Below are 144,179 nucleotides of genomic sequence, written 5' to 3' on the forward strand. Positions count from 1 at the left end.
TTTAATAAAAAATATTGTAATAAAACTAGCATAAAAGCATTAGCGCACTTTATGTCTTAACTTGTTATTTTTTAAACAACCACAAATAGTCAATTTTAATTCATTATAACCGTCAATTACGTTGCACAATGACTCAGAGCAATCAAAAAACGGCATAAATTAAATAAAATTTAATATAATTTCTAAAAAAAACATGTTATATGTTAAAGTAATAGTTTTTGGGTCAAAGATTTCAAATTTGTAACAAAAATTTTTTTTCGCGCGCTTAAACGCGCGTACACGTTTAAATGCGCATTAAAGTTAACCGTACGTGACAAAATATTTTTTTTTTCAGCTTTAGAATCTTTAAGGAAAAAATTCTTTCTTGATAAATTACTCTACTTGATACTTTTATAAAAATGGTTTTCAAAAATATTGTGAAAAATTGTGAAATAGTGAAAAAAACTATTAGGGGAGAATATGCACCCATGATCCTAAAAATCTATCAGGCCAATTTACTAAATATATGTTTTCATTTCGATCTCTAAAGTAACTGTAATTAATAGCAAATTTTATACCTTATTTTAATTCAATAATCATTTTTTAACAGAATAGTTTAAGTAGATTTAAAGTTATAAAAACTAAAAACGCTCAATTAAGATCATGGGTGCATACAAGTATGCTTCCTTGATCGTACCAATATGCGCCCTTGCTCCTATGTACGCATACTTTATTTGAGATCAAATTTATACCATAAATGTGTTAGAATTATTTTTAAGTCGTCGAAACTATGCCTATAATAAGTACCTATAAAGTTATTATTAATTTTACTACAAATTTATCTTTCTGAAAAAATGAAAAAAATCAATGAAAAAAATGCTATTTTTCATTGAGGACGTTTTTTTTTTCATTACTTTCAAGATCAAGTTTTCTTTTCCTTGTCATGAAGATCTTATTTTGCGTTTCATATTTTGAAACGCAAAATAAAATCCTGAAGCTTAATTAAAGTTCATTTCGAACAGGAGTGTCTGTGAGTATTCTGGTACGCTGACGCTTGCGTCTTTTAATGGACTTCCTTGATTCAGCTTTCGGAAATGGCCTTATTTTTTCTAGACATGCTTGATAAGAGATATTATTAGAAACACTTGATAGTTGATTTCCAGGGTCAGATATAGGCTGAATAGGCAATACACTACAAGCTAAACTTGATGACAGACTTGACATCAATGATTGACCAAAAGCTGGGGCATGAACAATAGCAGAAACTAAATCAAAAACACCTGAAATAGGTTAGCATTAAGGTTATTAGGTTCTGGACGGTTTGTTACATATGAAGCCAAAAACTCATTAACAGAAAATATGTTAGGATTGAGGGGTTCAATTCCTGCTACAGCAAATCCTGCAGAAATGCTAGACAAAGTAAAAGCTTGTGCAAAAGCTTCCCTTACAACTGTAGCTATATCATATATGGTCATCGGTCTTGGATTAGATAGAACCCAATTATTACAGTCTGCATTGTAATAACGTTTCAACGGCCCATAAACTGTCCGATCTAATCGCTGCAGCTTGTGACTACAATGTGGTAGAAAAGACAGCATAGTTGTGCCATTTTTTTTCATCTAAATTTAAACACACTATTGAAACATGGCTCTTATGGTTGTCAAGAAGTAGAAGTACTGGATTATCTGGCGAAAACATTTTAAATAAAATGTTTCATCCACTCTAAAGACGTTGCAACATTCATCCAACCGGATGGGTTTGCAGCCCTAAAAAAATCCAAGTGGACCACCATTTATAATTCTTCATTTGGAATGAACTCTTGGAAATATAATAAATATAGGAATTGAGTTTTCTATTGCATTAGCTGCACAACAAACTGTTATCAATGTCCCTCTTTTTGCTGAAGTTATCCTTCCAACTTTTTTATCTCCGTTTATAGCAATTACATTAACTGATTTTTGAACAGTTGTAAACCTGTCTCATCAACATTATATATGTTTTGTGGCTGAAACTTGTGTTGCAGACAAACATCTTTTAGATTGGTGAAAAATTATACGACTGTATAATGATTAAAAGCAGTTGCTTGTGCCATACTAGTGGCTTCTGGATTTCGTAAAGATAACTCATTCCTACGTAACATAAAACCACGAAACCACTGTTTTCCAGCAATTTGTAAACTTTTTTATTTTCTACAGAATGTTTTGCCATCAGCAGACTTATCAGGAAGATTCCTGTTGAGCTTGCTGATGGCGAAAAATGCTGGAGAAGATATATATATATATATATATATATATATATATATATATATATATATATATATATATATATATATATATATATATATATATATATATATATATATATATGTAATGAATACAATACATTTATATCATATAAAAGTATTAGGAAGACAAAAAAAAGACACAAAATAGGATAAAATCTTCATTTTAAGGCTATATTTTGGAAGAAAAAAAACATTTAAAAATAATATGACATTGTACTTGTTACTTTATTGGTTAAACTTTGTGTGTGTTTGTGCATAAACGCATTAGGATCAAGGGTGCTAACCCGCTCCATTTTTACAAAAACGCTTTTTTTGTCATTTTAGATGCTTCTATAGCTTACCAGAAGTAACCATACAAGCGGTGAATAGTTTAGTTACAAAATGACATAAGCAAAATTATTAAACTCGAAAAAATATTAAAGATGTGAGGTTCCTTGTTACAGTCAAAAAATTACTTTATGTCGTCAAAATCGTACTCTTTAGAAATAAATTTAATAGTGGTCTATTCTCAAACCAAAACACAATTAATTTTGAAGATACAATATTTATAACACACTGTTTATTAGCGCTCTTTAATAAGTTATGTAAGTATGGAGATAATGCTATAGGATCAAAGGTGCTTACGGATCAAGGGTGCAAGTTCCCCCCTATACGTGCATCTGATTGATCATAGTGCATAGATTCTGAGTTGTTTTCAGTTTTTGCTTTTGCTAAATCAATATTGAACATATCGTTGGGTTTAACATCGCATACATTGCAGAATTGAGTGGATTTTGTCTTTGTAAGTGTGTTCACTACTTTATTATCAAACATTATAAAATCAAACCTATAGCTGATATTTAAGGTTACCATTTTTCTTGAATATTAAAAAATTTGTGAAATGATATTTGTTTGATTTTTTACATCTGATTCTGCTTCTTTGGATAAAATTGGACTCTCTTTTTTATGCTGCAGATGAAGAAGTCTACAAAAGTGACAAACTAAAGGATTTCCCTTTTTCCAGATTTTGCCAAATCCTACTTTGAGCAATAAAGGTAAAAAAGTACAAAGGTACGGAAGATGTTTTATTCATGTTTAAGTTCTCTAATTATGTTGCTTGTCTCGTATTTCTGCTTATAAATACTTTGGCTTAATGTTCATCAAAACCAATCTTTCCATATAAAACTTCAAATATATCGTTGTTTTGACCACATTTGGCATTTCAACCATTTCAGTTATTCTACTAACACTTTGATCTAACATGTTTTAAAGGCTTGGAAGAAATTTCAGAAAAATATATATTTTCAGGATAGCGTTTCAATTGTTCAACTAAAATATCGTGCAAGGTAGAGTAAATATGTACATTATGTATAAGAGCTAAGTTTCTGATTATTGATAGGGTTTATTGCCGAGATTGGTATTCATTTTACTGCAAGAGCTTCCTCAACATTCACATTAATCGGAAAGATTTTATCCAAAGTTTCATAAATAGTTTTAGTCTCTAAAACATATTATTTTTTTAAATAAAGGCTTTTATTTTCTTCTCCAGAGCCTTTGCGATTCTTGCTAAAAGCAAAGCTACACGATGTTCAGTGGTTAGTTCTTTTATCTTGTTCCTTTTGCTTCGCTCTCCAAGAACACTCCATTGTTTTTGGGGCCTTCCAGAACAAAAACGGCTATTTTTATTGGACATAATCCACAGGATTCTATTCTTGGTCCACTTCTCTTTTTAGTAAACCACAACGATCGAAATAGGGCCTCGAACCTAATGAGCATCATGTTTGCAGAGATACCAAATTATTTTTATCAAACAAAAACATAAACCAACTTTTTTTAAATATGAATAAAGAACTTATACAAATTTCTACTTGGTTTGAATGCAACAAACTAACCTTAAATCATGACAAAATAAAGTTGATCCTTTTCCTTTCCTCAACATAAAAAACGTGTTTAGCGTAATGTTTTATCTAAACTTTATACTGGTGATCAAGAAATAAAAAAAGATTCCCTTTTAAAATTCCTAGGTATTTATCTTGACGACAATATGACATGGAAAACTCATACTGATGATATACATTTTAATTTGTATAATAGCTTATGATTTACATTTTCTTGTATGAACAATCCTTTATTTCATGTTTTTAAAAATTTGTTTACCTTTTAAGTAAAGAATAAATATAGTTTGCGAAATAAAAACTTAAAATGACCCTTTTCTTAAACAAAGTTTAATCAATTTCGTATAGATTATCGAGCACCTTCCCAGTCGGCATATCTAGTATTGTAAATACTCGGAGTATTGATCACGTGTAACATACCGCCGTTGATACCAGAAAAATACGCATTTAGTTTTAAGTTTCGAATTCGAGTTCAATACCACTTAGTTTTCAAAAATACGTATTATTTAATGTTTGATCAAAATCGGATAGGGTACGATATCGTCGATTTTGATCAAATATCAACATATAACGAAAAAACGAAAATCTTTGCTTTAAAGCGCATGCTTAAACTGAAATTGTGAAAGCAAAATTTAAATAAAAAAGTTTTCTCTTGAGAAATTTAGTAAAAAGTTTGTCTGGAATGAAAAGGAATAGTCAGGAATACATGAAAAGTTGTATGAAGAGATATCGTTCTGCTAAAGCAGTATCGCATATCTCCAATACAGTTACAGTACTTTTTTGTACTAAAAAAGTTACTAAAACTTTATCATGAAAATATTTATTACTACTTTTAAATTTATTTAGTTTTATGAAGTCCTAGATTAATATAATTCAAATATATTATAAATCCTATCATTTCATCCCTTGCTTATTTTATTATGTTGATTATTATTTTATTAACATTTCTGTTATGCTATTACCTTTTTTTTTGTACTGTTTTAAAAAATTTAGAAAAATAAATTAAAATTTCAAGCCAACACTGACATTTCATTGTTGCTAAACGTTAAATTTTGTTACAAGGGTTGCAGTTCTTCTATCTGTTTTTTGCTCTTTATTCAATAAGTATTTGATTTAAATTAAATATGATTATAATTTGATATTTTATTACGAGATATATGTTATTATATATGAATATATATTCATATATAATAACATATATATATGAAACTTTTTAGATTTTTTCATGTTATTTTTAAATTTTTTGTTCGCGCAATTCAAGTTATATATGTTTATAGTTTGCATATATGTTTATATTATGTTCAAAGGTAAAAAGTTTTTGATAAATATATGTATGTGGTAATATGTGTTATGTAATTGTTTTATAAATGTGTCATTAAAATCGTATAAAATGTATCTATTGTGTATATAAATGTTATATGAGGTGTTTATGTATGTTATATAAAGTTAAATAAATGTATTGTGTTTTATAGTTATCATATATGTTTATATTATGTTGTTTCCATGTTTTCAAAGTGTGTGACTTGGCAAACGTGTTGAGCAAGATTTTGCATAAAGTTGTTATGTTTATGCAAAATCTTGCTCAACACGTTTATGTTACTAATGTTGTTACATTTAGCTTACCTTTATGTTGGTGTCTATTGTTAAAAATTATAAGTGGTTTTATTATTGAAACTCACTGCTTTTAATCATTCACTAAAAGCCACTCAAGAAAAATCATTTTGCCGTATATGTATTTTGTTTATATCTCAATTTGAATTTGAACCATGAAGTACCAACATGATTTGTTTTCTAAAAGCTAACATGAAATAACAATATTTAACAACTACCACTCTCTTATCGTGACATCTTATCTCTATCAGATATATTGATTTTCGATTCATATATGATGTTTTTCTTTGTATTTGCTTATCCATTACATTTTTTTATTTCAGATTTATCATATGATGGATTTATGCAATATAAAAGAACAAATGTATGTAAATTTTTATGAATTTTTTCTAGGCTTTTCTAAATGTGTTTCTTATTCACATGGCTTTACAAGCAAGGTCTGCAAGCAAATTTGAGCTGCAAATTTTTTTTAGCTTTTAAGGAGAATTGGCATTATTCTTTGTTTAATTTAATTTGTTTAAATGTAGTAGTTCTAACAAATAAATGTTTGTTTGTTCTTGGTTTTTTACTTATCTGTTTTCAGATTCTTATAAACTAGGCAACTCAGCTAAGCAAGTTTTGTTTTATTTTGTAGTGCTATTGGAAAGAGCTGAAAGTTATTTTTTAGAGTGATTGAAAAGAACTGAAGTGTTTTTTAGTTACTTCACACAGTGTAACTAATACTGGTTTGAGTAAGTTTACTATTTTGTTTTATTTTATATTGGATATATATTACATTAGATATATATTTTGTGTATTTAACATGGAAAACTGACTGTAATTTGTTGACACGAAAGTTTATAAACTTAAATCTGCCTATATTTCAGTATGTATATATATATATATATATATATATATATATATATATATATATATATATATATATATATATATATATATATATATATATATATATATATATATAATTACTTTAGAGAAAAATATACTGACTGACATTGCTTCAATTTTTTATACAAGATTGTGCATTTATTATTTTTGTTCATTAAGGTAAAAATAATTTTGTGCATTGTAGATTCTTTGTTAAATTAAAAATAATTGATGTAAATAAATATTGTTTAATATTTTTGATAAACGACTTATGTATATAAACATATAAAAAGATATGGATTTCAAAAAATCTCTAGTTTAAATAAAGTCTTTGATTAGAAAAGATCACAATTTGTAAGATTCTTCAATTGTAACAATAGTAAGATGACTGGTAATATGTTTAACGATAACAGTGAAATTGAAATAGATAGTATTAGGCTCAACGAAGTTATTAATGTAAAATGCTAATAGGCAACTTGAAAAAAGTTGTCAAATGAAAAAAATAGATCTAGGCAGGATGAAATTAATTGTTAAAATGTAAGAAATGCAACTCAGCGTGCAGAAAACTTACTTGACAGAATTCAGTGTCAAGCAGTGTTAATGTCTGTTGATTTGATTTTACTTTAGACACTTCAGAACAAAGCAAAGTATGAGTTTAACTATTTATAGTAACGATTAACACTTTTAAATCTAAATAATTTTTTTTTTTTTTATAATTTCTATCATAATTATGTTCTTTTTTTCATTTTTTTTTTAGTTTGTCTTCCCTTTGTCATCTTTTGATTAGTTAGGTAACTGTTGAAACATGGTTTTAATTTTGTAAATTTAGTATGATGTGAAATTTACTCTATTAATCATTAGTCAACAGTTAGAGAGAAGCTGGTGTTTAATTAAGAAATGCTGGAAATTAGCTTTTAATCAAGGTAAAAATAATTTTGTTTACTGGTAACATAATAAAACCAGTTACTACTATTTATTACATGCTTTTTTACATTTGTTAACATGCTGCTTTGGAAACACTTTCTTTCTCTCTCTCTCTCTCTCTCTCTCTCTCTCTCTCTCTCTCTCTCTCTCTCTCTCTCTCTCTCTCTCTCTCTCTTTTAGATGAGAGGGAGATTTAATAAAACTTATGTAATTACTGAGCTCTTACGTATTTCTTAATACCACAAATGATAATGACCATTATCATTTGTGGTATTAAGAATATAAGACAATATAAGAAATATTTTACGAGTTGCTTACTATTTTATGATATAGTTGCTCAAATTGTTTAACTATAATTGTCCCTTGATTGTTCAAATATTGTAATAAATAAAATCTTTTTAGTCCAAGTATTTAAGTTAATAAAATATCTTATTAAGTTGTGGTGTTATTTGCCAGCGTTACTATAGTAACAATGTATACATTGTGTTGTCTAGCCTTTTTATAATCTTTTTAAATTATTCTGTAGACAGAATATATGAACCTGTCATTTCGAATAGGACATAAGTCCAAAACTTTTAGCAGTAAGTTTATAAGTTTGAATTAAAAATTTCTGTATGATTTATGTTTTTTTTATAAAAAATAAAAAATACATAAGTTATATAAGTTCTTTATTTATCTACTTCTATGCTTAATTTCTTTAGCAACCTAGACATTATTTTAATAAAAATCATATTTTTGTTGATTTTGAAAAGTTTTAGTAAATGGACTTGTGCCCTTTTCGAAATGACAGGTTCATATATTTTCTGTTATTATTATCCTAATTCTACTAACAATAAAATGCAAATAGTACTTTTGTAATTAAAAATTGTAATTTTTTTTTATGTCTTTTTTTAGGTATTTGCAGGCTTTACTTGACTTTTTTTTTTCTGGTACTTGTGTTGTGACAGATTTTAAAAAGAACTCAACTGATGTTAATGCGGTCTTTATGTCGTTACCTATAAGCAATGACGTTGCTGATACGGAGTCAAAGTTAAAATATTTATAGATAAATTTGTATTTAATATTTTAGATAATATATCAAGTTATAAATGTGTTTTTATTGTTATTAATGATTTAATAACTCATAACCCGTATTACGGGTTGCTTACTGCTAGTCATTATCATTATGTTATGAATTCATATTAGTTAATAAAATTGTATTGAATATTCTCTGGTTATCATGTTTTATACGTGTTTAAATGCGAGTTTGATACTCAATAGGCATAAAATGGCTAACATATATAACATATATTTGTAAATAATGCGTATTCTGGAAAGTTTTAAATGCGCATGTAATACCAGGAAAATATCGTATTGAATATTCTCTGGTTATCGTGTTTTATACGTGTTTACAAGAGTTTCAAATGCGAGTCTGATACTCAGTAGGCGTCGTATTGCATACCTGTCTTTATACGCATCTAATGCGTATTTCTAATGCGTGTTCGACACGATAAAATGGCTAACATACATACCACATCGATACGTATTTAAACGAGTTTCTAATGCGCATTTACAACTAAATTTGCCGACTGGGTTATCTCTGGAATGAAATAGTCCGTCCTAATTGAGATTCATCTATCTCTTTTTCTGTTTTAAAAAAAAACTTAAAGAATATTATTTTTTAACGGATAAAATATTCAAATATTTTTGAGATATTATTTTAGGCATTTATTATTTTAAATGTTTTGATTGTTACTTTTTATAAACTACCTGTTTTATTTTATATTATATTAATATTGTAATTTTTATATGGCTCTGGCGACAAGATCGATATGATCTTTTTCCAGATTCCAAGTTTATATGTTTAAATTACGACATGTAAACAATGTAAACTAATAAAAAAACAACAACATAAGATCAGTGACAGTTCCAGGAATATTTGGTGAGGAACGTTGAATAATTTTTCCTCCTGAAAAAAAAAAAGGTGTTTTAGAACTTTGAGACTCTGGTGGTGATTTTGGTTGTGAATTTATTTTATTGCAATATTGCATGGGCAAGTCCAAACCATACAAAATTTAAAAAATTGTAATGTAAACAAAAACACGCGTGCAGAACAATTTTTGAGAACTGATAGAACTGTACCTTTTGAGTATCTTCTGCGTATACTTGGAGCATTAAATATATATAAAATCAAATTACACCAAGTTTCATTAAAACTTGGTGCATAAAATAAATATAGGATAATCTCCAGCATAAAAACTTCCAGCATAAAATAAATATAGGGTAATCTCCTAAAATATATCAAACCTATTTTGACAAATAGTTCATAAATATCCAACAAAATTTTTAAATAACAACTTTTTTGTCCCAAAATATAATTCAAAACTAACTTCATATTCACTTCTTTAACGTGGACCTTACTTGTGGAAAATGTTTAAAAAGATTGTAAAGATACATAAAACTGGTATAAAGCAGTTTAAATCAAGCAGCAATGAATCAAAAAAGGCATTCTTACTTATGGATTTTAATATAACCGATTTTAAGTGTTTTTTTTTAATTACAACTCAAATAATACAAAAATTCTGTCACTTAGTGTGTTAACTTTTTTTTTTCATTACCTTAATTATGGTATTACCTCTATGGCGTTTGCTAATATATTTACGTTTTTTTTTTATGAAATATACTAATTTATTTATGTTGTTTCTATGGTGTATATTAGTTTATTTACTTTTTATTTTTAAATCTTAGTTTATATTTTTAAGTTTTAAGCAAATGATAATATCTTATTTATTTTTACTTATTTACCTGATTTTATTTTTTCCTTAAATTTTGACTCTTTAAATTTTTCTTTAAATGACAACGAATTGTATTCTTTTTTTTTTTTATAATTTTTTTTAATAAATAGTTTGTTAACTATAGATATTTAAATATTACGGTTTTTGTAAATACGTGGGGTCCGGTAAAACGGCAAAATTAGTCTTCTTCTTGCCCCGCCAATATTTATTTTTATTTCTATGCTTCAAAACTGTATATATCATTAAACGGCAAATAAAAGAAAATATAATTACGGGAATAGATGTTTGCAATATATAAGTCTTTTAGTTGATTTTAATTTATTTTTAAATACTTTTAAATCTCTGGTTTAATAAAATGACACATTACATTGCTGTTATACATATTATATTGATTCTTTTAAGCTATAAAAAGTACTGATGTATTGATATTTATTTACCAATACTAACTTAAGATGCAAATTAAAAGTAACCTACCAGTAATAAAGTGTGCCGAACAAACATAAACATTACAAGACTTTAGGAAACTACTACTTGCTACATGAAAAGTTTATGGTCAATTGTTTTATTTTAAAATTGAAAAAAGTTTTTTATTTATATAATTTAAATAAAAGTTCATTCATATCCTAAAGTATATTATAATAAACGCCTAAAAATTTCATAAAAAAATACAATTCTTCAAATATATTGGCCAGCATGCTCAAATTGCTCTTCTGAGAAAAACACGATTAAAGTAATTTGTCAATCGGCGGACAGATGCAAGAAAAACATGACTACAACCTCAAACGCTTCCATTTAGCTGCTAAAGCAAAATATTTAACTAACGACGACAAAGAATATGTTTTCTCAATAATATTTCTAAACCTTCTCGTCTGCAAAGTTTGTCATCAACAAATCAAGCTAGGCACTGAGCAACTCCGACATCTAAAAATGGCGCCATCTACGAACTGGGAAGCATTCAAGTTTTCAACTGATCAACAACCAGCATCATTTATGTTTATCAAGAATAATATGAGTAAAATCAAAAATGATAAAATATATTGGTTGCGTCGAAGCTTTCTTGTTACATCTTTGACATTGTTTACCGAAAAGTAATAGACAATATTGGACCTTCAGCAATGAGTTTGTCTACTCTATGTTTTAACGTAGTTCGTTATGCCACCCTGGTGTTACCAGAATTATTGCTTTTGTTCGTTCTTGCAACTTCCCACTAGTTAATGTTGTGAAATCTGTTATAGGCAGCTGTCGAATATGCCAACAATGCGAACCATCTTTCTACATGCCACCAATGTCCCAACTCGTTAAAGTTACTCAGTCGTTTTCCGACTTCTCGCCATTATTGGCGTTAAATAATTTTAAACGTAAAGTATTTAGTAAGTAGAACGTTTTTCAAATTGGTATCATGTTTAGGATAGCGATGTTAATTTATACAATTTTACACGGAACTATTGGGGTGGAAATAAAAACAATAAACAGACTGGAAAGTACTAGATAAATAACTAAAAGAAGCTCAGAGAATTATAGACGTTATTATATTTAAAATCGCTTTGCATTTTGAAAAAGTTTGTAGGTTAGATGCGCACAAAATTGTAGTGTAGTATAAGGTGGTAAGGGGTCAATAAAGTATTACGGAATCGTTTCGAGGATTTAGGGGGTTAAAAACTTCGTGACGTTTTTATGGACGACCCCTAACTAAGGAACGCAAACATTTTTTATCGCTCTAAAGAATAACATTACAAATTTGCTGCCAGTTTTGTAGGGGATAAAATGTCTCCTGCGTTGTTACAAAAATCATATAAAGAAAGTTCTAGCAATTTAAAAATACTTCTCTTTTCCAAAAGAAAAGAATTACAAAATTGCTAATAGTCGATTAGGAGTTTCTACGTTCAGGAATTTGTTAGAAGGTAGTACAGTATATGTTAATAAAAGTGTATTCATCAAAGAATTTTTATAAGCAAAGGTGAAACTGTATTAGTTACCTCTCCCAGAAGATGGGGTAAAACTTTAAACTTGAGTATGGTAAAAATGTTTCTAGAGATTCAAGTCAATGAAAATGGAAATACACAATCAGAAAAAGCGCTAACTACTAACTATCGACTTTTTCAAGGTGAAATCAATTCGCATGGCAAAACAGTGTACTTAGAAAAACCATTAAATATAACTCAGTATTGTGACATTATGAAAAAGTACCAAGAAAAATATCCTTTTATCTTTGTTAGTTTTAAGTAAGGAAACAATTTTCTTGAAGTTAAAAGCAATTTAAAAGATAAGTGAGGTTTTTTCTGAACACAAGTATTTACTTAATCCACTATATGCATATTCTGCAGATTATCTGCCAAATAGTTTAACAAAAAGAAGGGCAAAAACTCATTTAGCAAAGTTTGACATGCCATACAACAATAATGACCAAGCTACAGATACCGACGTTTGTAATAGCTTATTATTTTTATCCAAATTATTGCATATTCATTTTGAGAGCAAAGTGTTCTTGTTCTTAGACGAGTATGATACAACTTATAATAACATATTAACAAATCCAAATTTTTCTAAAGAATATGTTGACAACACTTTTTGGCTTTTAAGTTTAATGCTAGGCCAAAAATTTAAAAGAAATGATTATTTAGAAAAGCGAATGATTACTGGTTTTTTCGGAATTGCCAAGTCTGCTTTGTTTTCTGATATAAATAACGTAATTGAGTACAATTTTTTAAACAACGATTTCGCACAATGTTATAGTTTTCCTGAGGAAAATATTGAAAGTTTAACAAATGAGTTTGAAGTATCAACATAATTAAAATTTAAAGCTAAAAATTGGTACAATGGTTATAAAGTTTTTAATTCAACTTTAAATCTTTATAATCCATGGTCTATAGCAAACTTTTTATCATTTAAAGAAATACATACTTAGTAGGAAGAGAATGTCAGTATTGATTTTGTTAAAAAGCTCTTCAAGGTTGATAAAAATTGAACAAAAATTGAAGAACTAATATGCAATCATGAAGATATCAAGAGTCAGAGAGGTAGTGGTATAGAAGTAAGTTTGAAAGGATTACAGCTTAGCAATGATGATTTTTGACATTGCAAAATTTAATGTAAAAAGGTGATACTTATGAAATTAATGATAGTGTTGTTAGATTATTTTTCAGTTTTATTTTTGAAGATGGTTATTTGACAATTAGCAATGATCAGAAATAAGAACCAAAGTAGACACAAGTAAGGTTACCTAACAAAAAATAGTTGTCTGCATTAGAAAATGAATTAATAGATCATTTACTGTATTATTTATAAAATTGACTTGAAGTTGTTTAGTAATGAAACAGAAGAGATTCTTAAACTGTTTAGCAATGAAGATACATCTAAATTAAACGAGTCTATACAACAAATAATCAATGTCTGCCCTAAGTTTGTTAACTTCAAAGATAATACTAAAGAAAGTGGAGTGCATGCTAATGAAGCTTTTTTAAATTCATTAATTTTTCTTACTGCCATACAAATGAAATCAATAGATAAACATGGAACAGAAGTATGGTATTCAAACCAGGCCCGGGCAGATATTATTTTAAAAAGTGATAAAATGGATACTGAAATGTTAATAGAAATAAAGTATAAACATTCTGCATGCATTGTTATAAAATATTTGATAAATATAAAATTAAGAGTATAATATCTTAAGGCATAAATGCTTCAGATATTAGAGAAGTGGGTATTAAAAGAGTTGTTAAAAAGGTATCATATTTAAATTAATTCACTCACACTTGTGTGTAACGTCAATGTATGTTTATTTGAATGAGTTCACAAATAAGAATATACTATTTTATATATATATACATATATATATATATATATATACATATATATATATATATATATATATATATATATATATATATATATATATATATATATATATATATATATATATATATATATACATGTATATATATATACATTTATATATATATATATATATATATATATATATATATATATATATATATATATATGTTTATATATATATAATTTTAATTTTAAACATAAAATAATGTAAATTTTAAATTAAGTTAGTTTTAAACATTGTCAAGTCAGGTTATCCTGCTACTGGCAACATGTTACCCAGTAACATGTTGCTAGTAGCAGTATAACCTGACTTGACAATATTTCAAATTAAATGCTAGGAGAAGCCAACTTTGACTTAAAACACCCTCTGCCACGGGGCTATTGATTAAGTAAAAGTTAGAGATGGTGTCTCGATAAAAATACTATTTTTTGGAAAATGTTAAATGCATCCGGCTACTGTCTTGAAGAAGGTCTCCTAGGCAAAGACTTAAGTCTGAAACAGATTTTATTTGTTGACCAGTCTCGTACCCCTTTTTCATCTATTAGGCTGGCGCAGATGTATTTTTAACATATATTTTCCAGTTCTGGATGATGAATGTTGGCTCTTCTTGACTTTTCTGTTATCTCTTTATGAGGGTACAGCTCTAAAACTCAGTTTTATGGTTCTGAGGCCGGCTGGTAGTCAGGTTTTTTAAACTCTGTGGGAGCTCTCAAAGAGGCTAACTCTATCAACAGCTGAAAAAAATCAAAATTATTACCAGTGCCATGTTGCGCATGAATGGTGTCCCTGTTTGTGCTTTTGGTGTGCATTGCCAAGGCCATATTTAGTGTCCTTTGATTCGGCTTAGGATCTATTAATAGTAATGAGGCAATTGTTTGGGCTAATAAACTGTGCACTGAGTACTATCTATGCTATGAGTCAAGTTTTTTAATGAATTTAAAAATGATAAAAATACCTAAAACTATAAAACACACAAAAAAACCATCTTCATTACCAAGTTCCCAATAACGTATAATAAATAACTAGATATCTAACTCTGGCTTTTTTTGATAAGCTGCAAGTGAAGCCCATTTTTTTCTTTAATATTTTAATTGACCATTATTATATTAGGCAAAAACAGTAATCACTGACATCATATGTTTTACCTTGCTGAAGCTTTCATTTAAATTAGTTATTTTCTTTGATAGTTTCACCATAAAAATGATTAAATATTGTGCTGCATTTAGATATTTTAGTAAATACGTAAAAAACGACGTAAAATCATTTAATTAAATTTCTCTGAAAAACTCTGAACAATGTAAAAGACCAGTTTTTGCTTTGAAATGTGAAACTTTCTTACATCCAAACACACTTGTATATGTATCGACTATTTTTTATAATCAAATTACAATTACAGTATTCCAGAAAAATATTTCATGTGTTGATCATTATCATAAACACATTGTAAAAATATATGCTGTGGTATTAGTTTTTGTATTTTCTGCAAATATGCAAAAGATAAAAAAGAAACTTTTAGCAATAAGAACACCCATGAATCTTCTGCCAAGATTTAATTTTTTTGTTAAAAAAAACAACAAAACTTAACGTTTATCCTGCTTAAAATAAAAACACCAAATAAAATAATTTATCACATCAGTAGACAACTCTATTGGCATTGATGACTGAACCAATTAATTTTTTATACTAACTATAAGATCTGTATCACAAGCAAACAAAGTCATAAAGAAAAGAAAATATTTTTACAAGACACGGTTTTCCTTTTAAAAAACAAATTAATTTACAACTGATGTTGCAACTGTTTCATACAGAAAATTTTTTATACAGAAAACTATTGAAATCATATGTATATATATATATATATATATATATATATATATATATATATATATATATATATATATATATATATATATATGTATATATATATATATATATATATATATATATATATATATATATATATATATATATGTATATATATATATATATATATATATATATATATATATATATATATATATATATATATATATATATATATAAATATATATATATATATGTATATATGTATATATATATATATATATATACATATATGTATATTTATATAAATTTAAACAATTTTAAAATGTATTCTACAAAATAGTGCTCAATGTTCTCCAAAAAACATTGAGCACTCTATTTTGACTGTCTTTAACTGTCTCAATGGACGTTTAACTGTCGCAATGGTTAAGACCCGTCTAGCTGTACTGCTTCGTTCAACTCGATACAACATTTTTTAATGTATACTCCAGCATAAGTGGCCTTCGGGTCCTTCTGTATTTTTCAAACAAACAAATAAATGTATAATTTTTTTATCAAAATATTGAATTAAACGGTTGCAGATACAACGATAAAATCAAAAAACTTATTTTACATATGTTTAACTCTTTTTTGAAAGACAAATGCATGTAACTTAGCTCAACCAATGTTGTGTCTTGGTACTATCAGCTCATTGTCACAAAAGATTTAATTTGTAAATTGTGATGGTACATTTTGGTTTATTCATAGTATTTTTTTATATTATGGTAATAAACAGAAAACTGATGTTAATTTTAAATATTGTACCCTAATAATTAATCCTATAACAATCAAAAACAGTCTAACTTTGAGAAAAAAATTCAAATAACTGCATTATCTTTTATAATTTGGGTAAGGATTTTACTGTATGCAAACCTAATAATCCAGCTACAGGCGCATTAGTTTTCAAACTAATTGGTTTGCAAGGACATTAGAAAATACCCATTAGTTATGTTTTATCATTATACAGAAGCTTCAGTTTTTATATTAGTTTGTTTGCAAGCTCATTTGAAAATACTAATTGCTAATTTTTAATTCAGTTAAGTTAAATTTAACATGCTTAATTAAAATAATTTGAATTTGGCTTTGAAATAAATTTGTATCAATTCTTACATTTGATCGTACAAGTACCAATTTATATTATGTTGTTACCTTTTGATGTCAATTTTCAAAGATGTAAAAGATATGTTTATTACTTCTTCATATGACAACAAATTGCTCACAGTTTCTAAGATGCATGCCATATGCTTAAATTAGTCTAAGTTCTTTTAATGGTTTGTGTTTTTTTTTATGAGCATTTTATTTAATGGAGTTTATTTAAACCTTTGTTTAAGTTTAAAGATTTGAAGATTGCAAATAAACTTTAAAGGAAACATAACAAATTTCATTGCCACAAAATAAATATGCAAGTTGTATAAAAATGAAGCAAGTTAGACAGAAAGATAAGTGAATATTTTTTCAAAGTTCTGATTAAATATGCCCGGAAATATACTACTAAAGACTTTAGTAAATTGCTAAGAAAGATTTAAGACAATAAACGAATCAGTTACTATCATTCAAGGGGTTATAAATGAAATTTTTTTTTATATCAAATATTAAAATATATTACATTGTTTCTGTTTAAAATTCTAAATGCAAATATGTTTTTAAAAATAAATGTTCTCAAAATTTGTGGCTATAAAAACAGCCGTTTGTTTTAATTTTTCACCTAATACAATCCTCTTTAATCAAAACAAACTTATATTGGCTGTAAGTCACCAAATTTATTATCTCTGAACTAATCATCTTTAATTTCAACCTTGATTTAGACTTTAAAATTGCTACTCTTCTTTTACTTGACAAGAGTCGCTGAAAGTTTTTTGCCTAATATAATTACGGCTTTTAGCGGATTACATAATATTAAATTGGCTTAACTAAAAACAGTAAAGTTCGATATCTATGTAGTATTTATATTATTGTTATTTACTAATGTTAGTGGTCTTTGAAGTAACTTTTCTTTTGTTGAGTCTCATCTCTTGCAAAGATCACCAGACCTACATTTTCATTCTGAGACTATTTTGAGTTCAACTGTCTCATCTTGTGATCTAAGTGTTGATGGTTATCTTACTTTAATTCGAAAGACTCCAATAGTCACATGCTTGGCCTGGGCATTTACTTGAGATGTGCTATCATCAATTGCCGATTGTGGCTGATAATAGGTTTAATGTATTTATTTAAGGGTATTATAATAATATTAAAGATTTTAATTACATATTTTACATCGGTTGATTATTCTGGATTGGCTGATGCATAGGGATTGGCTAAAAAGCCAAACCAAACTGGCGCATAGGCAAACCTTATATATGCAAATTACATACTAGTATTAGAGTATTAGTTTTATATACATACACTAAACCCTATCATTAGCCTTAATCGGCCATTGCCATCACTAGCATTTACATTCGTAAGAATTCACTTATTTGTTGGGTAACTAGATTTGAAACTACAGATAATATAAACTTGTTTTGGTTAAAGAGGATTGCAGGATTGTATTGTTTTATGAGCTTTCTATTAGCACCACTTCTCTCTATTTCCTTTCTTTTTGTTCTATATTGCTCTCCTTCATCTCAAGACTGCACTGTTTTTAATGTCAATTCCGATCATATTGACCAAGTCCATTTTCTTTACTCATCAGCCAATATTGTTGTTGTCAGTGACTTTAATGCTCATCACACCAAATGGCTTGGCTCTAGTGTTGTGACTCTGCAGGCATTAAAGCCCATAATTTTTATCTTTCTCAATCCCTAACTCAAATAGTCAACTTTCCAACTCACTTTCCAGATTTCCCGAATCATTTACCTTCTCAAATCAACTTATGTCTTGTTTCTGATTCTATTTAGTGTTCAGTTTCTCCACATTCACCCTTAGGTGATCTGATCACTGTTTGATCTCTCTAAAACTAGAAATTTTTCTTATTCCAGACTCTATTCTCTATCTCTATAAGCCTCAAATACGGCCTTGTATGGACTACTGTTGCCGTATTTGGGGAAGATCTTCAAATGATGACCTTACTCTTTTAGATAAGGTGCAAAAATGCATTGTAAACAAAGTTGGACCTGTTTTTGCAGCCTCCGATCATTATCACATCGTCGTAATGTTGCTTCTTTTTCTCTTTTCAACAAAAACTATAATGGGCACTGGTCTGAAAAGCTTGTGTCTCTTGTGCCATCTACTAAAATTCGTTCTCCTGTTATTCGTCATTTAATTAAATCTTATCCTTATTCCGTGACTGTTCCTAAGTGCTCCAAAATCTCTAACTTGTCTAATTTTTTTCCTTGAACATCAGGTCTTTGGATTTTGCTTTTTTCATCTTGCTTTCCTGATTCATACAATTTGTAATCTTTTATGTTGTTTGTCAATCATTATCTTGCTCTACAAACTATATATATATATGTATGTATATATATATACAAACTATATATATATATATATATATATATACAAACTATATATATATATATATGTATGTATATATATATATATATATATATATATATATATATATATATATATATTTATATATATATATATATATGTATGTATATATATATATATATATATATATATATATATATATATATATATATATATATATATACATATATATGCGTATACAAATCTCTCTTAAACACTTGTCATAAAAATATAACTGATAATCAAAGAGCCATCTAATATAATCTGTGTAACTCATGGATCCATGCAGACTGTAACCATATTGATGCATACTCTTATAATTTTCTTATAAATGACTTGTCAGATTTGTATCATCATAGCTGTTTTTCTAAGAAAATGGTCTTTAACTCGATTTCCAACTTGGAAATTGAGTTAAAGGCCAAGTCAACATTTTTATGCAAGAATATATTTACTAGTTTATTAAACTCTTTTGATACTCCAAATAATGATAAAAATATCAATTGTTAATTGTAAATACTATGATGTTATTGATCTCAATAAAACTATGCTTACCGATTCAGAACTATATATTCATCCTAACATCGCTTCTTTACTGTTCCACATTTTTGAAGTTTGTAGTCCTATCAGCACTCTTAATAATTTTCCCATAGCAATAGGTAATGCAGAATATAATTTATATATAAATGATACAAATATAACAGATATATACATAAAAGAGTTTAATATTGAGCATTGTCCTACTGAGGCTAAAAAAGGTGGAGCACTTTTTTAGCCTCACTAGGACAATGCTTAATATTAATTCTCTCATTCAAATTTAAACTACGTAGTTCGCAATGATCTTATGATTTACGTCTAAGTATTTAAAGTCATTTTTTGTTGAACTTGCAAAACCTTGTGAATCAAACATAATAATTGGCTGCATTTATCATTATCCTTCGATGAATCAACAAAAGTTTACCACTTCCCAATTAACTCCTCTACTTGAAAAGTTAAGCAATGGAATAAAAAGAATTTTCCTGTGGGTGATTTTAAAAAGTAAAAACTTAAGATAATTAAAAAAATTCAATAAAAGTATATTTATTGAAAAAATTTCTGATCTAATCCGTTAAAAAAGGTGATGATGTTAATAAATCCATGATTTTTATTTTAAAAACATTTGATGAAATCTACGATTGACATGCTTCTTACAAAAAACTAACCAACCAAAAAAATAAACTAAAATCAAAACTATGGATTACGTGTGGAATACTTGAATCTATTTCAGTTAAAAACAAACTTTTTAAAAAGTTTATAAAATCAAAAAATATTTATAATAAACATGAATTATTTGTAAAATAAAATTTTATAGAAACAAAATTTCCAATTTATTAAAATTTAGCAAAAAAAACATGATTTATTACATACTTTAATAATCTGAAAAATATTAAAAACACCTGGAAGGGTATAAAAGAATACATTAATATTAAACCTTCTACACGCAATACAATTTTTAAACTAAAATTAATTGAAAATCTTATCACTGATCACATTTCTGTATCTAATATATTTATTAATTTTTTTAGCACCATACATAGCAAACGACTTATTAAAGCCATACACCCTAAACGCACATTTAGTAACTTGCTACAAAGTAACGCCATTTTAAAAAAACTCCTTAAGTCCAGATAAAAATTAACTGGGTAATCTTAAATATAAGTGATATTTAAGATTATTGGTCACGGCAACGCATATTTCTAGGGAAGAAAGGGCACCTCTAGACCTCACCCTTCTATTCAATATACTTGGCATATCACGCATAAACGGATATTAAAACATTTATCCGACTTATATGTGTCCTGCCGGATATATAAATATCACATCCTGTATATCTCTAGTATATTTAACATATCCGGTACATCTCTAGTGTATTTAACAAGCCATGATCTCCTAAATTTTTTTATGTTTATGTTTGTTAAATACTGGTGGGTTACTTTTAATTCACATTTTCTTGACTTGGCATGTGAGAAAAAATAGTTTGTTTTTCCCCAATTCAATATGGTTACTTTTGATCTCGCGCATAGTCACGTGATTCCAAGTGAACGGATAGAACATGCATAGAAAAGATCGGTGTTAAACAAACTTACCCGTATTTTTGCGGGTCCGGTCAGCTAGTATTATATATTGAGCAACAAGTCAATGCGCATTCGTGAGTGATTGACACGGTACTTACGGCAACCATTACAGCCAAAGTAATGCAAGAAACATTGTATTATATACATAACATATATAAAATCAATTATATACCAATTTAAAAGCTCTATATTAAATTTTAAAAACATATTCAAAAGTTAATCAGAGGTAACCGGTGACGCAAAATGTAGCGACTCCCCGAGAAGTTAATTCCCGGTTAAAAGACTTCCCATTTAATCTATTTTGAAATAAATTAACCTGGGGGGTAAAATTGTTTAAAATATTACAAAATGGATTAATCGGTAGCTAAATATATCTAATTCCCATCGTAATAAGTTAACCCCTTTTAATACGCATTTAGCAAAATTGCGTATGCAGTTAATTTTAATGTAGTTTTTAGATATATATCTTCAGTTAGCGTTAAATAAAATTCATTTGTAACTGTTTATTTTGAAAAGTTTGTTTCTGTTGTGAAAATAAAAAGGAGATCAAAACATAATAATATTGCACGAACTTCAGTGAACCTTTCTATATTGCTAATAATAATGCTTGAGATTATTGAGTTTATAAAGCTAACTAGTATATAAATATATATATATATATATATATATATATATATATATATATATATATATATATATATATATATATATATATATATATATATATATATATATATATATATTTCTAGTATATATACATTTTTCTAATTCTCTTCGAATGTCTTAATTAGATAGGTGTTTCCAAGCACACCATCACGTAACCAAGAATTTAAACATTTGTTCAGAACTTTTTAATATTATTTAGATGTGTTATCTCAAGAAAACGTTGGGATACTTAGAAATCTCACTAGTTTTTTTTCTCATCAGATTTTTGAGTACATCCAAGCACTTAAAATAATTGCCAAAGATTGTAACTTTAAAACAGTTACTCAATTACAATACCAAGAAGAAGCAATTCGTAACTCCCTTTTAAATTTTATTCGTAACTCCTTTGTTTAAACAACAACTTCTCAAAAATTGAGACATGACACTAGAGGTTATGTTTGGCAAAGCTAGAACTTACGAATCTGCTCAAAAGTATTCTGAAGATTATCTACCCTCAGTTTACCAATAACCTACTTTTACAGCATTTTTTTAATGAGAATACAGAAATTCTCACTTCATATGCTGCCATTTCTAACAGTAACAACTCCTCCAAGAAAAAAATTTGTTTCTTTTGTGGAAATACTGTGCATCCTAGATATAGATGTCCAGCTTGTTGTGTTCTATTAACGAAAATGAACCATTAGAAACCCATGTATCTGATAGAGCTGTCACAAGACGTCTCAATCAAAATGGCAGACCAGTTGCTTTTTTTTGATATTGTTATTTTGATCCGAGCTAAAACATCCCTCTATTGAAAAAAAGGCATGTGCTATTATAGAATCTGTTCGCATTACTGCCATCTACTAACAGGGAAGCGTTTCAAGCTTTTAACTGATCAAAATCTGTTCTGTTTAGGTTTAATAAGATTAATACGAGTAAAATAAAAAGTGACAAAATACAACAGTTAACTTGGAAAAGGCGAATCTAAGCTCGGAACAATCTGCTGTACACCTGTTACAAGAACCAGGTGAGACTGTGTCATTAGAACTTCCAACGACATCCAGTAAGTCTCGACCTGCCATGTCCAAGACGATTAACTTAAATGTGCACGGCTCCTAATTGATTAGATCTTTAAAAAATTGGCTACTTAAAACTTAAAGATGACGGGGAGAGTGTTAAAACTTAAAGATGTCGGGGAGAGTCGGGGAGAGTGTGATGAAATTGAATATTTTATTGTAGTCATATGATTATTTCTTCTTCTTGTTTTAGTTAATAAAAAGTTAAAAATTAATAACTCATTTATTTTCATTTATCCTTCAAGTCCACAACAAGCTTAAAACAATCTTTTGAATAATTTTATGCAGATGCAATTTAATTTAAGTAGCCAGTTTATCTAAGTAAAATATTTAGCTTGAAATATGCAACAGAAAACAACAGGTTTAATGCCATGTTTGTTTGCGTCCAATAAGTAACACAGGATATAATCAACTATAATTCTTATACTTATAATAACTGAACAAAAATTTCAATTTACAGGAAAACAAATAAATGATTTTGACATAATTCAAATATAAACATTAATCAGTATATAAACATCTTATCTGTTAAAACAAAAAGTATATAACTAAAAAAGTGACTCTACAAAAATCAAAATGTCCCGTAAGTAACAGTGGATTTGCCACTAACATAATTAATATATATATATACATATATATATATATATATATATATATATATATATATATATATATATATATATATATATATATATATATATATATATATATATATATATATATATATATGTATATATACATACATATATATATATATATATATATATATATATATATATATATATATATATATATATATATATATATATGTATATATATATATATATATATATATATATATATTTATATATATATATGTGGCTTAACTCTATAGATCAAGCCAAAGTTTTTTGAGATTTTTTTTCTATTGAATTTATATGAACTTTCATCATAGTTCACACCTAAAAAATTTACAGATAAGTTTACAGCCTTTTGATGTTAGTTTTATTAATCAAAAGATTGGGAAGAATAAGTGGTTTTTTAGTTTTGCTTGGTTTGTGGTAAAGAGAAAATTTAGTTTTTTGAACATTCAAAGACAATTTGTTGTATATAATCCATTTATTTACTATATTTAATTCTTTATTTACTACTGTAAAAACTGTTTCAATACTTTTGTGCGAATAAAAAAGATTTGAGTCATCTGCAAATGAATTAGAATTTAATAGGTTTGATGTTGAAAACAAATAATTTATGTATAGTAAAACAAGTAAACGTCCAAGTATATAACCCTGTGGGACTCCGCAATTTCCAGTTTTATTGGTCGTTTCTAAATTTTCAAATTGTACATATTGTTTTCTGTTTGAAAGGTAATTTTCAAAGCAGAGTAAATTTGTCTCATTCATTCCGTAATATTACGGTTTTTTTGTTATAATGGAATGATTCACCGTATCAAAAGCTTTCGACAGATCAATGAAAATTACTAACGTAAAACAGTCTTCTGTAAAAGCATTAGATAAGTGATTAACTAACTCAACTATTGCGTAATATGTTGAATGTTGTTTTTTGAAACCAAATTTGTTAATGTATAAAATGTTGTTTTCAGTTAAATGATTATACAGCCTATTGTACAGACTTAAATACTGGAGTTACTCTTGCAATTTTTAAATTGTCCGGAACTTTACCTAATTTAAATGACTAATTGAAGATTTGAAACAAAGATGGTTCAATTATATCATACTCATTCATTCATTCAATACTCATTCATTTTTTTATTAGAACTTGTTAGATAAGAATCAAATGTTGAAGAAGTTAAAGGAATACTTTGTGCTAAATTAGAGCTAAAATTAATGAAGAAACTGTTAAATTCTTCAGCTATTAGTGCTTAATTATAAATTGATTCACTGTCAATTAAAAGTTTTTTTGGCAGAACGTTATTTTTTTTGTCCGTTAGCGTTATTTGTTTTGTCCAATTATTTTTTTAATAGTAATCCAAGTTTGTTAAGAATTTCCATTTGCATTTTCTAGCAATTTCAAATAATATAATTTTTAGAGTATTTTTGTAGTTTTTATATTTTGCTTCGTTTAAATATGTTATTTTTTTAAGAAATTTTTCATAAAGTTTTTGTTTTTTCCTTGACGATTTTAGTAAGCCTTTTGTTATCCAAGACAATAGAAGTGATTTTGAATTTATAAAAACATTTTTACAGGAAACGGTTTATTGGATTGTTTACAAAATTGCGCTAGGAAAAGTTCATAAGCATTGTCTCCGAATTACCGAAGTTAATTAAAAGGGTGCGAAATTGTTGTATAGAGTTTTCATTGATCTGTCGCTTGTAAAGAATGTTTTTTGTGGAAATATTATCAGGGGTTATGCTTTTTGTTATAAGAAATGTGGGAAAATGGTCTGTCAACTCCGTCTTTATTATACCAGTACTAAAGCAGCTATTTGAAAAATTATTAGTAATTATGTTATCTAGTAGGGTAATGTTAGTAAGTTGTTAAGGTTTGCATATGTTAGGAACACGGAAGTGCTACACCTCTCTTGTGACCTCCAATGATTTTGAGATAACCAAAGGAATGCTCCACCTCAAATCTACCTGAAGGTAAATTATATTGAAATTTATTTTCTCTGGTGTAGTTGGCTGATTAAATGGTGTAATCATGTCAGTTAACAACCTGTTTCCTGAGTCTGCAAAAAGAAAACCTGGATAGGAATATATTCGAGTATTTTTTTTAATTCAGAATAAGAAAAAATAAATATCTTTATCTAGGATACTTATTGACTCCTCTGAAAACGAAGAAAATATATTTTTAAGTAAGTAGTCTCTAAATCAACTCTTTTAAACTTCATTTGTAACCATCAATAGTTCATTATTAACAAGGATTATCATTTTTTATTTTTTTTATTTTTTTGCTTTTTATTACAATATTTATGATACAGATACTAATAATATAAAAAAAGAAAAGTTAATAAGTCAAGATATTGCTAAGAAATACAGAACAAAAATAAATATTAACAATAAAAGATCAATTATATACATTAATAACAAGTCCATTAATAACAAGCAAATTTAACAATAAAAGATCAAAAGATTATTCCGTTTCGTTGCTAGTTTTTTTAAATTGACTAATATTTTTTACCAATTACTCTTTTAAAACATTCTTTAATTCTACCAACTACTCTTTTAAAACATTGCTTTGATAAAAAACCTCATTGATATAAGCACTTTTGTTTCAGAAGAATATGGATTGCTTCTCAATGTGAGTGGTGACAAATCAATGTTAATCTGATTGACAATATCTCTATGTATTTTTAGACAACCAAAATTTTTTAAAACATTCTGCATTAAAGTAATCATTTAAACCAACAGGCGGAGCATAACGCCAAATTTGATCTTGAGCAATTTAACTAAATTTCCATTTTAAGTATAACTAAATAGAGCTATTAAAACAATTAATTGACCTATCATCGTTATACTTAAAGAGATGTGTACCATTTAGCAAAAAACTATGAAATAGAATATTCATGATAATATAGTTGTTTTTTGATAATATATACATAGTTCTATTATTATATATAAAGATATTGTTGTTTTTAGTTAATATAATAACTCAATAATAATGCATGTTATCTAAATCATAACTGCATCATAGCAATAAAGCATCTTATAAAAAATATAATATATATTTTATACTATAAATATTATATAGTATACTCTAGCATCTTATTTTATATAATGCTACTATTATTTTATAAAATGCTATGTTATATTATTAATTTGATAAATTATAAATATATATATATAAACTAAATGCATTAAGTTTAACTTAATTAACAATGTAACACCTAAATGGTTGTTATTAAGATGTATATCAGTATTTAATAACATCACACCATAATGCATATAACTTAAATATATAAAGATCCTAATTTATGTTGCTATATTACTTTTATGACAAAATAAATTGATAATGTTACGCTAAAATAAAACAATATTATTATGATATTATATTATGCGATGTTATATTACTATAACTTGATAATAATATAACATCTTAATTATTAAGATGATATTAAGTTAATAAGATGTTAAATTATTATGATGCATTTATATTTGTGAATATATCTATGTTTTTTCTCGCATATCTTATTCAAAAACTTATGTTTTTTAACTAAATTTTAGAAAAAACAAAACTTAATCATGTTTTTGTTACCTTACGTTACATGAAAATTGCAAAAATTCTTTTCTTATTTTCTTGAAATATATATATTTTAATAATTTTAAAATATGACCAACAACAATTTGAACATGTTAGCTCCATTTTCACGTTAAATTAAATCCGATTATGCAAATAAATTCATGCTTAAAATAAAATTTTACAAAGACTCTTTTTTTATCATGCGACAATAAAAAAAGCCGTAACTTTTGGAAGCATAGAAATGAGTTGAATAAACTACTTTTAGTATTAAAGGTATATTTTAATTACACTCTCATGTGTCAACATGAATATTCATTTGCTAAAAGTTGACAAAAAAGAGAATAAACTTTGAGTACTTTTTCGTATTAGGCCGTATATATATATATATATATATATATATATATATATATATATATATATATATATATACATATATATATATATATATATATATATATATATATATATATATATATATATATATATATATATATATATATATATACATACATACGTAGTTTAAGCAATTACTCTAAAAACTTAGAGTAAAAGCAATTGCTCATTATTATTTATTAAGTTAAGTATTTTTTTGTAGGTAAACAAGCGTTTGGAATTGATTTATAACCAAGATATATTAAAATATATTTTTTGTTTTTACTAAAAAGATCTTAATTGGCAAAAGATTATCTGACTTATTATTAAGATCTTTTTGGGACGGCCCTCCACTAGAGTTTCATGTTTCATGATGTCAAACGTGCAATCTGTAATTTGTAAAAAACTATAGATTTTTCTAAGTTTTAACATTTCTTTTTTATGTCTAATAGAAAAAAGAATTGAAATCGATCTTGATTTTAAAATCACGAGAAGATTATTTGTATATGACGTTTTTTATTAAACTTATTTTGAAATTTTAAGTGCTTATTATATAGTTAAACTAATCGTTAGTTAAAATCTGAGATAAGATAACATTGAAGATATTATATTTCAACATAACTATATTTAAGAAGTTTATGCGTGACCTGGGTCCTATCATCATGCTTTTATACAGCCTTCTTATTAAAAATAGTAACAAACTAAACGGTTTGCGGTAATGTAAATCATGTGAGGTAGTTAAATCACATGATTGTTCATAAACTACGCAATGCTAAATATAACTAATAGACAAAACAAAAAAGATCACAAGTTTACCTTCGCAGAGTCTTTAATTAAATCAAGTATATAAATAACTGCCGTAGTGGTGTAGTGGTTTAGCGCTTGCTTCATAAGCTAGAGATTCGGCGTTCGATTCCCACCACGTCCTTTTTAATACCGCGCTCAACTTGTTTCACCGCACAGCGACCTCATTTGTCAAAGTAAGTGTTTTGGAGTTATAGAGTTGGGGGAGGATTATAACCAAAAGTAGCCTCTTTATCTGTAGTGACCTTCTTGGCCTTGAGGCGGTGAATTACAAAGAAAAAAAAATAAACTCGTAAAAATCAACGCGCAAATGAGCAAAATGATCTCCTACTTCTATCTTTTAAATAAGTTTTACGTTGTGTAATTAATGGACAAACCTTGATGAAAAAATTTGATTCACCAATCAAATAAAAGCTTGACGTGTCAACCAGCGCCCAGATATTTCAATGCCTTTATCTTTTAGCAAAAATTCGTAAAGCTTGAATGAGAAAAGAAGCGCCTTAATTTCAACAACTATTGAAATTTTCTATCATAAGAAACAAACATGTAAGTTTTTTTGCAACTTTGTGCTGTTGTTTTTTTAAAAAAAACATCATAAGTTCTTTGTAAATTCGTTTTCATATTTCATAAATTCTCATAATTCATAATTCATAAATTATCTCTAAATTCATTTGTAAATGTGTGTTGTTGTTTTTTAAAAAACATCGTAAAAACTCAAAAATTTTTTAACCTAAAGTTTTTAAATAAAATTTTATTTGAAAACAGAGCCATTCCACTCTTGTCTCACAAAAAATGAAAAAATTAAACCAAGCCAATATGCATAATATTATATATCAGTAAAAAGCTCTACTTCTTCTCCTTCGGAAAAAATACAGCTTGTTATAGTATACCGCCAATATAAAAATACTACAGGCTGAAACAGAAGGTTTAATTTTGATTAAATTCATTTTAAATCTATTAAAATTCCCAAACTGTCTTGCTCATTTCAATCAGGTTTTTAGCTGCACTAAACTTTGCTACTAGTGATAAAAACAAAGTATGCCTAAAGAATTCAGAAAACCATTTATCATAAGCAAATATTCTTACCACTATTGTGCTGAATTGTACTGAATGCTCAGCTATCTTTGAGACCCACTTTTTGGATACATAGTGCCTCTCTAAGGGATAGCTTAAACTCCATCGACTTTTGTTGTGGTTTTTGATGTGCCGGGATTGGAAAGACTTCATATCACTTCCTGATAAAGTTAATAATGGTGACAAAGTAAGTATTTATCAAAGCATTTGTCATCTTGCCTGATAGTGACCTAATCTGTAAAAAATTTCTTTTTCTAGATTAGTCTTTTTTTTCCTTGGCTACGTGCAGCAAATCGATTATTGCTTTTTAAGCAGATATGAAATTAAGTTCTCTTTTCAATGTCGTTACATAAACTTTTGTAATTATTTATTTTGCCGTTTAAAAATGTTTACATTGCAAATACATTTATATAAACTATTGGCTGGAGCAAGAAAAGGCGTATTCAGCTTTATCGCCGAGCCCCATTTAAAAAAAATAATAGCAATAAATTCTATATTACCGTAACGCAAATATATATATAAAATAACAAATAGAAACGAAAACCGAAAATAACTAATATAATTAGAAATAATTTTTTTTTTTTTTTTTAAGAAGTGTTGAAAACAATTGCTAAAATGTTTAACAAATATATTAACAAAAAATAAAAAAGTCGAAAAAATAAAATTTCTTGAGGATAAAAGACAACAAGAAATGAAATTTTATAATTAATATAATAACTAGATAAATTATTAACATCATCAGTGGTATTTTATATATATATTTTTTTATTTTCAATATTTTGTATCAATTTATATTAATCACTGATACAATTAAATCTATTTTTTATATGATTGTTTTTAGTTTAAAACAAACATTTAAAGTTGGATTATTATCATTGAATGATAAAAATTGTTTTGATTCGTCCTTAAATTGCTCTAATGTAGTCTGTTTATTGTTAACAATATCTGGAAACTTTTTCCACAGATTAGGTACGCGGTATTTAATTAAATAGGAAGTTTAATTTTAATTTATACTTTGGAACAATAAAATTGTTATCTGAAAACTTTTTTGAGTATTAATGGTTAATTTTATTAAAATAAGATTGAAATATTTTTGGAGATAATCCATTTTTTGTTTTAAACATAAGTAATAAATATAGCCACACTAGAACTAACTTTAAACTGAACTCCTTTTGAATTTATTTAATATATTGGACGTGTAAATTAAAAAAAAAACAATTTACTTTACTCAGTTATCGGTCAGCTTTATGTGAAGAAAAATTTTCAGCAAATTTGCTCATGTTTTTATTCACACAAAGCTGACCAGTTACTCCGAAAACGCTGAATAAAAGCAATTGCTTTTTTTTATTCACCCTGCCCTTTACATTTGATTTTTCCACCACTATTATCATAACTACTTTAGTTTTTCTAGTAAAGCTTTTTTTATTTTAACTTGACTAAAATTGTTATAATTTAATCCATCATTTTCATAAAGAAACCGTAAAAAAGCATTTTTTATTTGATTTTTTATTCCATTTTTTTCTTTATTTTTTATTTTTATTTAGTGTAGAATTTTGATTTCAAACATTTTTTAATTAAATATTACAATCTAGTCTTCAATTATTTCAATAAACTTTTGTTTAAAAATCAAAATATCAAGAAACGTCGTGAAAACAAATTGAAAAACCTAAAGTAGTTTTGAAAGTTTTCAATTTTCAAAACCTATTGATTTGGTGTCGTTTAAACAGATTTTGTGTCGCATGATTGCTGAACAAATAAAAAAATACCTTTTTTTTTTGGTTATTAAGGTGCTCCTAGCAGACCTATTGGTCTTATCACAGAGCAACGCTGAGGAGCAATTGACCAGGAAGTTCACGCCTCTTTCCTTTTTAACATTGCTCGTTGGAATAGAGCCGGCGTCGAATCTCTTGGTTTTGAGCCAGGACTCTAACTACTGCGCCAGAGCTGTTATCAACAGTCATGGATAATATAACTAAGTTAAATTCTAGTCAAAGCATTGAAGTGAATGAAAGAAAAGTTTCCATAAATCTACAACGTTAAAGTTGATTATCAGTTCAGTAACAAGAACTTTGTCACAGAGAGATCTTGCTAAAAAATTTTAGAGCTCACGTGGTTAAGTCCAAAAAGCCTCAAAAAATGATGAAATTAATTGCATATAAAAATGCACATCAGAGAAGCTCAAATAAAAAATGAAAGGAATTTATCGTGCAAAGAATTTGGTAAAAATAAGGGGAAATTAGAAAATGTGCATAATTGAAGGCAACAAAACATATGGCAAGGCAAAATTTTCACACATTCCTGATCAACAACTTTACAATGAGAACATAGATAAACTTGTAAATAAAGAAACTATTAGGCGAGAATAAATTTTGTCATGTTTCTTTTGTGGCAGGCAATTTACAACTGTGATATGAAGTGTACTTGTTTTATCTCTTAAAAATCATTTCCGGCTAATCTAAATATTAAAGGATGCCTCCAAGAAAGATATTTGCCATTTATAAAAAAGATCGAACTTTGATATCTCTTTTGCCGCGATCTATCTGCTTCTCACTATTGTAAGTAGGTTTCCAGTGATGCAATAATAATAACGTTGAAACTGTTTCTTAAGATGCAAATCACCCAACCTTCCAGAAGAGTGAATAATTGAATAATTTTAAGGCATAGCTAAAAGGATTTTTTTGTGGTGAAAAATGAAAAAAACTTCCAGATAAAAATAAAGCAACATAAAATTTAATCTATTCATAGATTTATCTATGAATAGATTAAATAAAGCAACATAAAATTTAATCAACATAAATTAAGTCTATTCAAAGACAAACACAAAAGATACTCGTTAAAATCTAAAGAAAACTAAAACTGAACGAGACCTAGGTGTTCTGATACCAAATGACCATAAAATCCGTGCCCAAGTGGAGTCTGCAGTCTTAGTAGTCAATTACAAATTGGGCCTACTCAAGGAAGTATTCCGAACCAGAAGCATTCATCTCTTGCGAATACTTTACATCACATACGTGCACCCACACCTGGAGGTCGCTGTTCAAGCATGGTCTCATTACCTAAAAAAGATATCAATAAGCTTGAACAAGTTTAGCGCCGTGCAATAAAAGTTTCCTCAATCAAACATCTCCCATATAAGCAACGATTCAATATATTTAAATTGACAACACTGAAAAAGCCGGAGAAAATCTTATTGAACAGTTTAAAATTGTAAATAAAATTGATGATGTTAATTTTTTGTGCTTCAAACGATCTTCAACAACGCATATAGCAAGAGAAGTTATAACATACAGCTGCAGTGACAAGTTGTTAACGATTGCGAAGTGCGACATAACTTTTTTACTACTCGCGTTACACAGTCCTGGAATATGCTACCACAGGAAGCAATTGACTCTCATACGGTCCACTTATTCAAAAGTTTCCTATCATAATGGACAATTTGCCTCGTTAATAATTTGCCCTACACATTAGATAGTATAGAGATGCCTGATGTTGCATCTCTTTGTCAATATGCTTTATAATTAATGATTCACTAATCTACAGTATCATTAAATTTTGTAATAACTAAAAAAATTTATCCTTGATCGCAAATTAATTGATTCTAAATAAAATCAAATTCAATTCAATTCACAAACTCATCAAACTTTGTTATCATTCGTTTTTATACGGTAATAAAAAAAATGTTGTATAGTTATGGAGACTATTTTGAACAAAATTTAAATATAATTCAGCATCTCAAGTGTACTAAGGCGGGAAAGCAGTTTTTTATTAAAAAAAAAAAGCTTATAGCTTTAGTAAAGTTCGATTGGTTGTTTCGTTTATAACTTATGCATACCGCGGTAGGCTTCGGTGCCGAGAACTTTATAATTTAAGATTATGCATACGTATTTAGCGTCAATAATTTCTTTTGCATATATAAGTTATATGGTGTTTTTTAACTAAAAGAATTATTACTATACTTAATATGGTATTTTTCAACTAAGAAGAACTAAAAGTGATTTATATTGAAATCAATCAAAGGCTTTCTAAAATCAACTATTAACTCTCTATTTAAATATTAAAGTACTTTTATAGCATCAAGTTTTAAGTAACTTGTGTTTGGCTTAAGTAATACTTTAATTTTATGTTATCAAAATTTTATTTGTATGGAAAAAACTCGTTGCTTATTATTCTCCTTGAAGAAATTGTACATTTACTAATAAAGGTACAGTAAATTTATACTATAAAAAAGGTATAAAGTTACAATCTAAAAATTGTTTCAACTTATTTTTAAGACTGTTAACATAAAACTTGTAAGAATTATCTTTTTAAAATTGCATTATTTTAATTCGTTAGACATAACTATTTAACTTGAAAAACATTGTTTTATTATATATAGCTGAAAAACAAGCGTATTATCAATGTAATGTTTCCATAAAGAATTCTCGAACAAAATGAAACTTACAGACTCTTTTTAAATAAATTTTGTTTAATTAATATTATACATATATATTTATATAAATATATATATATATATATATATATATATATATATATATATATATAAATATATATATATATATATATATATAATATATATATATATATATATATATATATATATATATATATATATGTATATATATATATATATATATATATATATATTTATATATATATATATATATATATATATATATATATATATATATATATATATATATATATATATATATATATATATATGTATATTTATATATATATATACATACATACATACAACACTATTAATAAGGTATTACCTCAATAACCGTAATTAAGTTAAAACATTAAAATTTAATTTTACTGTAAACAGTTTACATCATCCTCTCCTATTGGTACTCCAATATTTTTGAAGTCTGGATTACAGGTTCTTCTCCTTTGAATCAGGGTTGCCAGGTTTTTTTACGGGCACAAGCCAAAAACGAAACAAAAATAAACCAGAAATAAACCAGACCAAAAAAATACATAAACATCATAATTTTTTGTTTTAAAGCTTGTTTTTATTTTATATTTTGAAAAAATGCTTTTCTATCTAAAAATTCACCCTTGACTATTAAAATATAATTTCTAAGAGAGAGAGAGTGGAGGTCTGAATGTTTAATGGGGTTCCAGTCCAGCCTTTCTAGTAGCGTGGGGAAAGTAGTTCACTCCCTAACACCTGTACTAAATCCGACACTATCAACCTGTAAAATATATATTTTTTTTCCGCATATGGATATCCCAGTGAAAAAGCGCACATGGGATACGCGTGGATTTTTTCCACATGTAACCCATGTGGGGATTATTATTTTGTCCCATGTGGGTTTCATATGGTAAATCCCACATGGATTCCATATGGTAAATCCCATATGGGATACGCGTGGGTTTTTACCATATGTAACCCATATGGGGATTATTATTTTGTCCCATGTGGGTTTCATATGGTAAATCCCACATGGGTTTTATGTGGTAAATCCTACATGGGATATAGGTGGAAAATACTACATGTTATAGATCTTAAATGCCACATATTTTAATCCAAATGGTATAAAAGTAGTCAATACTAGACAAATGAAAGTCCGAATGCTTCTATGATAATTTTTAAAATTCTTTTAATTTAAAAATTACTTAAATTAAGTAATTTAAAATTAATCATCAAAGCTTTCAGAGAGGCTTAACTTAATCTGGTATTTGCTACTTTATCCCATTTGGTATTCAAAACGTGTAGCATTTTTGATCTTTTACATGTGATGTTTTCCACCTATAACCTATGTGGGATTTACCTTAAACTATTATGACGAAATTTTATAAAATTAAAAAACGTGTTGCAAAATGAATTTATTTAAAAATAAATGCTATTAATCAATACATCCAAAACGAATATTAAAAATATTATTTTTTCTTTTGCGATTTACACGCCGTTTTTTATCAATTGAATTAATTAAATCGCTTCGGCTTGTATAATACCAAGGTTTTTAGTATCTTCTAACTTTCTTCAAACATTTTCTAAAAAAAAAAAAATATAAATACAAATATATATAAATATATATACATATATATATATATATATATATATATATATATATATATATATATATATATATATATATATATATATATATATATATATATATATATATATATATATATATATATATATATATATATATATATATATATATATATATATATAGAAAGAGAGACAGAGAGACAGAGAGACAGAGACAGAGAGAGAGAGAGAGAGAGAGAGAGAGAGAGAGAGAGAGAGAGAGAGAGAGAGAGAGAGAGAGAGAGAGAGAGAGAGAGAAATATTAATGAGGAACCTTATTAGTCGAGCAATTTTAATTATTAGCCAGTTTGAAGTCATTAATAACTACAATATTTCACAAATAATTATTTCATAATTTATTACTTACAATGACTAACGTATTATGCGTAATTGAACACATATCATGCGTAATGAGCTTGAACCCATGAGGAGAATCCTGAAAAAAAGTGATCAATAAGGATAAGTAGTTAAACAAAAAAACAAAAACAAAAATGTAAAAACCTACTTTTTCAATGATGTAGACTTCTATAATAACAGGCCTTGACATCGCGCAAAATGCCGTAAAAACTGAAGGCCGATTAAACTTTCACTTTTACTTATATTGATATATTTTTATATTAGGTAGGGTGTAATGGCAGTCTATGTTTTCTAATAATAATCTCTAGTAAAAACGGAAATATAAAAAGAAAACCAAAAAATTGTTAAAAGATAATCATGTTTTTCGTATTTCAAATTTCATTAAGAATATTTATGTAATATTAAATAGTATCAATAACAAGCAGAACCATAACAAAGTATATATCTATATATTAGAAAGATAACTGTATTTTTAATTTTTTTTGCTAAAAATGGTAACAATAAAAATCACCAACAATAAAAAATACCAACAAAAGTTGATTCAAGCAAAAAAAAAGTTTTATCAATATATCTCAACTGGGTTAAAGTCCTTATACTTGGCAACTTGTAGTCAATACACAAACAATCATATAAACATCGTAGCATAGCAAAATACTCATATGCTCTACATATAATATCTGAAGTATATAAAACTTCACCAACATTAACTTTTCTCATAGCATTAAGGTGTTCGAATAGAATATTTGACAGAAGCGAACTTTCTTTATTTTTTAAAAAGCTAACTGCTTCAAATAAAGCTGATTTTGTTTTTATTAACTTTAATTTGTTTACAGCTAAATATGAAATATTACAAGTTGTGCCATTATGGTTAGCTACAAATAAATAATCATTGAAAATTACTAAAATAAATAATGGAACACCAAGTTTGTACATTTTTGATTGTATGTACAAACTTTTTTTATTAAGCTGGAAAACAATAACATTGTTATTATCACTTAACAAAGATTGAATATCGTCAAATATAAGTTCATCCTCTTTAAGAAAATCATTTAACTCATCTGGTAAAATGCTTTGAAAACCGCTTGAAGTTACATTTTTTCTAACTTTACTTGCTGGTGTGGCTAAACAACTAGGCGGAATATTTTAAAAACAGATGGTGGGTTTAAAGGTCTTTGCTTCCCATATTTGCTTTCAAAAGGTGCTTCATTTGGCCAATGCAGTTGACATAATGCTATATAGTCTGTAACAATAAAACCAGTTCTTGGGATAGCTTCACTACATCTTTTTCTCTCCTCTAGATTCTTCGGGAATTTATAAATTGATGTTTTTGTCGTAGTTGAGTATTGATATTTTTGTTGTAGTTGTAATTGATATTGTAGTTGTAGTTGAATAAATTGATATTTTTGTTGTAGTTGAGATAGTTCGACTTGCAAAGAGATACACAGTATTTTAAAGGCATTTTTAAGGCATTTTAATTATTAAAAAAAATTATCCTTAGTTTGACAATACTATTACCTTACAATGTTAACGCCTTTGAACCTTACAATGTTATCGTCTTGATGTTGGGCTATCTAATTTATAAACCAATCACATTTTAAAGATTTATTAAAAAAGCGCGAACACAAACTTTCGTCTAATGTTAAAAGATGAAAATGTAAACAAAGTATTAGGAATTGGCCTTCAGTTTAACAACTTTGTTGCGCGATGTCAAGGCCTTTTATTATAGAAGGCCGCGGTCACACATAATAAACACATAATAAACAAACATAATAACAAATAATAAACATAAAAAACACATAATAAACAAATATCTAAATTTCTATAAGTAAATTTATTCTTTGATCATTGCCTTCATATCCTATCTTATTTTCATATCATAATCTATTATGGAATTATTTATATAACATATCACAACAATATTATTAAATTTGTGATGTTCAAATATCATATGAACATTCTCTAACATGTTCATATGACTGAGTTTGGTAAAGGGTGAAGTTGTTCAATAAACCGGGTCATCATCTGACATCATTATGCATAGATGACCCTACGATTTAGGTAAAATAAGTAATCAATTTGCCATATTTCTCTTTAGAAAGTGTAAGAAAAAAGCATTGTTATGCTGAGAACCTACCTATTGAGCAAGCTTTGACCACCTATTTTATAAATTTGAGAGACAGAAGTGGAAGTGCGAATCGCAAAAGAACTAATAACAATGCTCTAAACTGATTTTAACTTTGTAGACTAACATTAATATAGTATTTAGTAATAATAAATAAAGTTGTCATGATTTTTATAATTTGTATTTATTTCCACTAATTATTAGTTGTCAGTCTCCATTTTTTAAAATGAATTAAAAAACTATTTATTTATAGTACAATAATAATACATAAATACTAGTTTCCTAATGCTATTATCATCACAATGCTAATGGTATTCGTTTTAAAGTGAAATTTTGTATCAATTTTATTGTTTTAATGTTATATTTATATATATATATATATATATAAATATATATATATATATATATATATATATATATATATATATATATATATATGTATATATATATATATATATATATATATATATATATATATATATATATATATATATATATATACATATATATATATATATATATATATATATATATATATATATATATATATATTATATATATATATATATATATATATATTATATATATATATAAATATATAAATATGTGTATATATAATATATATATATATATATATATATATATATATATATATATATATATATATATATATATATATATATATATATATATATTATTTTTACTTTATTTACAACAACATTTGATATACAACAAACCCCTACAAAGCTTACAATAATTCAGTTAAAATTCAATCTGAGTTATTGAAACGTAATAAATTTAACATCAATAGAAAAGTAAAGCTGTCATCATTTAAAGTATAAAGGGTGTTGTCAAAATATGTTGATAGTAAAATTAAGTTACTAATAAAATCACGTTCAACAATGATAAACATTCTTACTGTAGTAAAATATAGTACTAACTGATAAATTTGAACAAATAAATATAAAATTAACAAAAACAATGAATAAATAAGAACATTAACTTGAACTTTAACTAAATCTTGAATTTGAATTATTTGGTACTAATTTGTTCAAGCATAACCTTAAAAAATAAGTTTTTATAACAAATTATATGTATAACTTGTTATACATATAGTTAACTATCAGGAGTTATATGTATAACTATATGCATTTTAAAGCATATTATTTTATTTAAACATTACTTAGATCATATTACTTTGAAAACTGAACCCAGAGGCTTTATTCTCAATAACACTGTGGTACTCCAGTGTTATTGAGAATAAAGCCTCTGGGTTCAGTTTTCTGTGGTTCTGTGGTACTGTGGGACACTGCAGTGTCCCATACATGCAAGATTGGTTTTTGACAACATTTCAACTAACATCAGTTAATTGTTTGCAAATAATTTACTCAAGATCTATATTCAAATAACTATTATATTATCCTAATAATACGTCTATTTGCACAAATCTTAATCTTATTTCTATAAAGAAAGATAAAAATTATTCGTGGTACTTACATACTTGCTTGCCATTCTCTTTATTAATATAAAATATTTTCACACAATATTAACGCAACGCAATGCAATGTTGATTTAAAATTTTTTTTTTTAGTTTCCAGCTTTTAAAATAATTCCCATGCAAATCCCACAGGAAACCCACGTGGGATTTCCCATGTGTGTAAATACCATATGTTTCCCACATGTAACCCATGTGGGATTACCCACATGGGTTTAAGGTGACAAATTTCCATACGGATACCACATGGGAAAATCCGTCCCACATAAATCCCATCAATCCCACACGGAACCCACGCGGAACCCATGTGGGACGCGGTTTTATTTTTCACTGGGATAGATTTCTTTTCCAACCTTTGCGATAATTGACTCCATTATTTTAAAGTCCTGGTAAAGAATCTTTTGCATCATTAAATATAATATGATCCAAATGGCTTAATATTTTCTTAGTCTGATTTTTATGCAGATGACCTGGGAGAAGACTGAACAAAATTGTTAGAAACGGAGCACATAGACAGCCAAGGCAGTAGACATCTATGTTGCAGAGGTCTAGGTCTCAGGAAACTTCTAAATGGTCTCAAAAAGCAGTTTAGAATTCAGCGGTGTTTCTAGAAACTCATTTTTCTTATAAGTTTTTCGACTCGCTCTAATGATGCAATGTCAATTAATTTATGATTAATGACGATTTCTGTTTTAATTTTTAGTTTCTTCACTTTTTGCAACCTTAAGATATTACAGTAGATTTGAAAAGGCCTTTTCAACTTGGAAAACAACATTAATTACAGGCAAATTTTTTTTTAAAAATTGTCATTTTGAAGGGACAAAAGCAACATTTTATGACATTACAAGTAAACTTTTTTATGTTTTATGATTTTGATGTGCGCATTTCTTTCAATTATTTTAACTTGATTGTTTTTCAATAAATAAAAAAATGGAAATCTTTTTTTCCCTCAAATTAACTTTTTTCATGAAATAAAAACTTGATTAAATTGATTTATTATTAAATAAACGAGAATTATACCATATTTTAAAAAACATACCAGATAAAACAAAAAAAGACCAAAGACTATAATATAAACAAGATTTAAACCAGACTTTCTTAAATAAACCAAAACAAAAAATCCATGTCAAACGATAAAAAAACAAACCAGATTTGAGAAATCTGGCTTTAAAGCCAAAAATCGAAATTGAAGGTGATTCAGGAAATGTCTTTGTAATTTACTCTAATAGTCTTTCAAAATTCAAAGCATGTTGGTGTTTTTAAGTAAATAACTTTTAAGAAAATAGCTTTTTTAAGAAAATTACTATTAAGAAAAATTAGTTTCTAGGAACATTGCTGAATTCTAAACTGCTTTGTGAGACCATCAGGTGTTTTTTAAAAAACACCAGATGGCAACCATGCTTCGAATTTTGTAAGACTATTAGGGTAAATTACAAAGACATTTCCTAAATCACCTTCAATTTCAATTTTTTCTGCAGGAATTACTTTTTTATTAGTAATAAATTTCTTTCAACAATCTGATAGATTAGTTTTTTCTAATTTTAACGAAGATGATCTGATGATTTTTTTAATTTTAACTGAGATGATTGCCTATTTCATCATACAAATTTGAAATATGACCTTATATATCATGCAATGCTTCACAAGGTAAAACTTCATATTGATCTAGATTTAAATCTTTAATTGATGTATAATCTTCTTGATATAAAAGAGCTTAATTTATGCTTTTTAATTTATGTATGTTTTTTAAGTTGGCACACAAAAACAAAATGGCTCATACCGCGATTTGAAAGTCTTCAAAAGTGAAAAGGTTTGAAAGTTCTCTTCAAAAGAGCAGTCTTTGAGTTCCAAGCATTTCTTCGTCAAGTTTATTTGTAAACTATTTTTATTTTCTTTACAATTAACTTTTTCTTTATTCATGTGATTCGTCAATAATTTCATATTTCTTTAAATTTTTATAAAGTTTAAAGAATTGACAAGCTGGAGCATCAGCATGAAACAATCGCATCTCGTCAAATAATAAAATGCCTTCAACACTAATAGGATATTTTACCATTTGATTGTCCTCATTTCTAGTTTTTGAGTAAACAAGTTGGGCATCAGAAGATTGGCAAGGTGCCAACATATAAAGTTCAGGTTTTTCAACTATTGATTGGACATTAACTTGTTCTTTATATTGTTTAAAAAACTCATCATCTTTAAAATAAATGGCTGGATCATATAAACAGTTGACCATGAATAAAACATGTAAATGGTTATTAATTGTAGACCCATCATACTGTTTTTTAAAGGTGGCATTTACAATTAAAAGTTTTTAATTTCTGAAACAACAGCTCTGTTGTTGTGTCCTTACTGTTCTCTTTTAACAAAATTTGCTGCAATATTTTAAGACGATGTTCTTTTTTAACAAATTTAGTTTTTCATAAAACAAAAAATTTTCTAATATAATCAACTCCTCTTCCGAGTTTTGTTTTATTAAATAAACGTGTTGAAACTACTAATACTATATTAGTATAATTCTAGTTAATTGAAAAATGCTAATTACAATATTTAAGCAATATATAAAGTATATTCTTTATTTATTTTAAAACATAATAATAAACAATATATAAACAATAATAAAGAAGAACAATAAAAGCTAGCTTATATTCAATAACAATGAAAATAATCAATGTAACTCTTATGAAGTTAATATACAAATAATAGCAATTATATAGCGTTTTCCTTCTTTTTATTCTAAAGCTGACTCTTTATTCTTAAGATGCAAAAGTACTTTTATGATTAGCAAGTGTTGGATTATGATATACAATAAATTGATTATGTCTCTTACGATAAAAAAAAATTCGTGTTGCTTACAAAAAAGCCGTTTTGTTTACAAAACACTCTTGTTCATAAAAATAACAAAACAAAGTTTTCTCTGCAATTTTTAAACAACGATTTAGTTGTTAGTGCAAAAAAATATTTTATGGATGTCATAATGGCAGCCAACGTATCTACAATAACAATGACAGTTTTAAATATCACAACAAACTTAAAATAAAAAGAAAATACTGTTGGTATTAAGAAAAAAGGTTTTAAAGACTTGAGGAATTGTAATTTTAATGACCTACGTTATTTTCCCTTCAAATATATTTCAGAAAAAGGATTTGGATACCATTCTAGTAAAATCTTTGAAATTATAATAAATGTGAGACTATTGAAATAGAATCACAAAAAAAAACTGGTGCTGTGTGATAGAGTATTAAGCTTTTTGAACATAACGGTTGGACAAGAAATTATTTTTAGTAAAAACGAAGAGTTTAATGACTCCATCAGTTTTACCGATTATAATTCACGCAATAACAAATTTTAATTCAAAGCGGATAGCGATAAACAAAGCTAAACGAGAATAATGTTGAGAAAAAAAAAAAACATTCAAGATAACTAAACTTATAACTCGGATTCTCCACACTTAAAAAGACTTTATAATGGAGACGAAAATAATGTAAATTTAATACTTGATCATCAAAATAAACCTAAAAAAAAACTTCAGTTGTTTAATTTTTGTCTAACAAAAGTTAAAGACAATAAAAAACCAGATACAAAGGAGGCACTTTAAGTTACAGAAAGTCAAGAAAAGTTTGATTTAGAAGGAATTCTCAGCTAATATTTAATAATCTAAAAAAACTGTAGTGAAATAATATGTAATAATCGAAAAAAACTGCTGTAAAAATGAAAACAATAAATATGAAAATGGATTTGATTTTTAGCTTAGATATTTTTCTTTATGAACAGCGTTTATAACAGCGTTTTAATTAGATGATAGACGCTAATTACTGCATATAAATTTACGCTATTTGTATTGATTCCTTTATCACCACATAAAGACAGTTCAAATAATATAAAGCAACCTTAACTTCACTACTTACACCTAAGAAATCTTTAAGTATGCTCATATTACCCTAATCTACCCTATTAAACATTAAAAAAAATTGAACGAGTGTAAATAGAGTATTTCATCAGTAAAGTTAATGGTTTACTTAAGTAAATTAGCCAAGTAAACCATGTAAAATGGAAAGTAAGCCCTATTTTTTAACTTACATTTACTGTAATAATGCATGGTCACACCTATTATACGCTGAAATTGCGTGTCAACGAAACAAATACGTATTGAAATATAGTTTCAATAAAATAAAAATTAAAACAATAGGATTTAAGCTGCGTTATTTTTAACACACCATATTTAGTTTAGGATATAAAACTTAATTGCATTGTAGGAGGTATTTTTTAAATTTGAATCGTAATTATCCTAGTTATCCATTTTATATAATTAAAAACACAAACTTTTCCGGAAATTATGTCAAGCAAGTATATAAATTTACTTAATATCTTTAACATCTTACTTATTTATTAGGTTTTTGTGATTTTGGTTAAAAATCATTTACTGATGATTTTTAACCAAATTTGTTACTTTACTAACTATTATCTTTTACATAATTGCTGTAGTATATACTTAAATATTTTTATGGTGTTATATTGGTGTTATATTGGTGTTATATTGGTGTTATATTGGTGTTATATACTTAAATATTTTTTTGTTATTTTACGCTTTATTATTTGCATCTATACTTTCTTATCTACAGTTGAAAATGAGTATCAACAACACCGATAAAAGTAAACTTAAAGTAGCTGGGTTTGAAGTATCTGATGACACTGCTATCAAAAAATCTCTAAATGTCTTGTTAACATCTCGTCACTTTAGAAATTCATGGTATATTTTATGGGAGGGACTTTACGGAAAAATTCCATCAAGTATTGATCATATGGTTTCTGGAGTATGCCTTTGGGACTGTCGTTGGAAAATTGAATTTTACAACAGAAAAAAATTATCCGATCCGGGCGCTGTAAGAGCACTCTCGCTAAGTATTACAAGAAATGAAGTGTTTAAGTTTATAAAAGAAGGAACAAAAGTAAAATCTATAACTGTTCCAAAAGGTTTGAGCCGCTATCATAAACTTTACTTAAATTGGCTTAAAGAGAGCGTTCAGAAGATTAAAGTAAAACATATATTTATGCATATTCCTTTAGATGAATATCACTTTTACATTAGAGAGCTGGAGAATCATTTAAACAAGTCGCTACCTTATATTCATAAATGCCTTGATTATTTTGGACAAGAAATTATGAAAGAAGTGCGTTTTATTTTAGAGCAATCAAAAGTGAAATATACGTTTCTAAATCCTATGTCTGACTTTAATGTGTCCTGTCCTATTCAATCATATCGATACGCCTACAACGAATTAACTGAAAAATACCCGGGTGAAGAATTTTTCGCTTTAGAAGATTTACGAGAATTTAAATTACTAACAGGTTCAAAGGTTACAAATGGGATATTTTCAATACTTGACCATCCTAATCCATATTGTGATAAAAGAACAGATGAACATAACTCTGAGACATTCTTTTTATGATGCAAAATATCCTTTAGTTCAAAATTTGTTGCCGCATGTCATGCGTTTATGTTATTCATTTATTTCCAAGAGTATTCTTAGGAACATTGTGTTTTTTCTTAAAAAATAAATTTGTAATAATGTTTTTCAAATTTGTACTAGAGTGAATTTTAAAATATTGAGTATTGAGCCGATAAAAAGTCTTTCTAGATAAAAAATTGTGCATTTTGTCTTAAACGTACTTTTTTTACTTTAGTATTAAAAAAGTCTTGACGTGATAGCACGCGTCTAATTTGACGTGATAGCACGCGTCTAATTTGACGTGATAGCACGCGTCTAATTTGACGTGATAGCACACGTCTAATTTGATGCAAACGCAGAAACTCTTTTACCTTCTCACGATAAATAGTTTAAAAAAAGTTAAAAAAGTTTTTTTTTTTTTTTAATTTTACTCGCATTAAAATGTTACGGTTCAATTATATATACTCCACATATATCGTGTTACAATTAAAAATTCCAATATTAGCATAATTAAAGTAAAAAAAACACTCACATATATACATATATATATGTAAGCATAAATACACTTACAAACGTGTAGATGCACACATACATAAACTGCTAACAATTAAACATAAGCTAGGATCTGAAAGAAGATCACAAGATATTGTCGTTAGAACCAGAAAGTTAATTCAAACAATCAATTTGATCACGTGACAGTAAGAACCCTTAAGTTATTTTTACTTTTTAAATAAATAACAAATAATTTACTAAACATTTAAACGACAAAAATTTATTAACCTAACTAAGAAAACATAGATGGTTTGACTAATACGAAGACAAGCCTTGAATACTTTTAACCATGATTTGACTTATTTGTTGGCACTGTACAGGGTGACCGGAATATTGTTTCAGTATTTCACAATCAATTTAATTTTAATGTAACATACACAAACTACTGAAGTTACAGTAACAGATCAAGTAACATATGTAGTGTAAATATACTAAGAATTATTCAAATCGGTCTTCTTTTTGGTCCACTGTTAAGGATAACCGATGACGCCATGGTTGTATGGCGACACGAATGGTTTTCATAAGAGATTTTTCCCATTCGCGGATCATCATTTGTTTCACGGAGGCCAGGTTGGGATGTTGTTTAGCGATAACCTTAGACTTCAAAATACCCCACACGCAAAAATCAAGTGGATTCAGGTTGGGAGAGGTCAGAGGCCACTCATCCTTAGCAATAAACTTAGGGCAATTCTGTTGAAGCCATTCTTGCGTTGTTTTAGCTGTATGAGCTGGTGCTGAATCCTGTTGAAAACACCAGTCTCCATTAAGATGTAACAAATTGGTTTCTGGTTGCAAAATTGCCTTCAGGACACTCTCTTGATAAAATACTGCATTAATTTTGGTGCCACATTCAATAAAGACCAATGGCAATTTTCCTTTGCTACACACTACTGCCCATACCTTCACCGAACTTCGATTCTGATACCGCTGAACTGTTCCTGAAGACTGAGGTATATCCTTTATTGATGTTGACCACATGACATTGTTTTTAGCATTAAAACTTTGTTCCATCACGAATAACTTTTCATCAGAAAAAATAATGTTCTGTACTGCACAATGACCCTTACTGACGTAACAACATTTTGCATCTTTGCAGCCTGGAAGTAAGAACAAATGTATAGCTTTCTTCAAGCAAACCATCAATATAAGATGCAGTTGCACGTAATATTGTGATAAGAGCATGAGAAGTTTGTTTGGGTAATGTAAAATATACTCATGTTGACCAAATTTTAATCCAATTTTGCAATTTCTCTATAAAATATGGTTTTTTTTTATATCTTTTTACAGCAGCATTGCCAAGTTGATTGGATGTATGAAACATCTGCTTTGAATTAAGGGTGATAAATAACTTATAGAACAGTTATAAAAATTGTCCTGCATATTTTCTTTTAGGAAAATAACTCAGTATCGCAGCTGTAGTTGTTTCATCAAGAATCACTAATGCAAGGTTAACATCTTGTTTATTGCTTCCGGTATGAGTGACCTGATAATTAATTTTCCTCGCTTTTTTCAAGTTTTCATTTAATAATTGGTCTTTTACATAAACTTTATGAAATACATCCCAAGTAATAAAACCAGCTGGAATATCAACTTTGTCTCTGAAGAAATCAATCAAAAAAAAAAAAGAAAAAACAAATTTTTTTCCATTCAACAAGTTATTTTTAATATTTTTTATTAAATGAATTACATCATATAAAAGATATGCTTTTAAAACACTTATAAGCTGGATGATAAATGAATAGTTTTCCATCTCCAGTATAGGATTTATGTAACTCTGAAAATGCGTTAACATTGGCAGAATGATTATCTGTAACAATAGCTCTTTCTTTAAAACCTGATTGCAGCAATGAGGTAATGCATTCATCAATTTCTTTTTTCAACCATGATCCAGTTGTTCAAACTTCAGGTGATGATCTCGCAACATAAGGAATAGTTTTTTGAAGCCCTAAAGTCATAAAACAACAACACCTTTACAAAGATTACTTTCTGAATCTTCACCAATATATTTACCACTTTGATATTGGGCTGCTTTCTGCAGATACATTTTATACACAAGAAGCACACAATCACTTGATACACAATGTTTTTGTAACCAAACTATTATAGCTTTATATACATTTATATCACCACTTTTTAGATTTTTCTAAGTAAACTAAAAGATGGTAAATGTAGTTGTTCTAACAATAACTTATAAGACTGTGCTGAAGTGTGGCGTAAAATTAGTGCAAAACGTATAATTAGGTACGCGAAAATCGCTATTTACGGAACCGATTTTTATGCTAAAATTTTGGTTCTCGTTTTTTAACTCTTTTTCAGGCAGCGTAGGGCAGATGTATTTTTGTAGAGGTTTTTTTTAGAAACATATATACACATAGATACTTTTTTGAAAGAGGAAGAGCTAATCTTGATTTTTTAAAGACTTTTTGTATGGTTACAAAACTTTTTATGGATTATTTTGCTCCTGAATATTTGGTTGATGTTCACACATGGAATTGTCGTCGAAGAAATGTCGATCCCCCTTTTTTATTATTAAAATAGTTTTTTACATGCATTTCCTATTCACTTGCCAAATTTCAACGAAAAAAAATCCCACCAAATAGTTTAACTTGTGTTAGATTCAGTTTACTACTTTTTTTAGGTAGCCCATCGCAAACGTTATTTTGCGGTGATTCTTATTAGAAACATATATGAACCTAGACTATTTTTAAAAGAAGAAAGGGTAATCTTGATTTTTTCATGACTATAATGTATGGTCAGCATACTTTTTGATGGATTATTTTTTCGAAAATTTTGCATGAAAATTTAGTTGATATTCTCACATGAAATTGTAGTCGTAGAAATGTCGATCCCCCTTTTTTTTATTATTAAAATAATTTTCTACATGCAGTTCCTATTCACATGTCAATTTTCAACGAAAAATAAATACCTTCATATAGATTAATTAGTATAGAACTTTTGGTACCTTTTTTCGTTTTTTTTTTTTTTTTTTTTTGTTTTCGGTAAGCGAAATACGGGGGTGGATAATGGGGGGTCAACTCTGAAAAAATTATTGCAATTTTGTACTATGTTGATTATCAAAATATAGCTAAAAGTGTTTTTGATTCTCTAAAAGAGAGTAAGTTAATTTCTTTTATTTTATAATAATATTATAGTTAACTTATGTTTGAAACAAAATATAATGATAAATCTAAAAACTTATTGTTTTTTTATGTTACATATAAAAAATAATGTTTCACATTAAGACTCTTGTTTTTGAATGGGTTGTTAAGTGATAGTATCAGTTGACAATTTTATAAATACACACCATATATAAATAAGTATACAAATCAGATACTTCATCGGTTTATTCCTAACAAAAAAATTTGAAAGTGTTTTTCGACTATAATAAAAGATATTATTGTTATTATCTTTTTATACTTCGATTGTATACTTCTTTAACTGGACTATTATTTAAATCATTATACTATATACTACCATCCTTTATGTTTACTTATTGTTTAGACGCTACCAAATATTATGCTTATTTTTAAGATTTCATCTAAATATTAATACGCTAATGAAAAGTGCGCATAGTTACGCCTAATGTTCGTATTGTTAATTACGGCTCTGTATTCTGTAAAATACACTATTTCTTAGTTTTTAAGTAGTTTCTTGACTTTTTATGCGCAATTATGTTCCATGCGGTCTTACGAGTTAGGTCAAGAAGCAAATTAGAGCTGATACACTTTTATTTTCAAGAAGAATTGATATTATTCATTGCTTAAAATAAAAATTTAAATAATCGTTCGTTTGTTGTCGGTTGTTTTTATTTTTCAAATTTTTATAGCCTGTTTTCATTTTTTAGAAGAAGTTAGAACTAAAATGACTGGTAAAATAGTTTTTCTAGTACAATGTTTCTTTTTTAGTAAACTGTTTCAGTTTTGTCGTTTGTCTTTTTAGAACATTTTAAGATAGTATTGTTTTATTTTCTAGAGCAGTTAAGAGGAGCTGATAGCTGTTTTAGTAAGTTCAGTTTATTTTCTTATTTATAGATTAAGATTATTTTTTGTAGAAAGAATAATGAGAACAAAATTTTATTTATGTATTTAATATAAAAAGTTAAATAAAATAAGACAGTTGTTTGTGGTTATGTAAGTTTATGTACATAAGTTTGCGTTTATTTCAATCTATTTTATATTTCTCTATATCTTTATGTATATTTTATATTCTTAGGAAAAATTATAAGGAACAGAAAAATTTAAAAAAATTCTTCTGGAATTTGTCAAAAGAATGTTGTGTTATATTTCATTTTAAGGTATCTGAATATGTATTTATTAGAAAATTTTAATTTTGTTCTTAAATGGTTTCATCTTTTTCATTACAATTTTATGAATTGTAGTCTGCATTCTTTGTTATACTAAAAATAATTGATGCTAATAAATGTTGTTTTATAGTTGTTAAAGGTTTGCAAATATGTTTATATTATACTCAAAGTTAAAAAGTTTTGATAAATACGTGTATCTGGTGATATGTTATATAGTTGTTTTATAAATGTGTTTATATAAATGTGTTTTTATAATAGAATGAAATGTATTTTATTTAATGTGTACATGATTGTAAAATGAGGTGTTTTTATATGTTATATAACACTAAAAAAAATAATGTGTTTTTGTAGTTAGTATAACTATAAAACACAATATATTTGAGATATAGATCTAGAGCAAAATTAGTCACCCTTACCAGTCAAGCGGTGTTACTGCTTTAGGTCTAAGTGTTGTCTAGCCTTCAATATAACTATTCTGAAATTGCATAACATTATCTTTGATAATTTTTTGTGTAATGTGGTTACCTTTGGCTTATCTTTATGTTAGTGTCTGTTGTTAAAAATGATTAATAGGTAGTTTCATTACTAGAACTCGCTGATTTTGTTTCATAATGTAAATAGCACAGTGAATATTATTATTATTAGTGCACATAGTTACGCCTATTGTTCCATATTCGTTACGTTTCTGTATTCTGTAAAATACACTATTTCTTAGTTTTTAAGTAGTCTCTAGACTTTTCTTAACCAAGTATTTTCTTAAAGAAGTCACTACCTTTCATGGTACGAGTTCAAAATGTTTAAGTAGACATTAGGTAGATAATGTTTAGTAGCTTGAAATGGTAGGCAATATAAAATCTTTTTAAAATTTTATTAAACTATTAATTTATTGTAATCTTTTTTTAAGTTGTACTTTTAAATTTAAAGCTTCGTGTTATAGATGTTAATATTGAAAATATAGATTAATATAATTCTTAGATGGGGTCTAGCGTTAGAAGATTTTTATGGGTAGTTTCATGCTTTCACATGCTTTTAATAATTGGGTAAAAGCCATGACAACATTATGTTATAAATAAAATTTATCTATAGTATTGTTAAAACCTTTGCTCTTTGAAAAAAATGTTTCTGGCTTTTTAATAAAGGTATAATAATTTCTCTTGCATGAATGAATTGTGGTTTGGGATATAATTGTGTTATTATATGTTTGTTTTTCTATATTTAATATAGCATTAATCTTTTTCGTACATTTTTATTTAAGTTGTTAATTGTTTATAATTTATTAAGATTTAGATTATTAGAAAATTCATGTTTACAGAGTTGCTATTAATCATAATTAAGTTGTTGTACAAAGGACATTGTAGAGGTTTATTTATAAAATATGCTATATATATATTACAAAGAAGATTTTGGTTTTCATATATTTTCACTAACAAATAGTTCAATATATATATATATATATATATATATATATATATATATATATATATATATATATATATATATATATATATATATATATATATATATATGTGTGTTGGAGGGGGGGAGGGGAGTTTACGAACCTGCGTTAATAACCTGTTTTGTATTGTACATAACGCATTTATAAGTTTTATTATGCGTTTTGCTCAATGTTTTCTCCCAACACATGAACTATGACGCTGTCCGCGACTCCAAGGATATATATATGTATATATATATATATATATATATATATATATATATATATATATATATATATATATATGTATATATTAGTCAAAAACATCGAAATTGCGTCAAATGGTACCCCGGGGTACTACTGTCGATTCACAAATAGTCGTTGGGTGCGTGTGATACGTCAATTGTTTACTATCAGTTTGTACATTCTTTAGCATTATTTAACGTGCGTTCAGCACATTTGTTTGGAGTACTTGTCCAACATTTTTATTTCCAGACTTGTCTTTTAAGGTAAGTAAATTATTTTTATTAAATATTAAACTAGAAAAGATGCTTGATTTAATGGTAAAACTTTTGTTTTTTTATTAACTTCCTATAACTTATGATTCCTTATCGCAGTTACACATTTTCTTAACGTTTTCACCTCAAATGAATTTACATTTTTAATCATGTTTCTTTTATTAAATATAATGACATTAAAAATTGTTTTAAGCACGATATAACTATATAGTTTATAGCATTTATTAAAAGCTTTTCTAAAAAAAATATAGAAAATGCATTTAAAAAAAGTGGCATTTGCCCTTTAAATAAAAATGCCATTCCTCCAGAAGCAATAGCTCCATCTCAATTGACAAACAGAGAGATTCAAAGTACAGAAATTCAACCACACAGTAATACTGCTATACAAACATTGTTAACTATTCCATCTGTAGAGCCAACCACACCTAACCCTAATAGGCCAAAAAGGGATTCAAGTGCAAAGTGTCTGACTCCTCCTAATCAACCTATTCCATTAACTTCAAAGGATTCTATTCCTGTATGTTCTAAAAAAAGTAAAAAAAATAAAAATGCTTCAAAAGATGATGATTGGGAGTGCGGTGTTTGTAAAAAAAGTTACAACAGTGATGTAAAAAAAAAATGGAAAAAAATGGGTGCAGTGTTCCTATTGTTTAGTACCTTATCATGAGAGTTGTCAAACATATGAGGACATTGGTGAAGTATTTATGTGTGATACATGTTGTCAACAAGAATGTGATTTAGAAAAATAAGTTAATCAGATATAAGTATGGTTAATATTATAGTTATTATATTAAGAGTTTTTTGTAGGTCTGTTATTTTATTTTCTAAGCTACCTATGTTAAAAGTATATTTTTTTTATATATAAATATAAAGTAATGAAAGTATTATTATAATTTTGTTAACTTATAAGCCTGACTATATTTATATTTTATGAACTTAAAGTCTGATTGAATAGTTATGAATTCAAAACAAGTGTTGATATTTTTTGTTATATTATACCAGATGTTATACTTAATTAATAAAGAAAAATTTAAATATTATTGTGTATTCACGAAATTACCTAACCACTATCACGAAATTAAATATCATATCACAAAATTACCTAACTTTTCTCAATGACTTTTGAGCTTTTATAAAAACTTATCAAAGGACTTAAAATCCCAAAACTGCATAGATTCTAGTAACTTTACTCTATGTACATCAAACAATTAAATTAATTAAGTAAAATTACTGAAATTGACTTTGTAATTACACATCTAGTTAATTTATCACGAACATACCTTCCTTTACCCTATATATATATATTTTTTTATTTTTTTATTTTTTATTTTTTTTTTAATAGAAACACTTTACTATTTCTAATAAAAAAGGATATTTGTTTGTTTCTAAATTTTTTTTTATTAGAAACAAAATAAATTTTAACTTTTTTTTATAAGTCTTTGCTAATATGGTTGCAGGTTTTTCTTAACTTTAATTAAATAAACTTAAGAAAAAGTAATACAGGTGTATTACTTTTGATGATGGCAAATGAATTTTATTTTGCATTTATTTCGTTTCTTTATTTTATAATTTTTCGAGTAAGATTTTTTTAGTTATTTATTAGGTTTTTTTATTTTATTGTTAACGTTAGAGTAGTAAAAAAAAGGAAATAATTAGAGTTGCTTTGATAAATATGTTTAATGAAAATGATGACATTGAAATGGATGATGGGCTAGATGAAGTTATTTATTTACAAGGTGATGTAAGTGCTATAAAGCGTGTTAAAAATAATCGAAGACGAAATGAAAGAAAATAACTTAGGTGAGATGAAATTAATTATTTACAAAAAGAAAGAAACAGGCTAAATCGAGGCGAAGTTAATCGTCACCAAAATGTAGGAAGATCTGTTGGACAAGGACAAATGTATTCTATAGCAAAAAGTAATGCTATTCCAGATTATAATTGTTTAGGAGAAATGAATCAAATTTGTTAGCACTATGGTGCTAAGAAATTTCCAGATGAAACACATTTTTTATGTTGCCATAATGGTAAGGTAGCTTTGCCTCCGCTTTCACCTTTTACACAAGTTTTACAAGATTTATTTACAGTTATGTAGATCGTAATGCTAATGTTAACTTTTTTAAACATATTCGAAATTATAATGCCTGTCTTTCTTTCGCTTCATTTAAAGCAACTGTAGTTCAACCAATAAATCATGAGCCTCCATGTTTTAAAATATGTGGCTAGATTTATCATCGTGTAGGTAATCTTAGGCCAGATCAAGGTATTCGACCAATATATTCTCAACTGTATATATATATAATCCGCTTGCAGCAGTAAATTTCAAAATGCGTTAACGTGGTAATGATTTTTTTTTACGTGATTTAATGTTTCAACTGCAAACTATAATTACTGAACAAAGTCCATTTGCTCATGCATTTAAAAACATGGCTGAATTAGAAGATGAAGAAATTCGTCAAGCGGCTATAGAAGGTCGCCAAGCTTCTGTTTTAAAAATGTCTTTACTTGAAGGGGTTGATAAACGTCGCTGTGATCTACCTTCACACGATGAAGTTGCAGTTGTATTTGTTGGCAAATATGGTGCTCCCCCAACTTCCAGGGAAGTTGTTTTTTACCCAAGAGGTTATCCTTTAAAAATTGTATCAAGTATGTTAGCCAACTTAGATCCTATGATTTATCCTCTCCTTTTTCCCAAGAGGTGATGCTGGTTGGCATAATCAGTAGTGCATAACCCTAGGCGTGCCACACTGTTTAGAAATCATGTTACATTATCTCTGTTCTACAATTATAGACTTTCTGTTCGGCAATTTTTCTGTTCATTATTTTATGGCAAGAAACTATTTCAGCAATATGCTGTAGATGCATATGTAAAAATTGAAGGCCAGCGTCTTGGTTTTATCAGAAATAATCAAGATAAACTGTGAAGCGAGCAATATGATGACTTACATGAACATGTTAACAACATTGCAAACGAACGTAATGTTAGACCAGGGCGAGTAGTTGTTTTGCCATCGTCTTATGTAGGCAGTCAGAGAGCTTTAAAATAAAACTTTGAAGATGCTATGGCAATTATTAAAAAGTATAGTAAACCAGATCTTTTCATTACTTTTACTTGCAACCCAAAATGGCGTGATATAACAGAAAATTTATATCCGGGTCAGACTGCGAATATTTTGTTCTTTTTTAATTTTTTTTTTACTTTTTACTTATTTTTCTATAACTTTCTACTAGCATGGAATCACATAGCTTTTTTAATATTTAATCGTTCTATCGATAATAAAACATTTTTAATTATTTTAGTATGGTTTTTTTTAACAATAGGCTATGCTTGACTCTTCGGTCCTGGAGATGGCGGCTATTATAACTCATTTGGAAAAAGAACCTTCAACGTTAATTGTTTTTTAAGAAAAATAAGTTTTATATAGATTTTTTTTAAATATTTTTGTTACATATTTAACTATTTATCATGTATATAAATTTATTTAAAAAAAAAAGTGAACACAAATTTAAATATTTAATTTTTACAACTGTTTTACATGGTTTTGACACCTCCTTTGTAGCCTTTTTAGCTCATTAGGCCGGATGAATAAAGGAAATCAATGGCTTTTATTCAACGCTTTTAGACTAATTGCTCACCTTTATGTGAAAATATTTATCGATTTTGCTCAAATTTGTGTTAACGTAAAGCGTAACAATTACTTCAAAAATGTCGAATAAAAGCAATTGCTTTTTTTTATCAACCTGACTTATACAAAAATTAATAAAAAGTTTTAAATATAACTAATAATTTTAACGCAAAGTTAAGATAAACGCAAGGCAAAATATATTCCGGACATTTTTCGCTAAATATTTTCTGCATTAGTATAAATTTGGATTGGATGAATGCTGAAATAAACATTTGTTATTATACGTTTATAAATAGTAAGTAAATCGACATATTTGTTTACAGCATTTTTTTTTTTTATAATGGTTATAATTTTTGCTGGATTAAAAATAAAAAAGATAGCTTGAGTAATAAGCTTTAATATTATAGGAGCAGTAAACAGGGATTAGCCTTATCTGGAATTGCGGATATATTTTTCGACTTTTAGTTTTTCCGGATATCCAAAACAATTTCTTTTCATACAAGTTTACAGGTTATATATGAATAAGTTATATTAAGATACAAGTTAAGGTATAATTTTTGTGAATATTTATTTTTTAAGCTTAACTCATCACTCTAAGCAAAATAAAGAAAAGTTTAAAAAAAAATTAAACTACTCAACTAAAAGCAAAATTAAGAGAAAGGAAAGGGAAAATATATTTCCGATATTTTACCTAAACAATTTTTCAAAATTTTTAGATAAGACTTGGATGATCTATGCATATAATTCAAGTCATGTTTTAACAAAAAATTTTTGTATCTTACACAGAACTGATTTGACGATTGTTACTTTTGTTACTTACTGTTGACAATTACATAGTGTTTTGTGTAATTTTACAATTTTTTTGTTATCTTTTAGTCCAATCTACACCTACCACTGGTAAATTTGTATAAGACAATTTTTAGTATTGATTATAGAATTACAAATATAATCTGCAATGAGTGGTAATTTAAACAATTGTTACTTTTTAATATGTATGCATTTCTCGACAATTGCAAATTTATTTTTTATTACAACTTGGTTAACCTTGAGTTACATCTTCAGCTGCTACAATTGGTAAGTTTAAAAAAACTATTATTTTCTAATCTGTTTATTCATGATGTATACGTATAAGAGTTATTTCAAATATGTGTATGCCTTTTTATATCAATTGCAAAAAAAATTTTCATTTATTTCAACTTATTTTTTCATTTAGTTTCACAACCTTCTCCACAATCAGCACAACCTTCTGCTAGTAAATTCATAATATTTTTATTTATATGCACTATTTAATACATTTTTATTATGTTATCCATCAAAGTGCAGTAGAAGTAAAATCAAGAGCAGTATTTAAGTGTTTACATTTTAAAGGTTATATTTGATTTATTAGTCTTTCATTTCATTTGTTCAGCCAATAATTTTCACAAATAGTTGGTTTATATTAAATGTTACATAATGCCATTCAGTACTTATCTATTAACGATTCATTGTCATTAGATCTTACATATGATGTCTATCGGAGATATATGTGTCAGCACCCAGGACCGACTAGCAGTTGCTCATTTTTGTGATGGGTCCAGTTAGGAGGGAATGATGGGGAATCATTTAGCTTGACCTATCATCCTCCTAACAGGGATGCTAGGAGCTACAGCAGAAGAAGAAAACTGTTGTGGAGAAATTCGCAGGCGAAGACAGCATGATAGCAGCTTTGTGGTGAATGGTGGCATACACAATCATTAGGCACCACCTTTTTTGTTTTTTTATTAAAAAATAAATATGTAATATCATCAAGTTTTTTTTCCATTTTGTCTCAATTTTTTTCAAACATTTGAATTATTTATTTAAATTTTTTTGACCCAAATTATTTTAAAAATGAAGTATTGACAAGTGTAATTGATCTAATGAAATATTTTATATGTTTTCAATGTAATTAAAAGTTGTAGTATAGAAAGTAGTCAAGTTGTACCTATAAATAGTTATAGACTTTTAGATACGATCAGGACTTTTTGAGGATTTCATAGCACATATTAGATACAGTGTTAAATTAATGTGTAATATTTTATTGAGTTGATCAATATGAAAAGTCTTTTTTTTAGGGTGGATACTCCAACCCAGATCTTGTAATGTGGTAAAATTTATAAAGTTATGTCTCTATTTTAAATAAACACAATATAAAAACGTTTTTAAATTTCTTTTGACATTTATTTCAAGTTTGAATATGAAGGACGTGGGGGGGGGGGGAGGAGGGCGTTAGTTGTGGCACCCGCCCCTTTTCTAACTAATGTAGTAGAATAAACTTGTATACTAATTTCTTATTTTCAATTAACTCAGTTTAAAAAAGGATCAAAGAGCAGACAAATCAAGGAGTGAAGGTAAATGATTAGGGTTGTCAGGAAAACAAGTCACAAAGTTAACTATCTGAGTAAGAGATTGAGAAATGCAAAAGTTATAGGCTTTAGTGCCAGGGTTGTTAGTATTGAGAAGATAAGGCCAGCGTGATGAGCATTAAAGTCACCAATAACAACAATATTGGCAGAGGGGTAAAGAGAGAGAGCATGGTCAATTTGATCAGAAATTATATCTAAAAGAGTGCAGTCTTGGGAAGTAGGAGAATGATAAAGAACAAAGCGAAAGGTGATAGAGTGAAGAGGTGCTAAGCGGAAGCACATTAAGGAATGGTCAAAGGATTCGAACCTGATTTCACGATAAATAGGTTAATTGATGTGTATGTGTACCCCTAAGCCAAGCATGTGACTATTTAATTAACATTGAGATCAGAAGAAGAAATAGAATTTAAATTAGTTTCACTAAGAGCAAGCATGTCTGGTAAATTTTGAAAGAGGTAAGATTCAACTAATGGAAGGACATAACATAGGGCTCCTTATGTGGCCTTGACAGTTGCGTTTACAACTTTATATTGCATTTACGATTTTTTTTTTGGTGTTTTTTGTTTGATCTAATATTTAAGGAAGCAGTTTTGTATCCGCTATTTTTTAATGCTTGTTCATTTCATTTTTAGATTGATCAAATGTAACTTCGTTTGAGGAACTTTGCGAAAGTCTGTTGCATATTGAAGTAGGTAAGTGTTTGATAATTTCTGATATTAGATTTATATATATATGCGTAGCGAAAACGCGTAACGCATTTCTAAGTAACTCAAACTCATCAAATATATTTTGAATCGTTAGAAGTTATATTGCGTCACTCGCGTCTTTTCAAGTACCGCATTGTAATTAAAGTTATTTTATTAACGCGTTAAAAATCATACAAACAGTTTGTTTTTTTCTCACTATAACAAAAGTTACAAATAAAATCTAAGTTCTTATTTAAAAAATCATTTTTATTATTTTTTTCAAATATGAACTAAATTTTATTTTGAAAAAAATATTTTTCTCATGAAACGTAAAATAATGTTTGTTTATTTTCTTATGATTTTACAGTTGGTTTTTGGTTATTTTATTAACTGTTAATAAATTTTTTCTTATTTAATATGTGAACTCATTATAATGTTTTTAAACAAGAAAGAGTTTTTTTTGTTTATCAGTTACCGATAACATATTCGTGATCATAATTTATTTTCATAAATTAAACGAACGTCATTAAAACTTTACGTTATTGAATTAACAATAAACAAAATATCTTATTAATAAAATATTTACATCAAAATAAATCGTGCATTTTTTAAACTATTATGACTAAAAATAAATTTATATTTAAAAGAAATTTATATATTTAATTCCTTAAGATAAAACTTAAAACACTTAATTTTTTTTAACTTATTTTTAACAACAACAAAAAAATTATTTAACAAACTGTTTCTTTAACAAAAAATCTATTAGTTTACAATGGCGGTTAAATGCTTTTACTTACGACTTTATTTCTTTTGAATAAACGACAATCAAAAGATAATTTAAATATTGTAAAAGATATAAGTTTTTGCGTAGCGCAACTGCTGAACGCGTGGGCAAATCGCCTTTTCGCAAGCAAAATGCGAGCTGCGTAACGCTTCTTAACAAGGCCTGATATATATATATATATAAATATATATATATATATATATATATATATATATATATATATATATATATATATATATATATATATATATATATATATATATATATATATATAAATTAGTAGAAAATCACTTAATAAATTAGTAGAAAATCACTTAATAAAATTTTTTTTCATTTTACACTGTGTTTCATCAAAAAAGACTCATCAGAAATGAATGGTCAAACTAATAAAACTTCAATTTATATCAAAAATTAATTTACAGGAAGTCACAAATATCTTAACTACTGTAAATTATCACACACTTGTATAATTTGCTGACGCTATTAAAAAAGAATTCTGTAGAAATAATTACTTATGCTTTTTAAAAAAATATTTTTCAAAAGGGGGATTTAATGTAACTATTATTTGAGCTCATTTATTTTTATAATGTTTTAGGAGAAACATATTTTCGTGCCTACATTTAGAAATTCCGATTTTTTGTTTAATAAGAATTCTTGGTTTGCATGTGTAATTATTTCAAATTTTTCTTGTAGGCATAGTATGCATTTTTATGAAATATTGTTATATGCAGGCGCTGTTTTAAGGATGGACTAATTTAGTATAAAATCATCAATATTTTTACATTTTAATTCCCATATATATTTTGACAGCATGGTGTCTTTTGAATACTTTTTATTTTTAAAAGATTGCTTATGATTGACAGAACGTTTTTTCCATGCAACCACTGTTATGCCAATATATTGTTTATCAGGTACATTCTTAAAGGAAACAACACATTTATATACCACACTTTTTGATAAACAAATTCCACTCATTGGTCAATTGTTTTTTGTTAACAATTACAATTTTCTGTAGTTTTTTCATTAAGGATTTCTTTTTTGTTTAACAAAGCATTATTGTACCTTTTATAATTCTTTCCATATTTTTTGTAAAACTGTAGCTAACTTTAATTGTATTTCGATTAAAAATTTTATGTAATTTATATATTAGATAAAACTGAATTTGCAAAAAGCCACAAAGTTATTCCTGATGAAACAATCCATATAATAAAACATTGTAGAAAAACCTTACTTTATTTTAATAAGGAAACTTGGAAAAATAAAAACATACATGACTGCTTTGATGTAACAATGGGCAGTTATGACAGAGCAGAAATTTGTGAATTTGTTAGACTTTATATTTTAGATTTATTAAGTAAAATAATCAATATAAAAGATTTAGGCCTTTATCGCAACGATGGTTTAATAGTAATGCGTAAATAATCTGGTCTGCAGCTCAATAAAATTAGAAAAGATATTATAAATTTTTTTTAAATATTGGCTTTCAAATCGAAATAAACATAAATTTAAAAATTGTGAATTTTCTTGATTCATATAAGCCTTTCATATAAATACATTATATATATATATATATATATATATATAAATATATATATATATATATATATATATACAGGGGCTATTCTAGGAAAATAATTTGGGCAGCAGTACCGCCATGCATGAAAAATTTGGCTGAAATATTGCCAAATGTATGCAAAAAAAACAATATTTGCGTAAAAAAATAAAATAGTTCCTCAATTTTAAATTTGGGCAGCGCCCAAATACAGCCGACACTGTCAAAAATGGTCTAGAATAGCCCCTTATATATATATATATATATATATCAGTCGTTGACAGGAAAGGCGTGCGATCACACTCCAATCTTGACAACGCATGTAATTGTTTTTTTTGAAAGCATGATGACAGCTCATTAGATAATTAAAAATGCACTGAATAAAACCGACAAAGAAAAAAATTATAAACAGGCTAACCTAAATAAAAAAGAAACAAATTTTAAACAAAAGAGAAATTAAAAAAAAAATTAAAACCTATAGCTCTAAAAAAAATTAACTAATACTGAAAATCTAAAAAACTAAAACTCTAATAGAAAATTTATTTTGATTATGTTATGTAATTATGTCAAGTTTGAATAAAATGTTTGGTTTGACGAGTTCCTAACTGATTTTTTTTTTTAATAGAAGAATAGCAAATAAATTTTTTTCTTTTTTTAAATGTCTAAATAAAAACATTTTTATGATTATTTTTTATTTATTAATTTATTTTTATATATCATAAGATATATAAAAATAAATTAATAAATATAAGAAAAAAATGTTTTGTTAGACAAGATCTTGGTAAAAAAGTGAAAGATGCCTTAGACAGAAAATCGGAGATTTCTGTGTGAACTTTAGCGAATAAATTTAAGACAAGTGCTTCCACTATACAAAGACTGAAGAGAAATTTTCAGGATACAAATCTTTTAAAAAGAAAAATGTGCCTTAAGAAGAATATAAAGTAGATTTTGTTGAAAAACACAGCAATCCACCAATTGTCCCGAACTACATCCTATAGAAAAATATTGGGCTCTTGTCAAAAGAAAACTAAAGGTTCAATGTAAAAGAAGCCAAAAATATTAAAGACTTCAAAAATGGATTAGAGCTACCAAGAAAGTTTAGCCAAAGACTGTGCAAAAGCTGATGTCAAGTGTGAAACGCAAAGTGCATGCGTTCTCACGTACAAAAACTTCACAAACTTTCTTAAGTGAAATTTAAGAATATTAATATATGTACTTTCGAAAATATATATAACATTCAATATCGAAATACAATAATTAAATAAATATCCTTTAAAATGTCCACGCAGATTTTTTCTGGGATATGTCTCACTCTATGATTTAATTTTATAGAATTTTAAAACTTTATTTAAACGCGTTTAGCTTTTAAATAAAGTTTTAAACTTATGAAAACCAAGAAGAAATAATATGGCGGGCAAATTTAAAAAAGAAAAACATTGTTCAATAAGAATTATATGTTGTTATCATGAGCAATTCTATGGAAAATATTTTGAGAGAAAAATTACAAAGTGTTGCAACACTTTTGGAACACACAAGTAAACAAATTTTGTTAGAAAGTTTACATAGCGTAACAAAAAAAAGAACTTTGTTATGTTTTATGGGTCATTCCATATGAAATCACCTAGACCATGACACCCTTATATCTCAGAATATGTTCATCTTTGCCACACTGGAAGTCCATATTAAAAAATAATAATTGCAAAAAATTTAGTTAAAAGTACACATGGTTTCCAGAGATATCATCAGTTAAAATAATGCTGACTCAGCACTTGACACAGTGATTATCTGAAGTTGCTTCAGATAATCAAAAAGCAACTTTTTTAACTTTTTTAAACGAATTTTAAGGAAATTTTCCCAAGTCATTATAAAGATACTATGTCAAAACATATAGTATCTTCATAATGGCTTGGGGAAATTTCCTAAAATTTGGTACCCCAATAGATTTTTACTTAAGGAATCCAAAAATAGCCCATTCAAGACTCAATTGTCTCAGGAAATGCCTCATTTATCCAATTTTGTTCAAAATTATTGACTTGTAAATTCATGAATCGTGGAGGTAATATTAAGACTGTGGCCCAAAATTCAGAGTAAAAAGTTTAATTGTATATCAATATTTGCGTTTAAAAATTGTGTCTTTTTAGAAAAATTTAAATTTTGTAACGAAAGCAATCGAATTATTTTTTAAAACATTAATTTGAATAAAACATCAAATAGTGTTATTTATTGACTAGTTTAGGACATTTATAGTCATGGGCCAAGAGTGGGCCAGGGGGCCTCTGACCAACTCTGCTCCCAACCCCCTAACTCCCTGGAATTTTATCTTTTTTGAATAAATAAAATGAATTAATAATAAATAATTATTAAAATTCAATTGAAAAGCATAATTTTTTTTTAGTTTAAGTTTAAGAAACAATTTATGTTCATTATTTCAATTCAAATCGGTGAATGCTTACCTCTTAATATATCAAAAGCAAGCAAAAGTTTTGTTTTGTTCATTTTAAAGGTTGTACTTGTTTGTATTTTCTTAAAGTATGATTGTGAATTTTATTATTTTTATATTTTTCGGCAAGTAATATTATAAATAATATTAATATTTAATATGGAGAAATGTGACATTGGAAAAAGTTGTAACATTCATTTCCACAAAAGTGGATTTTCTCGAAAACAAGGTTTTGTTCAATTCAAAGATCTTCCTTGTGAAAAACAAGAAATAATATGGGGAGTAAATTTACAGGAAAAACATTGTTCAATAAGAATTATATGTTGCTATCATGAGCAGTTCTATGGAAAATATTTTGAGAGAAAAATTACAAAGTGTTGCAACACTTTTGGAACACACAAGGAAAGCAAAAAAATGCTATAATAAGTAATCTAACATTAGTTACAACAGAATTGATATGGAAATTAAAAGAAAAACTATTTATTATTTATAAAATATTTTATATTTTCAGTTATTTTAAAAACTTAAAACTAAATTTGTTTCTTAGGTAATATAAAGATTTCCCTAGACTTGGCAAAATTTTTGCAAGAAAATGTTTATGTAACCCCAGGTTGGAAATTCTGCAGTAAATGTTACAAAAAAGCAGTAAAAACTGATGAAGATTTAAATTTACAGGAGGAATGGGAATCAAAAAGTGAGAAAAAAATTAAGTTAGATACCACTAAAGAATTGCTTGGCATTTCACCAGTCAAACTAAAAAGTCTTTCAAAACACAGCAAAATGGCTGCAGCAAAACAAAAGTTTGAGAACACTATTGACAGAGTTGTATAAATGGTCTCATTAGCATATAACATTAAAGAAACTTCTTTAACAACAGAAATAAAAAGCCCCATTTCAAACAACAACATTAACAATGACCATGGTCTAGACATTTCAATGTATAAAATAAAATAAAAAAATTCAAGTGCAAATGATAACACTCGTACCAAAATTATGGACACATACAAAGATATCAAGCTGCTTTGAAGTGTCTGAGTATCTTGTTCGAACAGCAAGAAAAGTTAAAAATGAGCATAAAATTCTATCTTTGCCTGAAAAAAAAACTGGAAACCCACAGAATGATGCCAGGAGAAAAAGATTTTAATTGTTAAAAAAAAACCAACATATTCAAAAAAAGATTATTGCTACTCAATCTTAATGAACTACATGTTGCATTCAAAAAAGACTACCTTAATGTCAAATTCAGTTTGTCAAAGTTTTGTACTCTTAAACCTAAATGGTGCATTACAACTAATGTGCCAGGTACTCATAATGTATGTGTATACATAATCACCAAAATACAAAATTTCTCATTAATGCCATTAGGTGGAATAAAAGTTATAAAGGTTTCATGGCATTGATAGTTTGTTCTCTTGAAAATACAGAATGTATGTTGCATCGATGTAACCAATGCCCTGGTATTGAAGAATTAAAAAGTTTTTTAGCGCAGGAATTTATGGATCATGAGCTTGAAGAAGATATAGCATTCAAGCAATGGCAGAGTACCGATCATACAACACTACTATTACAACCATTGCCACTAGATGAATTTAATGATTTATTAAGACAACATTGACAACCTTAAAGAAAACTGTGAAGAAATTTTTAACTAAAGCAAATGCTGAATTTTAGGAGATTTTGCTAAAAATTATCAATATGTTGTTCGGGATGAGGTTCAAAGTTATTATTGGAGCAAAAGTCATTTACTTTTTACAATTGTACTTTATTTTATAGAGAAAAAAGTCCTTAAACACAAATCTTTTTTGTTACGTTTCAGAAGATGTTGATCATGACACAGGATTTATTTACAAGACTTTATTTAAGGTGATTGTGCAGCACAATTTAAAAATCTTAAAAACTTAATCAATCTTTATCATCACAGTAAAGACTTTGATTTAAATGCTAAATAGGTATTTTTTGCTATCAGTCATGGTAAATTCCCCTGTGATGGTATTGGTGGGACTGTTAAAAAAGTAGTAGTGTGTCAAGAAAGTCTAAAACAAATAACTACTGGGCAGATTTTTGATGTTAATTTAATGTACTCCTTTTGTAAAGCCAAGATAAATGGAATTTGTTTTAAATCATTTTCTAAAGATGAAATCGACCAAACACAAGCACAATTAGAAAAAAGATATTTAGGTGGAAGAACAGTTCCTGGCACAAGGATGTATTATCATTATATTCCAATTGCTTTAAACACTATAAGTTATAAAAAAACAAGTATTGATACATGTATTGAAATACTTGATATCATTCCAAAAAGCAAACATAATAAAGAGATTTCATTAAACATTAAAAAAATGGATTATATTGCATGTTTTTATGATGGATTTTGGTGGCTAGGAACTGCTGAAGATGTAAGTGAGCTTGATATAAAAGTTAAATTCAGGCATCCACATGGACCAGGTAAAAACCTCTTTTGGCCAATGAGAAATAAAAAGTGTTGGGTGCTCAATTCTAAAGTTAAATGCCTAATTTTTACATCCACAACAATATCAAGTCATAGGTACAGCATATCTGATTTAAATTTTGAGAATATAGTAAGTTGCACAGTGGGCCAGAATTCACTTTTACTGGACAAAACTAATAACTCGTCAGATAAAAATAGATTTAGGAACCAATTTTGTACTGTTTACTAATTTGAGGATTGCGGTTTTCATGGTGACATTATTTTAAATTTTGGGTTGCTATGGATACCTAAAGTTTTTTTTCTTTTTCTTTTTTTTTTTAAACATTTTTGCTTTCAACAAGACTGCAAGCAACCACTAATTAGAATTGGAAGTTACTGGAAAAGAAAAAATAAAGATTGTAGAGCAAGATAACGATTGACCAATGACTTGAAGTATTGCAAATTATATGAATCAGGAAAGCTAAATGAAGGAAGCGAATTCCAAAGAACTGATGTTCGAGGAAAAAAACTTGAGGAATAAGAGTTTTTGGAGCATTTAGGAACAGTCACAGAAAAAGGATGACACTTAATTGAATGACGAGTAACACAAGAATGAACTTTAGTAGATGGCACAAGAGACGCTAGCTCTTTAGAGCAGTGTCCATTATAATATTTGTAGAAAAGAGAAAGAGAAACAACCTTACTAAGATGTGATAATGGTTGCAGGTTAGCTGCAAGAGCAGGTCCACCTATGTTTACAATGCATTTTTGCACCTTATCTAAAAGAGAAAGCGCATCATTAGAAGATCCGCCCCAGATATGGCAACAGTATACCATAAAGGACGGATTTGAGATTAATAGAGATAGAGAATAGAATCCGGAGTAAAAAAGTGTCGAGCTCAATAAAGAGATGCAACCTTAGCAGATGCTAATTTTGCAACTGATTTGACATATGGTTGACGAGAAAGATCTGAAGTAAGAGTTAATTCAAGAAGTTGAAGGGTAGATGACTGATCGAGTACACTACCGTTCATAAATATAGTAGATCTAAATTATTGCAATAACAATTGGATGAAATAATTGGGTTTCATCTAAATTAAAGTTCACCAGCCACTGTGAGCCCAATGCTGTAGCAGAAGTGAGATCCTTTTCAAGCTCAAATGCCCCCTCTCAGCAATCAGAGAGTGTTGGCTTCTTATCATGACAAGAATAAATGGTAGTGTCATCAGTGAACAATGCCACCTTAGATGTGAGAATATCTGGAAGATCATTAATGTAAATTAAAAAAAGTATAAGGCCAGGATTAAACCTTGAGGAACCCCTGAAGTGACAGAATAAGAACAAGTGTGCTGTCCATCAAGGACAACTTTAATACTATGATTGGAAAGGTAGGATTCAATAATCTTAAAAGTGTTACCAGATACACCGTAAGAAGAAAGCTTATGAAAAAGACCAGGATGCCAAACTTTATCAAATGCTTTAGAAATGTCAAAGAGCGATAGCCTTAACCTCTCCACCTTTATCTAATGCACAAAAAAATCTATTGGTTATTACTGTTTGCAAATCAGCTGTAGAACGAGAAGATCGAAATCCATAATGATGATCAGAAAGTAAGTTATTAGATTCAAGATGAGAGATTAAGTGTTTGTTAATTACAGATTCAAAAATCTTGCTTATGATAGGAAGAAGACTAATGGGACGATAGTTGGATGAATCAGATCACTCTCCAGAATTTTTGAAAGTAGGGATAACAGATGCCACTTTCCAGCAGGCTGGAAAACAAGACTCTGATAAACACTTGTTCAATAGTTTTGAAAATATAGACGACAGCTCCAGAGAACACTTCTGCAAGACTATAACAGGTATGTTGTCCAGGTCACAAGTTGTAGAAGACTCTAAGCAGGAAATCACTTTAGATACAGAAGCTGGAGTGATACAAATGTCAAGCAATGGATCAACCAGTTTGATGGCTATATCAGGTAGAACGCAACTAGTGGAATAAAGAGACGATATTGATGAAAATTTCTTAGCAAACAATCCGCTTTGACTTTAAGTGAGGTGACAAAGTCTGAACCATACAAGAGAGGTGGAATTACAGGTTTGCTCTTATTATTAATACTATTAAAGATTCTCCAGAAGAGCCTAATTTTTGTGATGAAATACAAGATTTTATGACCTGAGAATAGCAAGCTTTAACGTTACAATGGTTTCTAGCAGTAATAAACAGACGTCTGTTTTCTGGAGAATTGTTTTGCTGATAAGTATTGAAGTAACGGTTTCGAATGGCAATCGCAGCAGCACAGTGTAAGGAAAATCATGGAGGAGAGTGAGGCTTGACCTGGAATCGTCGAGAGGGGAAGAAAGCATCCATGCCAGCCTGAATCCACAAAGTTATGTTGTAAGCACATTTGTCAACAGAAATATGAAAGATTTCTACCCAAGGGCCATCACGAAAAAAATCATGTAAAGAGTCCCAGTCAGCTTTAAGGTAGTTGTAAGAGTTACAATGATAGGGGGATTTAGATGATAAAGAAGAATGAGATTTTTTTTTTTTTTTTTTTTTTAACATCTTTCAACAAGGCTGCAAGCAGCCACTAATTAAAGTTGGAAGTTACTGTAAGAGAAAAGATGAAGATTGTAAGGCAAGATAACGATTGACGGAGGATTTAAAAGATTGCAAATTATATGAATCAGGAAAGCAAGATGAAGGAAGCGAATTCCAAAGAACTGATGTTCGAGGAAAAAAACTAGACGAATAAGAGTTTTTGGAGCACTTAGGAACAGTCACATAAAAAGGATGACAATTGATTAAATGACGAGTGACACGAGAATGAATTTTAGTAGATGGCGCAAGAGACGCTAGCTCTTTAGAGCAGTGCCCATTATAGTATTTCTAGAAAAGAGAAAGAGAAGCAACATTACGACGATGTGATAATGGTTGAAGGTTGGCTGCAAGAGCAGGTCCAACTATGTTTACAATGCGTTTTTGCACCTTGTCTAAAAGAGAAAGGGCATCATTAGAAGATCCGCCCCAGATATGGCAACAGTATTCCATACAAGGCCGGATTTGAGATTTATAGAGATAGAGAATAGAATCCAGAGTAAGAAAGTGGCGAGCTCGATAAAGAGATGCAACCTTAGCAGATGCTAATTTTGCAACCGATTTGATATATGGTTTCCAAGAAAGATTGGAAGTAAGAGTTAATCCTAGAAGATGAAGAGTAGGTGACTGATTGAGTACATCACCGTTCATAAATATAGGAAGATCTAAATTATTGCAATAACGATTGGCTGAAAAAAATTGAGGTTTATCTGAATTAAAGATAATAGCTTTAGAGAGATCAAACCGTGATCAGAAGGACCTAAGGGTGAATGTGCAGAAACTGAGCACTGACTAAGATTAGAAACAAGACATAAGTCGAGTAGCGAAGGTAAATGATTTGGGTTGTCTGGAAAGCGAGTTGGAAAGTTGACTATTTGAGTTAGGGATTGAGAAAGGAAAAAGTTATGGGCTTTAATGCCAGCAGAGTCACTGACATTAGAGCCAAGCCATTCAGTGTGATGAGCATTAAAGTCACTGACAACAACAATATTGGCTGATGGATAAAGAGAGAGGGCTTGGTCAATATGATCAGAAATAACATCAAAAAGAGTGCAGTCTTGAGATGAAGGAGAGCGATATAGAACAAAGAGAAAGGCAGTAGAGTGAAGTGGTGCTAAACGAAAGCACATGAAAGAATAGTCTGGATTCAAGCCTAGTTTCTTGACAAATGGGTGAATTCTTACGAATGTAAATGCCCAGGCCAAGCATGTGACTATTGGAGTCTTTACGAATAAAAGGAAGATAACTATCAATACTAAGATCATAAGATGAGACAGCTGAACTCAAATCAGTCTCACAAAGAGCAAGTAGGTCTGGTGAACTTTGCAAGAGATAAGACTTAACAGAAAAAAAGTTACTTCGAAGATTACAAATATTAGTGAATAATAGGTTTAGAGAACTTGATGGCGATGTTTTTTTGTGTTTTACAGTTTTTGGTACTTTATTCATTTTTATGATTGTTTGATGAACTTGACTCAAAGCATAGATAGTACTCAGAACACTGTTTAATAGCCCAAGCAATTGCCTCTTTACTATTAATAAAACCTAAGCCGTAACAAAGGGCTCCAAATGTGGCCTTGATAATGCACACCAAAAGTACAAACAGGGACACCGTCCATGCACAACATAGCACTGTTAATACTTTGATATTTTTCAGCTGTTGATGGAATTAGCCTCTCTGAGACCCACTACAGAGTTCGGGAAACCTGACTACCAGCTGGCCTCAGAGCCATAAAATTGAGTTTTAGAGCTGTACCCTCATTAGGAAATAATAGAATGAGTTGCCTAGTCATAAAAACAGAGACACAAGCAAAACCCATGCATTGAGTCAATAAGATTCAGCATTCAACATCCTAAACTGGAAACAATGTATTAAAAATACATCTGAGCCAGCCTAATAGATGAAGAAGGAGTGCAAGGCTGGTCAACAGATAGAATCTGTTTACCCCTTAAGCCTTTGCCTAGGAGGCCTTCTACAAGACAGTAGCCGGATACATTTAACATCTGCCCAAGATAAGTATTTTTTATTTAGACACAATCTCTAGCTTTTACTCAACCAAGAGCCCAAAGGCAGGAGGTGTTTTAAGTCAGAGTTGGCATCTCCTAGCCGTTGCCTAAAAAGGCATATCTTACAAGGCAGCAGGTCATGAAGCAGATTGTACTGGGTTACATGTTACCAGTAGCAGGATAACCTGACCAGACAAAAGACAAAATTGCTTAGCAGCCACATATTTTATTAATCTTAACAAATATAAATGGAAAAAAATAAAACTGGGAAAAAAGTAATAAAATTATTGGATTCCTCCCATAATTATCACATTGAGTCATTTATACTACAAATGTAATGGTACTATGGATTTTTTATTTGGTTGATAGTGACACCTGAAATGCCTGGCAATGGTTCATTTTGCATAATTACTAAAGCAACTTTTCTAAAAGCATCAATGTTATAAACTAGACTAATATTAATGTGGCAGTCTGGTTAAAAATTATTTTATGCATTTATAAATTCTAACACATTCCCAATTACTAATTTTCAGTATTTTTAATGCAGTTTCAGGGCTTTATTTTATATTTCATGAAACTACTACATAATTTATATAAAAAGGCGCCTAAAGCTTAAACCTTTTGTGTATATAGTAATATAAAGATTTGGATTTAAAATCATTTTTCGAACCAACACTAATATATTCTGATAATTTTAAAACAAATTTAGCTTCTTTTTCTTGACCATCTTGGCGCAAAGTACAACTTAATGCAAACAGTAGTTCTTAAGATGAATATGATGCAACTAATGGCATCAATTTTCTTTTCTTTGTTTTACTACTTAAAGTATCAAAATTCACCTGGGACCTGCCTGATACTACAGTTGGATAAGACCAGAGTTTTCTTTATTAATGGAAACAGTTAGTAGAACTTTTTTATTATTAATTACAAATTGAACTGATATTGGTTCATTTTGTAACCATTGCTTGTTATTCTTTTCAAAACAAAACAAAATTTTAGAATTTCTGCATTTATACTTTTGTCAAAGATGCTTTATGAAATTAGACAGGTTATTCATTTGATTAGTTAAGTTTATGCCATTTACAACTGTATCCAAAATATTAAGACTACCTAACTTCAAGTTTTCTTTGTATTAATTATGAATAAATATCAATATTTTTCATGTCTTAACAGTATAAAAATTTCATTTACAAAATCTTATAAATAAGTGTTTTAAGATGTATTAATAATAAAACAAGTTTGTAACACTAATCTAGTCAAGCTGAGACCCAATTATTGCATAACCATTTAGAATAAAATTCATATAATGTTTTCGCCACATACATCAGTTAACTTGTAAAAATCATTATTAGAAACCAGGCGGACATCCACGGACTATAAACCAAACTTATATTGATAATATACATAATGAACTATGTATTTCAAGTCTCAAGTTACTGGACCGCTTTAGGACTGTAAAAGTATTACTACATAAGTGAAATTTTAATTAAAAAAACTACTTCAAATACATCGTCATTTGAAATCATTTTATTTGTCATAACTTTTGTGCTAAATTGTGTTGTAATATCTTATTTGAAAGGTCATACTTGATTTTATTAAATTATGCAATAAAAAGAAAAGTTTTAAAATTAAAATCTATTCTATGCTTATTAGTAACACAAAAAATATTTTCAAATTAAAAAAAAATTGGAAAAATTTTTTTTTTAAAAAAAAACAAGCTTTTCATTCTACTGCTTAGAAGCATACGTCATGATAATTATACAAAAATATATACACTTTATAAAAACTAAATGTTTAAGCTATAAAATGGTATATAATAATGTAAATTTTAAAAAAATCTATTCTTTTTACTTTTGTTTACCACAAAAAAAATTAAACATATTTAAAATAATTTTGTTGTAAACTTATTTTGCATATTTTGCATTGAGAATTTTTCTTTTTTTCTTTTTTTTAAATCCTAGGATGGAAGGCTGAGAAGGAGGGGGGGGGGGTTTTAAATAAATCCCACTGTCCACCTTTTTATACCAATGACTATATTAGTCTTAAACTACTAAACAATACTATAAAGGTATTGATTGTTAAAATATTTTAAAAAACATTTCAATATCTTTGGTTTTAAAATTTATGATTTTTAAAATCGTAAAAAGATCTCAATTTTGAGAGCTTACTTTGAAATAAGATGTATTTATTGATTTGATATAATGAAAATAAATTGTTTCTCAAACTTAAACTAAAAAAAAATGTTTTTAAATTGAATTTTAATAATTATTAATTCATTTATGTATTTAAAAAAAAACCTCCAGGAAGTTAGGGGGGTGGGAGCAGATTTGGTCAGAGCCCCCCTGGCCCTCTCTTAGCCCATGACTATAAATGTCCTAAACTAGTCAATAAGTAACACTATTTAATGTTTTGTTCAAATTAATGTTTTAAAATCAATTTGATTGCTTTTGTTACAAAATTTAAATTTTTCTAAAAAGACACAATTTTTAAACACAAATTTTGAACAAGTATTAGAGAGACAATTGATAAATCTAATTTTTTTCAGTAGACCTAAGATGAAATATTGATATACAATTAAACTTTTTACTCTGAACTTTGGGCCACAGTCTTCATTTTACCATCAAAATTCATGAATTTTGGAGTCCATAATTTTGAACAAAATTGGATAAACAAGGCATTTCCTGAGACAATCGAGCCTTGAGGGGGCTATTTTTGGATTCCTCCAGTAAAAATCTATTGAGGTATCAAATTTTAGAAAATTTCCCCAAGCCGTTATGAAGATACTATATGTCAAAGTTGAGTCAGCATTATTCAACTGACGATATCTCTTGAACCCATGTATATTTGTAACTAAAATTTTTGCAGTTATTATTTTTCTAATATGGACTGCAAGTGAGGTAAAATTGAACAAATTCTGAGATGTAAGGGTGTCAAAAATGTTTTTTTTCCGATGATTTCATATGGAATTTCCCAACTTAAATATATGAGATTCATTAAAAAGTTTAATAAAACAATTGTTTTCGTTGCTGTTTATAAAATTAATTGCACAAATTGTTTTAAAAACATTTACATTCATTGTAAAAAATACACTTTTTAACAATATGATATCTTTTGATAATTTAAATATGTAATTTAATGTATACAATCTTTAAAAGCAATTTCTCACTTTATTACCTTAGACCTTTGCATATTTTTAAAATATTTTCAAAAATCTTAAAAGCCGTTGTTAGGTTGTTGAATAAACTAAATAAACGCGTGGTTAGGAATAGAGTGTGATCACACGCCTTTCCTGTCCATGATATATATATATATATATATATATATATATATATATATATATATATATATATATATATATATATATATATATATATATATAAATGGTTGCATTTGGGAGTACAGAAGGTAAAAAATGATTCTTTTGCCAACAAATAGGTCACTTTTAATTACTTTTGACTTTCGCCCAATATTTCCGTGTTGTCAGAAAGTTAAAACCATTAATTTAATCACAAATCAATCGTTTTTTAAAAAAACCGCAAAACGCAAATTTAATTGACCAGAATGGTTTTAAAAACGTTCTGATGTTTTAAAAACATTCTGAATGTTTTTAATAGATAAACAACGTTTTTATTTTTATTTATTTTAATAAAATGTTTTTATTTTTTTACTGTAAATCATGCACGGAGTGTTGCTATATCGACTATCTTATAGCCTGACTCGCAAGGGTGTGCTGCTACATTGACTGACAAATAGTCTGACTCGCAATGGAGTGCTGCTACATCAACTGACAATTAGCCTGACTTGCAACAGAGTGCTGCTACATCGACTATCTTATAGCCTGACTCGTAAGGAGTGCTGCTACATCGACTGAGAGTTTGGTTGGGGCAGGCAGCCTATCAAGTAATAAAAAAAAAAATTCCAGTCTTGCATTTTTATTTTTTTTTTGCGTCAACAAAATACAGAAAAACTTCCTGACAACCAGTTAGGAGTTATATATATGTACATAAATTTTTATATAATTTTGCTACTTTTAAGATCCATTATGACATATTTTTGAAAAAACTTCTTTTTTCAAAATAATGGGGACCTCTTAAAAAGTAAAGTTAATTGAGCTGTCCCTAAAACACAATATTTAAGTTTGCAATTTTAAACTAATTTTTCTGACCACAAACCACATCAAATCAAAGGGTAGCCCAAACAAAGTTCAAAAATTATTTTTTTTATATACAATTTTGAAATGGTCTAATATACACACACAATTCTTAATATTATGTCATAAAAAGCATTAATTAATGACATTATGGAAACCTGTCCAAACCACACAAATATAAAACCATAGGTATTAAACTTTAAAATATATTATTATGAAAAAATACAAAAAAATAAATAATTAAAATAAGACTAACAACAATAACAAAATTGTGAGTACAAACCAATAAACTTATTACTTACAGGGTTTAAATGATACAAAATAGGAAAGTATCCTTCTTTCTTGATAGCGATTCTTTTAATATCTGCTGAAGGAGCCATTAAAAAAATTATTTACCTAAAAAACAAAAGCAAAATAATTATATAAAATAAAGTATGTTTGTTAAAATATTGTTAAAATATCCTTTTATTTATTATACTATTCTAATATTTTGGATATTTTGTTCTGAAGATTTACTTAAAAGTTTTACATTACATATATTCATTCAACTTTAAACAATCATTATAAACAATCTGGATTAAACTTTGCATTGCAAAATTTGAAATCAGTAAAATACATGAGAACTGTGCAGCCCTAAAATAAACAGTAGCAGTTAACTATGAATGCGTATTTAGATAACATATCTGGCGTCAAACTTAAATAGCCTGCTGCCAGAGGCTTCAGTACATACATCTATTTTATAGCTTGCTGTCACAAAGAGTGCTGCTACATTGAGTTAGGTTTTGGATTAGGGCAGCAACATTTTCTTTCATATCTTGTTTTTTGTTACTTTTTCTGAAAATTCAGTATGCTGTAAAGATAAGTAAAGCAAATTATTATCTATTTACACTATAGTGTTATACTTTAGTTAGTTTTATATCCTGATCATGGTGTTAAACAGATCCCATATTGGGACAGATAAGAATTGTTAGCTATGAAGGTGACATTAAGCATAGAAAAGGGAAAAGTCTAATTGAACTGTGACAGATCCCTCAAATAATTTATGTATAAGATGAAGAGGAGCTTGCAAACTTTGGATAATATTCTGTTGTATACATACTTATGTTGGCTTAACAATAGGTTAACAACAGAGAGGATATCAAGTTATAAAATACTATCTTAACTATTCATTATCATATTTACATAAGAAATAGGTATTTTAGACACCCACCTAAACTAGATACTTGTGGATTCATGGACATTAAGCATAAATGTTTAGTTCACGGTTCCAAAGTATTGTTATATTAAAAAAAGGCTGTTTTGGTTAAAACAATAAGTTTATTGAAACATACATAACAAAGATTGTAAAATTGGGCACAAATTTTGATGTCAGTAATAAATATTATATCCTGATTCCCTTAAATAGCATTGAAAAACCATTGTTATGCCACTCGATACACCTTTTCTCAATTATCTACTTTTGTTTTTTAAGACTAAATCTTGTTCTGATTCTCAATCATATAAAAAGATAGTTAAAAAAATCAAAGGAAAGTATTCTAAAACTTGATAATGATGTTCAAAAACCATAACGAAACCTAATTGTCATCCTTCTAACATTCTATAAAGAATAAATTCATATAAAACAAACTTTATAAAAAAAATGTATAAACAAATTTCCGGGTAGCTGATGATTATGGCTGATTAAATAAAAAAAATTTTAAGGTTTTGTTTTGAACCAGCTTATTACGATATATTTGTTTTCGTTCTATTTTTTTAATGGTGACTAAGAATCCGCAAAAGTGAATGCCCCGCAAAATTGAATGCCTCCGCAAAATTGAATGCTCTTTTCCGTTTCCGCGACCAAAATTCGAGTCGTAAAAAATTTCTGGTCTAATTTTTTTAAGTTGGACGCAGGGCCGGTGTAGGAGGTACGAAGTACTTAACCGGTACGGATCACTGTACAGTAATTCCTACCTAACGGTACCGATTACTTGACAAGTGACTCCTACCTAGGTGCCGGACACTGTACTTGGGTACCGAACACTTAACATTTTACTTTGCCGTGTAAATGTTTTATAAATATGTAAAAAACGTGGAAAATGATACTAGCATTAGCAAAAAAAAATTAAAATCAAACGTCTTAAATTTAGTATTTATCAAATTTTTTATTTTATGTAGTAATGTTTTTATATCAAATTACGATTATAATGTAGTATATTTTATAGCCGTTTTGAAATGATTTAATAGATATTTATATGACTTTAATAAAGTGTGTGTGTATGTGTATGAAGTGTGTGTGTGTATAAAGTGTGTGTATGTGTATATATTTATATATGTTGTGTTTGTATGTATATATGTGTGTATATAAAAGTGTATATGTGTGTATATAAAAGTGTGTGTGTATGTGTATGAAGTGTGTGTGTATAAAGTGTGTGTGTATGTGTATATATTTATATATGTTGTGTTTGTATGTATATATATATTTATATATATTTATACGTGTGTGTCTTTGTGTGTATGTGTTTGAGAGCCAATGAATTTATAAATGTAGGTTTATATAGTATTAGTTACTCTCCTGAGCGACCACTTCTATGTTCTTATTGTTATCGTTTTATTTTCATCTTTATAATTAACATTGTTATTCTTCTTATTGTTACTGTTGTTAGTTATTACTGTTAGTACTTATATACTTATTTTAAATGTTTGGCTACTATTATTATTTTTATAATTAACATTGTTATTTTTATTATTTTTACTTTTGTTAGCCATTGCTGTTAATTATTATTACAGTATTATTATTATTAATTACTTTTTTCTTTTTCTATTAATTTGCTGTTTGGTTTATATATTGTTTCAAATTTATGGTGAATATTTGTAGGTCGTCGCGTTTTTGTCAGTTACATAACTGTTTGTGACTGATCCTAACTTTATATTTTTTATAAAGTGAAATAAAATGATTGATTGATTGTAATATTTTATGAATATGCTATGAACACCTCTTTTATGTATTTTAGTATAAAATGGCAGAAAAAAATTCAACAGAGATTGGTGAGTCAAGATCATTTGAAAAAATAATTAAAGAACCAAACTTTTATGATATTGAGAATTATTTATCATCAGGAATTTTTCCTGAACATTTACAAGGAAGAGAAAACATAGGTATTAAAACAAACTTTAAAAAACAAAGTGACAGATTTGTAATTGTTAATGGTATGTTACATTACAAATATAAAAAAATCTTACAAGTTACTTCTGGTCCAGAAACCTTATGTGTTGTCAAAGATCAAATGTTGCGTGATCAGTACAAAAAAGCAGCACATGATGGATTAGGCACATCAACTGAATCGAAGGCTTTAGGTGGACATGTTGGGAGAGATAAAACAATATGGAAATTGATTGATTCCGGCTATTGGTGGCCTAATATGAATAAAGATATTCGAAACTATGTTGCCACTTGTGTATCTTGTCAAAAATCAAATTCAAAAATGAAAAAAGTTTCTCCAGAGTTGCATTCAATACCAGTTCCAACAAAAGTATGGCATCAAGTTGGTGTTGATCTCTGTAGTCTTCCTAAAAATCCAGAAGGTTATGTTGGTATTTGTGTAGTCGTTGATTACTTTTCAAAATGGGTTGAAGCAAAGCCTATTTATAATAAAAGTGCTGAAGAGGTATCCAGATTTCTTTATGAACTTATATGTCGTCATGGTTGTACATCAATTCAAATTAATGATCAAGGTCGAGAATTTTGTAATAAAGTTTCTGAAAATTTGTTTGATCTCACTGGAACCTGTCAACGTATTACTTCAGCTTACCATCCTCAAGCAAATGGTCTAGTTGAAAGAGCTAATAGAACTATACAGGGCTCTATGCTTAAAGTTCTAAATGGAGAGCAAGAAAAATGGCCTCTTTCATTAGATGGCATATTGTTTGCATTTCGAACAACTCGCCACAAGTCAACTGGAGTTACTCCCTTTCAAATTATGTATGCCAGGAGCTGATGTTACATTGCATCAATAATGAGCAAAGCTTAATTCTTGATGTACCTGTTGATTTAGACAAAGAAGAAGGTATTTTTTTAAATAAATGAATAAAATTAATTTATTAAATTTTACTTATTTCATTTAGTTTTTATTTTAAGGTATTTTGGAACTGGTTGATTTGCATGAAAACTTGAAACAAATTAAAAATATCCAGTGTATAATTCATGAAGAAGTAGAAAAAAATATAAAGAAATCTCAATTGAGACAAAAGAAGGACTATGAAAAACGTCACAAAAACCAAATTCAATTCAATATAGGTGATGAAGTTTTTGTTTACAATCTTAGACGAGCTGATAGAAAGGGGGATAAAGGAAAATCTGTTTGGGATGGCCCGTATGAAGTTATAGAAATATTTATTGATAAAGGACTTTATCAGTTGAAACAAAAGAATGGGGAAATACTTCGTACCAATCACCATGGTTCAAATATGAAACTTTTCGAGAAAAGATCTGAGATTGAAACACCTAAAAAAAGATGCGATGAGGTGTCTGATATTAAATCTAAACCTTTAAAAATTGTTGAAGTTCTTGTTAGCAAATCAAACTCTTTTACACCCACCAATAGTAAATGGAGAACAAGAAAATGCTCTTTGTTGAAGATTGAAGATGAAATACCTTATAAGAAAGGCTTTGCTATACGAAAAAAAAAGTTACAATTGGGCAAACCGATCAAGGTTGATAAAATGGAAGGTGATGGAAATTGCTTATTTCGAGCCTTGAGTCAGGAAGTTTGTCTAAGCCAAGAATTTTATAAAATACTGCGTCAACTAGCAATCAATACTCTTTTGAAAGCAGAATATAGAAACGCTTTTGATGCTTATATATCAAAATCGGTTATAAAATACATCAGTGATTCAAAAATGGACACTGACCATATATGGGGCACTGATGTTGAAATATATGCATTAGCAACTGCCCTGGATACTCCAATTGCTGTGTATTGTAAGCCTCCTGAAGCTTTAGTATTTTCGTGGTATTTTTACAAACCTCTTCTTAAAGATGCCAATAATTTTAAACTGATGGAAATTAAAGAAAACGACCAAATAGTTTATCTTCAAAATACTGGTGTACATTATGATAGAGTTGTAACTGTTGGTTGATTTTTGTTTCCATTAAGTTATGTTTTTATTGACTATTTATTGACTATTGTTCTGTATATTTATATTTCTTATTGACTTTATTTTAAGATTGTTTTGACTATTCTTGTAAATCCAGGATATTAATCCTTTGACGTAGTGAAGAAATAAGACAACTTTATATATCGATAAAGGGCATCGCAAATTTTAAAAGATAATCTTAGGGGAGAAGTGGAACAGCCCAAAAATTATAATTCAGAGAGGCGCCTAATCACTTATCTAATGTGAACAATTAGATTTCCTCACTATTCATCAGAATTTGCTTTGTTTCCCTACGTGCGCTAGTAATCCTAATTTTGAAATGTATCTTAAAAAAGTGTTTATATAAGGGTGAGGTGGAAAAAAATATATATATTTATGCACCGCTGATTAAATGCATAATTCGATTGGTGAAATCTTTTTAACATTTTCATGTCGACTAGGCGATTTTATATCAAGTTATTTGAAGTGTTAAAATCTTGCTTTAAACTTATTTGTCCCACTTCTACTCCCACTTATCCCACTTCACCCTAAAAGCACGGTTTCACTAAAACTAAAAATGTATATACTTAGTTATAATTTCCTGATTAAAAAGGGGATTGAATCGATGCCCAAAAATAAGGTTTTATGTTAAAAACTGGTTTCGCTCAGTTCAAACTTCAAATAAAAAAGATATTGCAATTGCCCAAAACAAAAAACTCCTTTTGCAAATTAGAAATATTTTTTAGCCTAAATCGTGTTATAAAATAATAAAATCTAATTTTCAGTTTATGAGAAATAAATAATTTTATACAAAAAATATTGATATTTTCTTCAAACACGTTTTCTTTGCCGTTAGTACATGTTACCTAAGTTAAGTGTTTGGTGCCTGGCCGGTAGGAATTACTGTACAGTGATTTTCACCTAGGCAGTGAGTACTGTACAGTGTTTGTTACCTTTCGGTACGGCTAACTGTACAGTTTACGCTACCGTTAAGTCAATCCTGCCTACTACACCGGTTTAACCGCTTGGCGAACTAGGCGGCCGCCTAGGGCGGCAAGTTTTCTAGGGCGGCACTAAAACTAGCTGCATAAAAAATAAATATATATTAAAAGCATTGCCAAAATCTTTTTTAAGTCTTTTTTGAATTAAATTGATTTGAAAGAGTAAAACAAAATCGTCAAATAAAACAAAAGAATACATACTTTTGATACTTTTGTTTTATTTGACGTAATTTTTTAAAATACTTTTTATGCAGAATCAAATTTTGTAGAAATTAATACAGTGCAAAGTTTTCCTTACTCATTTAAAGAAAGTTTTAGCACGTTTAACTTTATTGTGAAAATTGTTTTTACTGGCGTGTTAATTTAGAAATAGTAAGAATTTAAATAAATAGCAATTACGAAGTAGTATAGTAACAAATTAACTGATTTATATTGTGTTTTTATACTAATAGAGTGTTATTATTTATATTTATGGAGCTTTAAAAGTTTTGAAATGTAACTTTAAAACATTTATAAAGAAGTTAAAATAATATTTTAATTTAAAGATATTAAAGATGCACGAGGTGATCATTTTCATCATATTTAGCAGTTTCCTTCGATATTTCAATCCACGATGGCAGAAAGAAAAAAATTGCCAGGTGCGCAATTTCGCAAACTACGGGCTGCGAACGAAGCGTTTGTAACAAAACAGGTTGTTTCGCTGTTAAAGTATCTATGTTCGCCGCAGAGAAATGAAAATGGCACAGACGAGTTAAACAATCAAATTGAAGCAGCCAAGGAAGTCGATGAGATGAAAGTATCAGAGAGTTTGAGTTACATAATGTAATACACGAAACACACAAAGAATCTGAAGCGCATAAAATCGATAAATTCTCTGGTCTATATGCTAACTATTGTGATACAGCTACTTGAATCATATTTGATGATGAAATGCGCCAACTTTTGATCAAACATAGACCAAAACAAGTCGATCAGTTTGACTTTCCTAAGAACAGTATGCAAACAAAATTTTCAAAAAACTATTACAACCGCCGGCTTGTCAATTGAGATGAAGTTCGCAGACATTGGCTGCAGTATTCTGTAAGTAATGACTATGTGTATTGCTTCTGCTGCAAACTGTTAACCAATTGCACAACAGGTGCGTCATCTCTTTCTTCCAATGGTTTACATGATTGAAAAAACATGTCCGCAATTCTGTCAGGGAATGAGAAAAGCAGTGAACATCTAGCACATTTTCAGTCATGGAAAGAGTTCGAACTGCGACTGCGAAACAATAAAACAGTTGATGCCGAACACTTGCGTCTTGTTAAAAAAGAAAGACAGTATTGGCAGCAAATCTTGAAGCGGTGGATAGCTTTAGTTAGAGTTCTTGGTATACAAAATCTTGCTTTTCGTGGAACACATGAGAAACTGAATATTGCTGGTAATGGAAACTTTCTGAAATTTGTGGAATTTTTAGATTTATTTGACCCACTTATGGACCCACTTGGACCCACGTATAACTGAAACTATCATTAAGCAATTTATAGCAAACGCTATTTCTAGTTTTAAATAGGTAGAAAAATTCAAAGTTAACTTTAACTTTGCTATTCTTGACACGGCAATACAATTGGTTGAAGAAAAATTTACTCTTATGTAAACAATAAGTTTGTTGTTTGGTTTTGTCTGTGATGTTCACTGTTTACAGAGTGTAACTAACAAAGATGTTATGGAACATTGCTTGAATCTTGAGAAAGCTTTGCAATATGGAGACTCCAAAGATATCCATGCAGTTGATCTATGTAGTGAACTGAAATCAATTGCGACTGTATTTACTAATTTTTGTATAAAAAAATAATCTAACAGATTGTGTCCCCAACACTGTTATAGCTTTATAAATCCTCTTGACACTTCTAGTTCCGTGGCAAGCGGTGAGAAAAGATTCTCAAAACTCAAGCTGACAAAAACATATTTGAGAACGTCTATGCAGCAAGAAAGACTTGCTGGATTAGCTACTCTGTCAAGTGAACATGATATTGCTGGAAACATTGAACTGACGGAACTTGTTTCTACATTTGCAAAAACAAAATCACAAAAAGTGTAGTTTTGAAATTATTTATTAATAAATTATAAAGTTACACGAATATAAGTTTATTTATGATTATGCATTTATTAATCTGGATGTAAACAAAAATGGTAAAGTAAGTTGAAGGAGGGTGGTGGGAGGGGGTGGGGCGCAGTATGTCAGATTCGCCCAGGGCGCCAAAAACTCTGGCGCCGGCCCTAGTTGGATGAATTTAACTCTGAAAAAGTTATCCAAAGTGGGTTGCAGTTAATAATGATAATAAAAATTTCTTACTTTATTTTTTATTTAAATATATTAATATTTAAATAAAAAATAAAGAAAGAAATTTTTATGTTTGGTTCAGTCTACACTTAAATATGCAGTTAAGTAACGAAGGTCCGTGGCCTAATTGGTTAAAAGGAATTGGTTAAAAACTGAATGTTTTAATGTGTTAATATGTTGAAATAGGAGTTATTTTTTGTTCATGCAAGAAAATATGTATTTTTACACATTTTTCGTATTATTTTAATCATAATAAATAAGTCTACATAAAGATGCTTGATAAACCAAATGTTACCTCTTCTATACACACAGTTTTACATTTGAAATTGATACTTACATTAATATCTTTCTTTTTAGCTACAGACTTAAGTCAGACACTCAGAATATCTTCTTGAGCAATGACATTTTTGATTTTCAAAAAGTCTTAAAACCTAAAATAAGGAATTAACTTTAAAATCTCTAACTAAGTATGGACCTAACACACTAAGGACCATTTGCGAATTTTTTTATAAATGAAGTAAAAGATAAGTATGAGTTTATCTCTGATGTTTCTATGTGACTTTTTAACTAATTTTCAAAAAATTGGCAGCCATTTTTAAAAAATATTTTTTTATTTGATTAAAAAAAAAAAACTATTTTTAAGGCTTTATCTTGAATGTTAAAATGTAAATGTTATACAATTTTTTATTTATTTGTCACTAGACATTTAAAAAAATTTTTTTTTAATTTTATAGTTGATAAAATATATTTCATAAAAATAATATTTATTAGTTAAGTATAAATAGTATATATATAAAACAGTATGAAAAAATGTTTATATCTTAACTTGCAACATGTGACTGGTTACACATCAGTACTGTCCGTGTTTAACCAAGAAAGTAATCAGATCATTTTATGAAGTAAGTTTATATTTATTCTACATTATTGTGTTATTAGGGTAATTTAACACACTAAATATTACTTTTTATTTTATTTGGCTGAGGTAAACAGGCTTTGTGAGAAAAATGCTTGAAAGTTTTTGAAGTTCCAAGTTTTATCTTTTTATTATTAGATCTTCATAATTGTTTATATTAAATATTATTTTTACTTTTATATTTTTCTTTTGTTTTCTGTTTTATTTCGTATTCATGAATTTCAAAGTTAGGTTCATTAAATTTTAAAATTGTCTGGATTTTATTCTGCAATTTTTTTTGTATACTTGTATTGTAACTTCATTAAATATTTTTATGAAGGATAAATTTTTTACTTGGTCACATGTTATTAACTTATTATTAAGTTATTATTAAATTGATAAACATTTTGATTATCGAAGTTTATTATTAATTACAACAGTTTTCTTATTGAAAGACCTCCAGGAACGTAAAGACTGGTACTACTGTGAATAAAAAGTATAAACAACTACAAAAAATTGTTTTAAGAATTATAATTAGTATATTCAAACGACTATTTGAATATGTTACATTATATAAGTAAAGAACTGAAGCATTCACAAATTTTCTATTTTTACAGATTTAAATGTTAATATTTTTTCATACAAATGTTGGTGTATATCTTAAAAAACTGTGTTGTTCTCATTTATATTCATTAGTATTCATTTATATGTTGCATATTCAAAACCAAAAACAATTTGTAGTCTGTTTTTCAAAGTTGATAAACATCTGATACAAGGTATCAGATATACTTTGTATGGGGTTAAAGTAATCTGATACAAGGTTATTAAAAACGTTGATGTTTGTGTTACGGTTATCTAAGTAAAGCCATGATCCAAGCAGGGATGTGGAGTCCCAAAGGACTCCGGATTTGTATGTCACAAAAAGATTACTTCAAGTATTGCGAATTTTAAAATAGGTATCACAGATGAAATGACATGCAAAGCTGCATAGTTTTATGGCTTTTTATTAAAAAGTTTGTGCTGACTAATATCAAAAAGATTGTACACGCAACAAATTTTTTGGTTTCATTTCATTTCTGAAAATCATTTTGTTTTTTGATTATATCTCGATTTCAGAGTCTATATTTATTCAAATTAATTAATATGTTTTTTTTAGATTTGGATTTTCTTTATATCATTTCAAGATATTTTCATATAACCTATAAAAAGATAAGATATTCAAAATATGAAAACATTTTATTTCTATTAGTTTTCATAAATATTGCCTGTTATAAAAACATCAATAAGTAAATTAAGGTGTAGATGTATATAGTAGTTCTATTGGTTTAAGGTTAAGTTATTATATTGGTTTAAGAATAAATTATTCTATTGGATTAAGATTAAGTTAAGGTTAGCTATTTAATCCACAACATATCTAAAGCTAGGCTGTTCAACAAGCTATGCAAATTACAGTGTGTGTAGATTTATGAAATAGAGTTTACAAATTGAATGAAAGTAGAACATGTATGATAAATTGATAGGACAGAAATTTTTTATTTTTGTTTTTAGGTATTGGCAGGCTGTATTTGATGACTTACTTTCCTGCTACGAAATCAAAAGAACCTTTAGCTATAAATCAATTTAAAATAACTTTCATAGCAGCATTTTTTAAGAAGAATTTTCCAATTATTTTATTTACTAATTAGATTACTTATATTTAATAATTTCTATAATTGATATTTAAAGATTGTTTAATTTTGGCGTTTTACAAAATTTTAAGTTTAAATAATTATTTTACATATACATTTATTTTACATTTTTAGTTTTTAATAATTAATTCTTATTCAGAAATGCAATTATAATTGTAGTGTCCATCTTTTTATTATTTTTTCTGCAAATATCAAGTAGATATTATGTTATTGTGTTAAAGTATAATCTCAAGATATAGTTTAAAAAGAATTTTTTTAACTATATCTTGATTTCTTATAAATCAAATTTAAGTTTAGCGCAAAATGTCTTTACCGATAGAAACCACTCGCAAAAACTTTTGATATTGATTGGTCTATTAAAATTTAACTGTTATTTTCACATGGTTTCCACTTACTATGTGACTGAAAACACGCGCAAACTGGCAATCGGGAGATTTTTAACAAAAATTAACCCCGTGCAAGCATCAAAAGGATCCCTAGATCCTTTCACGGGCAATTTTGACTTAATCTGACTAATTTTATTAGCAAAACAAATCGAAAGAATGAAAATTTGATTTAATTGAATTGGAATTTAGTTGTTTTTTATTGAAAATTCAAATAGTTTATTAAGTTTTTTTTTATTTAGGTGCCCCAAGAATACATAACGGTCTTGTATGCATTTAACTAGGAAGTTCGCGCCTCCTTCCTTACCGTGACGCGAAGATAGGTCCAGCGTTCGTTTCGAACCTGGATCTCCTGCTTCTAAAGCAAGCCCTCTAACCACTGTCCCACGGCCGTCCAGAACATTTTAAAGCAGATTTTCAGTGGACCTATATAAGCATTTTGTTCGGTCCACTGTTATTTTTCTCACCGGTTACTTAGTGGTTTATAACTGACAGCCACTAAAAGGGGCTAGCCAATGACTAGCCACTATATCACATGTTGGTAAGTTACTAGCTGGCCACTTTTAGCGAATGCTACTGGATAGTCCACTAAGCAACCGACAAGCAAAACTCCAATAAACCATTCAAAATACTAATATAGGTCCACTACAATAATGTTTGCCGGAAGTTAGTGCGTTTTAAACTTCAAAAATTTTTCAAAGAATTTGATATACCAGGTAAGCAAAATATTTTTTGTTCTTTAATTCTTTGGTCTTTTTTTTAACTGATTTGGAAAAAAGTTTCGTCATTAACATTATATTATGTCCTTTTTGAGGACACCGCAAAATAATATCAAAGAGTGAATGTAAAGGAGAAAATTTTTTGGGTTTGGTTTCTATGCAAGCTAAATTTGACCCAATTTTGCGAGAGGTTACACTTTTGCCTGCCCGCTCCACAAGCTCAGTCTTAAAACTTAAAATAAGTTCATTTTTGACATGTTAAAAGCAGTCGAAAGTCATTTAATCACAAAAATGGAGAATTGTCCGTTCTTTGCAAAAGATAGGCGAGTTGATCACGTTTTCATAAGTCAGGGTTAGGGTTACTCCATAGTCATATGTTTGATATATTTGAATTCTAAAAACTGCAACATAAAAATCATTCCTTGGATTTCTCGATGCAACAGATACAACTGTTGTAAGATTAACAGAACCGGTGAGTGATTGGTTGACTAAGCAAGAAGAAGAAGCAAGTCCAATGCTATCTGAAGAAGAAGCAAGTCTAATGCTTTGATGAAGCTAGAGTAATGAGCGGTTAAAAAGGTTGGATTAAAAAACTATTTAGAGATTTAATGACTACTACCCCTGTATATGCATTGCTCATCTCATAACCTAAACATGGTTATTAATTAGTCCATAAGTTATATTCTGGAATATTGGAAAACAAAGAATCATATTTTAAAACTTAATGGATGAAGATATACCAAAAAAAAATCTAAATTAGATTTCAGACTAATGGCATAAACTATTAGTTTTATAAAGCTATATATATATATATTATTATACACTTTGTTTGTTTTTTTTACCTATAATTTGGGAGATGAAGAGAATAAATAAATAAACATAAAGATCACATAGTTACATAAACATAAACAACTACATATTTACAAAAACTTTATAAACTTACATAAACATATTTACATAAACTTACATTACATAAACTAAACAAATAATTACGCAAACATAAACCTCAAGTTTTCTCCAAAAATTTACCTAATAATATTTATATTAATATTATTTATATTAATAATATCAATTTATGTTAATAATATTTATAGGCTGTAGTATCCTACTATTTTTACTTTCCAGAATATTCCTTTTACTTAAAGATAAGAACTTTTTTTGGATAGTGGTTATCAAGCTAAAAGAGTACAAAAGACATACGTCCAAAGCTGCGGAGTATGCAAAAAAATACAAAAAGCATGCAGTTACAAGAACATAAGTAACTTGAGTAATATTTGAGATTTAAGCTTATAAGTTTAAAATTCAAGCATAAATTAAAAAAACTTAAAATTAAAAGCTAAATGGTTGAGGTCCCCTAGTAAAAATAAAATAGCAGATATAGACCTGTTACAGTCATAAATAATAGTCTACGGGGTAAAAATGTTGAACTTTGATCACAATGAAAAAAGATTTTTTATTTATTCTTCTACTCGGTGTAGGTAAGCCAATTTACAAATTATTCGAATTCTTTTATTTGAAATTAGCTTGATTTTATCAGCGTATTATGCCCAAATAAGAGCTTTAGATGTTATAACTTCTTTTTTGTTTCAGGTTTTTTTTCATATTTTTATATTAATTTTCAAAACCTTTTTACTACCCTTAATAACGAAATTAAAGAACACCATTTTGGGTTCTTTAGATCAATTTCGCATCGGCGTTACATGAACATGAACTTAGTTATAATCTTTTGAAAAAGTGCCAAAACCCACTATAGATCAGGGTTCTAATCGGTTCTTTCGTATATTAACTACATATAGTTGTCAAGATACAATATTTCTATTAATTTTCACAAAAACTTCTAGAATTCCGAACAAGAAAAAGTTTATAATTAAGAATAATTGCCAATAAACAATTAGAACAGATCATATTAATAAACTATGATGTTCATTTCACCTAAACTACGTATTTATTTATAATCTTATTCAAATTTTCACAAACAATTGTGATTTTAAGATGATTTTTTTTAAAAAAAAAAAAGAGTCTTCCGTCTGGTTTTTTTTTAGATATAAACATTAATAATTTGATACCGCAAAATTTATCATTTAAATTTTTTTCGTCTTTTTAAAATTCCCAGGCTTGATCATTTAACGGAAGTATGCCGTAGTCAACACAACATCATACAGACGCTATAATATTTTAAAATTGCCTTAACTACACCGAGGACCTGCTTTTTCTACAATATTAATGAATAAACTATTAAATTTTAAATAAAAAAATAGTTTCTGAGATATTCATGTTCTTGACTTGAATTTGAAGGGGACGATAGCACTTTTGGACTCAAAAGTTCATTAACACTGTTGGTGGCGTGTGGCTTTTTTAACAGAATTTTTACAACCATTTTTGGAATAAAATTATGAATATCCGATTATGAACAAGGTAATGCAGCTATTATTCTAAAATTAAAAATTACTATTAATAAAACCCTGACTACTTGGTTGGTCGTAGAGTTATTAGATGCCAATTAATTTGGTACTTTATTGAATTTTTTATTTTTTGTTTAAACTGGTAAATAGGCTGCCATTTTTTATAGAGGGTCGTTTGCCCCTTTGTCCGCGTGCCTTGGTAAAATCAGGGCCTTCAAGAGAGGGAGCAAAGGGGGCAAATTCACTTTTGGTTGTTTTTTTTTTCACAATGTAATGATTGAACCCATGAACCCATAACCCATTTTCGTTTTACCAGCTCTACTGGTATAGATCCAGAGCTTCAGAAGCGAATCAATTCTGAGACAGTTAAATAGAGGGCATTTCTTCGTGGATCTTTGGATGTACTCTTTTCTCTAGCTTCTAGGAATTTAGCTTTTCTAGGTAATTTATTATAAGGCTCTCTCAATATCAATTTTAATTATTTATATAATTATCGTAATAATTTAATTATAATTATTATATACAATTATGTTTGCAGGTGAAACAATACAATATGATCTGAATTTGACTAGTGTGCTTGCAGTTGAATCAGCCATTGAGATCAAATTATTTTATACAGACTTTTTAGTGCAAATTGTGTCCGATGGAAGATCCTCACTGAAGTGATAGGAGTTTTACTGCATAGACTTTCTATGACGAGATGAAGCTCTCGTACCGACGCAGTCAAACTACTTGCCAAAAGAGAGAAATATTGTCAGCTTTTAAAATTGCCATGGAAAACTTGGATCTGACCAGTGATCAACTAAGCCAAGCAAGAGCCTTACAAAAATGGTTATCATCAAGCAAGCAGTATGGTTGACATTATTTTTTATTCATCTGGTTGAATAATGATGATCTTTCCATTCAAAATAAAGCTTGAGAACTCGCACAATTTTATCTGAGAGATGTGAACAAAGAGGATCTTATTAAACCACCAGTGCCGTCCTCCTTAAGAATTTAATTTTCAGGGTTTTTTGTTTAAGACATAAACAAAAATAACCGGATGGCTCGGAAATATAATCCTTTTCATCAGTTGAATTGAAAAGTTCTCTGTTTCTAAGTTTTTAAAGCTTTTTTTCATTTCTTATTTGCGGTTTTCTTAGCTATCTTTGCACAAGCAAATTTTTCTTCAATTCTTCAATTTCTACTTTTTCAGGGGTATCAGTTAGGATACAAGAGCGCCCCCGTTTTCTACCTCGAGAAGATTGGAAACAAGGATTCGCTTTGGGATAGGGCATAATATCTTCAGGAGAAAAATTTTTCACAGATATTATATCCGATGTTTAAGTGGAGCGTTTCATGGAACCATACAACATTGGTTCCATAGATACTGATTTACTAGTAATAGGTGTTAACCACATTGGATCACAAACAGATTATTGAATCAAAGCTGGGTCTAGACAATCCGTGACAGCGCTGGTCATAAAATTGTCGTCAGAAAATACGCTTGGATTTATCGGCCATATTCCAGATGCTTTGAACCCACTAATGATGTTTGTAGGAGCCATGGCTTGACGGAACGCATCTCCGAGCAGTTCAGCAAGTTCAGAGTCGTTTAGTTTAACGCTTCTTCCAGGGAATTTGATCATGAAATTGGAAGCTGCTTGGGAGAAGTAAGTCTTCAGTGGACCAAAAACAGCGTGGTTCAAAGGCTGCCGCTTATGAAAAGTGTGCGGCAGATTTGTAAAAAAATTGATGCCGTTGTCTCTTGCATAATTTACAGCCTCCACTGAGCAGTGGCTGTGGTTGTCCATAATAATTAAATGCTTTCTTTCTAAGCTCAGTTAAGCAAAAAGGACAAAGTTTATCAAAAAGTTTAGAAAACTAGAGCAGGTCATCCATCCATTGAGATATGTTGTTTCATTGCTGCCAGGAGTTACATGGCCTAGAAACCGATCCTGCCGGTTTTTTCTAGGAAATATCATAAAAAGAGGCATGTGACCAGCGGCAGAATTTATGCGAGCAGACACAGTAATCAGTTCGCCTTGTTCTGCAGATGTAACTTTGCCTACCTGCATCAACCCTGTCACAGCAACTCTCGTACAGTATAAGGCTTGTGTACTGTAGTACGGCCAGTTTCGTCAATATTTCATTTACATTCGGAAGAAACTTGTACCACGTATAAACATTTTATAATTTAGTAAAAAATTCACCAACTGTGTGACAATTGAAAGCTGTGTTTTGTGCCAAGCTTTTGGCTTCTGGTGTTCTCAATGCCAGTTAGGGTTTCTATCAAGAAACCTCTGTACCAGTCGCGGATAGCTTGCTTGGTTTTATCCCATGTGTGGGGATATGGTGTCTTGTTTGCTGCAGCATAAGAGTATGCTAATTTGCGCAGTTGTACCACAGTTAGATCGTAATACGTTGTAGACATTTCTTCCAAAAAGATACCAAGTTCTTTTTCCTGATAAGTTGAAAAAACTCGCCGTACCTTGAACCCTGGGAGAGGTGTTATGTTTTTTCTGCATAACCTCTTCAATGTCATGAAATTTATTCCAAACTGCTAGAGTATGCTTTGAAGCTTCCACCATTTTTTACAGCTTTTTTAATTTTTTCTTCACCGGGTGGAACTCTCTTCATTGCTTTAAATTTAGCTGAGTACTTACGCTGAAATCTGAAAGAATAAATATAAATAAAATAAATACATTAAAAACGATTTTTTGAGAAACACTAAGTCACTTTGTGTTTTTAAAAACAAATCTTTACAGAAAATACAAAAGAAGACTTTAAATAACTAAACTTTCTTTAAAAATAATTTTTAACGTTTTTAAAAAGACATTTTAAAAACTTTTTGACTTTAAACAAATTTTTTCTAATTTCTTTGTTTTTAATTGTGAAGCTTGGTTTTTATCTTTTACCTTTGCTGTTTAAAATGCTACGAGTACATTTTTTTTAATACTTTAGATTAAAATATTTAATATTATACTTTTTTTGTTCCCAAGCTCCAATCGTCGCAATTTTTTTGCAAAGTATCCTTATTTGACATTAGTATATATATATATTAATGTTTTGGAGTTTGCTCCATGTCTGGAAGTTAGCTATCTCAAAGACAAAAAATGCTGGCGCTGCCCTGCGTAGATCCTACTAAGGCAACCAGAATCAGAATTTGAATGCAAAAAACAAAAATTTTTGTTTGGGGGGGACATAAGGCTATCCCCCCCCCCCACACACACACACACACTGTTTCTACGTGTGTGTATATATATATATATATATATATATATATATATATATATATATATATATATATATATATATATATATATATATATATATATATATATATATATATATATATATATATATATATATATATGTTATATTGTCTATAAATAAAGACATATTTAAAAACATCAACAGAATTAGTTTGTATATAAATTATGTTGAACTGCATTAAGGTACGTGAGACGTTTTACGCTTAACTTATAAAGTAGTTTTTAATATAAAACAACACGCTATTTTGGCGAAAATGGTGACTAAAATTGATTTAAAGTTAATTTAATTCAAAGTCAAAGATTGAAAAACGAAACGATGGAACGAACAACAATTTTGCTGTTGCAACAAGAAGACGTGCTGAGCTGAGGTCAATTGAAGATCAAACATAATCAGTTTGCTATAAGTGTAAACTTCCCAATCATTTTGCAAGAGATTGTCATCTACGAAAAAATTATAATCGAAACAAGTCAGGTCGAAGACGGGAGACAAGCGATATTTTGCGTTACTCGTGTTAATTGTCTTCAAATCACTTGGTTATTGTTTCTTGATGGGTATAAATGGAATTATAGCTTTTGGTGGAGTATAATATAAAAACTTTTGGTGGAGTATTAATATCTGCAACTTGCAATGTTTGTTTTATAAGAACAAACGAATCATGTTTACTTGGACTAAGAAGTAATATGCCAATAGATATCAGTACCATGAATATAATAGTTCGGGATTTCACAGCTTCGTTTGAGAAACAAAATTGAGAATCATTAATTGCGTGGAAACGGAATAATAATTCTCAACTTGAAACTCTAGTATAAGATTGTTGAATACACTGCTGGCGTAAAACACAATTACGAAAAAGAAATTGAAGGGAGTATTTGATCATTTGGAAATGTATGGGCTACATTGTAAGCCGTTGGTCCGCGTATCCGAAGGAATAAGAGTTGTTGGTTCGCAGGTCGGAATGAAAAATAAATAGTTGTGTTGGAGATGAAATAATGATTTTGGTGAAATTCCGAATTCACTAACAAGAAGTAACATCTTCTCTTTATGCGGAAAAATGACAGAAAATCTTCCAGTTTGTGGTTGGTTGCGTGTAGATTAGTCGTGTGTTAAAAGAACAACAAACGCTCTGACAAAAACATGAGATGAAAAAATAAAGTGCAATTACCTGGAAACAATGCTGAATGATAAAGTTAAAAAAACACGTAATGACAAACTACGCAACAATTTGGGGTAGATATTAGATTGTCAAGATTGATCTGACAATCACGCAATATAATCAAAGACGCTTGTTGGTTAAGAAAAGATGATACAACACATATAAACATGTGAAGAAAACATTGTACTTCGTTCGTAAAATTGACCTGTCAGTAAGCATGGAAGAAGTAAAACAAATGGTTGAGAAATAAATACCTTGTCAATCAATTGATCCAAGTCCAATAAAATGTGCAGCATACTGGAGGCAATTTATTGGTACAATAAACATCTAAGCTAGTATTTAAAATATCCACAAGCTTTTTTGCAAGCAGTACATTTTTTTTACATCAATTATACAAGATTGTTGCAAATTTCGTTTTGAACTCTTCTCTAATGGTATTTAATTCTTGCTTTAGGCTATTTATCGATCGTATTTGCACCATAACTAGTTCTTTGTCCATCCAAGCCCAAATAGGTTCGATTGAGTTCAATTCTGGTGATCGAGCTGGCCAGGACATTAAATTTTATTTATTTTTTTTTCATTTATGCTTTTATTTTACGAGCTGTGCAGGCAGGCGCCAAGTCTTGTTGAAATTGCCACCATTCGATTCGAACAATCAGCATGCCCACTGATGGAACCATGCAGTTCTCTAGCGTCTCTATATATGTATGCTGATTGATTCAACCTGTATAGATATTACACACTCCTACTTCGTTAAAATTTTCTGATTTAAATCTTTTTACGAGAACTTTGCTTTTTCTATTTATTACTTTAAAGTTACTTTCATTACTAAAAATAACTTGCTTTCACTTCTCCAAAGATAACCCAATTTTCTCCCTACACCACCTAAATCTTGTGAGCAGATCTCTGGCCGTCAACATAGATTTTCTCAACATTTGCATAAACACCAATTTTTTTTTTTTCAGTAAAATGTTATTAAAATCGTATTTGACAACTTAACATCGCATTGGCTTTAACTTGACGAAATATATAAGACTATTTTTGCGTTCAGTAGTTTTTTTAACCCTCCTGATCCTGCATGGTGTTGGATGACACCTGTTGTTTTAAATGCCCTCAGTGTATATCTGACACAATTCTCTGAAATTTTCAATTTTTTTTTCTATTTCTCTATTGCAGATCACAGAGCCATCCTTCATATCTATTATTTACCACTATGTTGCTTCGCTTACTGCTTTTTGACCTATTTCTATGTATATTTACTTTTAGGTTTTATCAAGTTATTAAAAAGGCTTTAAATGTGACTAAACTGGTCATCATATGTGTGTGTGTATATATATATATATATATATATATATATATATATATATATATATATATATATATATATATATATATATATATATATATATATATAGGCCCACCGCAATTTTTTATGATGCCTGGGGTCATAATTTAACCAGCGTTCCATATTTAGTTTATCCAGAAAAGTTTGATTACCAATCCAAACCGTAAAAGAATTGAACTTTGTTTTACTGAATTCACCTCCCCAAGGCCGAAGGGATCTATTTTACTTGGAGGCTGCTATTTTTTATTAAAAACTGAGCAAAATTAAATCAAGTTTTTTTTTTTTGAGAAACTGAACAAAAATTAAACTAAGATGCTCAATAGAGTCATCTTAAGCTTCATCTCATCATCTAAGGAAATATTTTTTGATTAAAGCAAAACACTGACAGTTTATTGCTTAAAGAGATTTGAACCAAATGGTTGTCATAATGATGAATTCAAACAAACGATGTAAACATACTAAATTCAATTTTCTAGAGATTTTACTTCATTTAATACTTTGAGAAAACTTTTATTAACTACACATCTTTTATCAACATCATAGTAGACAAATCGGTGAACTAAAGTGATTTGCTCAGTTGACGAGAATGGAGTAGTAAATGGCCATATGAGCTCTTAAATGATGTCACCGTGGACAATTCCTCCGCCTCTTTTTGATAAATTCATTTCAAGAACTCTAACATAAATAATAGGCATTACTTATCTTAAATTTTCTTTCTTGTTAAGAAAAGATTGCTCTGCAAACACTTCTTCGAAATGTAAATAAAAGCCTTTGTTTTTGTTTTTTTGCCTTCAGAGCCAGAATATCTTTTTCTTGAAACTCAATATTTGTTGTTTTGTACGTAGTCAAGAAACTTTGATCAATCATTTTTATTTGATAATTATTATTAATAAAAAAAATAATAATTTTTATAAAAAAAAAGAGAAAAAAAAAAGAGAATATTGTTGCACAAGTTTATAAAATTGTACATTTTATAATATTATATAATAATAGTCTTTACTTACTTTGTTTGATTAATTCAAAAAGAAAAATATAAGTATTGACTCGAATGTAACAAATTTATATAGTTATTATGATATTTAGCAAATCTAAAAAAAATCTTTAAACTCCAAGCATGAAATGTATTTTAACCACATTGAATACTATTTGAATATACACATTACATAAACAAAACAAACAAATAAAAAAATTAATGTAACATAAACAAATGACATTACGCGATGTTCTCAAATAGCTGACGCACCCTGTATATATATTTTTACTACCGTACATAAATATTCATACTTTTCGATATAAGATATCAAAGTTTTACTTACTATTAGGAAAAAACTGAAAACAAAATCTATCTGAATTATGTGTTTTCTTCCTTTTTATTAGGTTTACAAAAAAAAATTAAAGGTCTAATTAGATTAGTTTATAATTTACTTGCCTTTTAATCACCCTTACCAGCAATAACCACCATACATATACATAGCTTTCTACTTATCGACTTATCCAATTTTTCAAAGTCAATTTTATGCCACTAACTAATAAGCTTTTTCCACATTTTATACATCATTAGGTATACATACATCATTAGGTATACATACATCATTAGGTATACATACATCATTAGGTATACATACATCATTAGGTATACATACATCATTAGGTATACATACATCATTAGGTATACATACATCATTAGGTATACATACATCATTAGGTATACATACATCATTAGGCATACATACATCATTAGGTATACATACATCATTAGGTATTAGTTTTTGACATACTTTTAATTCCTCTCATAAAGATCCGATAGAGTAGAGATCTTGTGATTGGGGAAACTAAGTTGTTCTATTCAATATTTGATCATTCTCAACTCAGTCATATAATTTATACAATGTTCTGAAGAATATGTTTTACATATAAGCTTTAAGTCATTTTCTTCTAAAAATAACAATAGCTTCCCATTAACCCAATTTTCTAAAGGTTTTTTTTAAATTTTCATGAAATTTTCAAAATAAAATTTTCATGACTTTTTAAATGTCAAAGTAAACTACTTTTTTATTATTTCGTTTTTACAATGTCATCTGCAGCATTCCGATCACCCCCAATTCCGAACAGCCCCACATCTTAACACCACATCCACCATGTTTTACAGTCGATAATACCACTATTTTATCATATACTTAACAATTTTTTTTCAGACAAACAATCTTCTCTTCTAAATCAAAGATTTTAAACTTCAATACGTCGGTCAACATTTACAGTCATTGATGGTCCATTTTTATAAAAGTTTTGCTCACTTTAGCATTTTTAAAACTCTTATGATATTTATCAAAATATTTCAATCAAAATACTTTTATGTTTTTTAAATTATTTAATAGTTCAAAATAAACATTAAAATAGTTAAATAAAAAATAGCATTTTTAAAAAAAAGTTAAAGTCATTCGAATAATTATGAATGGTAGTGAATACAATATATTCATTTATTATATATATATATATATATATATATATATATATATATATATATATATATATATATATATATATATATATATATATATATATATATATATATATATATATATATATATATATATATATACACACATATGTGTGTGCATGTGTGTGTTTTAATGATCTATTTTTGGCATATAAACTACTGGCATTTAGTTAAAAGAAGGCTAATCGGGTAACCAAGTTACTTTACTATAATAACGTGATATAAGAAGCTAAACAAACAAAATCATTAATGCCTTACCAATCTATTTTAATAACGTAAAAACAAAATTCTGTCATTGTGCACTCCTTTTAATCCTGCGCCAGGATATAAAGTACCCAGTGACCTCCCCACTCCCATCCCATCGCGGCGGTTTTGTATATAGATAATGATCGCCAATAAGTGTTCCCTTTATCGTTTTGACGCTTTCTCGTGGCGCCCTTAAAAAAATAATAAAAAGCCTGCTTTCGTGTTAAAATTTTTAATTACGCATGCTCTATTCAGAAAAAGTGTAACTCGCTATCAAAATGGCCGTTTTTACCTGTTTAAACAAAAAAATATTCTACTAACTTGCATTTTACTCGAATATTTTAATAAATCTTATAGTCATTGTTTAACTCAAATTTATGTATAAATATGGTAAAATATATAATATTGTAGTATTGCTTAAAGATGTTTTTTATGTGTAATTTTAATAACTATCTGTGCGCAGGTCTGATTTATTTAAACCGATTCTTCAAAAATTAAAAAATAAACTAAATAGCTATATTGCAAATTACTTATTATGCTTGATAGCCGTGGAGTTTTTTTTTAAAGTTAGCCTAGGTTCCACCTAAATCCCTTAACCTTCGGCTCCAGGCTTTTTAGTCATAATTTTTGTCGTAATTGTATCGACGTGAGTCTAACAAGTATTTTTATTAAAATAGTAGTACCTTTTTTTCACCATCGCTTTGAAGATTGAATTTTATTTATAAGAAGATTTACACTTAAGATTATGTCATTGTTTATCATGATCTAAAGTTAAAGCAATTTTAATTTTTAAATATCATTAATGAACAGTTCCTTAAAAATTTTCATTTTCAAATTCAAAATAATACAATAACGGATATATATATATATATATATATATATATATATATATATATATATATATATATATATATATATATATATATATATATTAATATTTAACTCTAATATTATTAATTAAACATGAAATGATTTTTTGAGTTGCAGTATATTATATAGTATATAGAAGTTTTAATATTTATAGTAAAAAACATAGCTCTAATATATGTTACTTAACAATAAAATATAAGTAGCAGTAAATAGAAAACTTTCAGCTTGTTGCTCAATATTTGATCTCAAAATGTGTTTAAATTTTTCATTCTTTTTTCTAGTTTTATATTATAATTTAGTTCTATATTATATTTTAGACTCATATTACATTTATATGTTAATATGAATATAGTTATTTATATATTGTAACTCAAAAAATCATCTCATGTTTAATTAATATCAGAGTTTAATAATAAAATTTATATATATATATATATATATATATATATATATATATATATATATATATATATATATATATATATATATATATATATATATATATATATATATATATATTATTATATTATATACATGAAATTTCTGAACCTTAATGAAAAATTAATATCAATCAAATATATATTTTGTAAAAAGATATTTCAAGGATATTTACAAATGATAATGCTACAAATTTAATTAAAGTTAAAGTAAATATTTAAAGCAGATCTAATTATGTATAATTATTATCAATAATAATAATAATTAAAATTTTTTTTAAAAAATGTCAAAAAAAAAACAAAAATACTTCAATAACAAATCTCAAATTAAACAAAAATACTAAAATAAAAAAAGCTGACACCAGACACAAATTTACCATACTTGGCAAACAAAAAAACATTAATTCAACTTCAGCACAACAGAAAGTACAACTAAACAAAGTAACAAACAATGCAAAAACAATCTTTTTTAACTTTTTTTTTCTTTACATTTAATACTTAACAGTTTATTTATTATTATTACTTTTTTATTTTCTTTTTTCAAAATGGCCAAACTTTTTAAAAATTTAGTAATTAACTTCAAAAAACTTATTTAGCCAGAGCCATTATTTTTCAAGTATACGCATATTAGTAACAGTATCAAAAGAACTTTTATACATTATATGTTTAAATTCTATTATGTTATAGTCTGTGACCTATGTGACCATCTTATATGTTATATATCCGTAATTGTTACACTATTATATTTATGTTACATTATGACCTTTTTATTACCCAAAATTGAATCCATTTAAATGTTTCATGTTTTTATCATATTTTATATACATAAATACAGCTTTTCATTATCATTTTTAAATATCCTTGAAATATCTTTTTACAAAATATATACTTGATTGATATTAATTTGTCATAAAGGTTTAACAGAAATTATATGTATATATAAAACATATATTTATTTTTATTTTATTGTTAAATTCTTAACACTGATTTTTTTAAAGTTTAATAGTAGAATAGTATCTTTTTATGAAACTTTATTACCTCTCTTTCTAATTCATAGTTTTGTCTTATTTCATTTAATAAGTTGTTTTTAAAATATTAGGCATAAAAATAGTCTTTAAAATTACAAGTAATATCCAATGTTTAAAATTTAAAAGTAATACTCAATAAACAATAAAAATGTCAGAATCAGATAGCAAGAATCGAGATCGATCACGCAGTCCTTTAAACAGAGGTGTTAGGAGTTTAGGTAAGATACTAACAGCAATGACACCAATGCAGTACGCAGGCGTGTATTTGTTGGGAATCTTGCTGTTGATAAGGCTTCTAAAAGGGAAGTTGAAGAAGTATTTATAAAATTTGGTGCAATTGAAAGTATTTCTGCACAACAATTATGGTTTTATACAGTTTTGTGATGAAGCTGCTGCAGATGAAGCTGTTCTAAATATGCATGGGAAAGAAATGTTTGGAAAAAGAATTGGTAAGTTTTTATAAATTTTTTATTATTATATAAAAAGGCTAATTTAAATATTTTGTTAATTTTTTTTTTTCAGGAGATAGATAAGTTCTTTCTATACCAATATATCTATATATATATATATATTTATATATATATATTATAGATCAACTCAATAGTAATATAAAATAAAAGTAGTACAATTTTAGCAGACCATTTGCATAAAATATATTTAAGTATGCTATTGCCTGAGCTTACACACACAGGACGCGACAAATAGTTGAACGTGGGAGCATTTGTTATAAAAAAAGACAGAAAAACAAACGTCACGTTTCTTTACTTTTACTTAAGCAAATGTTGGCATTTAAAAATGTTAGAATATAATATATTCTATATTATAGTTCTATATTATAGCGCTGTTATGTTTATTATAGTTTCCATTTTTTATTTTAACAACACGTTTAAGAACACCAATAATATTTTTATTATTAAGTACTTAATATTATAAGTATAATAGTATCATATTAAGTATTTAATAATAGCTTAATATAATAACTTGTTAAATAATTAATATTAAATATATATAATAATATTACTTTTAAAGGTTTAAAAAAAAATATTTTAAAACAACTTGTTTTATTTTTAGTTCTCTTTTATTTAAATTTCTTCAAGTTTATACGTTTTTTTATAAATAAATAAATATAACAAACTTATTTGAGAAAAATTCACTATTTATTTTGTATTAAGGGATAACAGTTGTCATAAGGTTATTGCATGTTAGTTATCATTAATTTAATCGCACTTTGCAAATGCGTGAAAAATTGTTTTGAATTTAATAAAAAAAATAAAAATAAGCATCTATGATATATCTAATAACTTATTAACTAGAATAAAAGTTATTTGTAAATAAAACTCATTTATAATTTAATAAAAAATTATTGAAATCAAAAAAAATTAAAAACTGAAAGAATTAAAAATAAAACTGGCTTATTTGACATATACCTCTCAAATTTGATGTTTGTCAATAAATAAACATCAACATCAACATTTATAAAAAAACGAACATCAACATTTATAAAAAAAAACGATTTGTCACGCCCTGATATAGGTATATTTTATAAATGCCTTTGCAGTAATGACAGGCGATTGCCTGCGCCAGTCTCAACACACATGTAAGAAAATTTACAGTAGCGAAATAAAGTTTGTTCAAATATACAATTAATATTTTATTTAAACAGCAATGTTTAATGTTTTTTAGGTTCAGTTGTGTTTTACTTACATAAACAAAAATAGTAAAAAACATCTAGCGTATTTAAAATTAAATATTGCTTTAAAAAGTATTATGTAATTACACAATTAAAATAAGCAAAAAAATGTTTATTCATTATTACGTTTTTGTAACCGTCTGGGTTAGGGTTAGAGTGAAAAAAAAAGTGAAAAATTGAAGACTTTTTTAATGTTTGACATAATTAATTTTGAATAAACTCAAGTTCAAATGACCATTATAAAAATTTCCTTATAAAACATATTTTAAACAACTGTAAAAAAACAACAAAGACAAAGAACTAAAGAGCTTTAAATTTTATATTTTTAATTATAAACTTTAAAAAAATTATACTTTCTAATAAACAATGTTTTTATAGTTGCATTTCTAGACTAATCAAAGTGAAAATAATAGAAACATGCATATTTAAAACTTAAGTCTTTTTAATTAAATAATAAAAGTTTGTTTGAATTTAAATTACGTGACACAAAAACAATTTTTAATGAATCCAACTCATTCACTCAAGTTTTAATTACAAAAGTCTTTACTTATAAATACTTGCTTTTTTACTTAATGATCCTCTTGTACTTTTTTAAATAGCTGATATGACTTTTTAATTGAAGACTGTCAATAAAAACACTATATATTGTATGGAAAGTTTTTAAATGTTCAAGTTTTTAAATACTTAAGTATTTCAAAACTTTTAGTTTTAAAATACTTATAAAAAAATTTTAAACTTTTTTACATAAATATATTATATTTCTGTTTATCAAATTTTATATTACAATTTTTATCATTAATTTTTTTTTATGTGTAAATTCTAAATAAATATAAATTGATTAAAAAAAGGACTAAATATGATATTTATGGTTTTATAATGTCGTCAGAAATAAGTAATTAAACTTATTTAAATCATTAGCTCAATAATTTTATATAAGGAACTTGCTTGGCTTGCCAATGTCTGTCAAATAGAATGTTCATTAAAAGAACTTTTATTGCAATATGTTATTTTAAAATTAATTTAAATAAGCAACAAAGGCATTTATAGGGCAGCGTGAGATTTGTTCACCACATGAGCGCAACAAGTAAATTTAAGCGGCAAATTTACACATAAATTCTAAAAATTTATGTAAATTTAATCATCTTTTTTATGTTTTAAGCAAATATAGTATAATTTTACGGTTTTTATCATTTCATTTTTAATTTTAATTGTTGTTCTTGTTTTCTGTTTACCAGCAAATTAAAATGGTCTTTAAATTTTTAGTTTTTTAAAAACTGTCAACTCTTTTTATTATTAAGCTTAATATTTGTTATTTATTAAAAAATATTTATAATAATCTTGAATTATGATATAAAATTTCATTATAAATCATATTATTACTATTATTGCTATTCTGGAAAATATTTAAAAATTAATCACTTTCTTGAGATTTTTACATGATATTAAGTTTATAGTATTACTATTAATTAAATTTGACCTTACTTCCTTACATTTTACAATCACTTCCCATTGGAAAGTCAAAAAAAATTTAAACTATCTTTTTTTTTAATTTATTGTATTTAATAAGATTTCTTTCTTACGAATAGTTAATTATATCATAGTCAATAGAACTTATCCCTGGTCAAGAAATAAAATATTTTTTATGTTTCTATGTTATATGGTAATATTTTCTAATATTAATATGTTTCTATGTTATATGTTAATATTTTCTAATATTTTCTATATATATATATATATATATATATATATATATATATATATATATATATATATATATATATATATATATATATATATATATATATATATATATTTATATATATATATTTATATATATATATTTATATATATATATATTTATATATATATATATATATTTATATATATATTTATATATATATATTTATATATATATATATATTTATATATATATATAAATATATATATAAATATATATATAAACACGGTTTTGTCAAATCTAAATCGTGCATCACCAATCTTCTTGAAGTACTGGATATCATTACCGAAGCCTTAAGTGACAACTGTGCTGCATTGCTCATCTTGTTAGATTTTACCAAAGCTTTCGATCGTGTGTCACATTCTCTGCTTTATCACAAACTGGCTGGCTATGGTTTTGGCAAAAATATTCTTGCCTGGCTCAAGGACTTTCTTGAAAATAGGAAGCAGCGTGTCGTTCTGGGAAATTTCGCATCTGAATGGATGGATGTCCAGAGTGGTGTTCCTCAAGGATCGGTCATAGGACCTCTTCTATTTTTGCTTTTTATTAATGACATGCCAGAATTAGTCAAAAACAGTTGCAAACTATTTGCTGATGATAGCCAGTTGGTTGTCAAAATAAAAACAGTTACAGACTTGGGGTTTGTTCAAAAAGACATTGATATTTTATGTGATTGGTCAAGACTTTGGTGCATGGAATTTAGCATAAATAAATGCAAGGTTCTAAAGTTTCATGGTGGTTCCACAGACATTGATATCCCCTTTACAATGGTGAATAATAATGGCAGTCAAATTCCTCTTGAAGATGTATCCGTTGAGAGAACATTGGGCGTTTTAATAAACAATAAACTCAAATGGTTAGAACAAATTAGTCATGCCATTCTTAAAGCTAACTCTGTACTTGGCCTACTCAGAAGAACTTTTAAAAAATGGAATCCTAGTATGTTTGTGAGCTGATACAGCATATGTAAGACCGATATTGGAATACTGTGCACCAATTTGGTGCCCTTTTTCTTCTAAAAGACATTAAAAAATTAGAATTAGTCCAACGTAGAGCTACTAAACTTGTTCCACAATTGCGCAACTTGAAATACGAGAAACGATTAGCAAATCTGGGTCTCAGCACATTAGCTGAACGTAGAACAAGAGGAGATGTAATCCAATTTTTTAAAATTTATAAAAAACTAAATGTTGTTAACTGGCAACAGAAGACAAACCAAGCAAGTGCTCTATTATGTGATGGACCTGCAGGTCATCTTCGTGGTGCCAAGCATAAAATTGAACGAGAATTAACGAAAAACACTCAAAGACATAATTTCTTTATAAACCGAGTGGTGTCATCATGGAACACTTTGCCTGCTTCGGTAGTTGCTTCAAATTCAGTTAACGAGTTCAAAAACAATTACGACAAATGGAACCGTTCTCTCTCACGTCGGTCTACTATAGTCGGGTCACGTTAGTTACTCGAACTCATAGAAGTCTAACTTCTATTGTAGAATTTTTACTATAATAATAATACTATAATAATATATATATATATATATATATATATATATATATATATATATATATATATATATATATATATATATATATAGACACACATGACTCGAATTATCGAATTAAGTGATCGTCAATCACGATATCTTAAAATGCTTCTGGTCTTTAAATTTTTAGTTTTTTAAAAACTGTCAACTCTTTTTTATTATTAAGCTTAATATTTGTTATTTATTAAAAAATATTTATAATAATCTTGAATTATGATATAAAATTTCATTATAAATCATATTATTACTATTATTGCTATTCCGGAAAATATTTAAAAATTAATCACTTTCTTGAGATTTTTACATGATATTAAGTTTATAGTATTACTATTAATTAAATTTGACCTTACTTCCTTACATTTTACAATCACTTCCCATTGGAAAGTCAAAAAAAATTTAAACTATCTTTTTTTTTAATTTATTGTATTTAATAAGATTTCTTTCTTACGAATAGTTAATTATATCATAGTCAATAGAACTTATCCCTGGTCAAGAAATAAAATATTTTGACAAAATAGTCTTATTGTTTAAAGATATAATCACATGATCAAAGTAAGTGCAAAAAAAAAATTCTGATTGAAGCATAGTCAATAGAAGTTATCTTTTAGCTAACAGAAGTTACCCCTTAGAAGTTATCCTGGGATAACTTCTATTGACTATGGTTTAACTAAAGGTTTCACTATTTTATTCTAATAAATTATAGAAAGTGAGATCGCAGTTCATTTGGCGTCTGAAGTATATTTATTTTGAATTTGATTTAAAAAGAGAAGATGTTTTAAAAAAAAAGATTTTTATTTTCAAAATACCAGCCTTTGTTTATATCATAATTTTTTACATTAAAATAAGAACTCTTAAAAATTAAATAAATATTAAAATTTTATTTAATTATATAATTAAAATTTTTTTTTAACTCATCAGCGGTAATAAATATATTTATTTTTTAAAATGAACAATAAACCATTTTAGCTTTAAGTGCGCTAAGAGTTCAATTATAAATATAATAGATACTTATCTTTTCGTATCGTCTTAGAAAAGATAAGTATCTATTTTACTTATAATCAAGCCAGCTCATTTAACAAATAGTAATTCTTAATTTTACATTAAAACTTTTTTTATCTTTGAAAATTAATAAACTGGGATAGGTCATAATAAGCTCCGGGTGGTCGGAAATTGATAAAATAGATAAGAATTAAATAGATTTTTTTATGACTTACCAATGGAAAGTGATTGGAAAGTGTTGGGAAGTAAGGTCAATTTAATTACTAGTAATATTATAATTTTATTACTGTGTAAAAACACAGTTTTTACACAGTAATAAAATTAAAGTGAAATTAGAAAGTGAATAATTTTCAAATACTTTCCACTTCCTGGAAAATTGGAAACTCATTTAAAAAAATTTTATGTTTCATAAATTGTATAATTGAAACAATTTATTTTTCATTATAAAAATATGGATTATTTAAAAAACTTCCACTTTCTTTGAAGGAAAGCGAAATCGAACACTCCCACATACAATACTGTGTAATATTAAGAAAACAACTGAAAATCACAACATTCAAAAAGAATTTAGCGGTGATCAAATATTTCAAATGAAAGAAATTGCTGAATAAGATATAAAATATTTTTATATCTTATTTAAATCTTATTCAATATTTTCTTGCAAATTAAATTGTCGTAACGCTTTAGCAAATATATATATATATAAAATTCAAGACAGGAGTTTAAAAATATATAAAAATTAGTTTTAACTTTTTAATTAGTAATTATTTTTTTTTTTCCTTTTATTACTATTAATATAATGATTATTTTATTACTTTTTTTCTGATTTATAATCCTTAAATTATCTGGTGTTTAAACAAACAGTAATTTGAAAGAGTTTTGAGTGTTATTGTTTTTGCAGTAATAAAATTTTCATTTTTTTTTTGCATTAAATTTTGCAATATGATAAATTGACTGTTTTATTAAAATAGTGTTTGTGATTTTTAATAAACTGAAAAGTTGATGACCAGAAATTTTTCAACAACAACAACAAGATATTTATTTTCCTTTTTAAATCATACAATAATATAATAATAATAAATATAATAATAATAAAAAAAATTGATAACTATTGATTGTAGTAAGTAAAAATATTTGCCTAATAAAAAAATAAAAATATACATATATATATATATATATATATATATATATATATATATATATATATATATATATATATATATATATATATATATATATATATATATAAATGATAATAATATAAAATAATATAATAATGAGTAAATTAATTATAATTATTTATTAATAATAACTAAATGATTGATAAGGATGGTGTCACAAAATTCTGATTAAAGGAGTGACACCAGTTTTTAAATAAAATATGAATAATAATAAGCATATACACATAGAACATACATAAACAAAGTAAACATTTAAAAGTCATACTTTGATGATAATAATAAAAAATAAACAAATAAGAAGTTAATGATAATAGTTGTAGTAATCATAATTAAAAAAATAAGATTATAATATATTCCAGATATATGTATGTATATATATACATATATATGTATATATATATATATGTATATATACATACATACATACATATATATATATATATATATATATATATATATATATATATATATATATATATATATATATATATATATATATATATATATACACAGTGGTGGCCAAAAGTATGGAAACTTTTCAAAAATGCTTTTTATTTATTTATAAAAAATGCAACGTAATACAACTTTTTAATAAAATAAAACATTTTTTTTTTATTAACATATACAAAAAAAAAATTAAATTTTTAAATTAGGCCTGGTCATAAGTATGGAAACTTATGACCATTTTAAATGTTCCCTTGCAAATAATAATCTACCCATCTTATTTTTCTTAGAAATTAACGGTTTTTTGACAGCCACTCTTCCAAATAAGCCTGCATCATTTAACCTTCTACGAACTGTCCTGTCAGATAATAAAACTCCATGCTGTTCCAAGATTTCTTCTTTTATATCCTTTGATGACTTTCTAGGATCTTTTGTAGAAGTATTTTTTATAACTTTATCCAATCTTTTTGTTGTTTTTCTTGGTCTTCCAGGTTTCATTTTCACTTCCACAGTTCCCTTTTCTTTGAATTTTTTAATAATTTTTGAAACTGTACCTTTTGGAACTTGAAAATTTCGAGAAATATCAATTGGTTTATTACCGTTTTCAAAACACTCAACTATTTTATTTTTAATATCACTAGAATAATATTTTCGCGGTGCCATACTGATTAATATAAAAGTAAACTATGATGAACTAACAAAGATGTCAATTCTAACACGTTTTAATTCTAAAAGATTTGTTTATGTTTAGTGACAAGTTTGAACAAGTTTCCATACTTTTGTCCAATCGAAATTAAGAAATATTAGTATGTAATAAAATGTCTTAGAAAAAACAAGTTCAAACTTGTAGTATATATAAAGTAGACTATTGCAAGTACACTCGGGTTGAATAATTTTGGTTTTATTTAATACAAATAAAAAAAAATGTAATTTTAAAAAAGTTTCCATACTTTTGGCCACCACTGTATATATATATATATATATATATATATATATATATATATATATATATATATATATATATATATATATATATATATATATATATATATATATATATATATATATATATATATATATATATATATATATATATATATATATATACATTTTTGACCAATGCTGATGGATCGGAAAAGGCTGATGAATAAATTAATAAACTAATTATTAAAATTATTGAAAACTAAAAATTATTAAAACTACAAATCTCAAATCCGTCCTTGTATGGAATGGTTCATATCTGGGGTGGTTCTTCAAATGATGCCCTTTCTCTTTTAGATAAGGTGCAAAAATGCAGTGTAAACATAGTTGGACCTGGTCTTGCAGCAAACCTCCTACCATTATCACATTGTATTAATGTTTCTTTTCTTTCTCTTTTCTATAATTACTATAATGGCCACTGCTATAAAGAACTAACGTCTCTTGTGCCATCTACTAAAATTCATTCTTCTGTTACTCCTCATTCAATTAAGTCTCATCCTTTTACTGTGACAGTTTCTAAGTGCTCCAAAAACTCTTATTCGTCTAGTTTTTTTCCTCGAACATCAGTTCTTTGGAATTCATCTTGTTTTCCTGATTCGTACTGTTTTCATTCTTTTAAGTTGTCTGTCAATGGTTATCTTGCTCTATAAACTTCATCTTTTCTCTTCCAGTAACTTCCAACTCTAATAGTGGTTGCTTTCAGCTTTGTTGGAAGTAAAGATGTTTGAAAAAAAAAAATTTTTTTTTTTTGAATTAAAAGCTGTTTTTTAGCAAAAGTTTTTCCATTATCATTAATTTTTTAGATTGACCATAGAATGAGCATCAATTAGAAATGATTAACTAGTTTATGAGTAGTTGACAAAGATTTTTTTAAAGTATCAAAAAATTGTAAATAGTTTTTATTTTTTTATTTTAAGCCACTAAAAAAAACTGCAAAGTAGAATGAAATTGTAAATATATGTTTAAGGGGTGAATTGCGATTGATCAAAGTTGTTTAGCGATCTTGAAAGTATATTATTTGAAACAATTTCTATATATTTCTTATATTTCTTTTATATTTCTATATTTTTTTATATTTTTAATATTTTGATATTTCTCTTTTATATTTCTCAAAGTTTTTTATATTTCTATTTTTTATTTCTGGGTCAATGTTGTGTAATGAATGTTAAAGAAATAAATAGTCAAAGTATAAGTTTTAAAAAATGAGGAAATATATATATTTTTTCAAACAACATTTAAATTTTATTAATGAATTTTTTAACAATATTGTTTAATTTAAAGATATTAAGACTTCAACTCATTTTTAACATGGTTTCAAATTAAATTTATTCAATGTGGTACTTTAAAATATGCACTTGATGTAATTTGACTTTTAATAATGTAAATATGAATATTGAATAAAGTTGTGTTACATTTTTCCGTTACCCATAAATCTATTATACAACAAAATGATAAATGTTAGTTTATTTCACTTGTTATAATTATGTTAATTTTTATTTTATAATTTTTGTAAAGATGTAAATCTTGCTGGATTGCGTCGTAAAACTCAAGCAAAAGATAAGTTTGAAGGTCCTCTTAAAAAAGAAGAGGTCGTTCCACCTCATATGATGAATGCAGGAGCTGGTATACGTCCTACAAGACCTCGTAGACCACAATCAAGATCTCCTGTAAGAAAGTCGCCTAACAGAGATGATGGATATGGTCGATCTTTGTCACCTATGTCACGTTATGAAGAACTCTATAGAAGGGAAGATTCTTATTCAAGGTACAAATTTTGTTAAGATCTGTTAAAGATGATTTTTAACATTTTGCAAAAGTTTAAAAACTAAAATAAAATGTTAAAATAAAGTTTTATAAGAATTTAGTTTATTGAATTTATATAGACCAGAGCCTTTCCTAAGAGCGCCATTTGATCCTTACGAAAGACCTCATTATGGAGGGCGTGATTACCCTATACCTCAAGATAGAGATGTATATCGAAGAGATTACCCTCCACCTTATGAAAGAGATTATCTTTCTCGCGATGTTTCTTATAGAAGACCTGAGTTTCGACCTCCTCCACAAAGAGTGCGTCCTGCAATTGACTGTGAAGTCATTTCTTTATCTAAAAAGTAAGGTAGTCTTTATATTTTTATTTACACCAATTTTTTAATGGTTAACTAGAGATAATAATGAATAAATAAGAATTTTATATAACTTGTTCTATTACTTGTTCTATTACTCACTATTCTATTACTGACTATTCTATTACTGACTGTCTATAGACTTTTTTCTCGACTGTAGACTATATGAAACAGTAAAATATTGCAGACTTGAAAAGGTAAATTTTAGGTGATTTTTTATAAATTGTCTGTGCCATGGTGAAACATAATGTTTTCTACATTTAAATAAATGTAAAAATAATAAATACATTATTGTAAAAAAAAAAACAGCTATTATCCTCACCAGATTGTATTTTGCCTTATATTCATAAATTTCTTCTATACTTATTGTAATTTCTTTTGAATTACTATAAAATAGTTTTAAAAATGCTATAATATAATAATATAATACTATATGTATAACAACAGCAATTAAAGTAATAGATAAAGTTACAATACAGAGTGTCCTTACATTATTTATATTAACATGATTCTCCCACTAAATAATATAGCTATTCAAATCAACTATCATTCCTGATACCAGCACTTACAATCACTATCAGATCAGCATTGTTGATTAAGAAACTCACCAATACAAGCGCTGACAATAATTTTGAATAATGTTGCCGAGCTGAAATAAGCTTGTTATGAGATTTCATTGCATAACGACAATGTTTTGTGCGGTACCGGTTGTGAAATTTCCAATGTAAAATGGTTTCACAGTACTTCTTAAAGAAATAACTATTTCCTTTTTATTTGCAAACTAATTCATTACATTAAAACATTATTTTGCGTAAGTCTCCATGATAAATTTTAAATCTGTAAATACAGAGATAAAACTTTTTTTTATTTTTATTTTTTGTTTTAAGAAATAAGAAGTATTTTAAGTAATTTTTTTTTTGCTATGGAATCAAAACTTTTTGTTTTTAATTCAAAATCAATTTAAGTTTGGCACATTTATTTATGAACACAAGTTGTGTTTACAAATATCTTTTGGTAACTTATAGAATATATCTATAAACTGTTTACAATTTTTATTAAAAATAGTTCATTAAATATTTAAAAAAACAATAAAAAAACTAAATTGTAATAAAACAAACAAAAGATGTTATCTATAAAATAATTTTAGGAAGAAAAAATATGATAAAAGATAATCTTTTACAAAAAACAAATTTAGATTTCTTTTTAAAGTTTTTGTTGAAGTTATTGTTTAAAAGATTTTAACGTGATTTAAAATTAAATTTAGTTACATCACGGAGCTTTAAAATACACTAACAACACAATTTAACTTCAATTTAAACTTAATTTAATCATTACTTAAATTCATGTATATACTTATATATAAAATATAAGTAAGCAACATTGATAAAGTTCACCACTATTGTTATAGCTATAAAATGTTATGTTTGTTTAACAAAAATGACATTTCAAATAAAAGCACAAAAAAAATACATTTCTTTTTGTGTTTATTTGCTTTTATTTAATGTTAGACTTCATGTTAAAATTTATAACTTATGGAATTTTTAGTTAGAGTGCCCGTACTGGTCCAACAATATGGGATTACATCTGGGTCCAGTACTGAGTATATTAATGTAACTCAGCTCAGCTTATATATTTATATAGTTAAAAGTTAAATTGCATCATTAGTGTCTTTTTAAGTATCGCATTATATTTAAATTTATTTTTAATCTGCATTAAAAATCATTAAAACAATGTTTTTATAATATTTAACTAAAACAAAAGTTGCAAATAAAATCTAAATTTGTATTTTGAAAAGGTTTTTTTTTTCTTAAAACAATCTTATACGTAACATAATAATTTTTTGTTTGCTTTATTACAATTTAGTTTTTCGTTATTTTATGCGAGGAGGTTAATTTCTTAACTGATGATTAATTTTATATCAACTATTTTAATGAACTATTTTTAATAAAGATTATAATTAATTTAAAAATAGGTTATTAATAAGCTGTTTATAATTATTATTTATTTATAAATAATTTTTTTATAAATAGGTTTTATCAGTTATTAATAAGCTACTTGTGATCGTAATTTATGTTTGTGAAATAAACTTATGTCATAAAACCTTTTTATTTCATTGAATTTATAGAATTGAATTGGCAATGAATTAAAAAAAGGATAAAAAAATAAATACCTTCATAATAAGTTATTTACATCACAATGAGTCTTTTTTTTTAGATTTTTATAATTTTTATCTGCTAACATATTATTTGCAACGCTATATGTTCTCTCGACTTCCTTCTTTTGATATATGCATAAGAGAAACTAGTAGTTATGTTTCGGAACTCGTTTGTTTTATGTTTAAAAATCACCTTCCATAAACTTCGTATCGGATGAGACTCATACTCATTTGCAACAAAAAGTTTTAGTTTTTAATCATACTTGTACAGTATAAATGGTATTTTTCAAAGGTTTTTAGTCTTTTAATTTACTATACAGTGAATTGGATCAATAAAATTCATGCTTTTATAATTAAAGAATTAACAAGATTTATATGATTATTATTTTTATATAATCTATAATTATTTTTATATAATATTACTTCTTCTGAGACCTAATGTGACATACTTTTAAAGAATTTTTTTGTTGATAATATTAGGGACCTGTCTGATCTGTTTTAAAGTCTTAGGGTACACATAAAAATATTTTTTTTTCTATTATTTTTTAAGTCTATTTTTTTTTTATTATAGAGCACATTGGAGAGGGGGGGGGTAGTAAGAGGAGGTATTTTCAAAAAAAGTTTGTTTTTTGTGACACTCTAATAGTATTGTTATATTTATGTAAGTTTTTTTGGCTGTTCTAAGTTCTGGCCTGCAATTATGCTGGAGTTAATAAAAGGTTTATGGCTGGTCTTCTTGCAACTAAACCAAAGTCATAACACAACCTTAACCTGAACCTCTAACTAATAGTAATACTTTTGAACTTCAAATTAATAGTAATAACTCTGAACCTCAAACTAATAGTAATACCCCTTTCCATAGCAAGTTATGATAATCTTGCAGATGTTGTGTGGGACTCGCTATTACTAATATTCTTAAAAAATCCTTGTGATGTACTCACAGGTTTTCTACCATAATTTTTTACTATAGATTTGTCAAGTTTATACATAAAGCATTTTACACTTACTTTGAATATACTTTTAATTGTTTTGCTATACTACTTTGAGAATAACCCTCTGAAAATAGTTAATTTATTTTACCTTTAAAAAAGTTATAATTATCACGCTTTTCTACCTATAATATCATACCTATGGCAACCTAATGGTGTAAAATAAAAAAAATATCTTCAAAAAAAAACACTTTTAGTTTCATTTTTATTATTCAAAGCTGTTTTTATTTACATTTTAATGATATATTTTACTTGAGATGAGAAAGTTTAGCAAAATACATGATAGAGATAATAGCTATGACTAAGCATTTATTAGCAAAATGTATGATTAAAGGCTAAGCATTTATTAAACAAAGACTTGTAAATCTTTTTTTTAATAAAACTTTTCTTACATTGAAAATATTTTTAATAAGTTTTTTTTTTTTTTTTTTAAATCAATTAAAGTGATAAAATATTACACAAAGAAAACCCAAAACAAGCTCTGCAATAAAGCATTCGTAAACATTTTGATTTCTCATAAAATATACTTCAGTTAAAATTAAAGCTTTTTTAAAAATTTTATTGCTATTGTTGTAATATTGATAAACAGGCTTTAAGAATTACCAATTCTATGGAAAGATGAATAGCCTTAAAAAAATTATCACTGATTTAACAATATGCTAAGAACATCTAATGAGTTAATTTCTATAAGATTCGATTTTTTTTTATTCAGGAAACTTAATTCTGAGAAATTAATACTTTTATAAGACTTGATATTAAATCCATTTGAAAAACTTCTTTTTCTTTTATTTTTTTTTTCAAATTTATTTTTAATTTGCTTTAAATCTATAAAATCTGTATGACCTTCTTCGTATCTATTTAAATTTAGTAAAAAACTATTGTAAATTGATTAATCTGTGAATACATAAAATAATGTCTATGGATTCATAGATTATTTTGTTTTTACTAGTCGATATGCTGAAGAAGTTGAAAGTCGTTTAAGAAGCATAGGACTTGTTTGTAACATTGGATATCCACCTCCTGATGTTACACCTGCTGATGCAGTTGATAGAGTTGCAAGACTTGGAACTCTTTATGCTGTAGTTGTTGCACCTCAAAATGCTATTCATCGTTCCTGAAACTCTCTTAATATTTTACATGGAACTAGACAGGGTAAGAAGTTTCCAAACAATTATGTGTGATTGCAGTGTGGTTTTTTAGGCTGCTTTTTATTATCAAGGTTAAGATTTTTTATATATATGCGTTATTTTTAGTTTTTGGGAGGCTTTTTTAAAGAATTTTTACTTTTTTGTATCATCACTATTACACAGCTGGATTTTTTTTTGATAGAACACCGAAACATGCCTCTTGATGATTGTCTCTCATTAGTAGCACGAAATTTTGATATGTACTTAAGTTTTTTACGGGAGCCCTATCGAGGCCCTCCACCTCCAGCTTATGGGGCACGTGATGATCCTCGAGCTTATGCCCCTCATTCAGCTTATGATCCTCCTGCTTATGCCCCTCCTCCACATAATCATGTGGGTGTAGGAATTCCTACAAAAGAAATGAGTACTCAAGAGATAGAAGAAATGATAGAAAAACTAAGACGAGAGAAAGAGCAACGTGAATCTCAGGGTACGACCATTATGTTTTTTTTGTTTTGTTTTTTTCTTTAGTTAATTTAATAGCAACATTTGTTAAACATTTAGTTAATTTAATAGCAACATTTGTTAATGTTGTATTTCTTTTTTTCTTTTCAATAAAATATTCCAACAAAAGGCTATACTATAGGCAACAGCAATAGTTTTTAAAGTTTTAAGATTTCAATTAATTTTAGTTTTATGTTGATTTAACTTTATTAAATACACTAGCTAAAAAAAAAGTTTCATCATTTTATGAATAACTTTATTTTTTTTTTCTCTCATTAAATGAAATTTAATAATTAAACTGAAATAAATCGAGGTCTAAGATGTTATTATCACGAGATCTAAGCTGTTATTATCACGAGGTCTAAGATGTTATTATCACGAGGTCTAAGATGTTATTATCACGAGGTCTAAGATGTTATTATCACGAGGTCTAAGATGTTATTATCACGAGGTCTAAGATGTTATTATCACGAGGTCTAACATGTTATTATCACGAGGTCTAAGATGTTATTATCACGAGGTCTAAGATGTTATTATCACGAGGTCTAAGATGTTATTATCACGAGGTCTAAGATGTTATTATCACGAGGTCTAAGATGTTATTATCGCGAGGTATCATGAGATGTTATTATTTTAGTTAAAAATAAAAGGATTGTATCTGTTTACTTTAAACATTAAAATATTCCATAAAAAATTATCTTTAACATTTAATAATAATAGTTATATAAAAGTTAATATTTTTTAAGCAATCATTAAAAAAAAATTTTTTAAGTGAATAATTTTTGTAAATAAGAATAAATCTATAACACTTACAGACAGCTATTAGTTTGTACTAACTGACAAGCAGCACCAATAGTTTTTAAACCATTTTCTATGAATTCAAATAAAACTTGCACATTTAGATGTTCTAATATATAAATAATTGGTTTTTGTGTTGTTATTTTTGTGTTCATATTGATTAAGTAAAAACAGGAGTTTCTTGTGAAAAATGTTGGGAATTGTGTTGTCCTTTTTTTTAAAGGGACAACACAATTCCAAGATAACACAATTCCAAGGATTTCAGATGCTGAGCATCTAGACAAAAACAGGTCTAGAGCATGCGATGATGTTTATTCAATCCACTTTTGCTAAGAAATCCAAACATTGGCTTTTTTGATTTTTCCAGACTCACACAAATGTAAGTGTGTCTGATGGCTATGACTCTGATCAGTGTTGACATACTAGGTGCAGATAATGCAGAATAATAGCTTTTTTGATTTTGATGATGTATTCTGGTTTTTAGAGGCCAAGATTTATCAGGGTGTTTATGCTTCCTTTGTTCATCATTTGCATTTCTCTCAGTTCCCACCAGCTGTTTCACTGCTGACTGTTTTTTCTTTCCAAATGCACTGATTAGATGACTATTCACCTACCTTGTATTTACACTTACACATACTCGTGTTTACACAACTAACAGTTGTAGGTATTGCAATTGACATGTATTCACTTACTTTGCATGTATTGCACATGTATTCTATCCTTGGTAAATAAATCAGGCCTCACAGTTAGGCCTAACTTTTTTTTTTTCTTTCTGCACAGGCTGCTTTTTTTTTGTTTTAGTCTCTTTCCCTCTGCCTCAGGTTTCCTTTATAAATTCAAATGATGTTAATGCTATTGTGGAAAAAATAATACACTCTAAACATTTAGAAAAATGCTTTTTATTCACAGCAATTGATGTTAACTGATATTAATTTTTATGTTTTTATGAACTTTGTTGTTAAAAATCATATTTTAAAAAATATTATTGAGTTTTTTTCATTTTTTCTCATGTTACTAATAATTTTGTTTAAAGTAGCCGGAAATTTAGTGAAAAAATAATAAAAACAGAAATGGTTAATTTGATCGTATGTTTGAAAAAATCAAAAAAGTTCAATATTTTCAGAACAAATATTTAACAAAAGTAATTAAAAACAAGTAAGAACAAAAACAAACTTTTCTTTTTTCCAGAAAAACGTTTATCAATCACTTAATATAATAATTATAAAAATTTCCTAATATTTTGTTGCATGTCCTTTATTTTTTTTTAACTTCGATTAGTCTTTTGGGTATGCTGTAGACCAATTTTTGGCATGTTGATTGTGGAATAGCGTACCATGATGTTTTCACAGCCTCGAACAGATCCCTTTTTTGAGGTTGCAAAACAAAAGCCTCGGCTTTTGTTTTGCAACCTAATCCTTTACAATTTTCTATAAATTATCTATTGAATTTAAATCTGGCAATTGTGCTGGCCAGTCCAATTGGCTTATACCATTAATTTTAAGCCATCTCTTTGTGATAGAAGCTGTATGTTTTGGATTGTTATCTTGTTGAAATGTCCAGAGCAGCGGCATGTTATCCTCAGCATAAGGAAGCATTATTTCTTTAAGTATATTAGTATAAATATTAGCTGTCATAGTGTCTGTTATTAAAAACATAGGACCAATACCAGATGACGAGAAACATCCCCACACCATAATGCTTCCACCACCAAATTTAATTGTTTTTTTAGTGTAATGTGGGTCAAACTCTTTATTTGGTGGTCTGCGGACAAACTGCTTACCTTTTTTTTTTTTTTTTTTTTTTATTTTCTTCATGTGTGTATTTTGTCATAAAGAATTTTTTTACAAAATTAGACTTTTACAAAATGTATAAACACGGCTGGGGCAAGAAGAAGAGAAGAAGACAAATTCAGTTTTATTGCCAAGCCCCTTCAAAACAAGAATATATATAACAAAAAAAGTATTACCGTTATCACAATGTAATATATGCATAAAATGCAAATATAAAAAATACTTTTTACACTCATAGTTTTATTTCTTTTCAAACTTTTATTTATTAAGATTTTGAATTTAAAAATAAATAAAAATGAGATAAAACATTAACATCAAAGAAAGGTAAAGACTCAGAATAAAATCAAAAATAAATATGATCAAAAATAAAGTAAATAACAAGTAAATAAAACGATTGATTACTCCTATTTAAAAGTTTCAGAAGAAGTCTTGTTCGTTGTCAATTATCAAAAGTTTATTTTTTATTTTAATTTTAAATTGATCAAGAAAAAGAACTTTTTTTAACTCATTATCCTATAATGTGTTCCATAATTTAGGTCCTCTGATTGCAATCGAGAACATAGTAGCAGAATAATATGCTTTTGGTTGAATAAAATTGTTATTTGAAAATCTTGTTGGATATAAATGATTTATTTTTTCAAAAAATGAGTTAAATAAAATGAGTGCCATTTTATTATCTACTTTGAACATAAATATAAGAACATGATATAAATTAAGTTGAAATATGTTAAGTATTTTAAATTTATTAAAAATAAATTTAGTGTGCGAGAAGCGATATACATTTCCAATAATATTAACAGCGCGTTTTTGTTTAATAAAAAGCTTTTTATTTTTAGAAACATTAGAGCTGCACCAAGCAACGTTAGCGTAATTTAGATAGCAATGAATAAAAGAAAAATAAATAAATTTCAAACAAGTTTGGTTTAACAACTGTTTTGCTTTATATAAGAGGCCTATATTTTTTGAGATTTTATTATGGATTATACATATGTGCTCTTTCCACGTTACATTTTTATCTAAAAGCTACACCTAGAAACAACAAAGAACGCTCTCTTTTGACATAAGAGTTATTAATAAAAAGATCATGAAGTTTTAAAGGAACGTTGTCTTTATCATAAAGACGATGGAAGAAAGTATACTTTGTTTTTTGAATATTTATGGACAATTTGTTTGATATACACCATTCTCTTAGTTTCTCAAGCTCTTTGTTCATTTCACCATCTGATCCGTCATATATTATATAAGATATTAAATTTAGATTCATCTGTCCACGAAACTGTGCCCCATTTTTTATTTTTCCATGCAGAATATTTATGACAAAACTCTTTTCCGGCTTTTATATGTCGATTGTTCAATAAGGTACACTTCTAGATGATCTTGAAAACAATTAATCTTCAACTTAACGCCCTCTAATTGTTCGTGCTGTTACGTTAGCTCTAAGTTTTCTTTAATGGTGTTGCTGGAGATAAATGGATCTTTTTTAGCTTCACGAATAATTAATTTATCTTTTCTGTAATTTGTTTTTCTTTTGCGATCTCTAGTTTCCCTCACATATTTTTTAATTTAAGAGCGTTTTGAACCATTCCAACAGAACGCTTAGTTAATTTTGAAATCTCTCTATAAGACTTTTCACTGTTATTAAGCCGTTGAATAACTAAGAGCTCAGCTGAGGTGCAATGTGACTTTCAACCCATAATTTCCTAAGTTAAGACTAATGTATGAATTAATTTACTAATATGCATACTAATATCTCCATATCATATTTTTAATATTGAAAATACTTACAGATTAAAAGTAAGAGGCAATACCTTTAACTTCAGCAATGTTTTTTACTCTAATTGTAATTAATTAACTAAAATGATATTAATACAAGATCTTAGTAAAGTGTAAATGGTAAACTGAGCATAAATAAAAAACTTATTGAACGTACTATGTTTCAAAATATGAAGTAAAATATTATTCAGTAGCCTAGGAAGGTCATATCAATTTGCGGGGAGTGACTAAAATAGCCAGGGTGGGAGATTTGAAGGGGAAAGGTGAGGGAAGTGACCCTCCTTTTTAAATAAATAAGGGGGAAGAAGCTATTATCTCCACCAAATCCTCTTCCAAAAAGGTATTAATAATAACGGTAGTCAAACACATACTTGAAAAGTAAAGATAGTTAAAAATTAAAAAAAACAAAAAGATTAATCATTACCGTATTTATTATTTTTTCCACCACTGTATATATATATTTAAAAACAATCAAAAAACAAGACTAAAAATGTTTATTTTTTATATAATGATTGCCTGCTAAGTCCAGAACGCTAAGTTGATGTAGCGGCACTCCTTGCGTGTTCTATTAATTTAGTCAGACGATATATGTACACTTCTCGCATTTATTATCTAAAGAAGTTGTTAGAAAAAATTAAATACAAATATCCCAGCCAACATTGACAAACGGGTACCGTATGGTTTTTGTCTGGACTTACGGGAATGGAATTTCGACGGGTAAATGTTTTGGTTTCTAGACGGGCCCCATATGGTTAAAAAATAAATCAAATTTACTAATTGGGTTTTATCTGGTTTTTATCAGGGCCAAAGGCTCTGAGGATTTGACAGGTTTTCCATAAGGTTCCCAAAAGGTTTAAACTAATAATTAAAAAAATCATTACAAAACTCACTCGATGGTTGCCATTTCCAATTTGTATTGTGTGTGAAATAAATTTAGAAATTTAACTTTAACGCATTATATTATATGTATGTATTTTATTTACATTTAAATTAAACAGTATTTTCAGTGTATTTTTTCACTGTGAAACTCTTTTAAAAAGAGGCTGTTTTTGAATTTCATTTATTTATTACCATTATAAAAGAACTTTTTTTATTTTTTTTTTGAATATACAAAGTTTAACATATATGTTTAACATATGTTCCATTAACTATTAAACAGTAGTAACTATTCCATTAAGACACTGTTTTGATTTCTAATGTTATCAAAATTTAGAGTTTTGATTCTGCTGGTAACGGTAATAACTGCTTTGAAGTTGCTCAAAAATGTTTCAGTTGCAGTTCAATATCCAGTAAATAAACTTCAAGACTCAGCAACAAAAAGCCAGCTCAAATATTCAACAAATCTTTTTCTAATTAAAACGTAAGCAAAGAACTTGTTAGAAGAACATTACCAAAAATGGTATTGGGTATTACATTTGCAATAAGAAAGCCTATCCTGTCAAATATGGACCAACGCAAAAGACGAAAATGGTGTAAAGAACGTTTGTATTGGTCAGTTGAAGATTGAGAAAAAGTGATGTGGAATGATGAGGCAAAGTTTCGAGTTGTGAACTGCAAAGGTAGAATACATGTTAAAAGATTCGGAAGTGAGAATTATTGCGAGCGCTGTTTACAAGCAAGACAAAATAGTGGTGGAGACTTAGTAGACATTGTTTTTCCCACAAAGGCCTTGGTATTTGTGAGCTGTATAATGGCCGTATCAGCCAATGTACCTACAAAAACACACTTGAATTGATTCCTTCGACAACAATATTGTTCGACATAAGCAAGCAATACATTTTTCAGCAAGACGGGGCATCAGCACAAATAGCACATAGTATAGCAAACTGGTTTACCACATAGAATCAATTTGTTACCAAATATATGATGCAAACTTTCCGAGAAAAAAAATCATTTCAACAAATAAATGTAACAAATCACCTTGGATTATCAATGCTCTTAGGAAATCTTCTAAAATTAAAGGAAAACATTATATTAAATATTTGAAATTAAAATCAGAAAAAAAAGATAATTTATAAAAATTATATAAAGCAATTCGAGATTCAAAGAAAAAACTTAAAAAAAAAATACTAGGCAAACTTGCTAGATAAATTCAGACATAATTCAAAGCGCACATGGCAAATTTTAAATGAATTTACAGGAATTAAAGTTATCAAAGTTAACAATAACGTTTTATATAATCCAAAAGAGATAGCAAATGAGATGAATAACTTCTTTGTAACTGTTGGGTCGAATTTAGCTAAAAATATTCCAAACATAACAAATAAAATATCTGAGCCTATTTTTCCATATAACGCAACACTAAATATTGATATTTCATTAAAAGAAATGATATTGTTTATAAAATGTTAAAAGTGAATAAAACCTAAGGGTAATTTAATGTTACACACACGCTACATCATCAAAAAGACATTTATTTAGAGCAGCAAGCCAACCTTTATAAGCATCATAACAACCAACTTCAGACGAACCGTAAATAAAGAATTAAAACTTAAGGAAAACTTATTGATTTTTGCTAAGTTTTTTGCAACTCAATTTGCCGAATTCAAATCATCTAATGCAACTCTACCGAGTTAATTAGTTATTGTGCATTTTAAATATAACTTTATTTTGTTCTCCACATTTTATTCTCTAATTGTAATAACTTTTACAATTGTTTGAAATAGTAGAATATGCATAAAGTTGTTTTCTGCTCAACCTCCCAAATTAACTTAATCTCGCCCACAGAATAAATATAATATTGCCCAATGCATTTAACCTCGCCCCTTTTGGGCGAGGTTAAATGCATTGGGCAATAATATAAATGTCAATCCAGTTGAAGAAAAAAATGTTGACTTCATTGTGAATAGTTTTAGTAACACTCTTACTAAGCTAAAAGAAAATGAAATCTTAGAACCACTTATAACACCAAAATTAAAATCTGCTACAGTTTCAGATTTTCCATTTGCAAACTCATCCCACCCTGGTAAGTCGATTATTTAACGGAGTGATCAATATTTTCATAGCAACAATGCAACTTTTAATAAATTTTTAATTAATTTAAAATCTTTAAAATTATTTAAATATTAGTACTTTTATTAAATATATGTTTTTATATATGTGCATGTGGTAGAGATGATGATGTCTTGGCATATCCTAAGGCCACCGCACAGAAAAAGATAAATTCAGCTAAAATACTTCGTTTCAACTTCTCAAAAAGCATACTCAGCAAAGCTAAACTATCACCACAACAAAATCGAACAGAAAAGAGAAAAATGCGAAAGAAAACAACTGCAACTTATCAATGCTGCTAAGCAACTCAAAGAAAAAGAAGAAAAAAAAGTTTTGGCTGAGAAAAGAAAAATAGAAAATCGTACCAATAAGTCTTCAGCAACAATAAAAAAGAAGTTCAATTCACTATCATCTTTGTTGCAACCATGGATTGGTCCCAAGAACAATACTGACTAATATGTACTAAATATTTTAAAATCTTTTTCATATAATAAAAAATAGATACAATTTCGTATTATATATATAAATTTTTTTATTATTTTTATTTAAGAATACTCTAATGATCTTATGTGCGTTAAGACCTAATGGTCTTATTAATTTTGTGATAAGACCTAATAATCTTATCAAAAAGCACCGCCACTAGTACATAAGCAATTAATGAGTTGGTTCCCATTTAAATGCTAAACGAAAACATATAATTGCTTCGAACAGGATTCGAACTCACAACCTTTGTATAATGAGTCCCATCCAGATTCAGGTCAGAATCTAGGGAGGGGTGAAAGTTCGCATTCACAAAAACCTCATGGTTTTTTACTTTTTTAATTAAAATAGTACCATTGAGCATACAAATTAACTAACGAGATTTATTCTCACCAACCTGTATATAACGTCATCCTAGGCGAGTAAAAGTTCTTTTTAAAAGACACAAAGTGGGCGACTTTAAATCAACATGGCGAGATTGAGTTCAAGTGGGCGAGATTCAGTGCTTTTGACACACAGTACAGTTTTGTAGCTGAAACACTAAGCTATCAAATGATGTATTGTGCAGCAATGTAGATCTATGAAATGCCTTTCAACTGTATTTTTAGTTTGGATGTGGGCGAGGTAGGATTAAGTTACCTTGGACTATGACGATATTAATAGTAACATTATAGTCGATTCATAAGATAATAAAAAATATACTCTTTCAGATTTTTCGGTGCGCAATAAAGCAAGAAATTTTTCCCGATCAACTTAAAATAGCTAAAGTAACACCTATATTTAATTTAGGAGAAATTTCTAACATAACAAGTTATTTTCCAATTTCTGTTCTATCTGCTTTCTCATTAAAAGGCAGGTAGAACAGAAATTGGACGACTCCTTTACAATAGATCCTTCAATTAGACAGACTCCTTCACAATATGTTATACAAAATTCTTTCTATTAATAAAATTTTACACAATAATCAATACGGATTTAAAAAAGATAACTTCACAGAACACGCAATACTTCATCTAACACGAAATATCGCGGATTTGTTTGCAAAAATCTCAATTCACTCCTGGAATTTTTATTGACTTGTTCATAGCCTTTATACCATAGGTCATTCAAATCTTAATAGGAAACTAGAGCATTATGGAATCACGGGAAATTTTTTTAATTTAATAAAGAGTTACTTAAATAATTGTAAGCAGTTTATCCAAATCAATGGTTCCTTGTCTACAAATTTTCCGAATATAACCTGTGGATTTCCACAGGGATCTATACTGATATCTTTTCTTTTTCTTTGTTATATTAACTATTTTTTTAAAGCCACTAAATTAGCGACAGTAATTTATGCTGATGACACTAATCTTTATTTGTCGAATAATTGTATATTATAATAATAAGTATCTTTTAAAAGATATGAACACTGAATTAGTAAAAATCTCGAACTGGTTTAAATCTAACAAACTTTCAATTAACATTGAAAAAAAAAAATGGACTCTCTTTTATCCAAAATCAAAAAACAATCTGCTACTAAGGAATTCGCCTTCAATATTTATGGATAAGCTACAGATAGAGAGAGCAAGTGTTATTCCTTTCCTAGGAATTCTAATTGATGAAAACCGTACATGGAAAAATCACATTATAACTCTATGTAACAAAATCTCAAAATTATTAGAATAATATACAAAGCCAGAAAATTTATTAAAAAACATATTTTAATTCAACTTTATCACTCATTAATCCATTGCTACATTAACTATGCAAATATTGCTTGGGGTAGTGCTAAAAAAGGTAAGTTAGAACCCCTCTATCGTCAACAGAAGTATCTTGCACGTGTAATTAACTTTAAAGATCGTTATACTCATGCAAATTCTCTCTTAACTGAAATGAATGTTCTAAATTTATACCAACAAAATGTTTTTAATGTTCTTGGTTTTATGTTTAAATATGAAGCAAGTATGACTCCGATATCATTCTTTAATTTATATTTGATCAAAAAGAAAACTATATATATCTGAAAAAATGATAATTTGATTTACCAACCTTATTCACATACATTTTTTGGAAGATCCTTTATTTCATATCATGGCGCTTTTTTGTGGAACAAAATAGTTTAGAAATTACATTTTGATTTTTCTCAAGGTTTGAGTTACGCAACTTTTAAAAGTAAACTAAAAAAGATTATCTTACTAGATAACATACTTGTATATTTTTAAACTTGTTTTTTTTGTTGTTGTTGTTGTTTCTTTGTTTCTTGTTTTTTGTTTTGACAATTTTCAAATATTGTTAGCGGTTCTCCACGACATGACCACTAGGCCCTTATCGAGTATCGGTGTTCTTTTAATTGATCTATGTATTAAGATTATTTTTTATTTTTACTTAAATATATAAGAGCAAAAAAGAATATATATATATATATATATATATATATATATATATATATATATATATATATATATATATATATATATATAATTATATATATATATATATATATATTTGTATATATATATATTTGTATATATATATATATATATATATATATATATATATATATATATATATATATATATATATATATATATATACATATATATATATATATATATACATAAAGAGAGAGAGAGTGAGAGAGAGAGAGAGAGAGAGAGAGAGAGAGAGAGAGAGAGAGAGAGAGAGGGTGTTAGAGAGAGAGAGAGAGAATATAAGTAAAAGATTTTATTTATATTTGTTTTATTTAATTTATTTATCAGTTACTAAAAGAATGTTTTAAATTTATTGTATGAATCACAAGCATGTGCTTATTTATTACAAGAATATTTTAAAACGTTGAAATAAACGTCGATTATAAAATTTAAGGGTTACATTTTTCTACCATATAAGGTAAAAGTTACATTTTTTATCTGGAGTGTTGGGAGAAATCATAAGAGTTTTATAATAAATTAAAGTTAATGTATGTGTTACCTATAAAATTTATGACTAACAGTTAACTTTAATTTTTGTTACTTATTGAAACGAGATATTGAGTAAAGAAAGAGGTTTTCAAAGAAGTCGTTTTCGCAACAATGGTAAGCTAAAGTTAGAAACCATGAATTAGAAACCATGAATACAATCGACTATCGATTGTATTCATGATTTCTAAAGATAACCATGAATACAATTGATAGACGATAGAAGAATTGTTTAAAAGTTTGCTTAATTTAATCAGTATAATTTTAATATATTTTATTGTTTGAAATAAACAAATTAAGTTATATAAATTTGCTTTTTCTGTAAAATTCAATTAATTCAAACGTAGTTTTGGAAGATTTGCAATGGGTAAACCCGGCAAACATACCCATATGGGCCCCAGAGGAAAACCGCGGCCAAGATCCGGCGGGTTCCCGATGGGCTTCCATATGGGTTCCAGTTGCAATCCCAATTGGACCTCTTACGGTTTTAAAGTACGGGATTTGACTGGGACCCACACGGATCACCTGGCGGGCATAACAATCTAGGTCCCATATGGAAACCGTAGCCATGATCCGGCGGGATACCGTTCGACTTCCCATACGGGACCCAGTTGATAAACTGCTTGGGCCCAAACAGTACCCTTATGTCATTTTTGGCTGGAATATCAATATCTAACAACGTAATATCTTTATGTGCATGCGTATGTATACACATATATAATGTGATTTTTTTATATATTGTTTTCTGCTTCAATTTGTTTTATCTAATCGTAATATTTTTTTATAAACTTTTTTTGAGAATAAACATCTTTTTTTATTATTGCAAAAATGAAAATTTTGAAACATGATGATCTGAGGCAAAGATTAATTGCTCCCAGTTTAGTAATGAAGAGTTCCAGTTTAGCAATGAATGATCTTATTACCTTTTCAATAGATAAAATAGAAATAATTGCAAGAAACTTTTGACTAAAGAATCTAATGAATATACTTTTTCTGCCATATCAGTTAATCAGGTTGACCTATTATAAGTTGGATAACTAACAACAGCTACCTGGAGACTAAATTGCTTAATTCATTTCTCAAAAAAACCCTTCTACGACTTTGAAAAGTGTTCTCAATAAATTCTTTAATTCCCTTAAAACTACTATTTGCTATTATTTGTTTGACTGAGTCTTGATTTCCTTCATGTTGGAAAACGACACCTGTGGTTCCAATTTTAAAAAACTCTGGTGAACATTCTGACTACTCAAACTATTGTCTGATAAGTCTTCTCTGTGTTGTTAGCAAGGTCTTTAAGTCTTTAATCAACAATAGTCTGACATCTTCGGTCTAATAACTCTCTGAAAACCAAATTTGTTTTTAACTTTCTTGTTCGACCGCAGAATCTCTAAATGATGTGATTTAAAAATTGATGTGATTCTACCGTGCATAAGATGGATGCGGACAAACAAAGGCTATTAGTCTTGACAATCCTTAGGTATTTGACATACTGGTCTTTTCCTTGACCTTGTTTTTCATGGTGAATCTGGAAAAATCTTGATATTATCAAATCATTTTTTTCTAACCGCAGTATAATAGTCCAGGCTTCTTTTTTTCCAGGCTTCTAGGTTTATATCCAAAATGGCTCTTTTTGCTGACAATTAAACTTTATTTTCCTGTTGGGACAAAAAAATAGGCATTTTTTATCTCTTAAAACAGAATGTCGACCATGAATCTAAACTTACTTGCCTTACAGGTTGATGTTTGCTGTCAGTTATTAATTTCAACTCCAACAAAATTCAATTACTAATTTCAATAAATATTGCAAATTAGAAATATTAAAATCGTAATACTGTAGTCATTTTGGTAAGGCATATGAATGGCAACCCTCTCTTTAAACCCTCTTTTACGTCGGTGAATCTGTTTTTACGTCTTCTCGGATTAATATTTACAAATGACCTTGTATAGTAATCATACATACAGCAGATTGTAAATTTATCATCTGTCTTGTTTTCCTCGCTTTACCTTGCCATTAAAATGACATAGGAATGTCAGGAAAATATTTTCAAAATTTAGGTTATAATATAGTGTTAGAGAAGACCTGGATCGAACCGGACGAGCCTTTTTTAATTTATAACATTAATTTCTCTCGTTAAAAAAATAAGCTGAAAGAAAAAACAGTAAAATTAGTTTCTTTTTTTATAATGTTTTAGGTAATTTGAAAAAAGCTTTTAAAAAAACAGAATTTGTAAACAAATTTTGCTGGCATAGTTGAGGTAATCAGTTTTCAGTTTATGACGTTAAAATTACTTTTCTGCACTTTTTTTTTGAAATTAGTTAATGATAGTGTTATGTACAAAGTTATATGTAAAAAAGTTGCAGAGAAAACATTAGTTATAAAATTTTTTATATACCGTCTACTAAAGTTTTTTTTTTTTAAATCATTTTATCTCCAAACTCAAAAATGCGGATATAAGATAATTCTAAGGTAATTCTAACGCCGCGAGTTATCACATGACTTGTGAAAAACATGGATAACTTTTGTATAAAATTGGTTATACCTCTTTTTTTTTTAAAAAAAAGCATAAACAATCAACTGAAGAAAGCCTTATAATGACCTTTGAGGCATTCTATTTCTAATGCTATTTCAATTCAACAAAAAATTTCTGTTTATAAAACAGAAATTTTTTTTAAATCAACAGAGGTCGTTTATTTAACATAAGTTAATTGTGTTTAAAAGCTAGCCTTTAGTTCAACATCTATAAGTTTATGCAGCACAATGCTTTTTTACTTCTGCGACACATATTATATATGTTAATAGCCTTTTCCATTTATTAAATGCACTAGTTTCCCATGTTTCAAATAAGTGTAAAAAATTTTTTTTTTTGAACAAAATCATGTTGATTGGTAAGTTTTGACTATTAAAGGTAAATAAGATTAGAGTGGACCCTACGGAATCTGCGCTATGTCTTGTAAAAGTATTTAGATGGCAAACAGTTATAATTTTTGATAGTTGTGTTTTATCTCAAAGTTGGAAAGTAATTATTACAAAATCGATTACAAATTTGAGATTACAAAACAAAAATAAAAAATTTATTTACAAAAAATTATACCTTATACTCTCAGACATCTGTGTTTTTAAACATCATGGCATATCCAGCATTTTTTAACGTTTAAATATTGTAACCTAATCTCTTAGTGTTAAAATTATGTCAAGATAACGTTTCTAGCCCACTAAAGCTGAGGTGGTTCAAACCTTATCGACTCTCAACTTGTTGCACTCACATTTGGAGCACAAGACAAAAAGTTTAGGTTTTTTTGTTCACAGGCTCTAATCAATCAGTTTTGCAATACATCTTTTGAATTGCACATGACAAACATATTGTAAAATTTAAAGCTAAAGTTCTTTTTTTTACAGAGCTTTAGACAAAATTTATAACTTTTTTGTTTCGGAAACCTGATTTCGAACCTGATCTGAAGCACTTATACTTATCCTGAATTGTTAAAAGTTATAAATAAAACTTAAATCAAAAAAGAGATTAAAAAGTAAAAGTTTACACTAAAGTACTCTTTTGGTTTTTATTTTCGAATCATAAAAGTATACACTTATTTTGTTTCAAAAAAAAATGGCAACTAAATAAAAGACGATAAAGTTTACATCAGAACTAGAAAAACTCAAAACTCAATCTTTAAAACTTAATAATTCAAATTTAATACTTTAGAATTAAAAAATAACCAATGCTTTTAAATACCAAGCCATATTTTAAAACTGCAATTTACCAACCTACAAATATTGATTCCACAAGGATGCTCAACTCATGTCTTTTAATGTATACACTTGAAAAAAATTTCCAAAATTACAAAACAATAGCGGTCCTTACATTCTTTACTTTAACCTTTAGTGATCCTTTACACTGATCCCTAATTCTTATTTGTAATCTACTAAGCATAAAATTAAACAGTGAAAACAATTTCTAATAAACAATTTTTTGAATATTCACAACAACTAAAACTTCAAATTTAAAACTAATAAATTAAGAAAATTAGATAACTACTTGGTTATGTTTTTACACAAGCAACAAAATAACTGCTATTTATTTTAAATAGTAAAAAATTGAATATAAGTTTTAAAAAAAGAATTAAACAAAATTTGTCACCGTTTTTAAAATTCGTTATCAAGTTAGAAAAAAGAAAAAAGAAAAAAAGGAAATGCAAACTGCTATTCTAAAGCTTCTTGATTATTTTTAAATCTGTTTGAATCACACTTTCGAACTGCGTCAAGCTAATTATAAAATTGACATTTGAATCTAAAAATAACAACGTACTTTCGTATTCATATCATATTAAATTGTATTACTGTAATATGATATGAATATGAATGTTTTCACATCATTTACAAAAAAAGTTAGACTTACTGTTATAAAGCATACAATTACACTCATCACTCATATCATAAAACTCTGTAATATGGAATGAAAATGTATGCATATATTATTTAGCTATGTCTAATTTCATATATTTTTTTATAGTAACAACTTAAAGATAGAAAACAATTGGGCTACACTATAATATATAAACCATATGAATGTATTTGTTCGGAAGTTTAAATTATAAATACTATTTATAATTTAAATTATATCTATTTTACTATTATTTACTTCAATTATTTCGTATTTGATTAAAGGAATTTTCTATACATTACTTGACACGAAGAACATTACTAATCACTGCGCTCTGTTGTTAGAACAAGAATGTAAGATGTTGTTTAGGCGTTCCAAATTGTTTCAGACTTAAAATATGGAATAATAGCATTACCTCCTGCTACACGGTATATCATTCTAGTATACCAGTATACAACATCTCTTCATTGTTTTTGCCGTACCTGAGTTTTGTTAATAGTTTTAATATTTAAACGAATTACCCTAAACTTAGATTTTTTACAGAGGTGTTCAATAATCGAAATTGTTTAAGATACCTATAAAACTAATCATTCTTTTTTTAATGCGGATATTAAAACAATGAAAAAATTGTTATAAAATAAAACAACTTTTTCATTAATATAAAAGTTAAGTTAAAAATTCTTTAATGAACAATATATACTTGTTAAGTGATTTTCTACTAATATATATGTATATATGTTAATATATATATATATATATATATATATATATATATATATATATATATATATATATATATATATATATATATATATATATATATATATATATATATATATATATACTATATTTTTGAGTGGCATTAAACAGATTTTTAAAAATGCAATTTTAATTACTATTCTGAATGAGTTTTCTTTCATTATTTACACAGTTTGTCACATTAAATTTTAAAAAACTTTAAAAAAAGAATACATACCTTTTTTCTTTTTGGAAAATATTTTCCCTTCTACTTCTCTTTGCTCTGCCAAGTACGTTTAGATTGATCATGACAACACAAACGGTTTTTTTAGGGGTGGTCATGGAATTTCTGGTTTGCCAAAACTGTATATTCTTTATTTTTACGTTTTTCAATGAAACTAATTTCTAAGTAATGTAAATAAAAACCTAGAAGTTGCCAGAAAATTGGAATTTATCAACACAAGTATTTTTATATGTATATAGGGATAACATTAATCATAAATCAGTGCATCAAGTGCACCTTGGCCTCCGCATGTAAACTGGAGTCTTAAGTCTTTCCTTGACTCCTCCTTAATAAAAACATCTTCGGATGCGAGCTGCAAAGCATCTTTGTCACAAAATCATAATTTGTCTGAGACAGTGTTTGTTTAAGTTTAACTCATTACAAAAATCTACAAAACTTTTATTAAATTACCGCTAAAACATAATAAAAATAATCTTTATTAAAAAAGAACGATAGAAGAAAAAATATTAGAAAAATCGCATCGTCATCTATCCACAAGATATTAAATCAAAGTTGCTTTAAATAGATTTAATATCTTGTGGAAAGATTTAATCTTCTAAAACTTGTTAGAATCTATTTTAAAATTTATTTAAAATAGATTCTAACAAGTTTTAGAAGAATAAAAGTCTAAAACCGTTCTTTAAGCGCCTTTTTTAGTTTTTTAAATCAAAAAAAAAGTTTGGATATTAGGGTTTTGACTTTTTTTTTCCACCCCATGCTTCTGTACTGTAGTTTGATGAACTTTTATCTAAAATGCACCAAATGAACTATTATTTGAACATATTTTGAAAAAAGTCCACCCCGCCATTGAAAAATTAATTTTGACATAAAATCGGTTTTGTAATGGCGGGGTGAACTTATTTCAAAAGGTATACAAATAATAGTTCATTTCGTGCTTTTTAGGTAAAATTTCATCAAACTACAGTACAGGAGCATGGGGTTGAAAAAAAGTCATAGACCTATTGGATATCATTTATAACATAAAGCATAACTTCTGCTATAAAGTTGTATATTAAACGTAATAAAGTTGTAATAGAAAGTTTGATACTACTAGTTTTGCAAATGTGGTATCTGCAAGTTTTAGTATACTATTACAAGCATTTTATGATGTATTTATTATTACCTTTTACTTTCTCAACTAACTAAAAATATCACAACACCGTTCAGTAGACCAAAATAGTTCAAAAAATGGCAAAACTATTTATTTATCGAATGTAAACAAATGATTTATGGTACTTAGGGACTTTGTATTTTGTTTATAGGCTTAATTTTAATCTTAGAGTGATCAGTTTTTGAATTAGATTTACTTTTTTATGTTTAAATATATGAAAATTATACGTTGAATTAAAATCAAAGCAAAACTGGTGTCTTGGAGAGATCATTAAGGCTCAGTTAGTCATGTTAAGGGTGGTCATGGGTGGCCATGGGATGGACATAAAATGTTGTATATTGAAATAATGGTAATTAATGTCAAGAAGTATAAGTCTGAGCTTTTTTGGCATATTGGTTAGATTATGATTGTACAGGGGGTTGTTTTACGTGTGGTCTCTGTTTGCAAAAACTGTATTCTCTCTTTTTTTAATGTATTTTGTGAACATAATTTTTTTAATATGTTATTTGGCACCAGGATGGCAATTTGTATTTGAACTTTAGGGTAGAATGGGCCAAGTAAAAACTTGGCTAAAAAATGTTTAACTACAGCAATAAAGTCATAAAAATTAATTAAAGGTATATTTTATGTTTTAAAAAACGAAAGTGAAAAAAACTTGGCTGAAAAATGCACAATGATTATAAACATTTCGTATTTTGTTTGACATCTGGCTTTTCACAATACCATTGACTAACAATTTTAAAACTATGGGAGTATTTGCAACATGATAATAAATTGAAAACTTTAATTTTTATTTTAATTGCTTTAAATTAGGATATATAGCGTCTTCTTTTTGCCCCGGTCATCTGTATTGGCCTTATAATATCTATAGCAATTATTTGTTTTTAAGGCAAAAATAAATATTTAAAAAAAACAAGGCTAAAAATTCCTTAAGTAAAATATTCATTTTTTAAGATGCAATTATTATGAGAAAATCTTTTATTAAAAATTTCTTCCTAATTTTTCTTTACTAAAAAATGCCAATACTGAAACCCAGAACATTTTTCAGCCTGCGGTTTTGGTACAAAAATATAATACAATATTTATGCACAAAAAAAAAATTCTTGTGAGGAAAAGGTGAAAGATGCTAAGACTTTAAACATAATGACAAGTGTCCCCGCATTTTCAATACATCAAAGTTCGTTTCCATAGGTGATTTACCTGCTAATAATTCAGCTACAAAGGCAACAGCAAACAATCCACAACTAAAATTATCTGTTTGTCATTGTACAGGTAGAAAAGTTATAAGTAAGTCTTCATTACTATTAACATTGTTTTTATATAAAGACTTAACACATTTCAAAGAAACGGGATTCAGTGAATTATAAAGACTATCACAAATATTGATTCTTCCATTAAAGGAAAATGTAAGAGACCAATGGCATGAACCATTATGCAGAAGTTGAATATGTTCATTATTGACTGGCTGGTATGGATTATTTGAACATTTTTGAGTCAACTGGATTGATTGATTACTTGATGTGATTTACAAAATGTTTGTTCAACTGTAAACCATGAATGATTTTCTGCACAAATGATAATTCATGCAGATTTCCATTTTTCATAATTGATAATATTGTTCAAGCAAGCTACAAATCCACTAAAGGGTCCAAATATTTTTAATAACTTTTGAATACTTACTTTTGAATACTAATTTTATTCCATTGCATTAAATTTGAGAGTTCGTGATCTTGAAATTTAAGGAAAATACTCGCAAGAAGAAACATTTTTTTTGTTGCAAAATGTTTTTAAATCTCATACAAGTATGATATAACGAATAATATGTTTCAATACAGTAATATGTAACAATACTGAATGTTTTCACTGCAATAATCGATATCATTTTAACAACTTCGTCAGGTAACATGCACCATAAACTTGTAATTTTCTCATCAGTTTCAACAAAAGAACTCAGCATATCATTATTTAATGACTTTTTAGTTTTATCAATATATGGCTTAAGCAAACGTTGTGTTTTTTCTTAAGAGTAGTATTTTTTTGGTTAACCAGAGTGCACAAGTTGTTTTTAGAAATTGAATGTACTGTATATTGACCAAGCCATTTAAATAAAAATTTTCCTCCTTTTCTATCTATCCTTTTTTGATTTTTTAAAAGAACTTTATCACAAATTCCAATCAAATGAGGTGCTTGATGGCGTTTACTTTAATCTTTCTGCTATTTATTTTGAGCAGCTTGAATGTTTCCAAATGCGGTATGGTAAACTTTTTCTCGTAAGGAAATAAAAGAAGTAAGAACTGCATCAAAAGTTTCCCTGTCAAAACTTTCAATATCATGCTTTTTAATATCAACTAAAAACAAAACTGCTGATTCAATATGCAATTGAATTAGCAGTTTTGTTTTTAAGAGGTTTAGCTTCTGACCATTCGTAAAATAGTCTATACAGAAAACAAAATGTTTAAAACCATCAACCTCTGGCAAGTTACAAACATCAATTTCAACTCGTTCCGTTGCTTTACTTACAATTGGAATGAAATGCAGTTCTGTTGAAGAACTTATTATTCTACCATGTTTTTGACATTGATCACATTTTTGAATAAACTCTTCTACGTCGAATTTAATATTGTGCCAGTAAAACATGCTAAAGGTTATGTGATGAGTTGCATTGCTTCCACGGTGCGAGGGCATTGCTTTTGCTTTGGTATTTTCACTAAGACCAAAATGAATGTCAGATATTATCTTTTGAAGTTGATCTTTACAAGCAGTGACTAACTTTTCGCTACAGTATTATAATTGTCCAGATAAAATGCTAAAATTCTTGATAGCTTTTCGAAAATTAGATTTCTTTCCTTTATCAGCCTTAAATTCTAGAGGATAAACTTTTTTTATGAGGTCTTTTTTAATTGCTACAAAATCAGCATGTCACGCCATTTTTTATTCTAAGGATGCGGAAAATTTACTTTCGATATTGAAGGAACAATTTTACGGCACAGCGATTCATCGCAATATCCTAAAATGCTTTTTCAGCCTTGAACTGCTAAGTTCACTTGGTTTTTATTAAGTTTAGGAACTAAACTGTAGCTTAATACTGCTCAGTTTACCACAAAACAGAATTTACAAATGTAAAATCAGCTGTCGTTAAAAGATTGCTTTTCGAATTTAATTTAAATGGTTATAAGTACTCTCATTGGAGTACTTATTTACTAAAGGGAGTATTTATTTGCTAGCCTAAAATGACTGGGGAAGTACTTTTTGACTAGGAAATAAGTACTCCGGGAGTATTTATTTACAGGGAGTTATTTTAGGCTGCCACACCGGTTTAAAATTTGCGCGGCACAAGTTAGTTAAATCAATTTTAAATAGTACGTCAAACGTTTACAAGCGAAAAGGAGTTTAAAGGAATTTCTAAATTCTGAATTCTTTGTATTTAATTACTTGCCATGGTTTTTATTTTTGCAAATAAAACATCACAACATTTTTTTTAATTATTTTACTCTTCATTTAGTTTTAGACGCAATTTAATATTTTATTATTAATTTGATATAAGCAATGCTTGCTTCAAATATTTTCAAAGTAACATAATAATATGAGCGTTCGGGATAGCCAAAATATAGAAACAATTATTTTGGTTTCGCTTTCAAAACAATTATTTTGGTTTCGCTTTCGAAACAATTATTTTGGTTTCGCTTTCGAAACAATTAAATTGGTTTCTGTGACTATTTTTTTAAATGTTTTTCACCTTTTGCCTTGTTCTCTAAAGTTCTATTAAATAGTTATCTATACAATTATTTCTGTTTTCATTGTTTTTTATAATTTTGAAATAACAATTTACGTAATAGAAACCAGTTAAATTGATGTAATATTTATTTTAATAGAAACCAGTGCTTTCTATTCAGCAAATAACAGCAATTAATTTGAGTATCACTAAATATTATTGCTAAACTTAATGCTGCTGTTAGTCATTTGTGGGCCTTAGCGGAGTTTTATAAATAAGAAATAGCATCCTTAGCCTTTTAATATTTTTTTAAATATTTTTAACGACGCGATTAGATACACTTAAATCTTTATAATCTGTTGATTTCTGCTTAATCAGCGATGGGATCGAAAGCTTTGCTTCGTCGGCTTAGTTAGTAATAAACCGAAAACTTTTTAATTTGATGACTTTTGTAATAAAGGATAAACTTTATGTTATTTTTAAATTAATAAAGTAATTTTTATAGTCAAGTAATTTGTTTAATTCATTCATTTAAATTATTCATAAAAGGTGTAGGCTTAAATTTAGGGCTAAAGCTCCCCCCCCCTCCCTCCTCCTCCTCTTTTTTTCAATATTTCAATACTTTTACTTGCCTTTCTCTAGAAAGGCAAGTACGAGGAGAGAGATAGTGGTGGGGGAAAAAATACGCTGCATCTATAATTAGTATTTTTGTAGTTGGTTAATCTACAAATTGGTAACCTATAATGCAAATTTAGTAAATTTTTTTTTATAAATATATACTTTTCTTTATATATTTTGTTTCGTTATTATGTATATATAAATTGATCTTCAGTTAATACATATGGTGTATTTTTTCCTTTTTTAATTTGATTACTTTTTTTAGATTAATTCGATGACGTGTGTGTTCAATATAGACATGCAGTTTAAAATTATTAAAAACTGTTATGTTTTGTTAATTTGTTAATAAATGTGTAAATAAAAATATCTTTAATTTTACAAAGCTACAAGGCATTTTTTTGAAACCACAATACTTTTGAAACCACATTATTTTGAAACCACAATGTCATGATTTGTATTTTATACATTTTTATAAAGCATTTAAAAAGTTTTATAAAGTTTTATAAGTTTTTTGTTTATTAAACAGTATTATAAGATAAAATATAGTTTAAGCATACTAGCGTTATGCCGAGGCAGTGGTAAAAATTCAAAAGAATTTCTCGTTAATAATTAATAAGTCTTAAGGAAACTTCCTTTCTAACACATTGCGTTTAAAACGTGCGCTTGATATCTCGTTTCTTACCACTGCTTAAAAACGTACGTCACATGAATAATACACAGGCGCAGCACAGTGGGCCAGTAGGTGGACAAAATGGGAAAAATTTTAGTTGTCTAATCTTGAAACCCTATTTAATTTTAGTATCTACATATATTAGGAGAAATCTATTGATAATTTATTTATATTAAATCCCTTAGTTACCAGGACTCTAAGCATTTGAATATTGAGATATATTTAAAAAAAATAAAAACTATAAATAAGTAATTAACGGTGACATCAACGTTGTGTTATATTTCAATTACATCTACGTTTTTGAAACAAACAATTAGTACTAGTTATTCTAGAGTATTTAGAGATAAGAAAAACCAATGTGTGAAATAATTTTGTCATAGCATGTTATTTCAGTTGTTATACTTTGAAAATCACAGATTAAAAAAAAAAATTTCTTAAGAAACTTATTTTTTGCCGCACAATAACTAATAATTACCACAATTTGCCATGTGTTGTCTTATATTTATTTGAGCTATATGATGCTTCAATCGAGTTTTAATTGATTGCTCGTCCCCTTAAATCCCCGTTCAGATTTTATGTATGTTTTAACTTGGTTGCTATGGTACTAAATTTTGCATAGCAACAACTCATTTTTACATTAACGTTGTTTTAACAGTATTTTACTTGCGCTAAATACACAATATTGGGGGTATGTATTAAAATGAGATTCAGAACTCTTATGAGGTTAACTTTTTTTGGTTACTATGGATACCTTACTTTGCATAACATAGCAACAACATATTTTCGGTAGTTGTTAGTAATTTAATTACTAACACTGACAGTAATTTAATTACTTTTAATTTTAATTACTAACACTTGTAGTAACTTAATTACTAACAAGTATTAGTAGTCCAGGCGGCATATATATTATAACATTTTACATTTAAATACAAAATACTTGTTAGAATAATTATTTAGATATGGTTTTGTTAAACTTAGACATTCATAATTTTCTCCAAAAAAACAATCTTAGTATTTCAAAACAAAATATTACTGAAGATATATTAAAATTTATTCAGCCAAAATTTGCTGATTTTAAAGACGTTGATTTTAGACATGCTGTTCAACGATTTGTTTACTTGTATAAAAAAAAGTGGAAATCTGCAAACTATACTGTGAAAAATTTTGAAAAGAAGTTTGTGAACTGACTTAATGAATATTTAATTGTCAGAAAAAAAGACAATGAACCAACTGCAAGTAGACGTGGTCGAAAACCAGTTGCATTTGATAATAGTTCTGATAAAACTAAAAAACGGCGTGTATCTTGTTTATTTGAATCTCATTCATCCAAGGAATTATTTTTTGCTGCTATTAAAAAATTTATAAATGAATCTGTTGTTATTGCTGCCAAGAATGTTTTAAATATATCAAATACAGATAAAGCAACTAAATATTCAGCAGACGAAGCACTGGCTTTAAAAATTGATGCAAGTCTGACAAAAGCTTCCTGTCAATTGATTAGAAGCGGAGCTTTGGAGAAAGAATATAACATCTACCCCGCTTACAATGGTGTCAGAGATGCAAAATTGAAATGTTTTCCTGCAAACATAACAGTGGAGGACTATTCAGCTTCAGTTCCTTTAAAAGATTTAATGACTCATACTTTGCAAAGAATCTGTGCAGTTCAGGAACCTGTGCTAAGGCACTTGATATTGAACGACAAAGCAATAAAAACAATGACACTAACGTGTAAGGCTGGTTTTGATGGTGCTACTGGCCAAAGCATTTATAAACAAGTTTTATTAGAACCCGACATTAACAGAGATTTAAAGCGTGAAGAATCATTATTTATTACTTGTCTTGTCCCATTGGATTTGACTGGATTTAACAACAGCAACGAAAAGGTGCCTATTTGGAGAAATCAAAAGTCGTCCTCCACATCCTATTGTAGACCCATAAGATTTGCATACAAAATGGAATCCAAGGAATCTGTGGTTGAAGAAGATCAGTACATTAAAAGTGAGATAGAAAGCTTGGGTATGATTTTATTAGAGGTTTGCGGATCTTCTATTGAAGTGAATTGTATTATTGAACTTACAATGATTGATGGGAAGGTTCAAACAATATTGTCTGAAAAAAATAACTCATACCAATGCTGTTCAGTGTGTGGTGTTTCTCCAAAAAACATGAATAGTCTTGATATCCTTAATATAGATTATACTAACAGAGAGTTCAAATATGGTCTTTCCAGTCTTCATGCATGGATTCGATTTTTTGAGATGTTATTGCACATTGCATATAAAAAAGAAACAAGAAAGTGGCAAGCAAGATCTAAAGAACACAAAGAAAAGGCATCTGTAGCTAAACAAAATATTCAGACTGATTTTATGAACAAAATGGGACTTGTTGTTGATTTCCCTAAAAGTGGTGGTTCTGGAACAAGTAATGATGGCAATACCTCAAGGCGTGCTTTTGCAGCATATGAACAAACAGCTGAAATTCTGGGTATTGACCAAAACCTTATATTCAGATTTTACATTATCTTGGTAACGCTCTCTTCAGGATATGAAATAGACTGCTTAAAGTTCAAGGATTATTGTTTTGACACTTTTAGACTATATGTGTCCCTTTATCCATGGTATTACATGGCTCAATCAGTTCACAAAGTATTGATACATGGACATGACATAATTAAAAGCCTTACATTACCCATCGGACTTATGTCAGAGGAAGCTCAAGAGGCTAGAAATAAAGACTTAGATAAACATCCAGAAAAGCAACAAATACTGATCTTATCAATAGACTCCTAGTTTCCAGTGATCCTGTTATTTCATCATTGCGTAAATCAACATCACACCAAACAAATCATAAAGCATTTCCTTCAGATATTTTACAATTACTTAAACAATCTTCAAACGATATTATTGTTTTATAATTTTTTGATGTAATTTAAAATTGATAACGTTTTCTTGCACTATTTTTTGCTTTTATTATTCCTAAAACATTATTTACCTAAATACTCAATTTTTATTCAATATAGGTGGGTCAAAAATCCGATAAGATATTCAAATATCAATTTACCACTTTGTAACTAAGGAAAGTATCCGGTATCTAAGCAATATAAGTATCCATAACAACTAAATTAAAAAAATTATCACTTTTGTAAGAAGTGTGATCTCATATTGGTACTCATGCCAAATTTAGTGAATATAGCACTTATAAAATATCTGCAGATAACAAAAGTAGGTTGTTGCTAAGCAAAATATAGGTATCCATAGCAACGAAATAAAAAAATATTACCTTCATAATAAGCGCAGACATCATATTAGTACTCATACTAATTTTAGTGAATATAGCTCTAATATTAAATTAGTTATGAATTTTGTCCAGTAAAAGTGCATTCTGGCCCACTGTGCGCAGGTTTAGGGTTAAGCTTGTTTGGCGCGTCGACTAACATCTTTTTTGGTAAACACTTTTTAAATAAAAAGCTTTTCAATTTAAAAAAAATACATTCTTTAATTTTATTTTGTGATTTTTTGTAAGTAAATTAAGCAAAATCAAAGGAATTTTTATAAGTATAAAGTCCTCATTTTGCTCATTTTTCACCGGCTTCCGAATTTAGGAAATATTTGTAAAGTGGATTCTAACTTTGTTATCAGTACCGTAATTTCGGACCATACTAGGCGCGCCTAAATTGGCCCGTTTATTTGGCTGACGAGATTTCAAATTGGTATAAGTTCTTATTAAATGTTTTCCATTTTATCCTCCGGTAAAGTGACTTCAGGTCAAGTTAGGCAAAACTTTTTTGTGCCTTCCTTGGCTTGTTTAATCGGTAAACGAGAGTCCAAAAAATTATTAATTTCATTTAACTAGTGTTTTTTTCATCGTTTGGTAGCGTAACTTCAGGTCAAGTTAGGCGCAAGTTAGTCGTTAATCCATTGTTTGTTTCTGTCAATTGCAGATTTTAAAAGAAACTTTCAACTGAATAAATTAAAACTGAAAAAATATATAAACCTTACCAACAGCAATGGAAGAAGATGATACAAAAAAATAAAAATACAATACACAACATAACCTCACAATTATTTAACAATTAAAATCATATTGAAAAGTAAGAATATATAAAACTTACCAGACGGAATAGACGACAGTGACGCTAATAATTAATTAAATGGCAGAATACAAGTCTCCTTCTATCAATATATGTATATATATATATATATATATATATATATATATATATATATATATATATATACATATATATATATATATACATATATATATATATATATATATATATATATATATATATATATATATATATATATATATATATATATATATATATATATATATATATATATATATATATGTAGAACATATATTATAATAGTATCTAAATAATAACTACTAAGCTATTGCATACAGAAAATAACAAACTGATGTTGTCGGCTGACGCCTATTCACTACAACTTTGAGCATCTAAAACAGTGAAAAAAATATTTTTAATATTTTATATAATAAATAAATTTAATATAATAAAAATTATATTTAATATAATAAAAAAAAGAAATATATTTAAATATTAATATTTAAGATACATAAAGGTTTAAATAGTGGCCTAATAATTATTTAAAAACAGTAGAGTAAATTTATATTGAAATAACTTATTTATAAAGACATTCCTTGTTAAATAAAGACAACGTTCAAACTTCAAATTAGATATGATTCATAACTAATTTGATTCATATCTAATTTATGTTATGAATACGATATGAAATACTATGTGAAACCTTTATTTTCTTTCTCCATTTCATTTCTAAATGGAATTCAAAATCTAAGACTTTTTTTATTATTTACTGAAAATTGTTTTAATAAAAAAATTTCTTTTAAAACTACAAATTTTTAATTATATTTTGACTATAAAATATTTAGGTTTATAATATCAATTTATGACATAAGGCAAGTATTACTAATATGAATGCTCTTTATATAAAAAATGTATATACAAAAATAATCCATGTACCCTAAATAATCTGTCTCCCGCGCTAACATCAGGGAAAATGTAAGTTAGGTAACAAAAGTGCAGCAAGAAATAGGGTGACTGTTACAAAATATCTTTTAACGAAATTTGGCAGGTGCATAGTTAAATGAAAAACTTAAACAAAAAAATTGGATAGAAAAAAAAAGACAATTTTCTGAACATTAATTTCACCACAGAAGTACGACCAAAATTTTGACAATAATAAACTCGTTAATATCAAGTGAGTATAATTAAAAACAAATCCAACTAATGCTTCAACTATTCTTTTTTCTAAAAATAATCTATGTTGATAGCGAATACTAAAAAGTTATTCCATAAAGTCCTCCTCAAGCACGCTAACTTTGAAGAGACTTCGAAAAAGGTGACACAAAATTTTAGCACAAAATTCGGTTCCGTAAAATGCGATAGTCACGTACCTAATTATAATAGAGATAAAAAAATAATAACAATAATAATAATAATAATAACAATAATAGTAGTAATAACATAAAAAAAATTAAATTGCTTTAAGAAAGTCAGCATGAGCAAACCATTTTTTTAATTTAGCTTTGATCTAATTGATTTTCTTTTTTTTATCAAACATATAATTTGAATATAATTTTATTTCACATTAAGCTTGGTGTTGGATTTTCTTTACTTTGTATTAATAAACTTTATTCAATTTTTTTTTACAGATCTGAATCTACTAGTAATTGTCTATTTAGTTTATTTTCTATTTGTTTGAGTGGTGATAAAGTTTGGTAATGGATTTAAAAAATTCTGAAAACAACTGATTTGTATTTAAATTCCTCATTTCAAGGTAATCATCCATCGTTTGTCAGCTTGTGCTTAAAGTATCCAAATGAGTTTTTTATTAATAGATAATTTGTTAGCATTGCCTGTGTACGAACATTCTGTTGAATCAGGAAAACTAAAAGATGATCGTGTTGTGGAAGAAGCATTACATATATGTCAACAATTTGTATGGTCTGGTTTTCTTTGCGTTCTTGCTCTTTCAAGTGTGTGTTTTAAACAAGTTCAGTTTTACTACAGAACAAATGGTTCTCTCCTAAAATATAAACTTATGTTTAATCCTAAAATTGAACCTCGTCTTTTATCTGCATCATCAGATATTCTGAATTTATTGATTTGTTTTAAAGGATCAAATTCTCTACTTCCATGCAAACACAATCATTATGTACCTCGTTCTTAGTTTTTGGTTCTTTTTTTTTTTTTTTTTTTTTTGTAGTTATTTTAGGTGCTCCCAGAAGTTCTTACGGTCTTATCACCGAGCACCGTGGGAGAGCATTTAACAAGAAGTTCACGCCTCCTTCAACACCAATGTTATTTGTTGGGCTAGAGCTGATATCGAACCTCGGACCTCTGGGTTCTGAGCCAGAACTCTAACCACTGCGCCACG

At 27.5% G+C, this 144,179-nt stretch overlaps 3 protein-coding genes and 3 long non-coding RNA genes across 6 annotated transcripts; 5 read left to right on the plus strand and 1 right to left on the minus strand.

Annotated features, from left to right (window-relative positions):
- Window positions 1-29,068: 29,068 nt before the first annotated feature.
- On the plus strand, window positions 29,069-45,329 carry LOC136074719 (uncharacterized). The gene is made up of 2 exons (XM_065787058.1): window positions 29,069-29,173; window positions 44,344-45,329. Exon 2 carries the CDS (start codon window positions 44,350-44,352, stop codon window positions 45,169-45,171), a length of 822 nt encoding a protein of 273 aa, XP_065643130.1. The 5' UTR covers window positions 29,069-29,173; window positions 44,344-44,349; the 3' UTR covers window positions 45,172-45,329.
- Window positions 35,522-39,822, minus strand: LOC136074985 (uncharacterized). The gene is made up of 3 exons (XR_010635625.1): window positions 39,724-39,822; window positions 36,115-36,183; window positions 35,522-35,704 (listed from the first exon to the last, which is right to left on the minus strand). It is a non-coding gene; the product is annotated as an uncharacterized LOC136074985 (long non-coding RNA).
- Window positions 45,330-56,532: 11,203 nt separating the features above from the next.
- LOC136074720 (uncharacterized) lies at window positions 56,533-57,167 on the plus strand. The gene is made up of 3 exons (XR_010635370.1): window positions 56,533-56,679; window positions 56,819-56,857; window positions 57,100-57,167. It is a non-coding gene; the product is annotated as an uncharacterized LOC136074720 (long non-coding RNA).
- A 21,447-nt stretch (window positions 57,168-78,614) lies between these two features.
- LOC136075279 (uncharacterized) lies at window positions 78,615-79,792 on the plus strand. Its single transcript, XM_065787897.1, has 2 exons — window positions 78,615-78,684; window positions 78,756-79,792. Exons 1-2 carry the CDS (start codon window positions 78,615-78,617, stop codon window positions 79,754-79,756), a joined length of 1,071 nt encoding a protein of 356 aa, XP_065643969.1. The 3' UTR covers window positions 79,757-79,792.
- Window positions 79,793-100,035: 20,243 nt separating this feature from the next.
- On the plus strand, window positions 100,036-110,704 carry LOC136074986 (uncharacterized). Its single transcript, XM_065787166.1, has 3 exons — window positions 100,036-100,444; window positions 110,090-110,339; window positions 110,458-110,704. The coding sequence occupies exons 1-3, from the start codon at window positions 100,411-100,413 to the stop codon at window positions 110,687-110,689; spliced, it is 516 nt and encodes a 171-aa protein (XP_065643238.1). The 5' UTR covers window positions 100,036-100,410; the 3' UTR covers window positions 110,690-110,704.
- A 4,078-nt stretch (window positions 110,705-114,782) lies between these two features.
- Window positions 114,783-115,360, plus strand: LOC136074987 (uncharacterized). Its single transcript, XR_010635626.1, has 2 exons — window positions 114,783-114,993; window positions 115,171-115,360. It is a non-coding gene; the product is annotated as an uncharacterized LOC136074987 (long non-coding RNA).
- Window positions 115,361-144,179: the final 28,819 nt, after the last annotated feature.

Source organism: Hydra vulgaris, chromosome 01 (assembly GCF_038396675.1).
Source record: "Hydra vulgaris chromosome 01, alternate assembly HydraT2T_AEP".
In the NCBI taxonomy this organism is placed as follows: Eukaryota; Metazoa; Cnidaria; class Hydrozoa; order Anthoathecata; family Hydridae; genus Hydra; species Hydra vulgaris.

Excerpts from the sequence above, each read along its gene's own strand:
- LOC136074986 (XM_065787166.1), top strand. The coding sequence starts at position 100,411 with ATGCATGGGAAAGAAATGTTTGGAAAAAGAATTG. Across the intron at positions 100,445-110,089 it reads AATGTTTGGAAAAAGAATTG|ATGTAAATCTTGCTGGATTG; the intron begins GTAAGTTTTTAT and ends ATTTTTGTAAAG. Across the intron at positions 110,340-110,457 it reads AGGGAAGATTCTTATTCAAG|ACCAGAGCCTTTCCTAAGAG; the intron begins GTACAAATTTTG and ends GAATTTATATAG.
- LOC136075279 (XM_065787897.1), top strand. The coding sequence starts at position 78,615 with ATGTTACATTGCATCAATAATGAGCAAAGCTTAATTCTTGATGTACCT. Across the intron at positions 78,685-78,755 it reads TGATTTAGACAAAGAAGAAG|GTATTTTGGAACTGGTTGAT; the intron begins GTATTTTTTTAA and ends TTTTATTTTAAG.
- LOC136074719 (XM_065787058.1), top strand. The coding sequence starts at position 44,350 with ATGAGTATCAACAACACCGATAAAAGTAAACTTAAAGTAGCTGGGTTT.